A 125,070-nucleotide genomic window follows, 5' to 3' on the forward strand; every position below is an offset into this window, starting at 1 on the left:
CCATCTCTTGGTCTTATTAGGCCTTTAGGTAGAAGAACTGACAGCCTGGGCTGTAGAGCCTTCAATTTTACTGCAAGGCAACATAAGATCTTGGCATGATGCATTAGTCAAGAGTAGGGCAAAACTGGGAGGGCTGGCAGGCCCCTTAGAGCAGGGGTCCCCAACCTTGGCCACTTTTAAGACTTGTGGACTTCAGCTCCCAGGTTCCTAGAGTCCTGAGCCAGAGGCACCAAGTCGTTCAACCTGGCAACTTTAAACGGGGCTTCAACAGAGTTCCTAGGACCATGTATGATAGTGGAAGAAGGGTATCCATCAGGGCTCCAACCTTGGCAACTTTAACTTGGGCTCAACCCCAGGTTCCTCAGGCAATTGTCCACAAGCCGTTGGGGGGGGGGGGGGGGGGCCTGTAGGAGGATCTGCTTTGGCTCCCTTAGGGCTGCCTGAGGGAAACTTTTGCGGGGTTCTCCTCGACATTGAGGCCAAAGAGGGATTTCCAGCCGTCAATCAAAGTAGCCCGAAGCAACAGAACTCAACATCAGAAGCAAGAGGAGGAACCGGAGGCTGGACCGGCAACTTCTCCCCCCCTTCAGCAATTTAACTGGTTCTTCTGGCTCAGTCATCCCTCTGGGCATTACTGGGGCTGGTTGAGGAATTCTGGGAGTTGAAGTCCACAAGTCTTAAAGTGGCCAAATTTGGGGCCCTCTGCCTTAGAGATTCAAGAGTAGGTGAGCATTCACCCAATATCTCCATGGGGAACCTTCCCTAAAGCACAGGCACAGGGGGAGATGATCGGTCTCAAAACAACCCTTTCTTCAGAGCAGTGTTCCCAATTCTGCCCACTTGAAGAAGCCTGGACTTCAACTCCAGAATTCCCTACTCACCAGGCTTTAAGAGGTATGGACTCCCAACTCCCATGCTGGCTAAGGAATTCTGGAAGCTGAAGCAACCAGGATGATGAGGGGACTGGAGGCTCAAACATACAATGAACGGTTGCAGGAACTGGGCCTGGCTAGTCTAGGGAAGAGAGGACCAGGGGAGACAGGAGAGCAGCCTTCCAATATTTGAGGGGCTGCCACAGAGAGGAGGAAGGGGGTCAAGCTATTTTCTAAAGCTCCTGTAGGCCAGACAAGGAATAATGGATGGAAACTGAACAAGGAGAGAGATTCAACCTGGAAATAAGGAGAAACTTTCTGACAGTGAGAACAATCAACCCATGGAAGAGAAGTTGCCCTCGGAAATTGTGGGAGCGCCATCAGTTCAGACTTTCAAGAAGAGATTGGACTGCCATCTGTCAGAAATGGTGTAGGGTCTCCCGTTTGGGCGGGGGGTTGGACTAAATGACCTACATGGTCCCTCCCAACTCTGATTATCTGTCTGTTATTTGTACGTCCACAACTCATTAAAATTGCCAGGTTTGAAGAACGCTGCCCCAGAACAATACAGGTCATCCCCGACTTACAATCACTTCTTTAGTGACTGTTCGAAGTTACAACGGCCCTGGAAAAAAAACACAAATGAGCCGTGACCATTTTTCACACTTTACAAGCGTTGCAGTTTGTGGTCAAAAGTTGGTTGCTTGACAGTTGCAGCGTCCCAAAGTCATTGTGTTCCCAGGATGTGACCATCTGACAAGCAGTCAGTGGGGAAACTAGCTGAACAAAAACTGCAGTGATTCATGTAACACCTATGGCAAGAAAGATTGTAAATTGGGCACGTGACTCATTGCAGGCCAGTCTAAATCTAATTGGAGTTTTACACCCGTTTCATGTTGAGTTGTGTTTGTGGTTTACGCCATTTATAGCACTTGCCACCTCTTTGCCCCAAATCAGTCATCCACTGGCTGTGGAGGAAACTGGGGAAGGGCAAGGTCCGGCTGGGCAGAGCAGGGAAGAGGCAGAACAAGGGAGAGGGAGTTGAGAGGAAGACCCAGGCCCACCCGCTCTTCATCCTAGGGCACGCAGGGAAGAAAGGGAGCAACGTGGGTTGCATGGCTTACGGGGGAGGAAAGGGCCCCGATTCCCTTCATTAGGCACACCTGGGAAGGAGGGTTTAAAAGAGATGCATGTTGAGTGTGTCAATCTTCTGGGAACAAACGTGAGTTTGTCTTGTGTTGACTTTGGTTATCTGCGTTCCTGGCGTCCTCCCAACCGTGTTGAATTACTGCCGTTCCTTCATGTCTATGTCTGGAATTCCTTCTCTTGCCCTGCTAGACTAATTACCTCATTTTGCCTTGATTGGACTTCTAGTTACAGTTTTTGTTGACCACATTTTGGACTTGATTCTCTGCATCCAAAGGCTGTTCCCGGGAGGGTTTTTCTCCAGCCCAGAAGATAACCAGGACAACATTGGGGGCAAAGTTGGAGCTAATAAAGGGACTCCTACGGATTATCTGACTGTGTTGCCTTTGTGCCACGCCCCTTTGGGTCATCACATTCACCCAACTCCTGGGTGCCAGCCAGGGAGGGTGCACATGGTGGGGTTGGGAAAGGTGGATTCACACAAAATGCTCTTCTGAAATCAGCCCCCTTTTTCCAAAGTTGCATGCACAAATGATTACTTTAGATATGTTTTATTTAATAATAACATTACAGTATATAAATAGGGTAAAATGCCTTTGTACAGTAATTCACATTCTGACAGTCAGAACAAAACAATAACAACAAAAAAATTCTTTAAAACCCATATAACTCAAAGACTAGCTTATGGACAAGGCTGTCTTGTTGGGTACGGTTAAGAGTCAGGATGGGGGGGCCATAAAGGGTGCAACGGAAGCTCCGCCTGCTTTGCGGCACACGTTAAAAAACGCGGAGGTTTTGACTGCGCCGGTGTGGCCCCTATCCTGAGCCTTTTGACCCCATCCTGCAGACCCGCCTGCCTTATGGGCATCTGCAAAGAAACAATACAGCCATCAACTCCCACCCTCCCCAAAAGGACATTGCACAGAGAAAGAAGCACGGAAAGAGGGGGAAAAAAGAATTGGGTCGCAGAGTAGGAGACACAACTTCTGAACGGAGCTCGAGGCTAGGAAGATTCACTCAGATGCTCAGGTAGCTACGCTGGCCGGACTAATTTTGCCAGATTTAGGTGCTGTCTACAGGAGGCCGGTGGGGCACTAGAAACTACCAACGTTTGGGGTTGTTTAGCAGAAGGAAATATGGTGAGGGGGGAAGAAGAGGGGAACATGGCTAGAGGTCGCCGGCTTTTTCCGGTTGCAGCAGGGGTTAGGGCGGGCGACTTGACGACTTGTGGACTTCAACTCCCAGAATTCCCCAGCCAGCCCCGTGCTGTTGGAAGTCCACAAGTCTTCAAGTTTGGAGAGCCCTAAAAAGCTTCCGGATTGTTGACCTTTCTCCAGGACTCCATGGCATCTTGCTTGCTTCTCAAAAGAGACGTTCGCAGGTCTGGAGGTCTCCTAGCAAGCATCACGGAGGAGCTCAGGGGAACACTATCTAATCCTGTACAACAGCGTTTCTCCCCCTCAGCGATGTTCAAGAATGGGGGGGCCTTCAACGTGCTGAGGTTGAGAGCCCCGTTTTCAAAGGCCTCCCACAGCTTAAGGCTGCTGGACAGGCTGGAATGAAAGAACTGCACCCACAACTGGTGCCCAACTGCTTCACACACGTGGCCCTCCCGTACCATCCCATCAGGGGTGGAATTCTACCGGTTTGGCCCGGTTCAGTCAAACTGGTTCGCTCCGAAGATCAAGGTATTTCCTTGTTCGTTTGTTTTTCCCCCAACCATCAGCTGTTTTCCAAAGATCAGCTGTGCTGGGTGATTTTCTAGCTAAATGGTGCGGCACAGCTGATCCCCCTTCTAGCTGTTGCACTGCTTCGCCCAGGACACTGCCCAGAGTCCCAGGAGGCATAAATAATATTTTTGTGTGTGCCTGCTGAGCCTCAGGGAAGCCTCCCGAGAGCAAAAACGGGGTGCAAGAGGCCGCACATACAATCCACTGTCCACATCTTATCTGCGGTATCATCACCAATCCTTACGCCTGGCTCCAGAGACCCCTGCGCGAATGCCTTCACGGGACAGTTGCTCAAGAAATGGGAGAGGTGGGCTTCGATCCAGGTCCCGCCAGGCTTTCTAAAAAGGTAGACCATCCTGGTGTCTCTTGTTCCAAGAGGCGCCTCTTCTTGACGTTCTCCTCATGCTGTCGAATCCCTTGCCAAACAAGAGCTCCAGCCCCGTAGCAAACCTAGGGGTGGGCGGGTGGGGGGTTGGATGGTTAAGGCTGCAGGCCAAGAAGCCTGCGCAGACAGAGAAGGCAACCTATAACTTCCTTATCCAGAGCGACATTCGGGTCAAAGGGTTCATCTATGATGTGGATGAATTTACACGTTCGGTCTTAAGCCTCACTTCTTCTCAGATCGACTTTTTGGAAAGGGTAAACCCCAGAGGTCTCCAACCTCGGCCACTTTTTAAGACTTGTGGACATCCAGAATTCTCCAGCCAACTAGGCTGGAAGTCCACAAGTTTTAAAGCGGCCACGTTTGGAGACCTCTGGGGTAAACGGAGACACTACTTTCTTCGCTTCCTGTTCTTATTTCCCTGTTGCATTTTGGTATCAGGCCACGCTGTGGGTGGAGGTGGGGAGAGCACCTCTCTACGCACTGGGAAACGCCCCCCCCCCCAAAAAAATCAAACAAGTTTCTCTGGAGCCGAGTCGTTTGATGCCAACAAGCGTCCTAGTTCTGCCTTCCAGCCAGTTCCATTCTTTTCACCTTGATCAACACCCCGCCAAATTCTCTCTGTAGCCGTGCCGGCTCACTTCCTTCCTGCCGTGGGTTCCCTTCTCAAGAGACCGTACGTAACACACCTCCTCTGCTGTTCCTGTGGCCTTCAACGAGCTGCCTTTGAGAAGCAAACTCATTTCTGTGCCGATTTTCTGGGTTGCTTGGCGTCACGCAGAGGGATTTTTCCTGCTGCCCTTCTCTCGCAAGCGGTGACGTAGGTAGCCATTCACACGTCCTGAAGCCCATGGGGGCTTTTGGTCTTCTGGTTCATGAACAGGTGCTGGGAAGGAAGCCGGCAATCTTCTCATCCTCTACATCAGAGGTCTCCAAACTTGGCCACTTTGGACTTCAACTCCCAGAATTCTCCAACCGGCCATGCTGGGAGTTGAAGTCCACAAATCTTACAAGTGGTCAAGTTTGGGGACCCCCGTTTTAGAACGATCTAGTTTGGGAGGTTCTGCAATCTCTCTCTCTCTCTCTCTCTCTCACACACACACACACACACACACTTCCCATCCATCAAGACTGCAAATTGCCTCCTGGCCAAAGGAATGGCTGAGCAGCTCCCAGAGAGAGGCCAACGTGGGAGGCATTGGGGCTATTCTTGGTCTCTGGACCGTTTGGTCAACTGCCAACCACCATTATTGGCTATCCAACACAATTCAGGAACGTCAGTGCACAACCAGAGGGACCCCTCTCGTTTTCTGAGCTACGAAGGACTTTCCTCCCAAATGCCGTCTGCTTCCTTCCTCCCATCTCCCTGTCCACCTCATCCCGGGGGAGAAATAAAAAACAAGACCCCCCCAGCCCACCCAGCCCCAGGAAGAGGAGAAAACCCCCAGGGGAAGGGGCTGTGCTCTAAAACACACTCAGCCACGTCTGTTCCCTGCGCCCCAAATTTCTTCTCAACAAATTTCTTCTCCTGTCCGCATGGAAGCAGACAAACTCCCCCCCCAAACCCGCCAAAAGCCCCCGACACCCCCACTTTTGATATGAGAGGAAGGAGAAAGTGAGAGGGGCTCGGTTATCGTGCTAGACCAGGCAAGCTGGATGGGTGGGCAGGGGCCCTAGGGTGGGGGAGGGGGGAGGAGGAGGGGGGGGGCTGTTCAGTCACAGTCCGACCGCCCAGCTGCTACGCGTCCTCGGAAGTGGGGAGCACCCCCCTGTCGGCTAGGTGAGCCTTGAGCGTGTTGAAGATGTTCAGCTGCTGATCGGGCCGCAGGGTCAGGAGCTGCTGGATGAGCTTGCTCGGATTGGGGCCCCTGGAAAGCGGGAAACAAGAACAGAGGAGGTCAGATAGACGGTCCCTACCAGAACGGCGGGGGGGTCCTTCCCCTTGACAAGGGGGGTTCTCAGTCCTCCGGGTCCTGGGTGTCCCAAAGGGCCTTTTTCTTTCTTTTTTCCTTCCCAAGAGGCCACCAAACTTCCTGGTTTTGCTTTGAAGAGGTTTCGCTTCTCCTCCAAGAAGCTTCTTCAACTCTGACTGGATGGATAAATGCTTCCGTTCCTCACCCAAGAAGCGAAACGTCTTCAAAGAAAAACAAGGAGAAGGGAAGGGAAATATCGATGGAGATTCTCAGCCCTCCAGGTCCTGGGTGTCCCAAAGGGGCTTTTTTTTCAAGAGGCAACTGGACTTTCTGGTTTTGCTCTGAAGACATTTCGCTTCTCCTCTAAGAATCTTCTTCAGCTCTGACCGGATGGCGGGGAAGGGAAGGATTGATGCTCCTTGCAGGCAGCTGGTCATTTGCATCCTTTCAGAGGGTCCTTGAGGCCGCTTGGAGGTTTACCTGTGTCCTCAGGCTCACCTGAGTGGTGCAAATGAGTGTGGAGCCTCCCTGGAACGGCTGGAAAGGACTGTATGGTAGACTGGAGATAGATGAGGATGAGGATGATGATGAAGTATCCTTCCCCCTTAGTTGTTCAATTTTGACAAAAGGATGCAAAGGACCAGCTGTCTGAAAGGCGTATCAACCCTTCCTTCCCGCATCATCCTGTCAGAACTGAAGAAGCTTCTTGGAGGAGAAGCGAAACGTCTTCCAAGAACAAAACCAGAAAGGCCTCCTCTTGGATCAAAAGCACCTTTGGGCTCAACTCTCCTTTCAAGCAAATCCTTGTGCAGCTCCCTGGAGGTCCCAGTTCCGCTCCCCGACTTTCGGGACCCGGAGGTTACGACGACCCAGAGCTGCAACCAACTGGGATACGGTCCGGATCCTGCGGAATGGGAGCTCATGGCGGCTCTGTTTGCTGGTGTTCTCTCAGCGCCGCCTTCTTTTGACGGAAAAGCAGGGTAGAAACGGGGGGTTGTGGTGGGGGTTAGGGGAGAAACACACACACACACAGACACACACACACACACACACCCATCACCTGATAAAGCTGGCGATATACACGTTGACAAAAGTGGCCATCAAGTACTGGCAGTCGAATCGATCCATGATGCCCCCGTGCCCAGGAATGGTGTTGGCAAAATCCTGCCAATGGAATTGAAAATGGTTTATTGAACCTTCGTGAATTCCGATATTTTCATGGCGGATTGCTCTCCCCGTCAGGAAATGCCTCCTTATTTCCTGGTTGAATCTCTCCTGGATCAGTTTCCATCCATTGTTCCTTGTCTGGCCTGCGGGTTTGTTTTAGGACAGGGGTCTCCAACCTTGGCCACTTTTTAAAGGCTTGTGGACTTCAATTCCCAGCCAGCAAAGCTTACTCTCTTGTAATCCCTTCCTCTGCACTCTCTCCTCTTTGGAGAGGATAAGACAAAAAGGAACAGAAATGGCTGCCTGGCTGGGGAATTCTGGGAGTTGAAGTCCACCAGTCTTAAAGCGGCCAAGGTTGGAGACCCCTGGTTTAGGAAATAGATTGACCCCCCCTCCTCTTTGTGGCGGCCCTTCAAATATTGGAAGACTGCTCTCCTGTCTCCCCTGGTCCTTCTCTTCTGTAGACTAGGTTTAGAGCAGGGTCTCCACCTTGGCCCCTTTAAGACTGGTGGACTTCAACTCCCAGAGTTCCTCAGCCAGCTTTGCTGGCTGAGGAACTCTGGGAGTTGAAGTCCACCAGTCTTAAAGGGGCCAAGGTTGGAGACCCCTGGTTTAGAGGAAAGAGGAACCAAGCTATTGACATCATAAAATTGGCTGAGAATACAGATTAACAGAGTTGGAAGAGACCTTGTAGGTCAACTAGTCCAACCCCCCCCCCAAGCAGGAGACCCTACACCATTTAGTTTAACCCCTTCCTCTCTGTGGCAGACCCTCAAATATTGGAAGACTGCTATCCTATCTCCTCCGGTCCTTTTGTTCATTAAAGTCAGATTAACAGAGGTGGAAGGGACCCCCCCGTAGGTCATCTAGTCCAACCTCCCCCACCGCCCAAGCAGGAGACCCTACACCATTTTCTGACAGAGGGCAGTCCAGCCTCTTCTTGAAAGCCCTCCAGGGATGAAGGTCCCACAACTTCTGAAGGCAACTTCTATCCTGTTCTCACTGTCAGAAAATTCCTCTTTATTTCCAGGTTGAATCACTCCTTGATATGTTTCCATCCATTATTCCTTGTTTGGCCTTCAAGGGTGCCTTGGAAGATAGCTTGACCCCCTTCCTCCTCCTCTCTGGGGCAGCCCCTCAACTATTGGAAGACTGCTCTCCTGTCTCCCCTGGTCCTTCTCTTCCCTAGACTAGCCAGGCCCAGATTGGACGAGACCTTTTTCTAAAAAAAATGCTTCCCAGCCTCTGGGACGCTGACGTTGATGCTCAGGTGTGGTCTACCTTGATCTTGAAGGCTCTTTTGAAACCACTGGCGAAGAAACCTCCAAAAGGTCCAATCAGGGATGCAAAAGTGGAGAGGGCAATGCTGTGGATCTGGAAGGGATACATCCTCACCATCTTCTGCAAGGAAGGAGAGGGAAGTGAGGGAAACGGGCCAGGTGAGTGGCGCGCCTCCCACCTGCAATGAGGGGAGAAGAGGGATGCCAACCCCCCCTCCCCCTCCCTCTCCCCCGGGGTCGTTCAGCATTCGGGTCAGTCCATTAAGTCCCCCAAGATGAGTTCCTGCTTTGTCAGCTGGGGCTCAGGAACTGCCAACAGGTGTGTCCAATGTGGGAAAACCAGAAGTCCAGGCAGTTCAAATGAATATATATATATATAATTTTATTGAAAGCTGACAGACGGTCTCTACAAGAATCCGAACTACTAACGGTCAAAGCAAACTGGCGGTGGATAAGAATGAATGGAATTCAAAGTAGGCTGGACTCAGATCTCTTGTGGGCATGAAGGGACTCGAGGCTGATGACGCCTTTGACTTCTCCTTCAGGAGCAGGCTGGCCATTTCCTACAAGGAGGCGTGTCTGTTATTAGTCATACCTTCGGAGTTGGACCATTTTGATCTGAAGTCAATTTAAAGGCCAGAGGGCTCATTTATGAGAGAAATTAAAACCGATACGGTCTGGGACTCAACCCTAGGTCCTGGGGGACGTCTTAAGAGCCTCCGTTTGCATTCATCAGTTCAGTTTTGGCTGGTTTTCTGAAGTTGGGTTCCAAACCATGATGAGATTCGGCGCCCTGCACCGTCCTGACCCAACCTTGGAGGTCAACAGTGAGGCGTTGATGGAGCAAATCTTATTTCTGGCACCACCACAAGCTAACTTTCCTTTTGGTAACTCAACCATGGTGGGCAACCCTTGGAACTATAGCCACAATTCCTTCTTCTGCCTGTTTGGGGGTGAAGGGCATGAGACCAGTTAAGGGGGGGTGGGGGAGAAGGGAAGCAAATTTTTCATCCAAAAATTGTGGATTTGTAAAGTGAAAGGGAGATGGGGCAGTTAAAAACTACAGTATATTAAGAATATATTAACATATTAAATATAGATTAAATATATTTAACTCAGTACATTCATAGTTCATATTTTTGTTTATAAACGTTTTTAATATATACAACTTATATTAAGAAATGTACGTGCACACACCCCTGTTTTAAGCCTTGCAAAAAGTTTAAGATCTTATCTGGCCATTTAGCTCCCTCCTAAAATGAGAAATATTGATCCAAAATTCTTTTTAGGGGCTGGAGAGTTTTAAGGACCAAAATGGAGATAATATCAATGTCACCCCTTACTCCCCCTCCTCTCCCCCACCAGAAATAAAATATGATGGCCATAATTCCCCCCTCCCTTTTTCAGCACGTGAAAAGGAACGCGTGTTTTAGGGATTTTTGCAACACTGCCGGGGCAAATGGGAGCAGCTGAATTGAAAGGCCTACCCAGCCGATCACGGACTGGAGCACCAGTGGGATGTTATATTCTTGCAGCTGGAAAAGCTCCGAAGGCTCACAATCCACAGTGAAGCTGTTGGTGTCGTTGTTGAATTCGACTGGGCACGTGAAACATCTGTATCCGGACATCAGGTACGATAGCTTGGTGGGGATTGATGGGAGAAGAGAAGGAGAGTCACAGAGTTAACTTCCGCCATGGTGCCTTAAAAATAAGGTCAAACTAGTAGACATGAAAACCAGAAGGGATAATGTCAGAGGATATTCATGAGCTGGAATAAGAGCATGAGAACCAGGTCATGAATACGCAGAGCAACTAAGTCAGCCAAGGAGGACTGTTTGGAAACTGAAACTAGAAGCAGCCTAGGCCTGGATCTATATATTAAGCTCTGCAGCTCTGTTGAGCTCCGAGTCTGTCTGTTGAAGATGAAAGTGCTTCTTTCCTCTGCTGTGTGTCTTGCTTGCCTGCTGAACTAAAGTGAAACTGAGGTCTGTTTTCTGAGCTCCCGAGTTGCTGTTCTGCTTTGAACCTGTAACCTGTCTGCTTCTGTTTGAGTTTGGAGAAACGCTGGAGAAATCTACAACTGGTATTGTAAAATTTACTTTATGTGTTGATTAAGAAGTTAAAATGAAGCCTCAGCCATCTGTGTGTACTTTTCTGGCGCTGGATTTATGCTGGAAAACTCTGAACAGATGAAAACGAACAATTTTTCTAAGGTAGTCCTCCGTTCACTACGGTCAATGGGACAGGATTTCTGTTGCTCAACTTCACATGGTCGTAAAAGCATGCTGTCACGTGGCCGCCTAACTCAGCTAACAGCAACTGAATAGTCACCGGACGTTGTTCACTGAGGACTAGTTGCATAACCCTCTCAAGCTGGCAGGGGCCATGAATCCTTTTGCTCAATCAAGGTGGGATTTCTTTCAAGCTCCTTTCAGCTGGACACTTCCCTGGAACTTTCTTAGCGGCAACCTGGAAGATTTTGGCCACTACTTTCTTTCAGGATGTTGGGTTAACTTTCCAATCTATTTTACCACCCAGGAATTCTGGCAGGGAATCAAACTTAAGCATCCCAGATAGAGAATCTTCTAGCGCTTTACCATACAGGGAATGTATTTTGGTTATCCAGTCTATTGCTAAACTCTTAATGCTGAGAGGATTTTTCAAACATTGAAACTGGAATTGGACTGCCTGAGACTTAAATCTGTTATCCTGGAACAATAGTGAGCAAGAAACCTATTTTTTGTGCCTCCTCATTGTTCTCATGAACAACACAGAATCCCTGTAGTCTGTCTTAGTGTCCAAACTGTCCAAATTCAAAAAATGTGTTGTTTGCTCGTATCTTTCCCAGTTTGCATAAGCCTTTCCTTGCGAATTTCCTGGTGGATTCTGCACCCTATGGGTCAGGCCTGTGTTTTATAGACGTGTTCAAATTCTTCCTGTTTTCCCCTCTTGATTTGTGTGGTTTCTTATTAAAGTAAAACAAACACTTACTAAAAGGCCAAACACAACAGTGGCAAAGAATCCTCCAATGAATCCTTCCCAGGTTTTCTTTGGGGACAACTGCAGATTCAAGAGGAAAAAAAAAAGAGAAGAATGAATCGATAAATAGAAAAAAGAGGAGAACAGAAATCAGGAAGCTCAAGACCAAAAAATGCAGGATTTCCAAAACTAGAACAGAAGGATTAGGGGTGTCATAATAGCAGCCTTCCAATAATTGTAGGGCTGTCAGAGAGAAGGGGGGATCAATCTATTCTCCAAAGCATCGGAAGACAGGAGAAGAAGTGATGGATGGAAACGGATCAAGGAGAGATCCAACCTAGAACTAAGGAAAAATTCCTTGGCGGCGAGGACCACCAACCAGTGCAAAGGTCTTCAAACTTGGCAAGTTTAAGACTTGTGGATTTTCAACTCTGGCCTCAACTGAAGCCCAAGGCTGTCCCCCTGCGGATGTCCCAATCACCCCAACATAGGAACCGACCTTAATCAGCGGGGTGCGTCCAAAGAAGAATCCAAACATGTACGCCATGATGTCATTGCAGATGACACAGGAAATGGGGACGATAAACCTAGGCGGCATCCGAGGTGGGTAAAAGAGAAGGGAGAACCGGATTCAATCGTAGTTGACACAACAGAACTGCCAACCAAGAGGGCTCTTCGCTTGGATGACCGTTGGGAAATTCAACAGCTCAACACAACTGGAGCAGGGGCCTCCAACTTTGGCAACTTTTACGGCTCGTGGACTTCAACTCCCAGAGTCCTTAGGGCTCCTTAAAAAACTCCCCCCACCTCCTTGGAAGACGATCCCTATTAACTCCTCAAAGCTATTTGTCCCAAAGGTCTTTTTTTTTTTTTTTCCCCCAAGAGGCAACTGGACTTTCTGGTTTTTCTTTGAAGATGTTTCGCTTCTCATCCAAGAAGCTTTTTCAGCTCTGACTGGATGGGGGGGAATGGAAGGACTGATATTCCTTGCAGACAGCTGGTCATTTGCACCCCCTTTTAAGAGGGTCGTTGAGGCCACTTGGAGACTTTTAGCTATACAATTTGGGGTGAACCCCCTTGGAATGGTGTGGGAGGAGGAATGGATTCCCAGAGGGAAAAAATTGCAGACTACAGGAAACATTTGCACCACTCAGGTGACCCTGAGGACACAGATAAACCTCAACGACCTTTTAAAATGATGCAAATGACCAACTGAATATAAAACCTTCCTTGCCTCTTGAAAAAAACACATTTGGGAAAACTATGACCTGGATGACGGAGAATCTCCACAGACAAACCTATTTGTCTTTTAAATGCAATAATATTTTATTTTATATAAATAAATATTTTTGTAACCTTAAAGCTAGCAGATCTGAAATTTGGCAGTTCTCAGCTGGGACATGCTTCATTTTTTTTTTTTTTAGTAAGTAAGGCTCAATATCATTAATATTTTGACTAAAATCCCCCACCAAAACCCTAAAAAAACCCAGGCAGAAATATCTAGCCCCTTCCCTCTCACCACTGCACCACACACCCCCACAGGGTGCTAAAACACCAACAAAAGAAAACTTGCCTGCTCTAGTTTACGCCTACATTTCTTCATACTTTAAATGGCAATAAAGGAGCCTTTAATATGTAAAAAAAGTCCCATTTTTAATATTGGTTCCATCGTTCCAGTTTGAAATAATTCTCTTGCTGTTGCAAAGCTTAGTTTAGAAATGACATCATCATCACGCTCTCTCCTTAATAAAGGCCACGTCTATTTTGGTAAATGGATTTCTGTCATTTTATTTAATAAAACAAAAAACAAAAAAACACCAGAGGTATGAATCAACTTCTGTTAACTGTTTTCAGGTCACTAAAAATGAACTCAGGACGAAGCCGGCCTGCTTTGGTGAAACCTACACAATTTGTTCCGTGGTGTCAAGCTAGTCTTCCCTTGGGTCCTTCCAGCCTGGTGCTCAAATGGAAATGAGGTCTACCCGTTTTCAAGCTGCCAAGTTTGGAGGCTCAAGGCAAGGGCGGCTTGGCTTTTAGCAGGCCTGGTTTTCAAGAATCAAGGAATGGCATCCCTGGGGGGAATCTGGCCACGAGGTCTCGGTCAACGGATGGATGAATCCATAGGTTGCCTTTGCACACGTAGGTGTGAGAGCGCGATGGGCTCAAACTAGCCCGGAAATGAGAATTGGCAAAGTGGAAGTGGACGTTCGTCCAAACCTAGCCAAACATTTGCCCCTGCTGTGCTGAGCCCCCTGCAGATGAAGGAAGCCCCTGGGTGGCAAAAGGGCCTTGCAGGTCCCTAAGGCCTATGAACCGAAGACAAATTCCTCGTGGGTCCAATCACACTTGGCCAATAAAAGAATTCTATTCTATTCCTTTTCTCTATTCTATTCTGTATTCTCAATTCTATTCCTATTCCTACATTCTATTCTATTCTCTATTCTATTCTCTATTCTATTCTATTCTCTCCTCTTCTCTATTCTATTCTATTCTCTTCCGACATTGTATTTTATTCTCTCTTCTCTCCTCTTCTCTATTCTCTTCTCCATTCTATTCTCTTCCTATTCCTATTCCGACATTCTATTCTATTCTATTCTAGTCTCTTCTCTATTCTATTCTAGTCTCTATTCTATTCTATTCTATTCTATTCTATTCTATTCTATTCTATTCTATTCTATTCTCTATTCTATTCTATTCTCTATCCTATTCTATTCTCTCCTCTTCTCTATTCTATTCTATTCTCTTCCGACATTGTATTTTATTCTCTCTTCTCTCCTCTTCTCTATTCTCTTCTCCATTCTATTCTCTTCCTATTCCTATTCCGACATTCTATTCTATTCTATTCTATTCTATTCTGTTCTGTTCTGTTCTGTTCTGTTCTGTTCTGTTCTGTTCTGTTCTATTCTATTCTATTCTGTTCTGTTCTATTCTCCTCTAAGCGCCTAGAGGTGGCCTGATAAAAGACACACACACACCCACACACAATAACAGCTGCAAAGAGGCCCAAGTGGCCCTCCCTCCTTCACCCAGAACTGAACCAAGAGACACCCATCAAGCTTTGACCCCGCCCCCCGCCCCCACCCGATGATCAGAGCTGGACTGCCAAACAGCAATGTTCAAAAGCACGCAGCATACGAAGGTCTGATGTGCGCCTTTCCCACCATGCTCAAGCGAGAGAAAGGCTTCTGAACGGAAGGCGCTTCCAGGCAAGCGTGCGCGTGGCTTCATGTGTGAACGCAGCTCCCGCTCGAGACCTTCAAAGGGGCAACCCGCTCCTCTTTAGTCAGGGGTCTCCAACCAGGGCCACGTTAAGCCTGGCGGACTTCAACTCCCAGAATTCCCCAGCCAGCAAAGCTTGCTCTCTTGTAATCCCTTCCTCTGCAATCTCTCTGGTAAGAGGGAAAGAAACAGACACGGCTGGCTGGGGAATTCTGGGAGTTGAAGTCCTCCAGGCTTAAAGCGGCCAAGGTTGGAGACCCCTGGCCTACAGACGTTTTTGAGACTGAGGCAGGGGCCTTCTGCTCCGCGGAGACTGGAAGCGCCCCAGAGACCCTGGCCCATAAACGCGCCCTCCTCCCCCCCATTGAGCCACAGAGCCACGAAAGCCTTCCTCTCCATAGGACCCATCATGCGGCAGCTACATGCACAAGGTCTCTCCTATGGGAGGCCGCCAAGCCCATCCTCCCCGGCAAAACGGGAGTGGGGGGGGGTCTCGCCATACCCCGCCCGCTGCGCTCACTCACCAGATCATTCCTTCAAACAGGTTGTGAATGATGAGGTGCGACTGGGTAACAATTATTAGCAAAGTCACATGGGTCCAGCCAAACTAGAAAGAGAGAACACGGCAGTCCAGTTTGGAGAGGAAAACATTTATCGGAGACGAGCCAAAATGCTAAGAAAACACATGCCCACATATAAATAAATATATATATGAACATATATATGACAAAGGGGGAAGGAGGAGAGGGAGAGAGAGAGAGAGAGAGAGGGTGGGGTCAGCCAAACTCCCATTAATGTTCCTTTTTTCAAGACCAAAAGTATTTTTGTAGTATTTTGTGATCAAAACCAGAAAGATACAGCAATCTTCTACTTACAACCATCCATTTAGTGACTGTTTGAAGTCACAAGAGCACTAAAGAGAGTGACTTACAACTGGTCCTCGAACTTACAACTGTAACGGCATCGCCATGGTCACATGATCCATATTGGGTGTGCCTTACAGACCGGATTCAAAAGCTCGTGAACATTTCAGAACCCTGGTCAACAATTCTTTGTTGTGTCAAGGTGCCAATTTTGGGGTTCATTTCCATCTCTCTCTTCCTCTCAGCCTCCCCCCCCTGCCCCCCCCCAGGTGGGCTATTAAACTCTGAAAGCACGGAATCCATTTACTTAAATCTTACCATGTAGAACTGAAGGCGATAATGCTTTTTCACCAGGCTCAACACGAACATGCAAAAACCTGTAGTAGAAGAAAGAAGACGAGATTGAAGAGGAAGTAGCCTGCTCTCTACTCACCCACAAGGAGCAGAGAGCAGGGGTGTCAAACCCACGGGGTGCTTAGATCTGGCCCGTGGGGTTCACCCTGGGAACAACAAAGTACCAGCTTACGGTGCCTCTGTCAGCAAAAACGGAGCTCGGGGGGGCCGTGCACAGCCCTCCCAAGCTCCGTTTCGGCTGTGACAGCCTCCCGCAGCGCTCTGTCAGCAAAAGCGGAGCTCGGGGGTGCACAGCCCTCCCAAGCTCCGTTTTCGGCTGTGACAGCCTCCTGCAGCTCTGTCAGCAAAACGGAGCTCGGGCGTGCACGGCCTCAGCTCCGTTGCTCGACAGCCTCCTGCAGTGCTCTGTCAGCAAAACGGAGCTCGGGAGGGCGTGCACGCCCTCCCGAGCCGCTTTTGCTGACAGAGCGCTGCAGGAGGCTGTCGCAGTCAACGGAGCGTGGGAAGGGCGCCCCGAACACGAGTAATGTCGAGCTGGCCATGCCCACCCCAGCCGCACCCACCCGGCCCCGAGGCCGAACACAACCCTGATGCGTCCCTCAATGAGAATCGAGTTGGACACCCCTGCTATAGGGAGCCCAAACTGGCCATGCGCTTGACCCTTCCTGGGACTCCACCTGGTCATCTCGTACGTAAACCCAAGCAAGGGGGTCCCCAAGGTTTACCTGTTAAATAGAGGGTGAAGGAAATGAAGCGGTGATATTTGCTCAGAATGCGCAAGGGCTCCTCCCTCTGGACCAGAGTGAAAAAATAATCCGTCACCGTCTCGCCATAGAAGAAATAGTTGACACAGAGCAGGAAGTACCTGAAAAAGACACATCCGGGCTTTTCTATGGAGCCTTACCGGAGCTTTTTCCTGAGGGATGGTTAGAATTCCTCGGGGGGAGTAGCTAAATCTATGGTAGTTTTGGAGGTGTGAAGGCCATCCCACTTAGCTTCCCTTTAGAGGCACTTTCTTTTTCTTTTTAAACGTTTTTTTTTGTTAGTTTATAATATAGTACACAAAGTTCATACAAAAGTAAATGAATCAGGAAATAGAATAGCAGAGTTGGAAGGGACTTTGGAGGTCTTCTAGTCCAACCCCCTGCCTAGGCAGGAAACCCTACACCACTTCAGACAAATGGTTATCCAATCTCTTCTTAAAAACTTCCAGTGTTGGAGCATTCACAACTTCTGGAGGCAAAGTTGTTCCACTGATTAATTGTTCTAACTTTTAGGAAATTTCTCCTTAGTTCTAAGTTGCTTCTCTCCTTGGTTAGTTTCCACCCGTTGCTTCTTGTCCTGCCCTCAGGGGCTTTGGAGAATAGCTTGGCTCCCTCTTCTTTGAGACAGTGGAAGACTGCTATCATGTCTAGACACACCCAGTTCCATGAAGGGAGAATGGGGGGAAAAAGTGGGGGAGAGCCAAAAAAAAAAAAGGGGGGGGGGCACTGACTTCTGACTCCTTTTGGTGTAGCAGAATAAGGCGTTATCAAACATCAACTTTTTATTTTTTCCATAATAGTATAAACGAGCCATTTCTATAACAACAAATCTATCTAACCGGTAAAACCCCAAATCAAAGTTTCATGTTTCTTCTCAACCTGAGCACAAAGTCCAAGTAAAAATAAATGTATTTGTATTTTTTGTTTCCTTGATCAAAACAGTCAATTTAGCCATTTTCTGCTCCCTCCACGGGTTTGTGCAGCCATTCATTTCTGTGCACAGTCTTGCTCCCATAAACATATATGACATCCTGAATTTTTTTTCCCCTCTAAATCTTTTTTCCATTAAACCCAAAAGAAAAGTCTCTGGTTTTGTTTTGTTTTCTATATGATAAGATTCCAGCAATCGCTCTAATTAAATCATGATTCTCGAGCCAAACTTCCAAGGATCCATTCGAGGCGACATACCGACACCGCCCTGAATGAAGTCAACTCGAGCATCCGTCATTTACAGTCCCCCGTGACCCCGTTTCCTCCCCTCCCCCCGGGTGTGTCATAAATAAAGATTCTGCAATTGAGCCCGTTCACAGGTTGGGTGTCATCATTCATATTCTCCAGTTAAATATATTTTCAGGCAAAAGCTCTGGTAGTTTAGTGACAGTCTTTTAAAGGTAAGAGTTGGAATGTACTTTCGCTTTCCCCTCTTTTTATGGCAACTACTAAAACAGGCCTAGGAATCTTATGAGTTGACACTATATTCACTTTATGAATTTTCTGTGTTAAGAGGCACTTTCTAAATAGGTGGTCGCCCAAAAAGGACTCTCACCAAAGAGGACAAATCTTCTTGGGTCATCCTCGGTGAGAGTTTCTCCAGACCAGACAGACAAATGAAACAAAACACACCCCTCTGCCCGCAACTTACCAACTCAGTGTCCTGAACCAGGGCAGCTCATAGGAATGGTACACATTGTAACCGATGGTGATGATCTCGTGGAAGCATTTGATCTGGACACACATGACCTGCAAGACACGGCCGTCCGTTTTACCCCGTCGATTTTGGCGGCAATAATCATTTCTTCGGATAGGTAAGCGGGGATCTTTTAGCCCCTGAACCTTTTAGCCTGATGATAGTATAATTGTAACAAGAGATGTGTGGCTCGGATCAGTTTCTCTTATCTACAGTTGCTCTTAACTGGGGAGGATGGGAGCTCAAACTCTAACAACAGCTAGTTTGGTCTAATGGTTAAGGCACCAGGCTAGAAAGGAAGATGGACTTTGGCATCAATCACCAGGAGGCTGGGAGTTCTAGTTCCATTTTAGGCATGAAAGCTGGCTGGGTAACTTTGGAATGATAATGTCTCTCTGGATAAGGAGAGGACTTGAGATTGCCCTGGAGCGCTCCAGAAACTCAAGAGAGCAGGAGGTTTATCGCTCTGGGAGAGAAGGAAAGAGCCGTCTGGCTCAAACTGCGGTTGACACCTTTGAAAGCTGATGCATTTCCTTTTTCTTATTACTTTTGGAAATTGCTTGTTAATTGCTTTTCGCCTTTTAGAAACCTTTGAATTGGCAAGTTTGAAAGCATTAGGTAAGATGTTGTTCTTTCAAAAGAAATTTTCAAATACAAGCTTAAACATTTGTTTGGAATAAACCACAAAACCGCTGATTAGAACTTGGGATTCTCGAAAGTTGCAAATGGTTTCTTTCTTGGACATGAGTGCAGCTTTTCTTCCCTCCAATTCCCACATACCCACCCAATTTGGATTACCTTCTAACCTGAGATCCAAGCCATCCATCCGTCCATCCAGAGGATGGAACTTCTCCAAGCCCTTCTGCTCTCAGAGATAGATAGATAGATAGATAGATAGATAGATAGATAGATAGATAGATAGATAGATAGATAGATGGATAGATGGATGATAGAGGATAAATAAATGCTAGAGATGAGGTAGATAGATAGATAGATAGATAGATAGATAGATAGATAGATAGATAGATAGATATAGATAGACAGACAGACAGACAGACAGACAGAGAGGGAGATGATAGAGGATAAACATATAGATGGTAGAGAGAGATCAGATAAATAGATAGATAGATAGATAGATAGATAGATAGATAGATAGATAGATAGATGGATAGATGGATGGATGGATGATAGAGGATAAATAAATGCTAGAGATGAGGTAGATAGATAGATAGATAGATAGATAGATAGATAGACAGACAGACAGACAGACAGACATAGAGGGAGATGATAGAGGATAAACATATAGATGGTAGAGAGAGATCAGATAGATAGATAGATAGATAGATAGTTCAGACACAACAAGAACTTACAATCATCATCAACACCATGGGCCCCAAGTAGATGATGATGAAGAAGAAGACAATCATGGCCAATGTCAGGATGCCCCTCACCCACCAGTTCTTCCATCTGCAAGAGAGGACGAGTCAAGTTTGAACTCCGGAGAGCTCTGGTTTCTACAGCACAACCAACGACTACAATCCGTCCCTCCTTGTCTGTTTTTTTTTTCTTTTAACGTCTACAAACAATAAAACCGAAAGTCAGGAGATTTTTGTTATCAAATAACTAGCTCGATTTGGAAAGGAAAATAAGGGGGGGTGGGAGGGTGGAAATTCTACCTTTGCCTGCCAGCATCCACCAGTACTCATCTGGCTAGCGTCCTGTCAGTCTGTGAGAGAGTTGAGGGCTGTTTGGAAACTGAAAGAGTATTTGCTGTGTGAGCAAGGAGCCTGGGCATGGCTTAACTCAACTGTTCTGGACTAAAGCTGCTTGGTGCTGTGAAACTGAAACTCCTCTGCTTGTGTTTTGCATTTGGAACAGGTTTCTTTCCAGGTGGGGACGGGGAGTGGAACTCCTTAGGATCAGAGCGTGTTAATAATAATAATATAGGAAATGCTCTAAATGCTCTGATGGTCATTTCTTAGTGAGCCCCTAGAAGCCCAGAGGAACCTGTGCCACATTTCGAGTTTGCAAGCTTTATGGTTCTGGAGATTTTGTGATGATGCGTGAGTGGAATTTCACTTCTAGCACAAGCATCTCCTGCCAGAACACGAGGGTCCCCTGAGGGTCTCCCTGCAAAAGCTCAGGGACTAAATGCTGCTCAGGACAGGAAGGATGGAAGAATCTGAGCGGCTGAGCCCAGCAGATAAATGTGAACCCACCCGGCAAGCAGCCTTTAAATGCAAATTGAACTGTGTTTAAATTTATCTTTAGGTCTTCGTGAATATTTATGAAGACACAGACCTCCTCGTAAATGAAGGACATGCAGTCCAAGTTTCCAACCCAGAGAAGGCAGGAGGAGATCGGCAGGTGATCAGCTGAACCTTGGGAAGAGATTCCGACCGGCTTTTCCAAAGTTAGGTAGGGCATGGCTAGATTACACCCAAACAGCATTTGCTTGGCCTGTGGGTCCTCGACCTGCCATTCCTGGGAATCCCAACATCCGGAGTGGAACCCTGCTGCGAATCCCGGCTTAGGAGGCTCAGCCAATCTCACAGTACACATGTTGTGCACCAACAATAAAGGCTTGGATTGATCTGAGAATGTGGGGCACGTATTAAGGAACAAACTTTTTAAGCGATGGGTGTAATAACCAGACAATCCTAAATATACTGAACGACCAATTTGGGGTTCAAATTACCTGAAGTTGCTTGTTTTCCCCCCAGGGGAAAACCCCCTCCCCCAACCTGCCTTCACAAAGCCTGGTTTGCTTAATGATGGCTACCAAAGAAACTACAGCTGGTTGTATTTGCAGCACAGAGTAAGCTATAAAGCAAACCGAGCACATTAGTTATTCAAAGCTGGGTTTGATAGCGAGGAGACAAGTTTTCTGCCAATGTCTGAATGAAGCCACTCAGGAGAGCCACCCATCCTGACCTTAAGCCTGTCGTGAAGGGGAAGGAAATGGGTCAGAACTCACCTGGGAGAATTCCTGGAACCCAATGTCACACGGCAAGAGGGGGATGATATTGGCGGTTGTGCTACCGCCACTTTGGCACCAGCTTTTCCTCCGCAGGATGGTCCACCAGGTAAAGTCAATTCATAGTAAACCCCCCTCCTCCCAACGCACAAAGATATTTTGGTATCACGGTTGTCAACCCCGAAGAATGACCTGACCGAGGCCATTTTGAGGCTTTGGTGCTTCCACACTGGAGCTGAGGAATAGGTAGGGAGGAATAGAGATAGCTGGGATTTGTAGCCAAAACAAAAAAGTTTCTCTTGAGAACCAAGGACATCCCACAGGTGGCAGGAGAGGAGGAGGAGGAGCAATGTTACCAAGCAACCAGACAGGACCCTGATTGGACTGTGTGACTGATTTTTGGGGGAAAGGGGAGAAAATTTCATTTTTAATTAGGTGAAAACCGTGGGGATATTCAGAATCGGTTTTCACCAGTCTGTGCCAATACGATATGTCCAATAAACTTGTTCTTTGAGCAACTTACTTGCCTTGGAATTCTGTTTGCTATGGGCGTGTTACTAGGAACCCTGACAACGGTACCTTGAGGACAGGTGGGACAGTGCTCTGTTGAGGACCTCAGGGGTATCGTCGGCTGAAGAGGGAGGGGCGGCCTCCGATTTATTCTCGCTATCCGATGCAGTTTCTCCTCCATCAAGCTTGTTTTCCAGCTCCGACTCCTGCAGGGTAAGACACAGGAAGGGTTTCCCAGCAACTTGGGATGGGCAGCAGAAGCCATTCAACGTTGCCTGCCAAGTAAAAGTCTATTTGTCCCTAGGGACAAATTTAGCTTGCTGGAAATTTTACTAAAGAGCAGGGTAAATAAAAACAAAAATAGGAAAAAATAATGGCTCAGGGACAAATTGTTCAAAGGCCAAACAGAACATTTTCATCTCTGAGAGGTGGGCTGGGTGCAAAGCATTAAGAATTATCCTTTTTTTAAAAAAACCATGATTGCAAATAAATCCCAGCGTGTATACGGTTTGGATTGCTTTTGTGTCATCTTAATTGTAGCTTCATTTTTATTTGTCAATTCTGACTGCACTTGGCCCCAGTTAAGGTCACGTTATAAATAATGTTCGTTTTGTTCTTGCTTCTTTACCATACGAACACACAATCATAAACGTCACATTTTGATTTATACACATTTTTCCTTCGTTTGCCACCAGAGAATCAACCTTAAATATTTCTTAAAACAACAGATGCAGAGAAAGGCGAGAAAAACAATAAGTAGAGAGATGGCAGGAATAGTTTGGGCAGGAACTTCCTTGCAGTCAGAAACACCAAGCACAACTTTGTGCGGCTTATTTGCTTTGCTCAGGCTGATGTAGGCCTGAGTAGGGCCAGGGGTGCAATTGCAGAGCCTCTCCTGGCCGGATGTATTCTGACAGCACTGATAATTATACAGCAACGTGCTTTAAGTGTGAACAGGGGAGAAGGAAATCAACAATATAAGCAACCCAGAAATCAAAATGCCAGCTATCCGGCCCTCCTTCCATCTCCTCCTCCGCCAATCCCTGGTCTGTGCAGCTGCCTGGAAAGGCCAGTGAGATGCTCCGTAATGGTCCAACCTGGATGGTTTCCATAGCAACTGCCTCCTGCTCTCGCGCTCTCTCTCATGTACAATGACAGGCCAGATTTCCTTGCGCTCCTTGCAAAAAACTGGGCTGACAGGCAAACACGAAGCAGGGGAGCTTCCTGCACAGCTGGCTCTCCACTTACGACCACAGCTGGTATGGCTAAGGGAGACATTCATGCAGTGAGTTTTGCCCTGCTTAGTGACACTGCGACCATAAAGGAGACGGTTCTCAAGCATTTGAATTTTGAATCAGGTGGCCGGGGAGATGCTACAATGGTCGCAAGTGTGAAAAAGGGCCGTAAGTCACTCCTTTCGGTGCCTTCGATTGTAACTTTGGTCACTAAGCGAACTGTTGCAAGCAGAAGACTACCTGTACTCCCACTACACCTACACCCACCATCCTCCAACCCTAGTAGGCCAAATCAAGCTTGTCCGTATTAGCCGTCATGGCAAGGTAGGATTTTACAAAATGGATTAAAATTGCCTTAAGCACCGAGCTTTGATCAGCAGTTGGCTGGAAGTGAAAGTGATCCAGATGAACCTTTGGCCTCCAACATGAACATATTTATTTACAGATTAACAGAGGTGGAAGGGACCTTGTAGGTCATCTAGTCCAACCCCGCTGCCCAAACGGGAGACCCTACACCATTTCTGGCAGATGGCGGTCCAATCCTTTCTTGGAAGCCTCCAGGGATGAAGCTCCCACAACTTCCGAAGGCAACTTCTGTTCCATGGGTTGATTGTTCTCCCTGTCAGAAAATTTCTCCTTATTTCCAAGTTGAATCTCTCTCCTTGTTCAGTTTCCATCCATTATTCCTTGTCTGGCCTTCAGGTGCCTTGGAAAACAGCTTGACCCCCTCCTCTCTTTGGTAGCCCCTCAAATACTGGAAGGCTGCTCTCCTGTCTCCCCTGGTCCTTCTCTTCACAAGACTAGCCAGGCCCAGTTCCTGCAACTGTTCATCATATGTTTTAGCCTCCAGTCCCCTGACAAACATGTCCAAGTTTGAAGCCATTGATACAGATGTGATATAGGCATGTCCATAATTATAGGTTTATGGGTGAAAGTTCCTGAGAATACCATGGATAACCAAGACCTCGAGATCCTGCAATCGATACATGTTTATGCATTTGAATTTCGATCACATGAGCCTGGAAATCCTGCAGTGGTCGTAAAATAACAGTCAAAAGTCACTTTTTTCAATGTCTTCAGTTATAACTTTGAACAGTGACTAACTGGACTGTTGTAAGTTGTGGACTATCTGTATTTGTCTAAAGGCTAAGCATACCCCAAGACCGAAAGCAGGGCATTCTCAGTCAAATGGGGAGAACCAGAGAAGTGGAATGTCTTTATCTTATCAGAGAGGGGTTTGCGTCAACCTGGGGAGAGGTCGGTCTGATGGCGACCTTTGACAAGAATGACCTAAATATGGACACGCTGGACTCATTCTGGAAAGGGGCACCAAACACAGCCACTGTCAGTTTTGGGAGCCATATTGTACTTAGAAGCTTCCAAATCTTAGTGCCTGGGAATTTGGGAGGGGGTGATTTCATAGAGAGGTGAAAGATTAGAGGCAACAACATTTTCTCATCAAGTCAAGGACAAGTTACCCTGCACCTGGAAAAGGAGTGGGTGGGCGACTTTACGATTTGTGGGCTTCCACTCCCAGAATCCTTCCTCCAGTCAGGTTAGCTCAGGAATTCTGGGAGTTGGAAGTCCACAAGTCTTAAACTTGCCAAGTTGGAAGACCCTTGGTCTGGAGGGATGTCTCCAGTTGGGACGAAGATTTCATTGGGCCGTGGGATGGGCTGGTGGGTGCAGGGGATGAGTCTTTGAATTCTCAATTGGGAAGGGGAAACCCCGGAAATGTGCTGGTATGACTTCCTTAATAAATTCTTACTTGGATGAACTTGGTTTCTGAGCGCTGAATGAAACGGGGAGTTTCACTGGAACGCTGACAACCACATCACAAGGGTCACTCTGCCTGCAATCTTACGGTGTTATCCAATGGTCATCGATGGCCTGGCTCCAAGGCTGGTACCTTTTCCCTCCCATTAATTTCAGGCTTAAAATACTGGAGTGACCTCCCTTCGATTGGCGTTCCTGGGCTGTTAGTCATCGGTCATGCAGCTGCAGAGAACCCAAACCAAGGGCAGGAACGCTTGGTTGAGCCAAGACTTGAAATCCAGGATTCCCCAACCTGCTGTTTTAGGGATACTTGGCATAATTCACCATTTTTTTTTCCAGTATTCAGGCTGCTTCTTCTAGCTGGGAAATCCTTGTGAAGTCCAGCAGCCGGAGTGTGTCGATTATTTAGCCGGAGTGCACCATGAGGCGGTTAAGTCTACGCTGCATCCCATTTAATTCTATTCATAATTTATTGCTCGTCCTGTGTGTTTTTATAATAATTTGCTGGCGTTTTATATTTTTGATGCATGTTTTACATGTTCTTTTGGTGAAGTTTACTCTTTACGGCTGTAACGCCGTACGAAATAATAACTCAACTGCAAATGCCCGCTGTCCTCCTCCAAAAGGCAACGAGAACTTATCGTTTTTAAAGCAATAATGTTATCTGGGAGTTGGCGATACAACCACACAGTACACACGTAACAAGGCAAAACCCAGCAATTCTGGATGCTGTCCCTTAACATCAAGCCACCACAGCACCAACTGGACCTCTCCAGATGGCCCATTTCCACCTATTGATGGATAGCCATTGAGATGTCCTAGTTTGGGAGGAAAATAATAGAGTTGGAAGGGACCTTAGAGGTCTTCTAGTCCAACCCCTTGCTTAAGCAGGAGAGCTTATACCATTTCAGAGAAGTGGCTGTCTAGTCTTTTCTTAAAAACCTCAACTTCTAGAGGGCAGCTATTCTGTCCTTTGATTCAAGTGTTGAATATAAAGACAGACAACTCTACAAATTCTTCCATACAAACTTTCTCTTATTGGATTATATTAGGTATCCTTAAGGTAACTCACAGTTATGTCGAGATGCATCTAATGTCCAATTCTCTGCATAGTTGAAATCATAGTGTAAAAGGATAGTAATCTCTCACCTCACATTTCATCCCATAGTAGTGGAGCCAAAGGAGAAGCGCTAGCACGAAGCTAGGGTCCATTCAGTGACCAATCAGGATTACAGATGTGACCACATGACATGGACTACATTTCCCAGGATACCTTAACTACATTTACCACGATGCATTCCCTTAAGGGGACAGCTCCCAATTCCTAACTAACTCTCCCAATTCCCATTTACTGGCTGGAGAGCACAGAGGCCATTCCGCTGGTTAATTGTTCTCGCTGTCAGAAAGTTTTCTCCTTACTTCTAGGTTCCTTCTCTCCTTGATTGGATTCCACCCCTTGCTTCTTGTCCTGCCTTCAGGGGGCTTTGGAGAATAGCTTGACCCCTTCCTCTTCTTTGGGGCAGCCCCTGAGATATTGAAACATGGCTATCTTGTCACCCTTACTCCATTATTTAGACATACCCAGTTCCTGCAACCGTTCTTCATACGTTTTAGCCTCCAGACCTTCACTGTTCCAGATAAACTTCTGCTATCAAGGTTCTGGGTTGCTAAACCGAGAGGCCAGCAGTGTAAACGGGCCCACAAGCCTCACAAGATCACAAGGTAGCATTGCTTAACAAGTAGTATCAGGTTGAGACACCTCCTCCACATGAGCCCTGAGCTTCCTCTTGTGAATCTATATAAACAGAGGCACAGATTCAAAACCATGTGAAGTGTTAGGACTGCGTTGTAAAGCCTTAGTAAGGCCACACCTGGAATGTTGCGACCAGTTTTGGTCACCATGTTACAACGAAGATGCTGAGACTTTGGGAAAAGTGTGAAGAAGAGCAATTAAGATGATTAAAGACCTGGAGGCTAAACTATATGAAGAATGGCTGCAGGATTTGGGTTTGGCTAACCTAGAGAAGAAGAAAAGAAGAATTTGGGGGACACGACAGGAGTAATCCAGTGTTTGAGGGGCTGCCCCAAAGAAGAGGAAGGGGTCAAGCTATTCTCCAAAGTCCCCTGAAGGCAGGACAAGAAGCAACGGGTGGAAACTAATCAAGGAGAGAAGCAACCTGGAATTAAGGAGACACTTCCTAACAATGAGGACAATTAACCGGTGGGACAGCTCACCACCAGAAGTTGTGGTGCTTCATCGCTGGAGGTTTTTAAGAAGAGACTGGACAACCGTTTGGCTGGGATGTCCTGCTTGAGTAGTGGGCTGGACTAGAAGACCTCCAAAGTCCCTTCTAGCTCTATTCTGATTAACGGATTCAACCCTTCCATAATCCAAATAGCTACCCATATTCTGGAGGGGAATTCGCAACGGAGGCAATGATATTTCTGAAATGCCAGCCTATTGACCCACTAAAATGAAGCCATTAGCCTGACAGCTCAGGAATGAGCTATTCTTGGTTTCCAAACATCCTCTTTCTCTTGCTAATCACCTTCTAAGCAAAGGAAGGAAAAAGGTGTTTTGGTACGTCTTCCAGTTTTTTGCTGCATCCTGTCTGATTATCAGGCATTTGCCAAGTGTAAAAACTCAAGTGTGCGCGGCTCACGGAAAGGAAAAAGGCTTAAGTTCCTGTGAGTTTATTTTAACAACACATACAGAAACATATGGGCATGCTCGTGAGCACACACACACACACACACACACAAAGGGCAAGTAGTAGAAGGATGCTTTTCCATAAAAGGAAAAGCACTCCCTAGAATGCACTCAGTGGGCAAGATCCTACTTGCAGAAGTCAACAGGAAAAAACCTAAAATGGGGTCATATTTTGCATTGTAAAATGAAGGGGGGGAGGGCGGAAATCAAAGGAAAACTGTCTTCTCTATCTTTAATGAGGAAAAACGTTTTTAAAAACAATCCTGCAAATAAAATAAGAGGCAAAAATCTACCCTGTTATACAATTACACCAGAATAAAGCCTCAAGCGGTCGCTCATCTTTTCTTCCTTGCTAAAGGTGACTTTCTCTTCTTGGTCTATTTCAGGATTGCAAACCTCTGGAGGCAGGGATTTCTCTCAGGCTCCACTGAACAGGAAGAAGCGTCCTGGCTTAATGTGTGCCGAGATTTGCCTGGAGATTAGCAAGATGCCCCTTCTTGCAGAACTCCAAAAAAAAAAAAAATAGAAATACCGGAATAAAGCATTTCCTACCCGCTTTTTGTTTTAGCATCAAATTTGGGGAATTGCTTCAGGGAGATAGAGGGGTTTTTTGTTCCAAGCCAGAACTGAATTACAGCCCATTTCCAAATGTTGGAATTTGCCTGCTCTTACTTGACAGGTTCACACCATTGGCTGCAAGATACATGGGTGTTACTGCCGTAGGTCTTCCCAGAGAGGAATAACAGGCAAGGATTATCTTGGTTCAAGGCAGGGCCGTTCAAACTTGGCAAGTTCGAGACGTGTGGACTTCAACTCCCAGAATCCCCGAGCTAACATGACTGGAGGAGGGATTCTGGGAGTTGGAAGTCCACGAGTCTCAAAGCTGTCCAGTTTGAAGAGCCCCTGCTGTAGCTCAGCTTTATCCCACCCTCAGCCTTCTTTTCTGAATTGCACACATTTCCTCTTCTTGGCTTCTTGGTTTTTAAGCCAAGCATTTTCCAACTTGAATTAAAAATCAGAACAACAACAATGAATGCCCTTTCTGGCACTTGCAGGAAGCAGAATCCAAGGAAACGGATTCTTTCTGGCACACTGCACACGGTGAATGGAGGCTACTCAGGAGCAAATCACAGAAACCAAGAACGTGGCTGGTATCTAACGTTGCATATAATGCGATAGGTAGGGATGTAGAGGGTAGGCAGGCAGACAGACACAGGATAAACAGACAGGCAGATAGACAGACAAAGACCGCTGGTTGCAAGTAATCTAGATGCCCTGAGTTGCTGGTCTTCTTCAATAAATCACTTGATCGCATCCAGCCACTCCACCTAATCTAGATGTCCTGAACTGTTTCTTATTAAATCGATAAATAAGACAATGCAGGACAGAAAGATTATTCTCCATCCTTCCTTGAACCTTAGTTTGAAGCAGGGGAACGAAATGAAACAACAATAACAACAACAACAAAATCAGCAAGACCACTCCAACCAACGGGGCAAGCCACTGGGATGTAAATTGAGAGCAAACCCCACACCGTAGCAGCACTGATGATGGCCCCTTGTTAGGTGGTGAAATGCCTTGTCTGAAAACAACCCAGCTCAGAGAACAGCTCGTTTCAACTCTGAGCTGCAAATATTCTCCTTTATCTGAGTAATAATAACACTTCAGCAAAACCCCAGAGGGAGAAGACATGCCCACTTAAACACTTTCCTCTTCTGCAAGCATCCCAAGGTGCTTCGCAAGCACCCCAAATTAATGCCACTTGATATTAAACCCACCGGGACCAGTCTTCTGCGAATTGAGCTTTTTAAGCCCGGAGCTTGGAAATGTGTGGAAATGACTCTAAGCAAGTCCCAGACGCCCTTGTGCTTGGAAGAGATTTTAGGAGAATTGCCAAAATGTGTGCCCGTTGCTTCTTCCCGAGCCTCTGAATGCACCAGACTTCAATTCCCATACCCCCCAGCCAGCTTAGGGTCTTTTAAAGACCTGGAGTTGCAGAAGGTTGCTCTACAGAGTAGAAACGCTGGAATAATTACAGTTGAATCATCGTTTAATTGAGCTCGTCATAACACCAAAGCGGTTTTTAAATCATTCTCAGAAGCTGCTATTAATGGCCACATGAGGTCATGTTGGACCCAGCAAGGCTTGTTTCCAACGCACCCAAGAGGACCAATTTTGCATTAAAAAAAAAAGAAAATCTCTAATGCTTCTCAGAAGAGAGAGGTTGGGATGGCTGTGTGGTTAAAGTCACTGACTGGAAAGCTGGCAGCCCAAGTCTGAGCCCCACAGGATGGGGTGAGCTCCCGTTCCTCGCTCGAGCTCCTCCCCACCTAGCAGTTCAGAAGCATGCAAAGGTGAGTAGATAAATAGGTACCACTTTGGTGGGAAGCTCAGCTCATCCATGTGCCTCGGGGTTGAGTCACGCTGGCCACATGACCCTGGGAATGTTACAACGCTGGCTCCCTCGGCTAGGAAACAGCGATGAGCATTGGACCCTGGGTTTGGACACCACTAATAGCAATAGCTCTTAGACTTATATACCGCTTTAAGGTGCTTTTACAGCCTTCTTTAAGCAGTTTACAAAGTCAGTCTATTGCCCCCAACTGTCTGGGGCCTCATTTAACCAACTTGGGAAGGACGGAAGGCTGAACCAACCTTGAACCACTAAAAAAGGAGAAATCTTTACCTTTAATGCTTCTACGAACCAAATGTTTTAGAAATTATCTAATATAGCAGAATAAAGGGGTTAGAAGGGACCTTGGAGGTCTTCTAGTCCAACCCACTACTCAGGCAGGAAACCCTAAACCATTTGAAGCAAACGGTTGGCCAATCTCTTCTTAAAAACTTCCAGTGTTGGAGCAGCCACAACTTCGGGAGGTGAATTGTTCCACCGGTTGATTGTTCTAACTATCAGGAAATTCCTCCTTAGTTCCAGGTTGCCTCTCTCCTTGGTGAGTCTCCACCCGTTGCTTCTTGTCCTGCCTTCAGGGGCTTTGGCGAATAGCTTGACTCCCTCTTCTTTGGGGCAGCCCCTTTGATACTGGAACGCTGCTATCATGTCACCCCTTGCACCAAAGCTTCAATCAGCAGTGACGGGGGATGAAGTACTGGGCCACTGTTCTCCGGCACCACAAAGGCTGAGCTTCACCCAACCTTTCTCAATGCATTTTCCAGATGGGTGGACATCAATACTCGGAATTCTCATCAACAGCTGCGGTGGGTGGAGACGTTTGGCTGGAGGGCATATGGGTTAGGGAGGCCTTGCCATCTAGGAGTAGACCTAAAGGTGCTTTTTTTCCCCCCCCCAAGAGGCCACTGGACTTTCGGGTTTTGCTTTGAAGACATTTCGCTTCTCATCCAAGAAGCTTCTTCCGCTCTGACTGGATGGATACATGCTTCCATTCCTCATCTAAGAAGCTAAAGTAGCTTCTTGGATGAGAAGCAAAATGTCTTCAAAGAAAAACAAGAAAGTCCAGAGAAGAGAAGAGAAGGGAAGGGAAGAAAAATATCTACGGAGATTCTCAGTCCTCCAGGTCCTGGTTGTCCCAAAGGTGCTTTTACAAGAGGCAACTGGACTTTCGGGTTTTGTATTGAACACATTTCGCTTCTCATCCAAGAAGCTTCTTCCGCTCTGACTGGACGAGAAGCGAAACGTCTTCAAAGAAAAACCAAGAAAGTCCAGTTGCCTCTTGCGGGGGAAAAAGCACCTTCGGGACAGCCATGACCAGGAGGACTGAGAATCTCTCTAGACATCAAATAGTAAACAGGGAGCTGCTATTAAAGCTAGTCAGATTGAGGAATATCTAGACAGTTGTAAGAATTCGGTGAGAGTTCTGATGACTGATGACTTTCCCGCCTGCACTAAATCCAGGCCAGAACTGGAGGCAGATGCTGCAAAGGCTGGGCAAAAATTTAAACCTGACAACTGTGGCCCAATGGAAAGAGGACCAGCACGGCGCTTTGTGTACTTTGTGGCGCCACTTGACCCAGTTGGAATAGAAGCTGGAAGGCACCTTGGGGAGGTCTTTGAGTCCAGGGGTCTCCAACCTTGACCAACTTTAAGACTTGTGGGACTTCCAACTCCCGGAGTTCCTCAGCCAGCAAAGCTGGGAGTTGAAGTCCCACAAGTCTTAAAGTTGGTCAAGGTTGGAGACCCCTGTTCTAGTCCAACTCCCGACTCATGCAGGAGGCAAGTGGCGGTCCAGTCTCTGCTCCAAAACCTCCAGTGAACCCACAACTTCTGGAGGCTCTGTCCCACTGGTTGCTCGGAAGTTTCGCCTCCCTTGGATGGGTTCCCATCCGCTCTTTCTTGCCTGGCCTTCTGGTGCTTTGCAGACTAATGGGACGCCCTCCTCTTTGGGGCAGCCCCTCAAAACAGTTGTTTTTTCCTCTCAGTTGCCAGGAACGCCACAGGGTCTTTGTCTGAAACGGTGCTTGAGCGGGGGGCTGGACTAGAAGACCTCCAAGGTCTCTTCCAGCTCTTATTCCCATTGACTGGCGGGCGGGCGCCTGAGCAGCGCGCCGACCTCCGCCGTCCCGCCCCTCCGCGATGCCTCGCTCCGGTTCCCCGCGGGCTGCCTTCCCCAAAGCCCGGCCCGCGCAGCGGCTCGGCGCCCCCTCACGACCCCCGGCGGCCCGGCCCCTTTGCAAAGGAAGAGAGCCCAAGCGCTGTGGCTTTAAGAGCCCGGAGCCGCGCACTTCTCGCCGCTCTTCCGGCCCGGGGCTACGCAGGGCTCGGGGGGGCTCTTTGCAAGCCGCCTTGCACGAGCCCCCGGAGTGGGGGTGTGCAAGCCCCTCTCCTTGCAACCCCAGAAAGGGAGGGAGGCGCGCCCCCCGCCGCTCCAGGAACCCCCTCCCTTTTTCCCCCATGCGCGAAACACGCGTCACCGCATACAGACACCGCTCGCTGGCTGGCCGGCCGCTTTTCATCCCCGCTCGCCCGCTTCGCCTACCTTCCCCTCGGCGTCGTGCTGCCCCGCCGGCTCCCGGGCCAGCCGCTGCCTAACCTCGCTCATCCTGGGCCGCCGCTCCGCCCGCGCTAAGCTTCGCTTCGCCTCTGCAAGAAAGCAGCAGCAGGAGCCCAGCCCAGACTGACAGCCGGGCCCGGGAATCGGGGCGGGACTTTAGGGGGAAGGAGCCAATCCTGGAGCGGATCGCCCTAAGGGGGCGGGGCCCACAACGGGCAGGCTTTTGCAGCGCAGGAATGGAGCAGCGCAGCCAGGCTGGGGGTGGAGTCGGGCGGGGAACGTTTCCAAGGCGGGTGGGGTCTGCTTTAGCTGAAGCGAAGGGGCCGGAGCGTTTCCAGCAGCCGCCTGAGCGTTTACATCGAACCAGGCCGGCAGGGAAGCCGATTCTCTGCCGTCTGGGTCCCGAGGACACAGGTAAACCTCCAAGCGGCCTCAACGACCCTCCAAAAGGATGCAAACGACCAGTTGTCCGCAAGGGGTATCAATCCTTCCATTGCCCACCGTCCAGTCAGAGCTGAAGGAGCTTCTTGGGTGAGCAGCAAAACGTCTTTCAAGAAAAAAGAACATGACTTGGATGGCTGAGAATCTCCGTAGTCTTTTAGCTATCCAATTTGGGATGAACCCCCTTGGAATGAGGTGGGAGCAGGAATGGATTTCCAAAGGGGAAAAATTATAGACTACAGGAACCATTTGCACCGCTCAGGGGACCCTGAGGACACAGAGAAACCTCCAAGTGACCTCAAAAACCCTCTAAAAGGATGCAAATGGCAAGTTGTCTGCAAGGACTATCAATCCTTCTATTCCCCACCATCCAGTCAGAGCCGAAGAAGCTTCTGGGATGAGAAGCGAAATGTCTTCAAAGGAAAAACAAAGCCCAGTTGCCTCTCGGGAAAAAAAGCACCTTTGGGACAGCAAAAAGGGTGTTTCTCCAATTTGCGAATTTCCATCTGGGCAAAATCTCTCTCCAATTGCTGGGAAGGTTCTCCCTCCAGAGGACTTGTCTCGCGTGCAGATCTCAACAGGTTCAGGAAGGGTTTCTTTGGGGAATAGAATGATGTGAACCGACAGATTTGATGTACTGGGGAGACCACACTTGTGATACTGCATCCATTTCTAGTCATTACAATATGAATAGATGCTGAGACTCTAGAATGAGCACAGAAAAGAGCAACAATAGCCCTTTGACTTATATACCGCTTTACAATGCTTTCCAGCCCTCTCTAAGCGATTTGCCCACGGGCTTATTTTCCACATACTGCTGTATTGCAACTTCTATTGAGATGTTCGGAATTCATTTAATACTTTTGTGAGAATATGCCAAAGGGACCTTTATTACATAAAGATTCTAATTTCTAAGCGGACAATCTGGGGCCCCATTGAGTCATCATTTCAGGTATTTCCTTAGCTGAACAGAGAAACAGAATGGACTTTGTGGGGGTCATAAAACAGTGAGAAGGGGAGCAACTTTTGACTTCCTGCTGGCTTCCCCATTGAGTTTCCTTGCAGGAGGGTTGCAGGGAGGAAATCAGTGGGGAAATTTGCCTTTTTTTAAAAAAAAAAAAAGTCAGTCTTGCCACATCTCTTCCAGCTGCATTTTGCAGTTTTTTTTCCCAAGTCGGATTCCAATTCCTATCATTGGATTCCAATTCCAATCATCCACAGCTGAAGGCCATCCAGCACAGGTGAAAATGGTCTGTTCTGGGGAAGAAATGTCCACTTCTGTCCAGATTGGACATCCCTCCTCGCGGCCTCTGATCATATTTGGGGAGGTTGATGGGGAGGGGTCCTTTCCCATCACATCCGGAGGGCGCCAGGTTGGAGAAGGAAGCGGCCTCCGCAGCCCAGGTCAACAAGTCCGGGCAAAACCCCTTCCAGAAACTGGCAGCAAAGCCGTTCTTTCCCTGCACTCTGATTGGTCAGCAGAGCCGCGAGGGGAGGAGACAACAATGACCTCCCATTTTGATTGGTTCTAAATTACGGACAGCCTCTTCGGGGGCCGGAGCAAAAGGCGACGTCTCGGCGCGCAGGCGCACTATATCTTCATGGGCCAGGGGCGGGGCGTCGGTCGCCCGGCTCTATAAAGAGACGCGGGCGAGGCGGTCCGCGCGAAATTTTTCCCGCTCTCGCCGACAAGATGTTTGAGGCGCGGTTGATTCAGGGCTCGCTGCTGAAGAAGGTCCTGGAGGCTCTCAAGGACCTCATAACGGAGGCCTGCTGGGACCTGGGCTCGGGTGGCATCAGTCTGCAGAGCATGGACTCCTCGCACGTCTCCCTGGTGCAGCTCACTATGCGCTCCGAGGGCTTCGACACCTACCGCTGCGACCGCAACATCGCCATGGGCGTCAATCTCGTCAGGTAGTGGCCGAGCGAGCGACCGGTGGCGGGGCGGAGGGGAGAAGTCCACTAAGGCGCGAATTCTCCACATACGCAAAGAAAGGCGGGAACCATTTACTGCGCCGGTCGCGTTGCTGTGACGTAATCCCTTCGCGCCATGGCGGGAAGCGTCGGAGTGTCAAAGCGGGCTTCGCGCGCTCTAGTTCTGGAAGGGGATTGGCTGCCCACGGTTCCTCTCTTTCGGCGCGCTTCCGCCCGATTGGTCGTCCTCTCCTTCTGGGCGTGGCTTGTCTTTTAGGCGCGGGATTGTGCGAGGCAGCATGGCGGTTTTTGCCACTTGGGGAAAGGAAAGAAGGCGGGAAGTGAGGCAGGCAGGGCCGGCGTCTCTCTTGGCCTCCGGGTCCAATGCTCCTCCTGCCCAGTCGAGCTTCCTCTGTGGAGGAAGCAGCCCTCTGGGGAATCCCAAGCGCAAGAAGGCGTGGGGTACCCCCTCTCCTTGCCAGGGTTTGCCTGGCCTCCTTTGCAGCTGGACCGGACCTTTCCCAATTTTAGCTCAGGACTGCCCTGGTGCTCCACAAAAGGGCAGCCTGTGGCAAGTTATTGCAGTCCCTGCACTGGCAGAGTTGCTGGAGGGTCCTCCTTTCCCAGTTGATCCCTAACAGTTGAATCCTGTCTGAGTCCACAACAAAAATTACACTAAAACTGCAAAAATAAATAAATGAATCTTCCCCCCCTCTATATCATTTTCTAGCGTGGGAAAGACCGGTTTATTCTCAAGAATGTAACCTAATAACAAATGACAATAGTGTGCTTTCTAAATGTCCCCCTAGAACAGAGGTCCCCCAACTTGGCCACTTTAAGAGTTGTGGACTTCCAACTCCCAGAATTCTCCAGCCTTCTGGGAGTTGAAGTCCACAAGTCTTAACGTGACCAAGTTTTGGGGACCTCTGCCCTAGAAAGTATGTTATGTGACCAGTTAATCATAGATAGGGAGGGACTGGATCAAAACCAATTTTTGGATCAGGAAATAAAATTGGGAAAAATCTAGGCTGTTGTGTTTGATTTTAAATAATGCCAGTTGGATTACAAACAGGATCCACACAAACTGCTGTTGTGGTGTCCCTTGGGAGAACAGCCTACTTGATCCTCTTGGCTTGCAGTGACTTGTTCAATGTGTCTCGTTTTGTGTATTGTCCAAATAACGCAGTATATCAAAACAATGACATGTGCGTTTCTTTCTCTTTCCTAGTATGTCCAAAGTGCTCAAGTGTGCTGGTAATGATGACATAATCACTCTGAGGGCTGAAGACAATGCTGACACACTGGTTTTGGTATTTGAAACACCAAGTAAGTTTAACTGAATCATTAAATCTGCTTTATCTCAGAAGTAGGTGTTCATTGTAAAACTAGAAGAGGGTAGGATAAATTCTGGTGTCAGAATAGCCCACAAGTTGCATTGATTGCAGTCTGTTAACACCTGTCAAAATACTTTTTTATTCCTATGTTTAATATAGTGATGGCAGCTTATAACTGAAATAGAGCACCCATTATGTAATATATGAATAACAAAACATGCACAATTGGACTAATGTGCATTTTGGTGTAACGATTTGGAATATACAACATTTTAAAAAGTAATGCCAACCAGAAAGTGATTATATGCAGATTTATTTGCAACACTTTCAATCTATGAGCAACCCTTCATTTAGGACTACAGTTGGACTGACATTTTGGTTGTTAAATGAGAGATGCCCACATGATTGCTTGGTTCAACAACCACAATCCTGGTTCTCCCAATCATTAAGCGACTGGAGCAAAGGTGGGTAAGGCAGCAGCTTCCTTCCCTACATGACAGGAACTCCCGTCAGGTTGCAGAAAGCTCGGATCTTTGGACCGCTGCAGGATTTCCCCTCCCCTCCCTCTGTGTGCGGAAGGGAACCTCTGCAATGAGCTGCCGAAACACCTTAAATCCCAAAAGGTTCAACCTTCCATTCTGCAGGCTGTTGGAGTTCCTCTCCTCTCCCCTCGGCGAGGAGCCCTTTCCCCTCTGCAATCTAGCAGGCGGGAGTGAGCAACCTTCCCTGCCAGCTTCCCCACTGACTTTCACAGGAGTGCCGAGCATTTGGCAACTGGTTGTAAGTGCAAACATTGCCAAGTGGCCCGATCTCGATCAAAGACTCTGCTTTTGCTGTCTTTTATAGGTATTCAAGTAGCTTTGCAGATTATGGCTAGTAAACAGTATTGAGTCAGAATGATTTTCTTGTAAATAATGTTAATTATATGATTTTGTTTTGAATAGATCAGGAGAAGGTTTCAGACTATGAAATGAAATTAATGGATTTGGATGTAGAACAGCTTGGAATTCCAGTAAGTGAGTTTTTATCTCAAAGGTACTATTAATGAATTCATTAAATGTAAACGTTATGATGGATGGTTAAAGACTGGCTTGTTTGCTGTCTTTTGACTGAATCTATAGCCGCTGCAAGAATAAAAAAATTACTAATTGCTTGCTGATTCTCTATGTTGCCAATTTGATATAGGTAGTCTTTGCTTATTAATGGCCCTAATTAAAATCAGAATTTCAGTCACTGGGTGAAACGTGTCCCATTTTGGGAATAACAGTTTTTGTAGTCCTGAGTAAAGACAAGCCAGGATCTCCTGCTTCTCCTGTCCTGTTGCCTTCTCTTCAACTCCATCTCCCTGCAGCCCCCCCCGCCCCCCAGTTGCCCAGTTGACCTCCTGTCTTCATCCCACTGCAGATGAGGCGTGCCCAACCGTGACCCTTTGCCAAGCGACAGGGTGGCTAAAAGGACGGGCTGGGAGGGAGGAGTTGAACTATATCCTGTGGTCATGTGAGCAGACTGCTAAGCACCCAGATTTTGATTATGTGCCTGGGGTTCCTGCAATGGCCATAACTTAGGGGACTGGACATACGTCAGCGCCTTCATGACTTCATATGGAAGCTTGAATAGGTTACTGTTAAGGAGGGGACTACCTATGCATGCAGTTTGAATGGCATCTGCTTTTAATGGGGAGGAGGTTACAAACTGAAATGTTAAAATGTTTTGTGTTGTGGGTTTGTATCCTAGTTCTGAAGCGAAGTGACTAATACTTAACCTTCATAAAATTCTTGCATTTTTTCGTTCTGTGCTTGAAGCCATTAGAAAATGCGAGGTTAAAAGTACATGTCGTCCTTCCCTCAACTCTTAATAAAAGTTGGGCTACTAACAAGTGAAATCCGGCTTGCCCAATGTCTTTGCTTTATCAGAAGGTTGCAAAATGTGATGACCAGTTGGGGGGGAGTACCTGTAAAACTCTTGCAAAAATAAATATTTGCTCCTCTTGTTAATTTTTTTCTTTTCTTAAAAAAGACGTCCATTTGATTTGTATCCGTTTTACTGGCCCCGCTGGTTTCTGTCCCGTGAGAAATGGAAACGCAATCCGGGTGTCGCCTTGAGCCTCAGCCAGCCCTACAATTCCTTCATATGGTCTTTCAGGAACAAGAGTACAGCTGCGTGGTGAAAATGCCCTCGGCTGAATTCGCACGTATCTGCCGTGACCTCAGCCACATTGGAGACGCCGTTGTGATCTCCTGCACGAAGGATGGGGTCAAATTTTCCGCCACGGGAGAACTTGGGAGTGGAAATGTCAAGCTGTCACAAACCAGCGATGTTGACAAAGAGGAGGAAGCTGTGAGTAGGCAGCAGGGAAGCTGAGACTCTCCCCTTGCCGTTGTTCCCCCTCTTCTCTCGGTTCTTTAACCTTCATCTGTTTTTTTGCAGGTATCCATCGAGATGAATGAGCCCGTCCAGCTGACCTTTGCTTTGAGATACTTGAATTTCTTCACCAAGGCCACACCTTTGTCTCCTACAGTTATACTCAGCATGTCTGCGGATGTTCCCCTAGGTAAGTGGGGGCATTGCGGGTCTCGCTGAGAAATGGGGCCAGAGTCTGTTTCCTGGATTGGATTGATGGCTTCGGACAGGCCATTAACTCTTTTTCCTTGGCTCTTTTGTCTCCTGCAGTTGTGGAATACAAGATAGCAGATATGGGACATTTGAAATATTATTTGGCCCCAAAGATTGAAGATCAAGAAGAATCGTAAGAAATTAAAGGGTGCGGGGAGAAGGGGTGTGATTTTTGCGAGGCTGGTAGCCCAGGGTCTCTTTCAGTTATACTCAGTCTTGGTGCACCAGATGCACTTAGACCCTTTTGTAGATATTTCCATGTAAATACTTCTCCTTTTTATTATGTGAGTACCTAAAATAGTTGTAGGGCCTTTTTTTATTGTTCAGCTTTTAATCCTTTTCGTATGAAAGTGAATGTGGTATTTAAAAACAGTAACTTCTGTGTGGAGAGCCTGCGTAACCCTATAGATGCCATCCATAATAACCCTGCATGAAAATCGGAATTTTGCAGCATTTATCCGCCTGTTAGTTGAAACGAGAATGCTAATGACTGCAAAAAAAGAAATGTTTGGAGGAAAAAAATATGTTCTAATGGCTTACCTTGAAATGGGAATCTTTGGAAGTGAATACTTTTTTTCAATAAAGGATATTTCTTCTTTTTTTATTTTGCCTCGGGACAGTTTATCATTACTGCCCAATCTCTTGGATCCATATCTTCCTGGCTTATACTGCTCATTTCTCCTGTGGATAGGATTCTCTTTCCCCACCACATTTCAATTGTAGGTGATTAATTTTTGCCTGAATGTTCAATAAAACTACCAAGTTTCAAAATATAAAGCCTTTTGAAGCAGCATTGGTCAAGATGACCTAGGAGTAATCAGATGTATTCAGCTACATATGTTTGGGAAACAAGTAAATGTTGACTTGTTGGTGAGTCCATGCAGTTTTCTTGACCAGATTTCTGGGGGTGTGATTTGTCTTTCCCTTTTTTTTCGGGGAGAGAAAGAAGTATTGTCCATTGTTCTCGGCACAACGAAGTGTGTTGTGGGATCGTTGGAGTGCCTAGAAGGATAAAGCACCGGTTAAATCCCTGGCAACGAACGAGTAAAACCGAAAGAAGAAAGTCACCTTTTCTGGTAAAAAGCTATGTTTTTGCTGACTGGGGCTGTGAGGAGTTGGCTTGCTGCTTTTTTTAGGGTGAAAGGGGGATTTAAAAGCACGTTGGCCAGTTGAGCTGGCCTTATGGGGCCGAGAGGCATTTTTACACTTTGGAACTTAGCAAATTTGGACCGTGAGATCTGGATTAAAGAATATACTGCGTGTCAATACGGAACCAGAAAAACGTTCTCTTTTTTCCCTGGGATGAAATTATTTAGCAAAGTAATTGATGGCAAGCGGGATATTTTCAAGGATTTTATACCCCAAATAAGCGCACTAGAATTTCCCATCGCTCAACATCCAAAATGTATCTCCCTTCCCCTTCAGTGGCAGAAAATTGGGTATGTATGCTGAGACACACGAGTCCTCCTGGCTCGGATAGGAAGGTTGCAATCATCCCAGTAGAAATACGAATGGGAGCCGTTTGAAGGGGAGGGTGCTGCAGAAGCCCAATTATTCGGGGGGGGAGGTGGGGCCACGAAAAGGCTGCCCCTGGGCTTCAAGCTGGCAGGAAGCGCCTCCCCTGAGCTGCCTATGTATACAAAGTCTTCCCGAGGGCTCCCTTTGTGGCGAGGCAGGCGAGGGGCCTCGGTTCTCCTTGGCTGGACTGGCCGAATATTGTCCCTTATTGTAGAAGTAGAATGCGAGAAGGGTTTTCTAGCCAAAATGTTAAGTTGAAGTGGGAGGGGGGAAAAAAACCCCCCCACCCTGACCACACACCCCTGAAGACTTGAGGGAGCCCTGGGAGGACAGTTAGAAAGATTTTAGTATACAACTAAAATGGGAAAGCCAAGATATAATCAAGGGCAGCTCCCCAAATGTGCTTCCTTTAAGACTTGTGGACTTCAACTCCCAGAGTTCCTCAGCCAGCCATGAATGATAGAGTTGGGAGAGACTCCAGAAGGGTCATTAACCCAGGGGTCTCCAACCTTGGCCCCTTTAAGGCTGGTGGACTTCAACTCCCAGAGTTCCTCCGTGGGAATTATTTCCCTGGAAGAAGAAGCTCCAGTGTAGAGTTGCCTCCTGCAAAGGACCCTCGTCTGCGCTTCTATGCATAAAACGAAGCCATCCCCCGGCCTTGCAGTGGGGAGACATTCTGGGGCCCCTTTAGGCTCTCCATCCCCATGGAGCCCCACATTCCTGTTAAGTGAGACAGCTAAGGGATTTCACCCCGTTTTGCGACCTACCTTGTCAGTCAAGGGAATCACTGCAGTGCACAGCACCACAGAACCTGGCTTCCCCAATTGGTGCTGCTTGGGGGGGCGGGAGGGTGTCTCAAAGGGGGGTTGCACGACTGCCCTGGGACACAGCGACCGTCATAAACATGAACCAGTTGTCAAGTACCTGGATTTTGGTCCTGGGGAGGCTGCAACGGTTACAGGAAAGCGGTTTGTAATAAAGTCACACGTTTCAGTGCCTTGTAACTTTGGTCACTAAACGAGTCGGGTTGAGAGCTACCTGTCCTTCATGGTTTGGTCAGTCTGCTCTCCAAACTGACCAGGGAACCCCCTGCAAGGCCGCAAACCCCCAGGACCTGGCCAGAGTAGTGAAGGGCGTGACTGCGTGAGGCTTTGCACGCCGAACCCCCACGAGAGCCGCGCACACGGCTTTGCTGCATGGGCAGGGTGGTGTGTGTGTGTGTGTGTTCCTTCCCAGGGGGATCCCAGCAGCGCAGCTTCTGCACTTAGAGGAGTTACTGGGGTGGCGGTCCCAGTTTGGGCCACCACGCTATAAAAAGGATGTTGAGACTCCAAAGACTGCGGAGAAGAGCAACCAGGAGGATGAGGGGACTGGAGGCTGAAAGATAGGATGAACCGCTGCAGGACCTGGGCTTGGCTGGTCTAGGGAAGAGAAGGACCAGGGGAGACAGGAGAGCATCTTCCAATATTTGAGGGGCTGCCACAGAGAGGAGGAGGAAGGGGGTCAAGCTATTCTCCACCTGAAGGCCAGACAAGGAATAATGGATGGAAAGTGAACAAGGAGAGATTCAACCTAGAAATAAGGAGGAATTTTCTGAGAGGGAGAGCAATCAACCCCTGGAACAGAAGTTGCCCTTGGAAGTTGTGGGAGCGCCATCCCTTGAGACCTTCAAGAAGAGACTGGACTGCCATCTGTCAGAAATGGTGTAGGGTCTCTCGTTTGGGCGGGGGGGTGGGTTGGACTAGATGACCTACAAGGTCCCTCCCAGCTCTGTTCATCTGACTTTAATGAAGAAAAGGACCAGGGGAGACAGGAGGGCAGCCTTCCAGTATTTGAGGGGCTGCCGCAGAGGGGGAGGTTCTCCTGCTTGGGCAGGGGGTTGGACTAGATGACCTCCAAGAGTCCCTCTCCCACTCTTTTCAACCTGGAGCCAGCTTGGATGCCTTGGCACCAGCCCAACCTGCTCGCGGGGCTTAAGCGGGGCAACCCGAGGCGGGGTGCCCGTCTCTGCGCGATCTTGCCCGGCCGGGAGCGGCGCGGCGGAGGGAGGGAGGGAGGGAGGAAGGAAGGAGGGAGGGAGGGAGGGAAGCGGCCGCTGCCTCCCCGACCCCCGCGGGACCCGCCTCTGGGCGGCGCAGCTGCTCGGCGACCTGGAAGCGGCTCCGGCGAAGACTTCCTGGCGCAGGAAAGGCTGCCATGGCGCGGCCCCGAAGGTAGGCGGGCAGGCGGGCGGGCGAGGCCGGGGAGGGACGGAGGGAGAGAAGCGGCGCCCAGGCGGGAGGAGGAGGAGGGGGGGCGGAGAGACCCCCCGAGCCCCCAACTGCCCGCCCGGGGTCTCCTCCCCTTGGAAAGGGCCGCGGACTCCACCTCCCAGAGCTCTCCGCGCGCGGAGCCCTGGGGGACGCTGGGAGTTGGAGTCCGCCCCTCTGGAAAGGGGCTGCTGAGGCTGAGGACATCGGCACCCCTCCACCCCCCGAGGGTCAAAGGAAGACCTGGGTGCTGGAGGGAGGGGGGCGCAACATGCTGGCTCCGTGAGCCTCTTAGGGGTCTCCAACCTGGGCCCCTTGAAGACGGGTGGACTTCAACTCCCAGAATTCCTCAGCCAGCAAAGCTGGCCTAGAGAAGGGCTGGAAAGCACTGTCAAACAGTGCATAATAATATGAATATTAACAATAACAATACACAGCAAAAGAAACCCAGCATAGTCCTCTCATTTGCTGTCGTTTTTTGTGAATAATAAAACAACAACAACAATAATAACAGATTAACAGAGTTGGAAGGTCCTTGGAGGTCATCTAGGGCTCAGCACTCTTGCTATCTTCCTCCCTCCCTCCCAGAAGGCAGTGCAGTATTGCTGGCTAACTCTGCCCGCTGCCAGGAGTTCGATCCTGAGTAGCTCAAGGTTGACTCAGCTTTCCGTCCTTCCAAGGTGGGTAAAACGAGGATGCAGATTGGAGGGGCGGCAAGAGGCCGACTCTGTGGACTGCTTAGAGAGGGCTGTAAAAGGCCCCGTGAAGCGATATAAAGGTCTGAGGGCGATTGCTATTTCCCTCCCTCCCTCCAACTACACCAATTTACAACCCTAGTGGTGCAGCCTCCGTAAAGTCATTGTAGGTTGGGGATTATTAGCTCTCCCCACCCAACCCAGGAACAAAAGTTTGTTTTCTGGGGTCTCAGTGGGTCTCCACTTTGTAGTTTCCGGGGCCTCGAATGCCTTTTCCTTCTTTGCATGGCTTAAAGTACACAGGGGTTCCTTTTATCGGCTCTGATCCAGGTTGTAGCTGGGAGGAGTTGTCGCTTTCGCTGAAGAAGATGCCGTCCCGAACGAATTTGGCTGCTTCCATCCCCAGCAGCAAAGTAAAGTATTCGAAGCTCGCTTGCACGGATGAAGGATACATTGACCTGCAGGTAAAAGGAAGGAGGGAAAGGGAAGGAGGAAGAAGAGAAGGAAAGGAAAGGAAAGGAAAGGAAAGGAAAGGAAAGGAAAGGACCGCGTTTTATTTTATCCTTATCTTTTTAATCCCACTGTTATGTTGGGTAACTCAATTTATTTATTTTTATTTATTTACCTTTTTTTAGAGTTATAGTTCATTGTCATTGCACCTCGTACAATGAAATTAAATGCCATTTTATTAAAAAAATAAATAAAAAGAAAACAAAAGGACACATCCTTCCCATTCTATACAATTGAATTGAAAACCACTGATATCTGTTTGCAGAGATGCCCGCCAGGGGGCAGCCTTGTCATGGCACTTCTTCCTTTTTAACCCAAAGTTGCTCCCCGCCCCCCCCCAGGAGGCAAAATTGGATTTTCTGTTTTGTTTTTTTTCCCTTTGAAGACGTTTTGCTTCTCATCCAAGAAGCTTCTTCAGCTCTGACTGGATGGCGGGGAAGGGAAGGATTGATTCTCCTTGCAGACAGCTGGTTCTTTGCATCCTTTTGGAGGGTCCTTGAGGCCACTTGGAGGTTTATCTTTGTCCTGTTAACTGTTGCATCTAAAACGGGGGTCTCCCAACTTGGCAACTTTAAGACTCCCAGAATTCCAGTCCACCAGTCTTAAAGTCACCGAGTTGGGAGACCTCTGATCTAAAAGGATGCAAATGACCAGCTGTCTGCAAGGAGCATCAATCAATGTGGCCCTGAACACATCCCAAGATATTCTTTTTATGCTTTTCTGCACGCATTTCACAACTTACTTCTCTGTTCTTTCTTAACTGACAGACAGTCTCCACATATACCTGTGTACATCTCAGACCTCTATCCATTGGCTACTTTCTGTTCCCTATTTCTCACGGTTTTCAGAACTAGGTACTTTGCAAAATCGCATTCCACAGCAACAGCTCAGCAGGATCACAAATAGTTCTGATACACTTTGAAATCATCCTATCTAAAACTTTGGTTCGTGTCTCTTTTATTCTGGGGTCTGCTATCATCCCCTTATTGAATCTGATAGATCAATAGCCTATTTTTTTTCTTCCTACAGCACGGATGTTCCTCTTGGCTTCCAAGGGCTCACTAAGAAAGGTTTTTTTTCCAAATGACCCTCAGAGCATTTAAAGTATTTTCCTATATTATTTATTAACACGCTCTGATGCTAAGGAGTTCGACTCCCCCTCCCCGCCTGAAAAGAAACCTGTTCCAAATGCTCCTTGCTGTCTCCTTGCCCGCACAGCAAATACTGTTTCAGTTTCCAAACAGCCCTCAATTCTCACACACTGACAGGATTCTAGCCAGATGAATACCGATGGATGCTGGTAGGCAGAGGCAGAATCCCCCCGCCCTTATTTTCCTCCCCAAAAACTAAGCGCACCGCATAGTTTCGTAGCGAAGCACACGAGTATCCAGCTAGTTACTTATATATTTTGCTGGGAAACGGCTCTTAAAAAGAATTTTGTGCTGCCCAGTGTGGGCCTCTCCCAGGTGTATGAACTACAGTTCCCAGAATTCCCCAGCCAGCGCAAAGCGTGGCTGAGAAGTTTAGGATGTGGGACTCTGGGCCCGGAAGGCCGTTCTGCGCTCAACCTGTTTTTCTCCCTAGTTCAAGAAGAGCCCCCCGAAAGTCCCCTACAAGGCGATTGCGCTGGCCGTGGTGCTGTTCCTGATTGGCACCCTCCTCATCATCATTGGCGCACTGCTCCTTGCCGGGTACATTAGCCAAGGGGTAAGTCGTGAGTGGCGATTCCGTCCTGGGAGACTCTGGTGGGCAGATCTGTGCAGGTGGGCTGTATTGTCCAAGAACAGGGCCAGAGAGACCACCTGGGAAAACGGCCCCCTCTGGGACCAGAGGCAGAGGTGGGTGTTCAGCCAGTTCTGACCGGTTCTGCAGAACCGGTAGCGGAAATTTTGAGTCATTTGAAGAACCGGCCAATCCCACCTCTGACTGGCCCCGCCAACCCCATAAATTCTCCGCCTCCCATTGAGTCCCAGCTGATCGGCTGGGTCTCCTTTGGTTGCCCTGCAAAAGGAGAACGGAGCTGGAAAGCAGGCTAGTGGGGTGGGGAGGGAAGGGGGATTTTGCAGTATATCCTTCCCCTGCCACGCCCACCAAGCCACGCCCACAGAACCGGTAGTAAAGAATTTTGAATCCCAGCCCTGATCAGAGGGGTCAGTATGCAAGAGGGCTGTGGTGGCTTGGAAATTTGGAGGTCCCTTGATGGCGTTTGGCCGATTGATTCCTGCCTTGGAGTCCGCTGCTTTCAAGGTATTTGGAGTCCCGTAATTTTCTTCTTTGGGTCCCATAATTCCCACCAGGTGTCAGATGAGGTCCATCATACCTGGAGGAGGAATAGAATTGGATGAGCTGGAAGGGCCCTTGTAGGTCATCTAGTCCAAACACCCATCCAAGCAGGAGAACCTACACCATTTCTGACAAGTGGCAGTCCGGTCTCTTCTTGAAAGCTTCCAGAGATGAAGCTCCCACAACTTCTGAAGGCAACTTCTGTTCCAAGGGTTGATTGTTCTCCCTGTCAGAAAATATCTCCTTATTTCCAGGTTGAATATCTCCTTGATTAGTTTCCATCCATTATTCCTTGTCTGGCCTTCAGATGTTTGGGGGAATAGCTTGACCCCCTCCTCCTCTCTGTGGCAGCCTCTCAAATATTGGAAGACTGCTCTCCTGTCTCCCCTGGTCCTTCTCTTCCCTAGACTAGCCAGGCCCAGTTCCTGCATTCATTTATTGTATGTTTTAGCTTCCAGTCCCCTCATCATCCTGGTTGCTCTTCTCTGCACTCTTTCCAGAGTCTCAACCTCTTTTTTTATAGTGCGGTGACCAAAATTGGATGCAGTACTCTAGGTGTGGCCTTACTAAGGCCTTAAGGCTTTGGAAATTGCTTGACTCACTCTACTTTGGGGCAGCCCCTCAGATATTGGAAGTCGGCTATCCTGTCTCCCCTGGTCCTTCTCTTCCCTAGACTAGCCAGGCCCAGTTCCTGCAACCGTTCATCATATGTTTTTTTCATACGTTCTTTTCATCTCTTCCCTCCTCCAGGGAACCGATCGTGCAGTTCCTGTCTTGATCATCGGAATCCTGGTTTTCCTTCCGGGCTTCTATCACTTGAGAATCGCCTACTTCGCTTCCAAAGGCTACCGGGGCTACTCCTATGACGACATCCCGGATTTCGACGATTAGAAGGCTCTGAAAGGCCACGGCGTCCGAGAGATGAAGCCAAAAACAACCCCAAGCTTAATTTGGAGTGAGGCTCTCTCTTTGGACCACCAATCCTAGCAGCCGTTAATACTCCTTAAGGATTTCTTTGGCAGGGCTCTCAGTTCTTGTTTTCTTCCTGGGCCCCTCCGAGAGGAAATTAACTGCATCGTGTAGAGGAAGAGGAGGCCTTGTGAGAACAAGTTTCTGGTTTGAGGGGGGAAAGTTCTTGACAGGTGTGTTTCCACCGAGCAGAAGGAGGAAAAGAAACTCAGGGGTTTACTAGGCGCTTCTACTTTATGATTATTATTTCACTTCTTCCTCTAGAGCAGAGCCTCGGCCAAGCTGACACCTGGAACCGGGATGGAAGGGGAGCGCTCATTAAATTGGTCTAGGCCAGAGGTCCCCAAACTTGGCCACTTCAAGACTTGGGGACTTCAACTCCCAGAATTCCTCCTCCAGTCACGTTAGCTCGGGAGTTCTGGGAGTGGAAGTCCACTAGTCTTAAACTTGCCACGTTGGAAGGCCTTTGCTGGGGCTGATGGAATCGCCGCCTCAGAGAGTAAGCCGAGAGTCTGGTGGTATCCTCAGATGGAATTGGGCTGTGAAATCAGAACCCGGGGCCAGACAAGACTCTGTGAGAAAATAATGTGGAGCGCATTCCAGAGACCTCAAAACGAAACGAAATGTAAAAAAAAAATAGGTCGAATGCAGAGAGAGAAAAATCAAATACTTGGTTAAAAAGCAACCCCTTTTCCCACAAACAACTACTGAGTTCCATGCTTTTTGAAACAGGCACGTTTTAGTAACAGCAAAAGTCTGTGTGAATTAGGGGTGGGCAACTATGGCCCTTTTAGGACCTGTGAACCTCAACTCCCAGGAATTCTTGGAGTTGAAGTCCACAAGGTCCTAAAAGGTGTATAATTACCTAGAGGGAGGAAGATATAACTCTCCCTGGCTAGGTGTCCCCAGGAGCGGATATCGGAAAGCTTGAAAAGTGCACATGGGGATATGCAGCCTGGAGCCCTGGAAGTGAAGACAAACCCTGTTGGAAGTTGGCCCAAGTGTCCATGTCAGCCACACCAAAGCAAAACCACCCTAATTTTTCCATTCGTTGATGTTGAAGTCGCCATGATTTCCTGAAGGGGTTTGGGGGGTTGTTGGTTTTTTGGGGGACAGGCTGCCTGGACCCATTGCCTTGTCCTAGGCAGAGATCGTGGGCTTCCTTTTGCCGCCAGTGAGTTATCGGTTATTTTTTTCTCTGGATTCTCTCACAGGATTTACAGCCTGTGGAATGCAAGGGAAAGCTTAAATCTGCGTTGGGAAAGCTTAAATCTGCAGGTTCCGGTTGCCGACTTAATAAAGAACTTGTGATGTTCAGTCTTAAGGTACTTTTCCAGCCTGACGTTGCCTCTGTTCTAGGGTAAAGGCGGGAGAAGGAGCCCCTTGTCCTGGGAAGCCCCCGGACGGATATTTTTAATTTGAATTTTTGCAGCAAGGCTTTGGACTTTCGAGTTTAAAAAAACAACAACTAAAAACCTGGGTTAACAAAACATAGTTGTTGGCTCCCCGCTAATACGCTGCGACTGAACAGACAAGCAACAATAGCGGTCCAACTTAACTTGAAAAACCACTAGTACTACTTAGTGGCAGAGTTCACACAACGTGCTAGAATCCTATTTTGCTGATCAGCTGGGACTCAATGGGAGGCGGAGAAGAGATGGGGGTTGGCGGGGCCGGTCAGAGGTGGGATTGGCCGGTTCTCCGGACTACTCAAAATTTCCGCTACCGGTTCTGCAGAACTGGTCCGAACCGGCTGAATCCTACTTCTGCTTCCTTCCTTCCTTCCTTCCTTCCTTCTTTCCTTCCTTCTTTCCTTCCTTCCTCTTCCTCCTGCGATGTTCTATCCCAGCTGGGCATTCTGTGTGAAGTCAGCAAATTGCGTTTATCCAGTGAGCCCCAACTAGTCACACAGGGACACAGAAACCCGAGGCGACTGTTTGTTTTGGCTCACCGTTGTCTGCTGATTCAATCACCCATGATTTATTGCATTGTGCAGGGTCAGCTTGCTTTGGGGATAGACGTACCTAGCCGCGATCAACACGGGGAAGGGTTATGTAGTCCGTTTTCTTTCCACCTAATTGGGCTAATGAATGAATCCCCGGTCAGGGAACATGACGCAAGAGGGGGCTCCGTTGCCTCCCACCGATGACCTGTTTTCCCCCACTTCCAAGCCCCCCCTTGCCCCCCTCCCCAGCTGGTTTCCACGCCTGCCTGAGGTGCTCCTGCATTAATGGCCTCGTTCTTGCCGGCAAAACCCGCTTCCCAGAGGCCCAGCTGGCTGAGATACGGGGATGATTCAGCTTCGTTTCAGCAGGGTGTTTTTTTGGGGGTGGGGGTACTAAGGTCAAGATATACAGCATTTTCCTTCCAGCAGGCTGGGAGTGGCCGGGTGGGTGGGTGGGCGATGCTTCTGGAAGGTGTAAGGTTGGAGCCTTGGGATGGGAAGAGAACAGGAAAACCGAATGCAGTGCTGAGCATTTCTTTTGCAGGCTAGAATAAAGGTGGTAGGAATTGCACAGCTCCAGTCCAGTGAGAAGAAGAACTAGGGGTGACAGGATAGCGGTGTTCCAATATTTGAGGGGCTGCCCCAAAGAAGAAGGGCTCACACTTATTCTCCAAAGCACCAAGAAGGCAGGACCAGAAACGAGGGTTGGAAACCGATCCAGGAGAGAAAGAAGCAACCTGGAATTCAGGAGACACGTCCTCAGAGCGAGGACAGTGAACCTTTGAAGTTGTGGGTGCTGGAGGTTTTTAAGGAGAGACTGGACAGTCCCTTGTCTGAAATGGAATATAGGATCTCCTGCTTGACCAGGGGGCTGGTCTAGAAGACCTCCAAGGACCCTTCCAGCTCTATTCTGATGATTCCTGGCGCTGGACTCTTCGGGACAGAGGGCGGATGTTGCGCCTGGGATCTCTGTTGGAGCCGCCTTAAAACCTCGGAAGTTCAGCTTTGCTAAGGCAGCCGAGGAAGGGAGAAAAGTCAAAGCGTGGCGCAGGATACCCATCTGGTGTCTTTGTGGGGACGTTGTCACGATGATACGGAGAGCAGGTGGGGTTCTCTGATTGCACTTCTGCTGGGCTTCCAACGAGCGAGTGAGTGGCCGTCTCAGGCGGTGTCCTTCTTACACAGACCCGACAGAGCCCTGGGCAGCCCTCCCTTCTCTTCGGGCCTCTCTTGCAGCTCAACAACACGTACACCTCTTCCCCCTCACCCCCCAACCCCCCCCAACCCCCCCACTCTTTTCTTGTGGCCTCTTAAAGACCAGCTGGGCAGAAAACACCCAACCTCCTTTGCAACGGATCTTGAATGGGCCTCAAATCTCCTGCAGGAGGGGAGGAAAAAAAAATGGGGGCCCCCCTGATGCTGTAATCCAGCTAATGCGTGTGAACCTTGGACTGTTTGCTCAACCCACTTGGCTGGCTCTGGGCGGGGGGGGGGTCACGGCCCTGTTGATGTAAGGACAACCCACTCCCCCAAAAGAGCCAGCTGGTGTTCTAAACCAGGGATCTCCAACCTTGGCCACTTTTGTGGACTTCGACTCCCAGAATTCACAAAACACTTTCCAAGCATTTAGGATAATAATAGCATATTATTATTATTATTATTATTATTATTATTATTATTATTATTATTATTATTATTATTATTATTATTATTATTATCCTAAATGCTTGGAAATGCCATATTCTTTTAAGCATCATTGCAATTGAGAGAGAACATTCTACTTCCCAAGGTACAAGATAATCCTGTGGCTTGAATTTAAGATGCTCTGGTTAGTGGTAATAATAAACCAGGTTTTATAGATTAGCATGCACCCAATTTCATACAATACAGTTTATTGACCAGATCATTATTAAACAAGCCTATAGGTAAACATGAGGAGTTAACTGGCCAGACTTTGAACACAAAGCCCAGCAAAGTTCAAGGTTGCTCTAACAGACCTTAGAGAGTCAGTGGGCTTTTTACTGGTCCATCTATGCCAACTGGATGCAGCTCATTTCTCTTCCTGATGCTCATTTGCAAATCCCAATAACAAAATCAAGCAGTCAAAGCTTTGTAAAGCAACAGTCCTTCCCGTGACTTAAAAAAAAAACCAAAGCACTGCAAAATTGGCTCACTTATAAATGTCGACGCTCCAAAATGCATTTGGAAACCACTACAAACTGCAGTTCCAACTTCTGTATTCTACTAGCACACACAATACTATTTTTGCAGGAATAAAAAATTTATGCATTTATGCGTGGCCCACAATGCAGCTGCATATGCCATTGTACAAGGTTGGCTAATTGGTTGGATGTGCAGTGCAGAATTGTTATGGTTTTTAATCCATCTTTTTATCCCCATGCTTAACTTGCTGATAAATTTGAGACCATTCCTAAGATTTGTTCTGACCAGGAATTGTTCTTTGGTCTGGATAGTAAAATTGCTTAACTCACCAACCAATCACCCAACCAACCAACCTGGCATATAAATTTTTGCCGCTGGCATTTTCTTCCACGTCACAAACCCTGGCCTTGCCCAGTCGTGGCTTTACGATTTACGATAAGAAGATATAAATCGGGAACAGGAAACGTGAAGGACAAAAAGAGATAAAAAGTCATGTATGAGTTCCAAGGCTACACCATGATGTGACAGGCATGGGCAATTTTTGCTGACTGGAAGGCCATGTTTGGCTTTGAAAGAAGGAATAGCTAGTGGAACAGCTTGCCACCAGAAATTGTGGGTGCTTCACAGAGGTGGGATTCAGCCGGTTCTGCAGAACCGGTAGTGAAAATTTTGAATAGTTCAGAGAACCGGCCAATCCCGCCTCTGATTGGCCCCGCCCCCATCTCTTCTCCGCCTCCCACTGAGTCCCAGCTGGTCGGGTGGGTCTCCTTGGGTTGCCCTGCCCAGGAGAACGGAGCTGGAAAGCAGGTTAGAGGGGTGGGGAGGGAAGGGGGATTTTGCAGTATATCCTTCCTCTGCCACGCCCACCAAGCCACGCCCACCAAGCCACGCCCACCAAGCCACACCCACAGAACAGGTAGTAAATTTTTTTGAATCCCACCACTGGCGCTTCATCACTGGAGGTTTTCAAGAAGAGACTGGACAGCCACTTGTCTGAAATGGTATAGCTTCTCCTGCTTGAGCAAGGGGCTGGACTAGATGACCTCCAAGGTCCCTTCCAGCTCTATTCTCATTGATTTGATTGATTGATTGATATCAGCAATTACAGAAATGATAATGAGTACATTTTTACTCTCATCCTTGTCACCAAGTGATCGTCTTGGCTTTCATCCTGATGACAACGGCTCCTGTTTTGTCTGCACAGGGGCCCAATTCAGCGGCCCGATTGCTAGTTCACACCAGGATGATGCTACCCACACACACAACCTACTAATAATCGCAGAGCAAGCTGAAGGCAGTGATTTGCATATCGCGTGGTGCACAGCTCCAAAATAACTCTTCCAATAAAAGAATAGGGAAGTGGAACTGAGAGTCGTCGTGCTGTGGAAGAAAACGATTTTCCCCTTGAATTTAATGATAAATAAATAGCCTTCAGATATACTGCAAAAAAAAAAAAGTGGGTCTGTATTCGGCCAGTGTGTTTTAACACTGACAAACTCATCAAGGTATCCCTTATAGCAGGGGGTCTCCAACCTTGGACACTTTAAGCCTGGCGGGCTTCAACTCCCAGAATCCCCCAGCCAGCACCTCCCAGTTGGCCAGGGAATTCTGGGAGCTGAAATCCACAGGATTAACATGGCCAGGGTTGGAGACCCCCTGCCTTTTAGGACTTACAGGGCTTAGTGGTTAGCTTCCTTAGATATTGCATTATAACATCCTATTGCAACTCTGTGGCGCCATATATAGAACAGAATATAGAAAATAATATAGAATATAGTAGAATATAGAACAGAATATAGAAAAAGAATATAGAATAAAATATAGAACAGAATACAGAATAAAATATAGAACAGAATGTAGAATATATAGAACAGAACATAGAATATATAGAACAGAATATAGAAAATAATATAGAATATAGAATTCTTTATATTATGGTGATTTTATCATAGCTCTATCCTAATTTAATATTTTCTTTTGTACTGCCCCACCTTATTTTATCCCTCACGCTCTTACCCTCACTCTCTATGCTTCATTAAACTCATATATGTAGGCATGTTTTCTTAGTGTTGCCTATCACTGATTGCACAACTCTGTAGATGCGGTTCACTTAACAATCCACGGGGCTTTGCAACAGACATTTTAAGCTCAATTGTGGTGGTAAGCGGAGAACTGCTTCTTGAAACCAGAGCTCCACGGAGCCTGGGACCCAGGCCAGGGGAGAAGAGCCGATCTCCTGGCTGTGTGGACCAGTGGTTGGATTACGCCTGGCAGCTCTTAAGTCTTACAGGGCAAGGGTCTCCAACCTTGGCCCCTTTAAGACTTGTGGGCTTCCACTCCCAGAATTCCTGAGGTAACATGACTGGAGGGGGAATTCTGGGAGTGGAAGCCCACCAGTCTTAAAAGGGGCCAAGGTAGGGGGAATTGTTATGCATTTCATTGCAATCCACCTGGAGTCGCCTGGAAGCGAGATATTGAATGCATAAACGAAGATCTATGGAGGAGAGCAGCAGCTGCACACGCGCACACACACACACAGATCCAGCACTGCGCATCCTGCAGTTGCTGACGTCACGGCGTGACGTCATCGCAACTCCCAGGCTCCCCCCCCTCCCCAGCTCGCTCTCTTCCCCTTGGCGAGGCGCGCTCGCCTTGGCAAAAAGCAGAGAAGGCGGGGGGGGACCGCTCCCCCATCGTCCGCAGCCGGCTAAGGGCGACCCATCAGCCACAGCGGGAAGAACCCAGCCCGGCAAGGTCCCGGCCGGCCGGGGGGTCACGTGACGCCAAGGCGACGGGGGGGCGGGGCCGAGCAGTGTCGCGCGCGCTCCACACTCCGAGGGCGGGTCCCTTCCGCCGAGCCACGCCCCCTCCTCTCCTCCCTCCTCCTCCGCCGCGCGGCCGAGCCACGCCCCCTTTCCCCCTCAGGCCGCTGCGGGTCGAGGCTCGCGCGCGCTCCAGATCCGCCGGCGCCGCCGCCGCCAGTCCGGCTCCTCCGCCTCAGCGCCGCCGTGGTCGCCATTTCCAGCCGCTGCTCGCCGTGATGGCAGGTGAAGGGATGAGGGAAGAGCGAGGCGGGGGGGCGGGGAGAGGCTGACGACCCTCACCCCCGGCCGGCCGCCCGCCCGCCCTCCTTCCCTGAGGCGCGGACTCCCCGCTCCCATCCTCCCCGCCCCGGCGGCTCCGCGTTTACCTCACGAGGTGTCCCTCTGTCTCTCTCTCTCTCTCTCTCCCGCACCCCCTCACCCGGCTGGGCATCCTGTCTTTCGGCCCCTCACCCCCCTCGGGGTCGCTGCTCCGGCTGCTGGAGGCTCGGGGGTCGCCCGCCTTCCTCCTCAGGTGCCACGCCCCTTTGGCTGAGGCGGGGGCCGGGGGGCTCCAACGGGGTCTGCCCCTCCCCGCGATGCGGTGCCATCTTGCTGCCCGCCCCCCCCCACCCCCGCCGCCGCCGCCTCGGCCTCCGGGATCGATGCCCCCCGCCCGAGCCTCCTCGTGCCCTCCGTATGTGTCCCCCCCATGGAGCCGCCGCTGAGACCCCCCGGCCGAAGGGCCGGTGCCTTCCCAGGGCGGCCTTGGGGGCCGAGAGAAGAGGGGGGCTTGGGGGTGGGTGGTCCAGGCCGGGGGAGGATATGCCTCTATTGGAGGGGGGCGGGTGTCCTCCCCCTCGCGTCCGCCTCCATCTGCCTCTGTCCCCAAAGGGGTGGCCGGGAGGAGGAGGAGGAGGAGGAGGAGGGCGGGGGGAGGCGGCATTGGCGGCCACTTCACCTGCGGCGAGGCCGGGCGATCTCGAGCGGCTCCCCGGCACGTGGCTGGAGCCTCCTGGGGAGGGGAGGGGAGGGGAGGGGGGAGAGAGGCGGTGGCCTGTGGGGTGGGCGGGGGGGCGGGGGGGGGGAAGAGGCTGCTCGCTCTCAGGAGGAGGAATCCGTCCCCATCCGAGGGAGGCAGCCCAGGAGGGGAAACCTCCATCCCGCTTTGCGGAGGCCGCGTCTTCTTCGGTCTGCCTTGTACCCACTGTGCATCTTTTATATTGTATGTGTAGCTTTACGTCTAAGGTATCTCTCTCTCTCTACGTGTATCCTATCTATCTACCTTATTTATATCTGTCTATCTACCATCTTCTATCGTCTATCTCTCTCTGTGTATATTTAAGACAGAATGTTCGCCATTCCAGATAAATAATTACTTAGATAAATGGATGGATGGAATATGTGTGTGTGAGAGAGAGAGAGAGATAGCAGACAGATCTTTATTATCACATGTATCTTTATACTTCTTAGATGTAGTGTGTGTGTCTAAATGCATGTTATAGTTATATATATATATATATATATATATATATATATATATATATATATATATATATATATATATATATATATATATATATATATATATATATATATATATATATATATATATGATCTTTGTTATTCGGTTTTCTCCCACGTACGATTGGTAGTATCTAGGGAGAAAACCCGAATAACCAAAGATCCATATACAAATACCCACGAGAACCTCAGAAAACATACACACACACACACACACACACACACACATACATGTGTATATATATACACACTGTGTGTGTATATATATAGTATATATATACTGTATGTGTGGATCTTTGGTTATTCCGATTTTCTCCCGCGTAAAATTGGAAGTGTCTTGGCGACGTTTCGACAAAATGTCATTCGTCATCTTCAGGCTTGTGTCTTCGGCTTTGTGCTTCTCAGAGTGAAGAAAACTCAGAAAACAAATAGTGTATATGTGTATATATGTATACATACACACACACAGTATGTGTATCTGTGTGTGTGTGTGTGTGTGTGTGTATATATATATATATATATACACACACACAGTGTATATATATAATATATATGTGTGTGTATATATACATACTGTATGTGTGTGTGTATACACACACACACACACACATATACACTCCATATATGTATATATGTATAATATGCATATATCCAAAAAGTATAAAGATACATGTGATAATAAAGATCTGACTGCTATCTCTGTCTCTCTCTCATACTCCATCCATCCATTTATCTAAATATCTACCTGGAATGGCGAAGGTTCTGTCTTAAAAGCGGCCCGGGGGTGGGGTGGGGGTATGAGTTCTAGACCTTCCTTAGGTTTACAAGCCAGCTTGGTGACCTTTGGGCCAGTCACTCTTTCTTAGCCCAACCCACTTCATAGGGTTCTCCAGGCAGGGAAAAAATATAATATTGCACATTTTTTGAAAGCTGAATAACGCACCTGAGTTCCGTCCGTGTGGCTTTAGTCCTACATTTATTAAGATCTGATATTTTACCATACTAAGGGGTGTGATTTTTATATTCCCCCACTCTTCTATATTTCTGATAAGTTCTTGATGGTTTTGTTTCTATGGACAGTAATTTATCAGGTAAGTTGCTAGCAGTGTATTGGATTTTAATTAATCTATACGGAAGGTTCTTGGTAAGGGACCTTTTTAAAGCAAAGTTGCCTTTGAGTCGAGCCCAACCTCTGCCAGCCTGCCTTCAGACTCAGTTTTTCTCCTGACAGAAATGGTTTCCCCTGGTTGTTTTCAGGGGTGTTTTGTGGAATTCTCAGTTTGATTCTGCTGCTGAACTTCCTATACCATCCCAGTTAAATACCACCCAGGACAAATCCACCTTAGCCAAGCTGAGTTGGTAATATTTAGTCTGATGTAAAATGGAAGCATTATACTAATAGCTAGAAATTATTTTCATCGTTGACCAATAAAAATGTAGCCAGATATTTAAGTAACATAGAAATACAGAAGAGCTGTATTAGCACACTTTAATATATTATATAAAGCCATCTGGAACTAGTAAGAAAATCCCAGGGAAAGATTGTCACTGCAGAGCAGACCTTTTTGAAACCATAAGCTATTTTAGTTACACAGTATGGTATTTTTCACTGAGACTTTGTTGCCCAATTCTGTAAATATTAATTCTACAAGAACCACTGTTGAGTATGAATGGATTGATTTCTCTAAATGCTTTTGAATATCATGTTGCCTGTAGAATTCTAATTACTTTGTGATTGTTGATGTCAATTTAGTAAATATATTGTCTGTCTTGCATATTTGTGATCTTTAATTGTGTGACTTGCATATTTGCGATCTTTACCTTAAGAATAACAACACAGTGACTCCATCTCTGACTTTCTCGCTGTTCATTTCTCAGTCACTCTGGTTTTATGGTTTGATCTTAGTTATTCTTACTACTTAATCAAATATTCCATCTTATAAACAGCGTGGTCACTTTTGTATTCTGTCTTGATGCAGGAGGGAATGTATTTTGAAACTTCGTAATTATTAAATTTGTGTTATGATTTTTTAGGTGAATGATTTGTTCTAACCATTTGCTTATATCCATTCAATCTTGAAAATGAGAGAATGAACCCATAGTTTAAGCAATAGTCTAATAACTTTTTCTTCTCATCAGAATCAATAAGAAATAGAACAATGCCCAGAATGACGGGGGATATTACATTAAAAAGATAATGCAACCTGGTGTGTACATCTCAGTATATGAGACATGACTACAGTATTCAGTTTTGAGAATGGTGACACAGAGCTGAATCAGCAGAATGATAGCCTGGGAAACCTACAAAATAAAAGCAGAGTCATCTTACATAGTTTGTAGTGGTTCTAAAAGGATTATGTTTGCAGTTTGTAATAGTGTTGACAGCCTGGAAGAAAGAGTGACATGTTTTAACAATAGACAATAGAAATATTAGCTATCTTGGAGTAAGTTTATTGGTTGGTTAATCATTTACAAATCAGGATATTTCCCGAGAATCTGGAAAAAACCGAAAAACCTAGACAACCCATGTCCTGTTGGGTCATTGTTTTGAAAATAATTCCTCGGTGCCTTCAAAAATTGCAGAGCTTCTGATGTTCCGGAAAAGTTCTTAAACTTCTCAGAGATGTTTCTGACCTGAAAGTATTTCATGTTGAACTATATACTACGGTCAGATGGTTTTTCAAATCCTCAAAATAATGAGGTGAATTCACTGAAAATTCATTTTGCATAATTATTAAAGAATATTATGCAGGCAGGGTTGTAATAATAACATAATGCAAAAATATTCCAGGAACTGCACAAATCATTAAAAGATGTGCTGATTGAGTTTACCTAAAAAAGAAAACACGTTACCTGAAAAGTGCTTGGATTGGTGAGAAATGATAAAAGAATCAATGATAAATCTGTAAAGCCATTCAGAGTCACTTTGTAGGGGAGATGGGCGGCATAAAAATTAATAAGTAATAAATACAAAGGTGCTCAAAGGGCTAAATTGGGAACAAAATAAAACATGGAAACAGAAATTTATATGCTTAATTTGGCATAAGTGCAACGTGTTCTGTTTTTAAAATGTTGATAGCAATAGCACTCTAACCGCTGCGTGACCAGGGCTCTCAAAGAATTATAGAAGCAGTGGTGGGATTCAATTTTTTTTTAAACTACTGGTTCTGTGGGCGTGGCAGGGGAAGGATACTGCAAAATCTCCAGTCAGAGGTGATATTTGCTGGTTCTCCGAACTACTCAAAATTTCTGCTACCGGTTCTCCAGAACTGGTCAGAACCTGCTGAATACCACATCTGTATAGAAGTCTAGTGAGAATTTTTACAGTACAGTTTGTTTCTGTACAAAATGACAGTAGTATCTGATTATAATGTAAACAATGACTTCTCATTATACTACAGATTGATTTTCTTTATAGGGAAAATATGCAGAAGAAAAATGACTACATTGCACAAGTTCTTAAAATGATATTTTAACTTATTAATTAAGATTAATAGATAATAAGTGTCAAAATCGTTTAAGCTTATGTTTTAGTTATTTATTTAAAGTTATTTTAGTTGCCCAACATCTATTAATTTTAATATTTTGCATTCTGTATGTGGCTTTTTTCTGTTAGCCATTTTGAGTAGATTGGGAATTAAAAAGTACAGTAGTAAAAGTCACAGTCTGTCTCTAGTAGAACTGAGCTCCCGGTGACAGCCATGGGCACGTTCCCCCATCTACAACAGGCAGGTCATTTGCTGTAGTCTTTCCTGAGTGTTTTTTTTCCAGCTTCCAGGGTTAGGGTATGACCCTGGGATTGTCTGGATATTTCCCATGGAAGGACTAAGCAGGCCTGATCCTAGAGATGTTTGAGATCAGTCAAGGCTACCTCAGTGCTGCCACCTGCTGCCTGGGATGAAATATAGGACATTCTATACTGTACAGCAGACGGAAATAATGCTGTAATAATACAGTGCAGTATTTATTCGGTAGAAGCTCATGAAATTCTAGTGCAGTTTAGTTTCATTACTTCACATTACTTAACGTGTGGGTGTGTGTGCATGCGCGCAGATGCACACCCACACCCCATACTGTATATACTGAAAGGTATGTGCTTGTATTAGAAGAAAGTCATTTAAGTCCTGGATTCAAATCGCAGTTGGGTCATTTAGACGAGTTTGCATAGTCACGATGCTTTTTGGCAAATTTGAGACAAGGTATTTGGTAAGCAGTGGCTGCTTTGCTACTGTATCACCAATCCCATTTTCTGATAAAAGTTATGTGCCGACTTAGAGTCCAGATTCCTGGTTTTTATTTATTTTTGATATTTGTATGCCACCTGATAGAACAATTCTTGACAAGTTACATCTCATGAAACCATTAAATGTGCAACACAGAGAGACAAGATGAGGTCCTAAAATCAGTCCCCATTCAAAGAGCTGCCATAGTTATGTTGCCTCTTGCATTCTGAAAGGTAAGGAAAATGCTGTCTCAATAGCCTTTCAGAATGCTAAACAGGAATGAGCTGTTATAATCTCCGAGGATAGATAATTGAAGATAATCTTACTCTATAGACTAGTTTAGAAATTAAGTTGCCCACCACTATCTCAGCCTTTTTAGAAACTCTTGAAAATAGAACTATTCTGGAGGGCCTATGGTGAGTGGTATGACATCTGGTTTGATTATTTTTATGATGCTTACTTAATTTTATACTTACATATTCTACTTGCAACTCTTGATATTTTATTTAAACGACTCTTGTTGTTTGTAATTGAAGTAAACCAACATGACGGTTATACATGCAATAAATAAGCAGAAGTTCTGCATTGAGGCTTTGGCTTCCTTAACATCTCAGGGTGGGGAGGAATCCAGAGTTTATTAGGACATATCAAATGAGCTAATTGCAACTGGCAGAGAGTCCTATCCAGATGAGTCCTCTAAATAAACAGTCTTGCCTCTCTTGTTGAGACTCATTCTAAACTCTTCTACCTCATCCAGTCCTTCAAAAGCCGCCAGGCACCAGCTCAAGACTTGGACTTCCTGCTCTGATTAGGATGGGGGGGCATACATAGCTGGGGATCACTAGCATGCTTCACCCCCCCATTGATGAAGTCCTCCTCCAGCAGTTTCATTTAGATGATTTCTTGGATACTTGTTCGCTGTTGTTGGGAAGCAGTTTTGCCAAGAATGACCATTTATTCCTGATGATTTGTATTTTTCTCGAATCACCTTTATGACACTGGATTGCTGAAAGCTTAGAGAAAGTTTCACAACCATATCCAGACTCACAACTATCAATGACTTTTATATAGGGATCTTCAGAACCTTCTTTTGAGTGGGACAAGGTGTGCTCTTAGAGTAGTTTTTCCCAACTGTGGCGACTTAAAGACGTGCTGGCTGGGGAATCCTGGGAGTTAAAATTCACATGTCTTCAAGTGGCCGAGGATGAGAAACTATGCTTTAAAATCCTGGTGATTGGAAGTTTAGTAGGATGAGGGGAGCCAAAGTTTTAAAAATGTATATAGCAATAGCAATAAGGCATATATATTGCTTCATAGTGCTTTACAGCCCTTTCTAAGTGGTTTACAGCCTCTTTCCCCCAACAGTCTGGGGCCTCACTTTACCGACCTCCGAAGGATGGAAGGCTTAGTCAGCCTTGAGTCTGTCAGGTTCGAACTCCTGGCAGTGGGCAGAGTCAGCCTGCAATAATGCATTCTAACCACTGGGACAACAGGCTCTTTGTCTTTGGTTGTACGTCTTTTATGTCTCTGGGACATAAGATGTTTTGTAATACATTTTATGTCTTGAAATGTTTTATAAAATTTGTAAAATTTCTGTTCCATGGGAGTCACAGGTTCCAGACTTTGGGGGCACGTTTTCTAAGCTACCCCATTTGAGGTGCCTTGGTTCAAAAATTGTTGCCCTAAGATGCATCCTGTCCCCCCGTTAAAGATTACATACCGACAAACTGGAAAATTTTAATAGAATATAGTGATGTGGGTGTGGGTGTGATGTGTATATATTGTGTATGTGTATATATTTGTGTATAGCCACAGGAGATGGCAGCACTTAGCCAGCATAGGCTGAGGTCAAAAAAGCTAGACAAGAGTTCATCCTGGTTAAGACTTTGATGGCTTCCGTTGCCCTTTTGCAACTAGGTACTTAGCTAACTGCCTTTACAGGTGTATAATTGGAATGGCTTCACTTCCATTTACCTTCATGCAGAAATAGACAGTGGGAATTCCATTGGCTTTTCTGGTATTCAGAACATTTCAAAGAAAACAAATTCCTTTTCCATCATGGATGAAAAAAGTAGTAGGCAGTAGAACTTGGAGGATGGGAGCAGGGATGTTTTGAATATGGCAAAATAATAATGTGTAGTTGTATATAGAGATTTAATTCATATATATCAACCCATAATGTCATTGTTGAGTTTTAGTTTCATATATTAGGTAAATCCACAATTGAAAATGGTGGTATCTGAGTTTAGTTACTGTGATTTATTTATTCAAGAAACTGTTGAAACCAAAGTGGGCATAAATTTAATCTGTGTCTGAATATACACATTGTCCGGATTCCCATATGCTAAGCCAAAATAAATTGTTTTATGATTTAACACAGTATATAAGTTTTTTCCCCTTTTGATAAGGTCCTTTAGTTATTGAATATTAGGTTAAGCATTTCTTTCACTACAACAAAGATGCTTTTACCTTGATTGAAGCTTAATTTTAGAATCAAAAACTTACATTTTTCAGTTCTTTTCAACGTAGTCACTAATGAAATTTACGGAAAATAAAATTATTAGAACTGGGGTCTACTTTGTACTGTTGCTTTTTTCCATCGTTGCTAGTTTAGCATGTTCAAAAGTACAAACACAAATTTTGAGATATTACTCCCGATATTTATTGCTATTTTAAAAGCAATATTTTTATCTTCCAGATGTTTCATTTCATTGTTATGCTTGAATTGGGCTATACAATACAGCCACACCTAGGGCTTTAATAACTTAAAGGAAAGCCTTTAAGTAAAATAATTGTTGTTATATGATGGCCGTTCTTGTATAAATAGGCAAGTTGGCAGTTCTGATATAAGGGAACCCCAGCCATAATTAGGCAGCAAAAGTTTTGGGAAATTTGATGTCTTTGGCTTATCCAAAATATTCTGTCATCTGATTTGAAAAATTCAGTGGATGTTTTGTTAGAGAATTAAGAATAGAGTTAGTTTGAAATTTGTATTTGCAAGCGATGTTGAAATGAACAAATTGTTTAAATGTTTGGATCTTTTTCCCTTCTGGTTTATTGTGTTCCAAGTCTGCTGTATTCAGTGTCACTTGCTTAGTGCAGCCACCTCATTTTGTTTCGTGCTGTGGATTGAAAACACTGAATTTGCTCAAATAAGAATTATCTATGCTTTCTCACTGTTCAATTTTTTTCACTAAGAAATCCCCAATTTTGTCATCCCACTTGCAAAATAAGTAAAGGCGACATAATTGCATCCTTTACTTTTTATCAGGAAAGCTTTATTCAAGGATGATGAGCTTTCTTAATGGTTCTTTAATGGGTCATGACATTTGAAGAAGTTCTCTTCAGCCCTGCAAGGATTCTTCTTCCCCATAATGCACGCTGATTTTCCCACCAAAGAACAACCTTGCTAGTGACCCAGGACAAAAATAAACATAAATACAACGTGGCCTTGGAAAGATAATTGTGTAAATTATTGCTTAAATTATTGTTAATATTATAATCAGTTACAGTTTAAAACTCTTTTTGCTATGGGTTTATGCCAGAAATAGCGACAGCAGCCACTTTTTAAAAAAAAATATCTTGGAATTTTTCTTGCATTTTGCCAATGGTATATTTATTATAAACCAAGGTTTTTGGAATTTGGCTCCGTTCTCAAATACTTCGCAGAGCACTGTTCCCGATAGCAGAATTCTTTAAGTGTATCCGTAATATCGGTAATGGCACATGCACAGAAGTGGATATTTTACCTTGAGATTAGGCAAGCTATCTTTGCATTACTGTTACTCAATCTTTTCACTTAGCAAGGTAGCCTAGATTCTTAGCTTAGATTGCATTCTTTGTGGATGAGACAATATTTTAATCTGTCAAAAATGTTTACTCTGCTGGTTATGTTTGGTTGTACCTGTTTTCTGTAGGTTCTCATCATGAGATGAACCAAGATAGCACCTAGAGAGCCAGCTCATAGGAAGTCTTAAGCAGCATCTATTTGGGAAACAGTCCTCTTTATACCTTGCGTCTCAGACCTTAAAATAATGAGACTTCCTGTCCCCAAATAGTAGAGAGATCACGCTGTCATTTTTCAATCATCTTGACTTCCAGCTTGCTGATTTGTGCTGAGGCTTAATTCACCTGTCGGCTAAATCAAATCCAATATCAACCAGGCTTTTGCTCCTTTTTTTTTTTTTGTGCAGAATTCTGAACCTTCTCAAAGTTTACTCTGAAGTGGTAGGTACTGTGCAAAACGAGATATGTAAACAGAGCAGAAGCAAAGTTCCTCTATAAAGGATCCGTTTGAGTGACTCTAAATGTTGTCCACTCTTGCTTAAATGTACAGGCAAAAAACAAAGTGTGAAAGAAACAGACTTACAGTCCAGTTTTGCCAGAGTATAATCCACATAGCAGTTGGGAGGAGCTGTGAGAGATGAGTTGCTGTTAAGTCACTCACAAATACAATTACAACATAATCGTGGAGCAAGTCTTAACGGAGGAATTCTTACCTCCAAGTTAGTATCTTTCGTTGCATATCAAATCTTATCCTTCTATGTAAAACCTGCAGAATTTGCTTCCCTTTCTCTCCTTCCATTAAAATTAGCTTCCTTTTTAGCTTCTCCGCACACAGAGATGGCAAGTCAACAGATTGCTGTGCCATTTCTCCACATGAGGAAGCCTTGCTAAATTGGGCCAAAATCTGTTCCCCCAAATGGTCGATCGGCAGCAAATACTGCTGTGCTGTAGTGTTCTAACTGAAGCTTTGGGGCAATCTCGGTCCTTTGCCTGAGCCATCAAATCTGTGTGAGATCAGTAGCCGGGTGGGGACCCTTGACCGTCAAACAGAGCAGCTGCCAGTTGCAGTGCCTGTTTCTTGTTGGGAAGGTTGCCGACTGAGGACCACTTGTCCTTTTGGACAGAGCGAAAACTTCACTGATTGCATAAAACCATCAAACAGTTTACATATTTGGTTTGGCTTAGTGACAGTGTGTAAAGCATCCTCTGGCAGCAAGAGATTATATCCCATTTGGCAAGCTGGAAAAGTTTGCCTTCCTGTCTGAATGGGAGTTCTCAGCAGTGCTTTATTCCTAAAAAGGAACAATGAAGGTGGCTGTGGTTAAGGTGCTTGCTTGGCTTAAGTTCAGAAGGTCCGGGCTCACATACATCCTTACCATGGAAAGTCCCTGGGTGGCTTGAGGTCAGTCCCTCTCATTACAGCCTGTAATGCTGATTATTGATGGTTAAAATGGGAAGAAATAGCGTTCTGTTTAGGGCCTGAAGCCTTTGACACATATGTTGTATGATTTAGGATTCAGTATTTTGTTAACTAAGGCGGCTTTTCTGAGAGCCCATCTTGCTGTTGGATGCCAGACTGATTACAGGCAGTCCTCAACCACAATTGAGCCCAACGTTTATGTCGCTAAGTGAGTTTTGCCCCATTTTACGACCTTTCTTGCCATAGTTGTTAAGTGAATTGTTGCAGTTGTTAAGTTAGAAACATGGTTGTTGAGTGAATCAGGCTCTCCCGTTGACTTTTACTTGCTGAAAGGTTGCAAAAGGGCCCCGGGTCACTGCAACCGTCATAAATATGGGTTAGTCACCCAAAAGCCAAATTTTGAAAAAGGTGTGAAAAAAAATGTGAAAAACGATCCTAAGTCACTTTTTTCAGTGCTGTTGTAACTTTGAGTGGTCAATAAATGAACTATTGTAAGCCGAGGAAAGCATCTGGGATTCAGGATTTGCTCCCAGGTGAACATGTTGGCCTGACATGTCTCATGGACAGCTGGTTAGATAGAGGAGGAATGACCGAGAACAGCCACCAACTTCCTCAACGTAGCAGAAGGCGGCTTCAAGAAGTCCACATAATGTTCTGGACTACTTGTTGTTCTGCAGGATTTGAAGTTTATCCTCAACTCCTTAGCTCACTTGATGATGTGGGGCAGTTTACGTTCGGGTAGTTTTGTAACAGGAGTCCTTTGTAAGCACCTGTGTAAATAGCATTTAATGCTCAAGGATATGTAAACAGGAAATAACGTTTGCTTTACTTTTGACGGAGAATGGAATGCCTCCCATCTTCCTTTTCTGTCCAAGTTCTCTTCATTCTGTAATTCCAAATATGGTTATCTGTAATTATGGTATAGTTTTGCAATAATAATTCCCCATGTAACAAAGCAACTACAGTGGGACCTTCCTCACCCGTTATTTTGAAATCACCTCCATCCACAAACACCTGCGAGTTTTTGAGTATAACTGTTATAAAATGAATACATATAAAATGTCCTATTCTGCTTAGTAATGCAAAGAGGTTTCTGAGATTTGTTTTATAAAATGTAAAAATAAGGTCTGTTACATTACAGTGCCATGTTTATAGATATTTATAACCCAACTGGTGCAGGAATCTTGGGCTCACGGTATGCTGTTATGTAGTTATTCAAAAAAATTTCAGTGAGACTTAATAGGTTATTTTCTCCAGTTCCAACCCTAGTAATGTTACATTTTGCTATTTGATCAGAGTTTGCAGAGAGTGGTGATTTTGAAGTTGTAAAACATTATAGTTAAGATTTCCTTTCAGTTATTTCTATAATGTCAGAATGTATGTACTGCTCAAAAAAATAAAGGGAACACAAAAATAAGACATCCTAGATCTGAATTAATGAAATATTCTTATTAAATACTTTGTTCATTACATAGTTGAATGTGCTGACAACAAAATCACACAAAAATTATCAATGGAAATCAAATTTAGCAACCCATGGAGGTCTGGATTTGGAGTGACACTCAAAATTAAAGTGGAAAAAAACACTACAGGCTGATCCGACTTTGATGTAATGTCCTTAAAACAAGTCAAAATGAGTCTCAGTAGTGTGTGTGGCCTCCACGTGCCTGTATGACCTCCCTACAACGCCTGGGCATGCTCCTGATTAGGTGGCAGATGGTCTCCTGAAGGATCTCCTCCCACACCTGGACTAAAGCATCCCCCAACTCCTGGACAGTCTGTGGTGCAACATGGCGATGGTGGATGGAGCGAGACATGATGTCCCAGTTGTGCTCAGTTGGATTCAGGTCTGGGGAACGGGCGGGCCAGTCCATAGCATCAATGCCTTCGTCTTGCAGGAACTGCTGACACACTCCAGCCACATGAGGTCTAGCATTGTCTTGCATTAGGAGGAACCCAGGGCCAACCGCACCAGCACATGGTCTCACAAGGATCTCATCTCAGTACCTAATTGCAGTCAGGCTACCTCTGGCGAGCACATGGAGGGCTGTGCGCCCCCTAAAGAAATGCCACCCCACACCATTACTGACCCACTGCCAAACCGGTCATACTGGAGGATGTTGCAGGCAGCAGAATGTTCTCCACAGCGTCTCCAGAACCTGTCATGTCTTTCACATGTGCTCAGTGTGAACCTGCTTTCATCTGTGAAGAGCACAGGGCGCCAGTGACAGATTTGCCAATCTTGGTGTTCTCTGGCAAATGCCAAACGTCCTGCACTGTGTTGGGCTATAAGCACAACCCCCACCTGTGGACGTCGGGCCCTCATACTGCCCTCATGGAGTCTGTTTCTGACTGTTTGAGTAGCCACATGCCCATTTGTGGCCCGCTGGAGGTCATTTTGCAGGGCTCTGGCAGTGCTCCTCCTATCCCTCCTTGCACAAAGGCTGTTGTTGCCCTCCTACGGCCTCCTCCACGTCTCCTGATGTACTGGCCTGTCTCCTGGTAGCGCCTCCATGCTCTGGACACTACGCTGACAGACACAGCAAACCTTCTTGCCACAGCTCGCATTGATGTGCCATCCTGGATGAGCTGCACTACCTGAGCCACTTGTGTGGGTTGTACTCCGTCTCATGCTACCACTAGAGTGAAAGCACCGCCAGCATTCAAAAGTGACCAAACCATCGGCCAGAAAGCATAGAAACTGAGAAGTGCTCTGTGGTCACCACCTGCAGAACCACTCCTTTCTTGGGGATGTCTTGCTACCTGCCTCTGCTTTCCACCTGTTGTCTATTCCATTTGCACAACAGCATGTGAAATTGATTGTCAATCAGTGTGGCTACCTAAGTGGACAGTTTGATTTCACAGAAGTGTGATTGACTCGGGGTTACATTGTTTAAGGGTTCCCTTTATTTTTTGAGCAGTGTACTTTATTAATAAGTGATATCCCTATGGTGGAGGAAGTTAGGGCGCTTTGTAATATTCCTGCCACCCACTATATCCAGCTGAACATCTTTTATTGTAGTACATCTCATGACTATTAAACCTCCAGTTTTGCTGATAAGAGGAATCTTCCACAGTTACTTATTACCTTTTTTACATGGATCCAGGGTGCTCTGCTCAGTGCTATAGAGATGTTGGTCAGGTGTAAAGGAAGGGAGGAAGTCTTTGTGTATCCAGCTATGCAAACTGTCGCCTACTTGGCAAGTAGAATAGCTTTCATTTATGGAATGGCAACTCCTGTTCCTTCTGTGTCCCCCTGAGCTCCAACAAGCGTCCTCCAAGTGCCCGTCTGAGGGTCAGGTGCTTCGGAAGCATTGCTCTCTGGTGTGCTGCAAGGACGGGGATTGGCAGCGCTACTGCAAGAGTAACCCCGCTCCCGTTTCCATGCTCTCAGGTTAGCTAAGAGTTTTGTATTTCTCCTGCTAAACCAACAGAGGAGAAGGAAGCTCTCCTGTGTGTCTTAAGAGAAGCAGGGAAGCGTAAAAGAGAAAACAAATTTGAATGAATAAACGAGCCTTTTATATGAAAAGGATTATGCACAGGAAAACCAAGTTTTAAACGCTGGTGAGGTTCCATGAATGAGATTTTGCAGGAAAAAGAATGTAAGTGCGAGGTCTTATTACCTATGATTTACCTAAGGTGCAAAGTGGTAAACAAGCATACAATCCCATATTCAGCAGTCCAGGTGTTCAAATAAGTGTTCCCTTTGTGGGAATAATAGCCTGTGGTCTCAAAGAAGGAGAAGTGAGACCTCATTTGGCTATTTGGCCATTGAGCAAATGCCAAAAAGGAGGAATGTAGCTTGACAATAGGGCTGGATTGAAGAGTGTAGAATTCTTCCGGATTCTGATCTGGCAGGTAACTGTTGCCTGCCACTATGATTGCTTTCGTTGGATCCAGCCATTATCAGATGCAGATAAAAAAAACATTTAATGGTGCTATTTATGGTTTGCTTAGTATATCGTCTGAACTAGGACACTTAATTTTTTTCCTCTCTCAGAAGTCAGCTACACCAAGCCATTAGTGTCTCCATTGTGCTAATAATAAAAGGGCTGTTAAGAATGCTGAATGTCTTATTAAAGTAATCATTTTATTATAATATTACATTAGCCTTTCAAATCTGCGTAGATTGATGGTAAGGATGGTACATAAAACACTGACTGACATGTCCAGACACATCTTTGTGAGCCCAAATGCTGTTTGGATTCATGTTTGTGTGAATTGGATTGAAATTCTAACATAAACTAGGATTCAGCTCTTAATGTGAGCTTCATTTTGTGGTTTGTTCAAGCCATAGCATAATAAATGAACTCTATATGAATATATGAGCCAGAAGATCTTCATTCCTTCCTGGTTACATAAAATAAGATAGCATCTCAAATGGCAAATTGTAATTGTAATTACTTCCAAGAGGATTGCACAACAGTGCTTTCAGTTTTTGGTTTCCTCTTACATCTAAACTAACACACTATAATTTGTGTTCAGGAGGAAGTAAATTTGCATTGTTTGGGGAAAGTTTATATATTTTTCCTCCAATAGAATAACGGAAAGGACATCTTGCTTTTTGGGTGTGTGTGTGTCTGTAGGTACTTGGAGTAGGTGGGATTTTAGAGGTCTGAGTATTTATCTGGTGTCTGTGTCAGTCTTGTGCTTCCAACTTAAACCAACCCTTCATTATACAAACAAATCTAAAGTCTGTAGGGAGATCAGAATACTTTAATATTTGCTATTTAATAACATTTTGAATTAAAAAGTTGCAATGGCCAACGTTTAGATTTGACCGGATGTATTCATTCCAGATAACAAAGTTGATGTTAAATTTTAGGAAGCTTCACATGTCTGTCTCCTCCCCCCCTCTCCCCCCAACAAAAAAGCCCTCTCGAGCCAGTTCATAACCTTTAAACCATAACCCAGATTGGTCGGCTGAGGGTTAAAAGAGGTGACGTCTAGAGTTGTGCACGGGGCTGCGATTGGCTTGGGGCAGAGCCAGAGGAAGCAACTGGTCGCTCTGCCTGCCTCAGGCTGCACGTGCAGAACCAGCCCAAAACAGTTAGTTGGTCCTGAGTCAGAAGAAAGACAAGATAGGGATCAGCAAGGAAGGCAGCAGAGTTCATGTCAGGGCGGTTTTCTGCTGACTCAAGGACGGGTGGAGTTGAGGAAGGCCCAGTAATGTCCCCGGGGTGATAATCTTGAGAGAGGATTTTTCAGAACAGCTGGGGGAAAAAATGGGGTGGGTGGGTGGGGCTAAACTACCTCACCAAGGTAATGCTAAACCATTCTTTCAACACCTGACACGAGCATTACCGTCAGCGTTTCTAAGGAAGAAAGTTGGAACGATACAACGCTTTTAACGGTTGGGAGTAACCCTGAACAGACTATATTCAAATATCACTTGTTATGAAGATAAACTTGATAGCGAAGAGGAACTAAGACCCTGAGACTTTTAGAGTTATAGGCAGACAGTGATACAATCAAATGAAGAAGTACAGCAATAAAGGAAGCAAAATCTTGTTTATTTTCAATAGAACTGCCTTGCGCTGCATTGCCCACGCTTGGTCCGTGTGGTTTCCCAGGCCAGCGTTCAAACCTTGCAGTGAAACTTTGCTGAGGCTTGACACAGATGAAGCCTCCCAATTAAGGTGGGTGGGCAGAAACTCTTTTTGTCTTGTGGGACTAAAACCAAGCTCTGTAGCAGCAGTGCTTTGCCATGTGTGTGGCAGGACAAAAATCCTTAATCATGATGCCATTGCTTTGAAATCTGCAATTAAATCTGCATAGTTTGTAATTTGCATTAATTATGGTATAGACCCTGTATTATTGCACTCTCCAGAGGCAATATGAAATCCTTAGTGAATTAAAGATGTCTTGAGATATGCAGAGACTGGAAAAAAAATATATTTTGGATATTTGACTGCATACATTGACAGTATATGGTGAATGCACTGAGCGTTAGAACAAAAATAAAGAAAGGGGAGGTTACCCATTTAAAAAAAACAATTATATCTTAAAATCATAGTAACAGCCTAACCAGGAATCACCAAAGACCACTCCCACCATTGGCAGGGCAAGCCCCTTCCATATAAACTGAAAGCACACCCCACTCCTTTTCTAGCACTGATGATGTTACCTAGTTTGTTAATGAAATGTCTGCAAGAAAACAACCAAGCTCAGAGAATACCAAAGACCATCATAAATCCAAGGCTACCTATATTTTTATGGCTAAAGATCCAAGTTTGATTATTTATTGGAGGGGATTCAAATGTACTTAATGTTGGTTTGAAAAATGCTAAATGATAGGGTTTTTTATTGCTATATACCCTAAACTCATTTTAAAAATAAAGACTATTTGGCACACATAAGAAAATGACACTTCCAGAAAGTGGTGGTTGCATATACTATGTGCCAGCAATCCTTATTTTAAAAAACAGTAATAAAAGTTGTCTGGTTAGCACAATTTCTTTACATAATTTTCCTCTTTCTTCCCTCTATAACAAAAAATAATTTTTGGGAGAGATTGAAGTATAGAAAATGTAGGTTACCAAACCTAACTATAGTTTGATGTCCTCATGCATCTATTTTTGCCCAAACACTTTTTCCACCCACACTTTTGTTCAAAAGTGCTTGCTATAGAAGGGAGGGAAATTTTGAGAATGTAGAGAAATATAAAATAACTTTTTCCCGGGGTATTCTTTTAAACTTTCATGCATCTTGGTCTTTGTGTGTGTGTGTGTGTGTGTGTGTGTGTGTGTGTGTACATGTACATGTGCATGTTATTTTTTTCCCAACTGGATTTTTTTTACACACTTCTCGTGTGTGTTCTTCCATCATATTTTCACTGTGATGTAACTTAACTTCTAAAGTGCTATTTCTGTGCTACTTCTAAATCGACATACTTGGCTTCTTGATCCCAGCAAACTTAGTCTGGCTTCCCATAACCAAGTCAGTTAATTTTGACTCCCTGGTTGTGGCAACACATCCATTTGTGGTTCATTCAAGAAAGTATCCTATCCAAACTGTCAGGACTAAGACGGACACCTGGCTTTTAAATCCAGGGTTCCCTTTTTACAGCCTGTGCGATTGTCCACATAGCTTCTTTGGAAACATCCACTATAACTTGCCTGGTCCATGCAGAGCCTTCCCTGGCACTGAAATCTGTGGAAAAGCACTAGTTGTAAGCTTGCTGCTCCTTAACGCCATGCCAGGAAAAAATAATTTAACCCAGCTACAAATTATATAAAAGATCAGTTCAGCAGTTACCTCTGTTTTAACTGATGAAGATTGACACTAATAGCAAAAGAAACTGCTTGTATTCACATGCACACAGCTGCTTCTGACAGCATCTTAAGACATGGTTAGGACTCCAATGGCATAGATGCCGTCTTCTTATGGGCCTTTAGTCGTGATCTTACTGATCTTGTGACATTTCTTTCCGCTGTTCATTTGATTCTCTGAAATAAGCAACAGAGCATTTGCTGTAATGATTCTCATTCTGCAGAAATGCCTTTACGGCGTTGGCATAATTCTTCCCGAATTTTCCCTAATATGTAACTTTGTTTTTCAGGGCGCATGACAAAACTTGTTCGTAATTTGTTCATACAATTTTTTTAATAGCTACTTTAATACTTAGAAAGTGTTATAGTTATGTCAGAGGTTTATACAATACCATGTGACCATGTGGTGTGTCTTGGTATTTTCAAGCAATTGCGTTATATAAAACACTTACTTCTGATTGGATACAGTTATACAATATTTAAAACTTAAATTCCTTCATCATTGTTCTATTGCCATAAAAGACTTCAACAACTGGCAGGAAGCAGATGATCATTTTTTTGGTGCATAAATCATATCCATGCTAGTATCTTAAGGTAAGATAATTTATTGAATGAAATATATAAGTAATACAGATGAAACACTCAACTAGTGAGATGCCAACAGCAGTTTATATGCAATGCTACATTTTGATATTAAGAATATTTTGTACAATGGATTTTCATAACTGGAAAAAGACTTTTTGATGAATATTTTCAGTGTATTTTAGCATTTTGAGATAAATCAGTATCATATATTATTCATATTCATATATTATATATTATATATTATTGTAAGATTCTTTTTAATGACATGGCTTTGTAGAAACAAAACATGCAACAGATCAATCTCTGATTTTAAAAATGCGCCTTGGCAAATTTCTCATCTCAGCCTCACTTTTGCTATTCATGTTATGGGATTTATTTATTAGATTTAAATGCTGCTTTTCTTTCCAGAGCTGATAGTGACAAATGTAAGTTCTCCCTCCTTTGGTTCCCACCAACAATACTTCAGGAAGTAGCTTGGTCTGAGAAGGAGCATTTATTTATTTATTTTGATTTGTCAATCGCTTACAAGATAATAGGTATAAGTATATTCATTGTTATGAATACGTGAAATGGGTACATATGAGAAAAATAAAAGAAGCAATAGGACAGGGAGGGTAGGCACATTGGTGCACTTATGCACACCCCTTACAGACCTCTTAGGAAAGGGGTGAGGTCAGTAGTAGACAGTCTAAGGTTAACGTTTTTGGGGTTTGGGGAAGAAACCACAGAGTTGGGTAGAGGATTCCAGACATTGAGCTCTCTGTTGCTGAAGTTGTATTTCCTGCAATCGAGTTTGGTGCGGTTAACCTTGAGTTTGTATCTATTGTGTGCTCTTGTGCTGTTATGGTTGAAGCATCTGGGCCAAAGTTCCCAGGAAACTTCTGTGACTGGCAGGGGGCTAGTCCAACGCCTTCACCATTGTTCCATATTGATTCTCCTATTAAACATTAAAGTTTACCGTTAATGGGCAGGACATGTTTTAGATGTTCTGAATCAGCTTTTTCTGCCATGCCAGGTTACAGCTTCCCTCGTCTTAAGAAAGCATGACAACTTTGAACAGGGCTGAAGAAACTCAAGGTCAGATCTCCTGCCAGGCATAGAAATCCTTGGGGTGGTTTCAGGACACTCATTCTCCCTCCACCGAACCCAGCTCACGGGAGGATCCCCAGGTAAATTGCCTTGAGCTGCAGGAAGGGGGGCGGGGGATCTACATGTAAAAAATGAGCCAGGTGGCGTAGCTGTGGTGGAGGATGGGAGCTGTGGTCCACCTCATTGAGAAACAGGGCATCAGGTAGAGGGAAACCTTAAGTAGAGTACTTAGGTGAACTGAAGCAGACAGAAAATTAAGACTGTCTGACTGATGTGGGAAATTGATGTGGGGAATTTGGAGTACAATGCCAAGAACAATTGAGGAAAAAAGGATAGGAAGATTTGAACACAGGAAATATAAGATTTAAAATATAACAAATAGGCAAAATTTTAACAAAAAACCTAGATTATTTTGATTGTTGATTGCTGCATTCTGATTTCTGGACTAAGGGACTTGGCTTAAGGGACTATTTTCAGTATCTTCCATTGGAGTGAGATGGTTTCATACGGCTTATGTAAGTGATATTTTTCCACCAGAGTGTCTTTCTTTGATCTACTGCTCTTCTGTTTGTCACATTTGGGAGTAAGTTTCTGTCCTGTGATCGGGACTGGCTATCATCCCCAAGTGTTCTACTCCTCAGTCAGAGGAAGAGTGGAAGAGGCCCAATCGCTCTTGGTAAATTCCTGGTTTGGGGCCTTCACATAATATTCTTTTGGATGCCCTACTCAGTCTGTATTTCTGTTTAATAAGAAGACCCTTGAACTGCAAGCTGGTTAACACTTCCCTTTTGTTTAGTAAAGTCACGACAAATCATGTAGATTACTTGGCAGTTTTATTGCATTTGAATAGTTTGTTTTGCTAATGTTGTTTATAACTGCCTTAAGGGCAGAATGTAAAAAAATATTTATCATAAACCAGCACATAATACAGTCAACTGACAAGCTACATAAGAATGTCCCTTTAAAGATGGCATAAAGAATACCATATAAAAACCTGAAGGAATTTTAAAAAAAACAACAACCAAGGCAATAAATATCCACAATGAATATTTAATTATTCTTAGAAGTAGCTTAAAGATAATCTGAGGATTGGACTGTCATAGCTGAATTAGGGACCACTGGTAAAAAAGAAACCCCTTTTTCTGATTTTACAAATCAGAGATGATAGACTGTTGAAATTGAAAATCACATCAGAATAGTTTTAATGGGGGGCCCTGCCCTTCTCTTGTCCCTTGTATGACTTCTTTGGAACAAAAGAGATAGTGGTGCATTCTGGAGAAGGACACAGGACACAGGACGCACACCTGTTCTGTATAGTTTCCTCCTGTTCCAGGATCCGCAAGTGTAAAGGCTGAGCATTTAATTGTATTTTGCCTATAATACAGGAATCTCCCAAGACTTTGCAGAATATATAGATAAGCTTCTGGGGAACTTGGGGGTTTTCAAATAGACTCCATCTTAGTTAGTTTGTTATAAACCAGGCTGAGAAATTCTTCTGACTGAGGTCAATATTCTAGGTAGCCCAGATTGGTGCTAAAGTTATCTTCCTCCTTGCTTCTTTGGGCTTGACAGCCAGTGCTGTCCCTTTTTGGGGGGTGGGGGGGTCAAAGTCAACACGATTCAGTTTTATGAAAAATCTGAGGCACTGAAATCCCCTCTTTTGACAGTTAACCTTGAGAAGAAATTTTTGTTGTAACCTCTCTGCCTGGTCTTCTCAAAAATGAAGAAACTGGGACCGAAAGAACCATTTAGTTTGACCAGTGTTCCAAGTTCTGTCTTTTCAAGTAATTGTTTTGAGAGAAAATGAAAAGATTTTTTGGTTGTGCAGAATTAAGTTCTGGCAAGTTCTGGCTGTCGTTTTATCCTGCCCAATTTTCCGCTTGGCTTGTTCAGCATACTTCAGAGTGCTTTTGTTTTGCTAATCGGGACATTCTGTGAAGACCTTTCAAACCTAATCTGGCTTGTTGGCCAACCTAAACCTCTTTTGATACTGAGGCCAGTTTTTCTTACCTCTTTGCTTGCTCTGCTGGCAACCACCTCGATTTTATTACATTAATCCCAATTGTTTTCTTTCCCTCTTCCCCTCCCATCTCTTCTCATGCAGAAATTGGGAGGATAACGTTCCGGATTATTTTTTGCTAACTTGTTCAGTTAAAAAAAACAAAAACAACCTAAGCATCTCTGGATGGCTGGATGTTTGTATGGTTGCATAAACTTTCTGCTATTTTAGAAACAAGAAGTAAAAGTTAACCTTGTCCACAGGAATTTATATGAGAACCGTCAGGGGTGACAGTTCAGTTTGATGGCGTGATTCTGTTGTGAGAACTCAATGGTGTCCCTAACTGTAGGGCTTCACAAATTGCAGTCTGTAAACAGACCAACAACCTGTCATTTCCCCATGAAATTTCAGGCTTGAGAAAGGTGCTCCTTGTTGTGTGAACTCAACATGTGGCTTTGGAAAAAAGGTCTCTGCGTATGTGTGGGTGGGGGCCCACCAAGATTCCAAAAATTGGGACAGGCCCAAGATCTTGTGAGGGGGGGGATTTCACTCATTCTCTGAGCCACCATGTGATTTCTTTCCTTTTGGCCTGGTGTGTAATCTGAGCCAATTGTGATTTACTCAGTTGTTTCGCTAATGAAGGTCTTTTTAAAATAGGGAGTGATAAGCTTTGTCATTGTGACTAAGCAGATACTCGAATCACATTTTTTCCTCTTTGCTGTCCCATAAAGGGCTCCTTTGACTTTGCAGAATAAAAATTCTGCTGTATTATAGAAGGAGCCACCTTCTGCCTGTTTCTTGCTTTTAAGTATGCCTTTCGTTCACTCTTTCTACAGTAGGTAGTTTTTTTGGAAGAAGGGAAAGCACATTCTTTGTTTGCTTAGGAATTTGTATGAGCTTGTCCAGGAATTTATTTCTAATTGCAGGGCTATTCGCTGCTTTTTCTGTTTGGAGTTTTCCAGTTTCTAGTTGGAAATAGATTAGTTTTCCAGTTTTTCTCCAATAAACAGATTTATTCTCTTGATTACCTTTTATAATAAATCACGCTTATTGTGTTTTTTGAATGGAAGATTTTTTTCTTGCTGGTTTTGGCTTTGTGATTTGTTCTGACCTCTGTCCCTGCTTTTGTTAGCTGCTTTCACTTCACTTGTCTTTCTGATGGAATTTCAGAACCGATTTTTATTAGTCATTGTCCCCGTCAGAGGGAAACGAAGCATGGGGCTGATTTGCTGTGACTTGCTGCTTCAGTTGGGAGGAAGGGCAAAGTCTCTATGACCAGAGGATGAGGAATCAATTCTTGATTGAACTGCTGTTTTATGACAGGAGATATTTATGTACCCTTAAGAGGAGTAAAATTGCATACAGTACCTATGGCTCCGATCCGATCTGATCTAAACCTCAGAACTCTCGTTCCCAACATTCCCTGCTTTCTCCATACTGAACTCGTATTAATCTGGAAACTAAGAATTCATTAACTTGAACCCAAGGCCCAAGCCTCAGTCAAGCTGAGGGGTGGGGACATGGCATTTTGGGCAGTGGTGGCCTTGGCTTGTGGACTTGCCAGCCCCTGTTGCAGAGATGGAAGAGTGAGCTCTGTCCCTTTATAGAAAACGTTGGCTGACCTCTCTGGTCTAAAAACCCAGGAGGAATCTCTTAACACACTGAAGCCCCTGAAAGCCTTTTTGTCTGAAAAGATACTACCAGATATCTTCTAATTCTTAAGATTTGTATTGATATCTATCCTAGGATAGATACCCTAGAGATAATGTATCTATTGAGAACCACTTGATGGCACATAATCAATCAACTGGTATCACCAAAATAATTTGGGAGGAAATTGTCAGTAATTACCCAATGGAAGGAAATCTTAATAACGGAATGATATTCATGATGTAAGTAATCAGTTGCAGGAACTTGACTCGTGGTGAGGATTGTGAAAGGCTTGCAAATGTCTTGTCATCTTTTTCATTTCTAGGGACCATAAAGGGGCAGAAGGTGTGCAGCACCTAAAGTATCCCAATACGGCTCTTCTCCGGTGCTTTCCTTCTTACCGAAAACTCAGCGTCTGTCTACAGAACTTAGTCACCAATTCAATTTCCTGAATATTTTGGAAAACCATGGGGATTGGCAAAAACACTACTTCAAAATCCGTAGAAACTGGAAACCCAGCGGAGGCCAAGTACGAGGATGAAGCCAAGCACACTGCTTTCTTTACGTTGCCAGTAAGTTAATGTTTACCAATGTTAATTTGCTTTTTAGTAGTATCGTGAGGCCGGTGCATTTCATCTGTAGCAGTGTCCCTTAGAAGTCATATTGGGTTAAGCACTAACTCTCTCAAGAAATGAGTCATGGGAATACATTTTTTTTACAAGGCAGGTTTTTGAATTCAGCATAGATAAGCAGTGTCTTGTGATGTGCTTCTCACTGATGTCACAATCCCTTTCTGACAGGTGCTTCCCCTGAAAGCTTTTGATTGCTGTGTTCTGAAGTGTTATAAAAGCTGTCTGGGTAAATTAGTTCTGTTGAAGGCTAGAGGAGTTAAAAGGAACAGCCATTCCAACCTTATAAAATGAATTTGATAACTGCTTATGAAAGACGTATTTTGTTCAGAAAACTGATGCAATAGGGTTGGCTAATTGGATTGCTCAAGTCACCACAGTCTTATCTCGCTGAATGAGATTAAAAAGATTGCTTTCAGCTATCCCTAAGGATGTAACAAAGCTTCTTTGAAGGACTGCAATTCATTGAAGGTCATTTGAGTCCTGGTTGCTGCACCACAGATTATCCTAGAGATGAAAATGATACAGAAATGCACTACTCAGATTCTTGAGGGAATGGAGCAGCCAGAAATGGCAAGGATATAAATGTGTAAATTTATGCATCATGTTTAAGAATTAAAAATAAAGCATTTGCATAATATAAAAACTAAGGTAATGTAATAAAAAATACCATACTTTGGGTGAAAGGTTCATGATAAACAAAAAGAATCTAAACTAAAAAGTTTAGTATAGATACATATCTGCACACTTAGTATTTTATAAATAATTTAAAAACTATACATTATATTGGAATTGTTTATTTGTCAAACTTAGAATCTATACTATAATTGTAGTTATATACTTCTATATAGCAACTGTTTCTCTAAAAGTATTTTTTACAATAACAAACATCTTGCTTTTAAGAATCCCTGTTCAGTGAACTTTGGATGCAACAGATAAAAATCTGATATAATTCTTCACTCCAAATAACAGAAAAGTTCAGATAGTTTGCTTGTAATTTTGGAAAATTTGCATTATCAGATTTTTATTTTTGACTGACACTTCTCATCCCCCAATTAGTTAGCTAAACCAAACATTTTTCTGTAAACTTCACGTTCTGTGTTTTGGTTTAAAAATATAATATTCTGTTTTACAAGATTATATGATATACTCTGAAATTATTTTAGCGTTTTACTTAATTATGTATATATGTATATGTATATATATTAGGTTGTAATAAGCGGAGGAGCAACCTCAAGTGGCGATCAAGATACAGAAGACACAGAACTTATGGCAATCTATACTACAGAAAATGGAATTGCAGAAAAGGTATTAACGATTAAACCTACCATCTTGATATAAACGTACTGTCATAATTGATTTACACAGGGTTTGCTCAAATTTGGTTGCTAACCATGTCCTATGGAGTTCTTCAGCAGTTCAAACTAATTTCTGTTGAGCAGAATCATTAAGGGGGGGGGAGGGGCAAAATTTCTATCTGGCCATAATAAGGAGGAGCTTGAAGACTTGAGAAGCTGATTGTTGAATGCAGTTAAGTTTGGAGATAAAAATAGATGAAGGCACTCCCAATCTTTTCTCAACCAGGACAAGTTTTTTTTTTTAAAAAAAAACATTTCTATAAGACTGCAGGCTCTGATAAACTACAGAAGAATATGAATCAGAACCAGGCTGATAATAACGAAAAACAAAGCTCACTCGTTCACTCTTGTTGTGGTATCCTTGGTTCCAGTAATAGCGCCTTCATATCATATGAAGACTACCCACTCACTTTTTATCAAGGAGATGAAGCGAATGCAATCAAAGACTGCTTCTGCCCTTGGGTCCCAGTAAGGCATTAATCACAAGACTGTTGTGGTTGCAGATTGGGTGCCAGCAGTGCCCTTAGTTGGATTCTTCACATTCTGTAATCTCTACCCTGACAGGGTTATAAAAGCTTCAAAGGTTTTCGTCTCTCCTCCCTCTTCAGTTCTGGTATCTGTGGGGAAAATTCTTGTCTTTTACAAAAGGCTTCAAGGCCGGGACTTTGTGTAGAACTTGTCAACAAAATTTAACCCCTAAATGTACTTTACTGAATGATTTAAGCCAGCGTTTTTCAACTTTGGCCGTTTGAAGATGTGTAGACTTCAAATCCCAGTATTCCCCAGCTAGTAAAGCTGGCTGGGGAATTCTGGGAGTTGAAGTCTACACATCTTCAAACGGCCAAAGTTGAAAAAGACTGATGTAAGCGGCTTGTGCGGTCTAGCCTAAATCTTCTGAAAGGGTAAATCCAATATTGCCATGTTTAGAATGTTGCAAAGTTTGGAATATTTCAAGAAAGTATAGGAAGCAAACAGAAGTTATAATATCTTGTAGAGGAACTCTCACTTTCCACACATGACCAGCTAGCTGTCTGTCTTCAGCCACAGCCCCAGTAATCTTAGCTTTGAGAGGAGGGAGGATGCTAAACAAGGCTAGATGTACCCCCATTTATTTTTTGTAAAGAAATTTTTAATTGAAAAGTTTACACTTTAACTAACGAAAGTGCAAAAGAAGCAAAGAAGGAAGGAAGGAAGGAAGGAAGGAAGGAAGGAAGGAAGGAAGGAAAGAAAGAAAGCAAAAATGCAAAAAAATAAAAACAACTGGAGAGGTCATCTAATCCAACTCTCCATTCGGTGCAGGAACATCTAAAGGAGGGGTGTCCAACCTTGGCAACTTTAAGACTTGTGGACTTCAACTCCCAGAATTCCTCAGCCAGCAAAGCTTAAGTCTTAAAGTTGCCAAGGTTGGACACCCCTGCTGTAGATCAAGGGTCTCCAACCTTGGCAAGTTTAAGACTTTGTGGACTTCAACTCCCACAATTCCTGAGCTAACATGACTGGAGGAGGAATTCTGGGAGTGGAAGTCCACAAGTCTTAAAGTTGCCAAGGTTGGACACCCCTGATCTAAAGCATTTCAGCAGATGGCTTTTCAGGGAAAAGGAACATACCATTTCATGAGGCATCCTGTTCCACTCTTTGACATTCTTGACCATCAGGAAATATCTCCAAAGAACTAACCTGAATCTGTTTCACCTGTAGTTTGAATGCAATTGTCTATGTTCATTCAACTCATCAAGCCCTAAATCATGATTTTCAAAGGGCAGCATTTGTGTCTAGGTATTATATTGAATGAGACCCAAACAGACAGCTCTTTCCTGGGGTTAAATTCCTCCCCAGGTAAAGTTGCACCTTGCAGCCTAGGTTTTCTCTAAGCTCTGTTTGTGCACATTTTCCTTCCAACTCTTTGAAAAGTTTGGTCTTCAGAGGACGTGGGAGACCTGAGAGTTTGCGTTTAGCTCTTTCTTGTAGGAATCCACTGACATCTGTGGTAGGGGGATCCCTGGGTACCCTGCCCTGTGGGAGGGTTCTGTGGCTACAGCTACAGTGGCAGCCTCAGAACGTGCTCTTTTGTGAAATAAAAATTACTCCTTTGTTTGATTTCCTGTTAATCCCTTTGATAATGAACACGGCATATACACAGGAGGAAATAGGAGGAGGAAGCTGCATGTGCTACTTAAATCACAGCGGACATGTGGCTTCAGGGCTTAAGAAGTCAAGTCATGTCTGAGAACAAGATACTCTGCAATCGAGTAAGGATTAAGTCGGCACTTTGGTTATATAAACCTAAATTTCAGCAAAATCTGAAACTGCTAAATTAAATAAAACTACCCCCCCCCCAAGGGCTACTGCCATTAAAAGGTATCAAGTGGTGTTCCTGTTTTCATGGCCCTTAAATACCCCCCAAATTAAAACCATTTGTATGAAAAATAGTGCCATAGTCTATACAAAGTTACGGCCTTTTGAGATTTGCAATGAATATTTATTTTGGTCTTTAACCCTCAACATGCAACAGCAAGCTTACACTTTTTCACTGTGAGCTTCACACTCTTTGCTCTTCTTTATCGACCCATCTTCTTTTCCTCTTCAGAAGCGTACTGCGTTCAATAAGTAATTAATTGCTTGCATTATAGATTAATAGCTTCATTATTAAAGAATAAGCTACTCTCTACTTTTGGAAAGAGAGTTGTGTGTCTTCCTTGCTGATCTTTCATGTCACTACTTATTTACTTTCAACATATTTGATTTGACCTCTTGTAGCCTTTGGAAATTCTTCACTTTCAGTCTAAAGCCTTAGTAAACCTTGAAAAATCCCAGTAACTAATTGCAGAAAAACAGTGCCTTTGGGTCTTTCGTAGAAGTGAAGGAAAGGTACAATCAAATCAGATCATTTAGGTCAGTATTGGCCATGCTATCTTTAACTTTCCAGTGCTGGTTCACTTAACAACTGCAGCTGGAACTAGTGTCTTAAAGTCGATGTGATCAGGTGAGGTTGCTCTTAACTAACTCAGCGCATAGCGGACGAAGTTGCAGCTTCCAATTGTGATTAGTGACTGAGAATTACCTGAACGTATAAAGCAATGTTCTCACACAAATCTAATCTTTGGGTTTGGTTATATTTGATTGCGGTGTAGTTTTTGCCATAATTCTTTTGAATGTTTATGATGCCTTTTCCAACTAAGAATCCTAAAAAAGGATTCTAAAACTTAGATTTGCCATATAAGCGTTTATCAAACTTTACACCTCATTGTCTTCCCTAAACTCTGTATCTGTTCCAACCATGATGGGATTGACATGAGGCACGTAGCATTTTTCTTACATCAACAGGATTATAGGTTGTAAATTAGGGGAAGTATTTGTGTCCAATTTGGAGCCGCTTAAGAAGGAGTCAGACACATTGGAGCAGACTCAGAGAAGGTTCAGGGGATTGGAAACTATAGTCCTTTGAAGAGAGCTTAAGGAAAGTGATTATGTCTGGTCCTAAGAAGGGAATAATTGAGGTGGGGGTTGGGCTGTATGATAGCCTACTTTCGATAACAATAAGATAGAGAGTCGAGGGATCCAAAGTGCAGGACCACAGAACAATTGATTTAAATTATAGGAAGGTAGATTTTGACTAAACTTTTGAAAATGCATTTTTTTAAATTAAGAGGAATTCATCTGAAAAGCCAATCAGCAGTGGTATTCCACGTTATGTGTCTATAGGTTAACAGTGGGGTCTCTGTTACAGAAAGTGTCAAGCAGAGAGTGGATGAACATCTATGCTTTTGGTTAGATTCCTGCATGGAGATGAGGGCTGAATAGGACTATGTGGTCCCTTCCACGCCTAGGGTTATATTTCTAGCAAAGCTATATACATTGCAATAAATGAAAGCTCATTAGAAAACAGTAAAGCGCTCTCATAAATCAGAGAGTCTAGCTCTCTTATACAACTGTAATCTTTCTCTTTTTTTTCCAGAAAATATCCCTTAACCTCTAATCTACCATCTACATTTCTTTGTGTAAACAGTTGGGCCCCAGTTCTCTTTTGGCACAGGATATGTGGTGATTATATCATAGGAACAGAATAATGGTTTGCTTATATGTAAAGGCAGAGGTTGGTTACATGAAAGAGAGGGGCGTCCGTGTAGTTTCGCTGATTACTAGAAAAGTAAAAGGTTGTTGTTTTTTTGGCTATGTGAACTGATAGTGCTTTGCAGAAGGCCACAGATCTCCTCAGACGTATTCCAGTAACCTATTAATAGACTGTGGTATTAAATGGTGGCTAATTTAATGGTTGACAGAGTTCTCTGGCAGAAACCCTTGACAGCAGCGGAAGCTCAGACGCACAAAGGACGGACATGATCTACACAATTGAGGATGTTCCGCCATGGTATCTCTGCATATTCTTGGGGTTGCAGGTACAATTTGTTCCAATATGCTTTTTTTTTTTATTGAAATATAAGCGAGCAATTAAGTAAGCCAGAATTTAATTTTAAAGTATTATTTTTAGAATGACTTAGCAGGGACCTAACGGGAATGACGCTTTCCTAGCACTCAGGTTTGGCAGGGTAATTCAGGCAGCAAGAAACCGCAGATAATTTATTCCTGGTTTCCTCCTCTGTTGCTCTGAACAGAAATGTGTGGGGTCTATCAGAGCAACGGGGGGTGGGTGGGTGTGTGTTTCTGGCCATCGTATTTTCTTCTTGAACAAATAATTTCTGCATCACTATATGAAGGCTCATCAGGTTATTTAAAAAAAAACACACTCACACAAAACATTTCCAAGGGGGCCCAAATTACAGAATTGTTTAGGAATGTACAATGTGCCTCCTGCATTTTTTTTGACTTGGGAACTTCACTCGGGTCCCCAGGTTGCGCGCCCTTTACCGTCTTGCAGCCAGGACGCTTCTCGCCTAACAGGGAGGAGATTCGTCCGGATGCCCTGAAGAGCAACAGGGTGGAAGGGAGGCTCCTCTCAGCCTGGATGCATTCCAGGAGAGTATTCTCCTGCCCAGTTCTTGAACAGAGTGGAGGAGCGATATATAGGAACATGTTAGAAATCAACCCTCCTCGAGCAAATCTTTCTATTTTCAGTGTACAGCTCAGCTTCCTATGGATCTTAGACTCTGGAAGTTAGTGGGAGGTTATGCAGCGATATGCCGGAGTTGATTTAGGCCAGCCTACATTGGCCAATGTTACATTTTCCGTAATTTTGAAAGCCTCTTGAGGTGCAGAGCTGAGCCAAGACGCCTAGTGCGTTGACCAGCTGTCCAGCGGTGAGTGGCCTGGCTTGGCCATGGAAATGGAGCCCACAGAGGTGGTTGTTCTTCTTGTGGGGAGAATTCAAGAGAATAAAATGGGGGCTTTTCATGTTTCGTGCAATATCCATATGCAGACTGGAAACTGCTTCATATGAAGGCAACACTTTTGACCCCATCCAATCTAAATAGGTTACTTTTGACAAACTCTGCTGTCCTGGGACCATTTTGATAGGTATGAGATTTTGATTCTTCAGCACAAAGAGTCTGAATCCGTAACTGAGTTGCGGTCTCCTCCTTAACATCTGCTGGATCCTCCCCAATAGAATTTAGTAAATATTAGGGAACTTGATGGCATACTGCTAGTTTTCGATTTGGACTGCCGTTTCCTAATCTTTAACCAAGATCATCAGAGTGAGTTTCCTTATTAAGATAATGATCATTTCCTAATGGATAAAACTATTCCTACAGAATTATTATTGTCTTGGTTTAATCATAATGGTATTGCAAACATAGGGAAAGCAATTTACAAAGGTACATGCATACACATACGTGATTAAAAAAACAACTCTTTGTTCTTTGCAGCATTACCTGACCTGTTTCAGTGGCACCATAGCGGTGCCCTTCTTGCTAGCAGATGCAATGTGTGTTGGATTTGATCAGTGGGCCACCAGCCAGTTGATCGGGACCATATTTTTCTGTGTTGGAATCACAACTTTGTTGCAAACAACATTTGGGTGCAGGTGAGTTACTTTTTGGTGATGTGTTAACTGCTTATAACTTTCCCCATGAACTCCAGGCAGTAATGATGGGCAGTGTTAAATCTTGATTTAAAGTCATCATACTTTGCTGGAGAGAACCAACTTCAAGGCATTTTTCAACTGTGAGGCTCAAAGAATGCCTTTCGATTAGGCTCCTCTCCTAGGGTGGTTGTGGGAGTTGAAGTAAAGGGGAGGTCTGCGTAAACCTCCTTTAATTGCTACAGAAAGGATAGGTATACGGTATATATAAAAGATAATAACATGCTGGCAAAGATAACAGATAACAGATAATCAGAGTTGGAGGGGACCTTGTAGGTCATCTAGTCCAACCCCCCCCACCCAAGCGGGAGACTCTACACCATTTCTGACAGATGGCAGTCCAATCCTTTCTTGAAAGTCTCAAGTGATGAAGCTCCCACAACTGCCGAGGGCAACTTGTGTTCCATTGGTTGATTGTTCTCACTGTCAGAAAATTTCTCCTTATTTCCAGGTTGAATCTCTCCTTGTTCAGTTTCCATCTTTTATTCCTTGTCTGGCCTACAGATGATAGGAGTTAAAGTCTATCTTGTCTGGCAGATTGGGACTAACTATGAGGAATGAATGTTCAGAAAGCTCCTTCAGAACGACGATGGAATTATTTAGCTTATGTAAACAAATTTAAAAAGAAAAGTTATCTCATTTATATTTCAAAAGTTCCACTTGCCAAGTAGCATTCATTCAAAGCATAATAAATTAGTAACCATTAAATCATTCAGGAAACAGGCAGATAATATGCAAAATTAAAGACATTAGTCATATTTGAGTGTGATAATAAAATGAAAAACAGTACTGAAATTATACCAAGGGAATGGAAGAAGTGCCTAAATTGTCCCCTCTACTTAGCAGCTGCTCCCCAGGTTCTCAGCCAGATCCGTTTCTTATTCCTGGAGTCTGAAGTCCTTCCAGCAGAGATTAGAAGGGCTGAAGGCACTTTGATGCTCCAGGCACCGTTCATTTCCATGCAGCGATCAGAGGGATGGCCAAGTATCCTTTTAGCACAGATAATAGGATACATTACTCTTACAGGCACTTACTTCCCTCAAAAACCACCTCATAACCCATAGTGGGTGTGCTTAACAACAGCCGCAAAAAAAAAGATTGAAAAATTGGATGCAGTCACATGATGAGCCACTTAAAGACCATCATCGCTTCCAGCAAAGTTGCTGGCTCAATTATGGTTGTAAGTCAAGGACTACCTATATATTATCTGAGGCTGGCAATGTGCTATGGGGTGAAAAGTAATACCATTTCATTGACATCCAACTTTGTGCATCGATTCTCTAGAAGCCGTGTCCTGCTGGGGTTAGAAGGAGCAATCATGTACTGATTAAACACACTTGGTCTAATTTACATCTCCTTTTGGATAATGGTGGAGCTGACCTTGTCAGGACTGAACATTTCATCTTCTGAAAGCCAGCACAGTCCTAGGTTGCATTAACGGAGGGACAGTATCAAGGTCATGTGAAGTATTAGTACCGCTTTATAAAATCTTAATAAGATCATCCTTGGAATACTGCATCCAGTTTTGGTCATCACAAGATAGATAGATAGATAGATAGATAGATAGATAGATAGATAGATAGATAGATAGATAGATAGATAGATAGATAGATAGATAGATAGATATTTGCATGATTTTGGTATGTCAGGTCTGGGGAAAAGAAGGACCGGGGGCTGACATGAGAGCAGTCTTCCGAGATCTCAGGGGCTGCCCCAGAGAAGAGGGAGCCAAGCTATCGTCCAAAACACCAGGAGGCAAAGAAAGAAACAAGGGTGGAAACGAATCCAGGAGAGAAGCAATCGGGAACTAAGGAGAAATTCCCTGTCAGAATAATTGATCAGGGGAACAGAAGTTGTGGCTGCTCCATCCATCCCGGGAGGCTTTCAAGGAGAGATTGGATATGCACTTGTCTGGAACGGTCGAGGGTCCCCTGCTTGAGCAGGGGGTTGGACTAGAGGATCTCCAAGGTCCCTTCCGACTCTTGTTGTTCTGTATGAAAAATGTGCCGGGCCAACCAAGATCTGCCAACACTTTTGCAGCCCGTAGGCAGCCCCCCCAAAGAACAGTGACAATTGATACCCTATTTCCTACCCAACCATTTCTCTGCATGGTTGCTGGAGTTGATTTGGGCTCAAAATTGGGAACAGGCAGAACTACACACAGTGTGTAAAGGGTCTTTTAGTGGGAGACTTACATATTTTAAAACAAATATTTAACTTTTCTCGTTTTTCTATTATCTATGGCATTAACGATCAAAGCAAAATAAGGTTTTTGATTTCTTTTAGTATTAAGAGCATAGAATTATCCAGTTATAGTCTTTTGTTACTGTAGAAAAAAACTCTGTACACTTTTCACCTTCTCGCAAGGGCCAAAGCATGCTAATTACCTACATCTATATTATATTTATTCTAGGCAGGATATTAAAAATCAACATGGAAACATAACAAAAGAATTAACACAGTCATCTTTTTGCTTTAGGTCAAGCCCCTCCAAGTATGATTTCATTTCGAAGTCTTTGTTTCAAAAAATATTGAGTATATTTACCTACAAAAGAAAACACCTGGTGGGGAATTGGTAACTCAGTAGGATAAGAAAGGCAGGTCAGTTTAAATAAACTAGTGAAGATTGTTGAAGGATACGAGCCCAAAGAAAACCTCCAGGATTCGTTCAATATCTTTCTAAGTCTCCTGAATTAAAACAGGCCGTCTGAAAAAGAGGATCTTATGAAAGAAACAAATTTGAGTATTTTTGCTTGCTCATAAGGTTTATGGCTTGGTCCTTTTTATCAACCCACAATGTGATGGTACAAAAACCAGAAAGCCAATGAAGATTGTTACGAATGGACCCAGTGAGGACCCCAATTGTTGGCAGCCAAAGGCTGATCCTTGTAAACTGCACAGAGAGGGCTGTAAAGCAGTGAGAAGCGGTGTAAAAGCGCTACATGGAACGTCTTCATGAAAATGGATGCCAGAAAAGAAGGCATCCTTTTGGCTTTTCAGCCCCTAAATCATTACCAGTTACTGATAACTAGGAGTCTCCTCAAAAGGACGGGTGTGCCAAGCGTCAGCGAAGCCCTCTCTAGTTCATCAAGCTGTCCCTAAAAAGAACTAAGCAGGTTCTGCTAAGCGAACAACTACCTCTCTATTCCTTAGTACCAGAAATGTACACATGAGGACACCTGTCATAAGTAGGAACAGAAATCGGACGGCTTCTCTTGGAATTATTTTGTTAAGCAGATTCTGTCTGATTTGCCACCAAATTCATTATTCTGGAATAATTTGGGGAATTATCCTTCAAGGAAGAACAGCCTGGTTTTGCAAATCCTTTGCAATTATTTTCAAAATACTGACTGCAAACTGGCTGAATAAATCTTAGGGTTGAATGATCCACACATCCTAAAGTTGCCAAGTCTGAAATGGGCTGAAATCAATCATTTTAGGGAGGGATCCTGCAAGAAGGGGAAGTCTGCTTGTAAAAAGTGGAGCTTGCTTTCTTTGTAGATGTTCTTGTAATGATCCAGTGATTACACCATGGTTATTTAGTTATTTGATCATTCCGGATGCACTCCTTCTTTTAAAACTGTTTTTTTTTTTTACTATTATGAGCGTTTGCAAAGCATTTTAATGTGAAAGGCAAACAGGTAATGTCTCTCACCCTTCTTGTTTGTTAAGCGAAATGATTTTGCCCCTCCCAAAAACTGTTACAGTTATGAAGGAAGATCAACTGTATCCAAAATAATCAAACAAATAGTAAAGTGAACATCATACATTTAAGCTACAAAACTGAGGAATGTGTGTCAGTTGTAGCCTCATTTTCACTGCAGCGGGACCAAATTTGGCTATAGTATTGATGCTAGAGAAAATTAGGCTTCCCAACATGGTGGTGTATCCTTGGCATTCCAGTGCCAAGGATTTTCAGCTGTAACCTTGTGGGAGCTGCCAATTTCCCCCAAAGGGGATGAATCATGCCCTTCGATTTCTGCTGATTGCATGATTTATTGGCTAATAAACCTTGATTCTAATCTGCCATCCTAGAACAAATTGAGTCATGAAGAAAGCAAACCAGTGGAGTAAAGGATTCTACCTTGTGCACCGTTGGGGCGGTTTCTGTGGATTCTTGTGGAAGGAAGGATCCCTGTAAGAGTGGGTCTTGTCATTTTAAGACACTGGATATATAAGAAAAGCCAGACAGGTGAAGGGAAATGTATGGCCAGCATTGCTTTCTCTTTATGCTCTCTGCCTTACCAGAGTTAACCAGACAGCCTTACCATCTAGAAAAATGCAGAAAAAAAGGTAACCCCAAAACTGTCCAGGACTAAGGTATATAGAATGCCACAGATTAAAACTAAGAAATAGTTTTTGTCCTTGGAGTGATTTGTAGTAAAAATACTATGACTCTCTGTCCCATTCACCTTTATCGTTTAAATCAGGGCTCTCCAAACTGGGCAGCGTTAAGACTTGTGGATTACAACTCCCAGAATCGTTCGACTCTCAATGCTGGCTGGGAAATCCTGGGAGTTGAAGTCCACAAGTCTAAAGGCTGCTCAGTTTGGAGAACTCTGGTTTAGATAAAGAGGGAGGTTTCTAGAATATTTCTGTTTCATTGACGAAGATTGTTGTCCTAAAGGTCTTTATGACTTTTCAGAAACCATCAAGTGAGTCCACACATTGCTTGATGTCAACTCTGTTCCTTGTTCTCTTTGTTGGTTTTGTGATTCAACTATAGAGTAACGCTAATTTTTAACTGCTTATATGACTTGGTATCCTTATTCATGGGCACTGCAGTAAATTCTTAGATAGATTAGATTTGGGGAGATAACTAGTAACGATAAGACGGAACAGGTGACTCTTCGTGCGTGCTGTGGCAATGTTGTAAAATGTGGATTTTGGCCTCTTTCAGGTTACCCTTGTTTCAGGCCAGTGCTTTTGCGTTCTTGGCTCCCGCTAGAGCCATCCTCTCCCTGGACAAATGGAAGTGTAATAACACAGGTGAGCAACCATCCTTTCCTTCCGGGCCTTTGGTCGTTCAGGGCAAGAGCCGAAATGGAGGGAAACTTTTTTTTTTTTTTTTTAAAGGCTGACTCTGATTTGTAACAGTCACGAGGGAGTCTTTACAGAACCACCAGGATGGTTTAATTCTGTAGGAGATCCCTGAAGGAAAGACAGGGATAAAAAATGGTTTTTTGATGCAAATTTCAGGGGAGTTCCCCTTCGATTCTCTCAGCACAAGCGTCCCACATTCTTCCCACAAGAATTTCATCGAAATTGCTCTTGGGAGGAGATTCTGAAAGGTGGTGGGGTGGAACCTCAGGGGCCAATTTACATATTGAGGCTGCTAGATGATTTTGCAACACCTTCAAGTTCAGAGGCAATAAATAGGCAAGGAGGAACAGCAGGAACAAGATGTGTTCCCAGGGGGTTGGGGATTTTGGGGGGGTGGAGTCCTCAGAGCTTCCTGGATTTAGCTGAGCTGAGAGCCAAGGATTCAGCAATGGAGAATACAGGAAATCTAATCTGCATTCCATAAAATAGGATATATACACGCCACTCTTCATAAACTAGGAGAAGAAAAGAAAAGAAAACCTTAGTTTTCATTATTGCTTCACCTACTGGGTGAGCTTGAAATAAATTGCACCAAGCTTTATGAACAATGATTAGTGAAGCAAGTTTTCTAAACAATTATTTAAGATGGCTTTCTTTTGAGCATAATTAGCACTATGAAAGCAAATAATTTTGCAAATTTTGTTTTCTATTAATTATTGCTGGATAAGTCTTGCCCACGTTTTGGTAATCGGAATTTGGTGGGTGATTTTGATGATATAAAGGCAGTTTAGCTGGACTGCTTCCCCAACCTAAGTGCAGAATATATAAGTAAAAGCACTTGAGAGGATGACAAGCCCTTATAAAATAGCAATAAGGTATTCCCCAAGTAATTGGCATGCATGAAGAAAAAGTAATCTGTTAATTAGATGTCGGGTTGATCAATCCCAGTGACTCAAAGCATCATGCCGGAGGGTACTTTGCTTTGAAGTACGGCATTTTTGGAATCCAATTAATATTCTGGTTCCCAGAAATATCAAAGAAGATTCTGTGTTGTTATCGCATTATGAGCAAAAAAATCCCTTTAAATAAATGTGCTAGCCATTAAACTTATATTAAATTTTGGTTTTCATTTCCCAAAGATAAAACGCATTCAATAAAAGAAGCAGAACGGAAATTTGAATTTTTTTTTTCAAATTAGACATTTCCTCATTTTGCATCCAGAATATCATGAGTGGTGTGAAATATTAAATAAGAGGGAAACGTGTTACTAATTTTCAGAACTGAGCTATTTTGTTCAGCTGCCAATAGGCAATAATGTGTATAGCCATAATCATAGTTTACTTGAGATAGGCCCTAGTATTTTGGCAGTGCCCCAAACTCTTTTCCAAATGAGGAGCTGTGAACATGCACGAATTTCCAAATTTCTGGGAAAAGAGGCTTTCAGAGCGAAGGTCAAAAAATTAAGGGCACGTTCACATATTGTGTTTAGCTGTAATGAAGTCCATTTAGTTTTGGCATTTGGTGTATTTACAACCCCAACTATATCAGTACATGACAGTTAAATAGTAAATGTGACTGGTTGCAACTTCTTTAATAAATAGTGCTTAGTATGATGAACAGCCCTAGTGCCTAAAACGTGTATTTCTTATAACTGCATTGGTAAAGATTTCTGGATTCAAAAACAGCTTTTTTCCCCACCCTGTAGAAATTCAGGGTATGGTAGAAGGTCAAATAATGTGACCACAGTTTTTAGTAAATCAGGAAGATGACTTTGCCCTTTGCCTTCAGAAAAAGCTAGAAACTTTGTGGGAGCTAGTTGGGTAAGTACAGAACATTTTGTTTATAAAGAGACCTCTTGTTCTGCCTTAGAAGCCATCCTCTATAAACAGGAGGCGTCAGACAGGAGCTGCTATTACAGTCTAGCCAGCCAAATTAAGAAGCGACATTTTTGTGACATAACATGCCCAAATCACATCTATGCTGTGAAATTATCCTCCAGATCATCCAAGTGAATCTTTGCCTCTTGGTGCCCACTGGGAGTTGCCCACTGGGATAAAAACCAGCTGTAGTAGCGGCACAAGGTATGGATGCTGTAAATCCCGCCGCCTTGGACCGTTTTTGCTTACCATGAGTCAGACTGTAGCGGTGGATTGAGAAGAATGCAGCCAAACAGACAAACTCAATTGGTGGAAGGAAAAATTGGGCTGGGGGTGGGTGGGTGTCAGGCACTTAGAGTTGGCTAAACCTAATCTCACAACTTCACCCTTGATCTTTCTTCCTAACTCATGGAATGATGGAGTCTCCCCTGGCTAAACAGATAGATTTCTCACTCAAACTCAATTGTTGGAGGCTTTCTATGGAAGCTTGGGTAAGCAGAGGGTGGTCATCATTTTGGATTTGCTCCTCCCTTGTCCCATCCGCCACCCCTCCCCCTTGCAAAATATAGTTCCCTGTTGTTCATTAGAATTTGGTCAACTAACCTTTCAGTCAAAACTCAGGAGTGAAGGGGTTAAAAAGATCAAACAAGACCCGGGAAGAGATGTTGTACAGTTCACAAAAACATAAGGGCAATTCACAATCTTATATAAGGCAATTCATAAAACATTATACAGGGCACAGTGTGGTTTGCTAGCTGTTAGTTTGGGTATATTATTTGTGACTGTAATGTGGGAACAAAAAACTATCTGTATTTACAGTTACTACTTTTAAGAAAACAGAGAAGAGATGGGTTGTTGTTGTTGTTGTTGTTTTGCTCTACCTGAGAATAAGCAGGACAATAAATGTGTTCCTAACACTATTATAAAAAGTACATTTTATCAGTACGTGATACGGCTTTAATTGCCACCATCTTGCAAAGGCATCATTTCAATTCCGTAGGGTTTTTTTCAGTGGCTGTGGGGAGATAGTTAAACTGACCAGCAGAATGGATTTTTCTATTTATAAAATGTGCTATGCATATACGATCCGGGGCAGAAGGGATCCAGTAGAAGAAGAGGCTAGGTTTCAATGTATATTAAAGCCGTTTATTTTGCCATAACGAGAGGTGTTTCTTTTTACCTTCCAAGCTGTAATGGCTACAAATGGAACGTCGGAGCTGCTGCACACAGAACATATCTGGTACCCCAGAATACGAGAGGTAAACGTGCATAATCCATTCAGCGCTGGGCCGTCGGTTGGGCACTCTCTCTTTCTCTCTCTCTCTCTGATTCCCTTCAAGTGCGGAGTTGAACCTTGTCTGTCCTTTTCTTTGTGATCGCAAAGTTCCCAACTGCATGAGATTCAGTCCATGGTTGCTAAGGATGTGCTGTCATGCTAAGGAGTGATGGTTACTCTCTGTTTCATGGCACGCAAGGGCTTCTCATCCCTAATAATAGCAAAATGACAGTTAAGAGGCTGCTGGCTCCTTTATGTAGCTGTGCAGTCAAAGGCTTATCGTAGGGAGAGTAATCTACGCGGCCTTACTGTGTTTTTGCTCCAGAAAGCCACGCAGAGTTAGAAGCACTGCCTTGCCTTCTACAGATTATTCGTTGGCCTTGCTGCTCTACTTCTCTTTCCCTCCTGAACTCCCAATATTTTAGGCGTTCTTGGTCCTAAAGAATCTAGAACAATTAATAATAATAATAATAATAATATATAGATCCAGTGCACACCTGTGACGTGGAACTCACCCCCCCCCGCCCCCCAATCCCACTGTTTTGGGCTACCAATTGTTCCTCAATTTAAAACATCCCCTCTCTCTTCCCCATCTTCAAACCGTAGCTCCATCCCGTCAAGAGGCCTGCAGCCAAGGGGGGCTGGCAGTCTCCTGAGACCACTGCGCTGCTCTATGCCAGCTTCTAAAGAGCCCGGGGGACCAAATGCATCATGCACTCTGCCCCCCCCTAGGACCTAAGAGCATCACCTTCGTGGCATCGCCAGCCCTTGCCGGTTCGATGTGAGCACTTGAAAGGTTAGCTTGGAACCCAGGTCTTCCTGTATGACCGTGTGATGTGGCTACTGACACAACTGCCAGACTGGTCTAATGACCCCGTGGTGCGTAACCACCTCAGCTTTGTGCTTAAGCAGCAAGAAGCAGATGAGGTCCGCAATTCTTCGGTTGAATCGTCTTCTGATGACACCAGAGCACGCACCGCTGAACCTCAGGTGTTCGTATAGTCTGGGAAGCTTGCTGCTTAAGCACTCCATCGCATAACACATGCCATTGCCCACTTCTGCCTAGTCACTTGCCTTTTTTTTTGACTTGCAGTTCATAACCCATTCCAAAAATCTCTGCAGAAATAGAAAAAAAAAAAACCCAGGCAAATGGAAAGAAGGGGAGGACTCTAATGAAGGCTTCTCTCTTTTTCTCTGTGTTCAGATCCAAGGTGCTATTATCATGTCTTCTTTGATAGAAGTGGTGATTGGGTTCCTGGGCCTGCCCGGAGCACTCTTGCGATACATTGGACCTCTGACGATTACACCCACGGTAGCTCTCATTGGGCTCTCTGGGTTCCAGGCTGCAGGCGAGAGAGCAGGCAAACACTGGGGAATAGCCATGCTGTAAGTATTCCTCCCCCAGCCCGGCCGTCAATATTGTACAGTTCTCACTGTCAATCTTCCCTGAGTCTTTCCTCTGCCTGGGTAAGCGGCCAGGGCTCAGGATCCTGAATAACAGCTCCGGTTGGAGCATGAAGTTTAGAAGAGCCGGTTTAATGTCAGGGTTCCAAGTAACATACCCTTAGCAAACAAAAACTCCGAGGCAGGCAATTTCCTCGAAGAATAGGTTTATTGGATATGTCATATTGGCACAGGCCGGTGAAAACCGACTCTGAATATTCCCACGGTTTTCCCCTAATTAAAAGTGAACGTTTATCACTTTCTCAAAACAATCAGTCACGCGGTCCAATCGGGATACTGTCCAGTTGCTAAGTGACTCCCAGACTCCTCCTTCCGAGCACCTGCAGGAACGTCCTTGGTTCCCACAAGAAAGCATTTTGTTTTGACTACAACATCCCAACCCCTCTCTATTCCCCCCTCCCTAGCCCCCTTCTCCTGTGTGTCAGTGCTGAAGTCTCAAGATGGCCTCAGCCAGGCCAGCTTCAAGGTTGACTTGCTACCTTGAGCAGGAGAATGTCATTTTCAATCAACGTGTCATTATCAATTTTTACCCCGCTTAGCCCAGTCTCCAAAAATGGTGTATTCTATAAATAGGTCATCCGTGATTTGACGCCAATACTCTACTTTTAAATTGCTTTGGGGGGAAAAATTACACAACAGTATCACAGGAGAGAATGATGCAAACTGAAAGACAGCAAAAAAAAAACAAAAAAAAAAACCCAACGGCCTCCAGAGGTCCCACCAAAATGCAGCATTTCATGTCAAGAGCGGAGAGCCTGAATCTTGGCTGCTAAAGTTATCTTAGGATAACTGTTACGTAAGGGTCGCCTCTGATAATATTTGTGTTCACCTCTTTCTGGCACACAAATGGCATTCCAAATGTCAGTTGGTGCGCAGTAGGGCTGGTGCTGCTTCAACAATACACACTTTGTGTAGCTCCTCCTGATAATTGGATGGATGTTTGTTGCTCATGCGTGAGGATGTGTAATAACAAAACCTAACCTGGGGATTGTGGGGCTTCGATCCCTTTTGCATCAAACACTTAGATGTAGAACAAGAGAGTTGTAAGGGACCTTTCGGGCATTCTTTAGTCCAGGGGTCTCCAACCGTGGCAACTTTATGCTTTGCTGGCTGAGGAACTCTGGGAGTTGAAGTCCACAAGTCTTAACGTTCCCGCGGTTGGAGGCCCCTGCTTCAGTCCAGCCTCCTACTCAAGCTTGGAGACGCCCTGCCCTGCCAGGCAAGTGGTTGTCCTTTCTCTTCTGGAAATCTCCAGCGGTGGAGCCTCAACCACTGCTGGAGGCAAGCCTTCTTTGCCTGAGGCCAAGGAGTTTGAGACGGCGCAAATGTCACTCTTTTTACTTGAACGATTCCTCCGGCTAAAGGCACATTAAGAAGACCTTTCCAGAAAGAAATCACAAAAGCCAGATGGATTTGAGAAAGTTGACGGTGCAAAAGCACTTGGATGAATCAAAATTAGCAATCGATTAACCGTTATAATTAAAATGCATCACAGTAAATGACGGGGAAGCGTAGACGAAATACTTTTTGTCGGTATTGACTGCAGAGGTCATGTGGACCGCCAATATATTTAATTTACTTGATTTATTGAACCTTTTCAGGAGTCGAAGCAATTAACAAAAGCAGATTAAAACACATTACAAACACAGCCGATGAAATCAAGGCCCGAGCCCTCCTATCTTTTGCCCCAAACCTTTAATTAATCTGGAAAAAAAAATAGGTCCTTTGCAGTCCTATTGGGGTAGAGAGGAATTTATTTCACTGATTTTTTTAATCTATTAAATCTCTGGAAATGCTGATGGAGTAAATTGGTTCTTTTTCATCTTTTCAGGACTATTTTCTTAGTGCTGTTGTTTTCTCAGTATGCCCGAAATGTCAAATTCCCATTACCCATTTACAAGTCCAAGAAAGGATGGACAGCCTATCGCTTGCAGCTTTTTAAAATGTTTCCTGTAAGTAATCTTTATGTTGATTATTATCAGTACAGAAGCTGTTTTGTTTGTGTGTGTGTGTGTGTGTGTGTGTGTTGTTTTCAAATGTAGAAGAGGCTGTAATTTCCTGTTTAGTCCTCTCTAAAAGACTGACACGGTAAGCCTCATAGTAACTGTGAAAAAATAAATATTGGTAAACTAGCAAACCAGCAAATACCCTGCTTCCAATGCCGGAATATTTCTAAGCGGTTTACAATAAAAATAGCAATAATGTAGAATAAAAATACTTTTAAACAACAAATGTAAGTGCATAACAAATTACCAATTGAAATGTATTCATTAAAAAGGTGAGTGGGATAGGAAAGACACATGCACGCACATCACCATACAACCTTTGGACATTTAGCGCAGGAAGGCTGGGATGCAGAGGTGAGTTTTCAGCAAGGTGTAAAATAAGTTATAGCCGGCGTCTCCCAAATTTCAAATGAAAAGCACCCCCAGAGTGCGAGGCTACTTCAAAGAAGGCACTCAGGATTCTTGGTATCTTTAACAGAGCAGTGATCTCTCAGGTCTGAAATAGCGTCGTTACAGACCTGAACAATCCTGGAGGCCGCTGGAGAAATCCCGCCATATTCTGAGACATCTGCTTGCCTTCCAGCTAGCCCGTACTCTCAAGACCTAACAATCCCAATTAGTTTCTGTTCTCTTGAACTCTCTGCAGCTACAATATACCTCTGCTGATTAGATGCTGAAAACTAATGGGATATCCGTAATCTGGAAACACCACGAGTTTTTCCTTGGCAAGAGCGACTGGGTTAAATTCAGTGGCTCTTGGATGTGTGGTCCCACGATTACCTTTTCCTTTGAAATCTTTGATGAGGGTTCAGAGCATCTGTTGATTAAGCTCTAGCATTCTTTTTTTTTTTAAAAATCACTTCTCATTTGCAGTCAGTGATCAACTGACTTTTTTTTCCCTGATCTGGGCGCCCCGTGTGTAATATGAGTAGTAGTACTTACTTGGAAATGTTCCCAGTTTGGGAAATGGTATGGGGAGACCCCATTTAAAGTGGAATATTCAACAAAGCGACAAAAGTTTTTCTTTCCATCTGAAAATAATTGTGCTGTGTTAAACACAAAAATCTTTGTGCCCCCAAAGCACGTCCTCATTTTTATTTCATTTATTTATTTGCATCCCACCTTTATTACTTTTACAAATAACTTCAAGGCAGCGAACGTATTCAGCTCACCTTCCTCTTCCTATTTCCCCCCCCACAACAACAACCCTGGTGAGGTGTGCTGGGCTGAGAGGGAGGCTCTGGTCCCAGGTCACCCAGCTGGCTTTCATGCGCCAGGTGGGACTAGAACTCCCACCCCCTGCTTTCTAGCCCGATGTCTTTGCCAGTAGCCCAAACTGGCTGGTTCTCTCTGCTTGCTTTATTTAATGTGCCTTCCTGTCCCCCTTACAGATCATTCTAGCTATCCTGGTTTCTTGGCTGCTATGCTTCATCTTCACTGTGACAGATGTCTTTCCGCCTGACAACACTAAGTATGGATTCTATGCTCGCACTGACGCCAGGCAAGGGGTTCTCCTGGTAGCTCCCTGGTTCAAGATCCCCTATCCCTGTAAGTGAACCGGGCGACCGTTCAGGAGGGGGGGGGGATCTCCCTGAATATTCTGCATTCTCTACAGTCACTCTAGTCCCCCCCCTTTTTTTTTTGCCTTGTGTGAGTCTGAAGATGCCAATTTGGACGGACTGGCTCTGGTCCGGTAGTCAATTGAATTTTGCTTTTTCAAGGATTAATGTAATTCAGGGGTCCCCAAACTTGGCAACTTTCAGACTTGTGGGCTTCAACTCCCCCAGCTGGCTGGAGAATTCTGGGAGTCTTAAAGTGGCCAAGTTTGGAGACGGCTGGTGTAATTGTACGCTCTTGAGACTTTCCATACAAACTTCTCTGACATACCCAGTTCCATTCATGAGGGAAGGAGAACATACTTAAATATTTTTGAATATATATTTGTTTCATTTTCATCCACACTTTTCTCTGGCTGGATAGTCACTCAGAACTCCCTGTCTGAGTGAAGATTTGAATCAAGGTCTCAACACAAGTTCAGCATTTTAACCCTTATTTGTATTACTGTATTACCGATTTCTGCCCATATAAGATAAACATGCCCACATTTGTTCATAGAAAGGCTTTCTAACCTGAAGGCACCAATTTATTGTGGAGATTAACGACCTAGGATAAATCATTGCTGTAGCAAAATACACTTTGGATTCCCAGTATTCTGAATAATTGTCCCTACCTTGCCTCTAAATTACAGGAATCACCTATCCTGTCATGTAGAGAAGTATTTTACATCTTGAAAGTGCTTTGCTTTTTAAAAAAGGAGGAAGTCTGTATGTAATGATGATGAATTTCAAGACTAATCGGTTGTGTTTTAATTGTCTGCAATCCTGATGATTCACCAGCTTGCCGCCTTCAGAAGCAACACCCTCGGCTGTGCAGCTATCAGGCAGCTGAGCAGGAAGTGATAGCGCGCTTGTAGCAGAATTTCTCATTGGACCATGCCAGTGGAATGCTGAAAAGCCAACTTCGGATTGGCTTTCTGATTTCTCCAGGTTAATTCGTAATTGGTCTGACTTGAAGAAGTTTGAAAGGAGCTGCATTTGATTGTTCTGTCTCCTTACTGTGGTTTTTTTTCCCCCTTCCATGAAACTGGTGAATTAAGGTCTGTGATATAAAGATGGAAAACAAGCTTTGTAAACCTTCAGGCTCACTTCCTAACCCAACAAGAAAAATTCAAGAAATGATTTGATCACCTACAGTTTGCGGAAACCCCACTTTCACCATCAGTTTATCACATACTTTGTAGTTGTGGACTGGTATATATTGGGACTATAAAACAGAGTATTGATGCTCAGCTAGAACATGAAAGATGTTGACTGAGACGTCTTGAAATATCAGCAATAGCTGAACTCAAGTGGCTATTGTATCACAGGCACGATTTTAAATTTAAAGACCAACAAACGCTAGCAATCATGACAGACCCCCAGACACAAGTACATAGAGAAGCTATTGAGATTTATAGAAGTCCCAAGAAATTGACAGGAGAATCCGCGGGTTAACAAAGCTTGATTTTCAGCTTTTCATCACACCAAAATAAATTAACGAACCCCATGCAGAATCTAAAACAAAGTGGAAGACAGCGATTCTTTTGGAAATTCTTCAAATCAGACCAATTACAAATCCTCCAGGATAAAGAACCAATTGTAGGCCAGCTTTTCAGTATTTCATTGGCGTGATCTAATGAAAGATTATTTCTGCTCCAGACACAAGAGCGCTATTGCTCAGTTGCCTGGGAGCTACAGAGCAGATCGATTTCCCTCTGAAAATACCAGCCACGGATGCCGAAAAGGAGCATCCGGATGCCAGATAATTAGACCACAGTCGGTTAGCCTGGATGGAAGCTCATCATTGGGTCGACCCTACATCGATATAAAATGGAATGTCTTTGCATTTACAGTTCAGTGGGGATTACCAACCATTTCAGCTGCTGGTGTGATTGGGATGCTCAGTGCTGTGGTGGCTAGTATTATTGAATCCATTGGTGATTATTACGCCTGTGCAAGATTATCCTGTGCTCCTCCACCACCCATCCATGCAATAAACAGGTGAGCCCCCAGGGGGTGGGTGTCTGGAATCAACTTATCCTTTTATTTTTTATTTTTTATTTTTTATTCTGTTCTGGAGTCGAAGCAGAATAAAATGTTGATTTCCTTTGAAGGTTCCAATATTATTCCAGTGCCAAGATCGAACTCATTTTCTGATTAAAAATAAATTGACATGGAGTGAATGCATGGACCATTGAAATTGGCAGCCAGTGACATTTTCATGTCAATGCAGAAAATGAGCAGGCTGTGGGACTCTGCTGTTTGGCTGAACTGTTCTGGCTGTGGAGTTATGGGTCAGTCATAACAAAACCCAGCTCTTGACTACTGTGGACTTCAGCAGAGACAAAACTGGGTAGCATGTCTTGTCTCTTCCATTCTCCTCCGCCTGGCCTGTGTGCCATCTTGCCCACCAATGTTCTGGTACTTTCCTTGCCCTCAGCTGCAAGCATGCTTGAGTTGTAGCACAGTACCGCCTGCCAGCCGATCCACCTGTGTCCCTTCCCAGCCTTTCTTCATTTTCACGAATTTTTGCTGAAGAAATGTTTACAGACTAAAAACACTTAAAGGAAAGATAAAGTGAAAGAAAAGTGGCGAGTAAAAAGGAAAGGAGAGAAATGGGCAAAAAGAAAAGGAATAAAAAAGAATGTATATTTTAAAAAAACCTAGAACATAGAAGACCACAGAATCAGAGGGCTGGAAAGGGGCTTGGAGAATCCACCCACCAGATGGATTCACCGTTTGCTGACCAACCGCACCGAGCGTATAGTCCTCAGTGGAATTACCTCCACGTGGAGAGAAGACGCATGCATTGGGGCATCTCAAAGCTCCTTCTTGGGCCCCGTACTGGTCACCATCTTCATAAACGGTCTAGATGAGGGCCTGGTGGTTCCAGTTGTATTTTGGTCTAAAATTCTTTATCTTATCATATGTCCTTGAACCCCAAATTTTCTGGGTTCTTATTTTTTACCTGTCTACCAGGTATGACACAATGACCCTTGATGTTTTCCACCATTCCTGTATAAGCTACTGCTCTCTGCCATCACCACTGGTGGGCCTGGCCTTTTGCTCAACATCTCCAACTTAAACTATTGAATCCAGGCGTAGAATATCTCTAAGAGCTCTTTTTACAAGAAACACAAACACTTAAAATGCCAAAGTCAGCAAGGCGCTGGTTTCAATTAAAAAAAACCACGCTCAGTGCTGTTACTCGCATTAGGAATGCACAGGTGTTATTACTGTTTGAGCAGTCGGTCTCATTTTACTTTCATAACTGCATCCAATTCTTTACAGAAATATTGTAAATTCTTTTCACTTGGGTTTGATTTGTTCTGAAGTGAGATAAATGTCCTTTTGACCCTATTATTTTATGTTCTATGTTACTTCTTTATCTCAATATTTTTATTTCATTTTGTGGCGCAGGGGCATTTTCATAGAAGGCCTTTCCTGTGTATTAGATGGAGTTTTTGGCACCGGAAATGGATCCACTTCTTCTAGTCCTAACATTGGAGTTCTGGGGATTACAAAGGTATTTGACGTGAACTAAGCAAGCACATTGCACTGGCTTTTCAGTATTCCTGAGAATGTAAACTATCATGCTCAGGCCCAAGTTACTTAATTGTGGTTCCCTGAACAGATTACAGTTGGCTGAAGTCATGCAACCCCCTGTGCACAATGTGTGTTTCTCGCCTAAGGGTTCTTCAGTTTGAGAAGTGCTTTCCCAGGCGGTTGAATGAATACAATTTTTGTTTTCAGCATATCCTTGGAATGTGGCTTGCCTTTTTTAAGATCCTTCGTTGTTGATTAGATTCCTTTGGAATGTTAAGCTACAGAAAATTCGGTTAAAAAACAAACGAACAAAAGGCTCCATCAATTCTGGGCATCAGTTGTAAACGAGGAAGGTTGATAAACTGCTTGATCCCAAGGGTATATGAAACGGAATGGTTATTAAGAAGGAAAGTAGTCAATTAGCACCTTGCTAAATGGAATTTGACTATGTAAATGTTTCAGAACCCTTGTTCAGGCAAAGGAAATCAAAATAAAGAGCCAGTGATACCCCCATGGGGCCATGGAGCCAAACCAGATCTTGCGTGGCAGATTTGTGTCTTGAAACCTGGCTGGGCCTCCATTCCATGCAGGTTTTATGGACCTGTTATATAATTCAGAGCGCAACAGATCCCCCACGTGGAGACGTCAAATCTACCTGGCTACTTCGTTTTACCTCGCAGTCCTGCAACTTTTCATAAAAAGTAAGGCTGCACTTAAGCCATTGAGAAGTAGGTTGAGTCCCCAGGTAAGACAGGGGTTTGTGCTTTAAGGTGTAGTTCGTGCAGTCCTAAGTCCATTTTACTCACGATTTGGTCTACTAGGGTGTAGGTTGGCCTAGAACTGCTCCTCCCCCCTCCCCTAGGTGGGGTTTTACTTTTGGAAGTCCAGATTCAAGCGTTGTCATCCACTGGATGCACTTCTTTGAGTCTTAAAGGAGAAAAATGTTTGAGGGGGAAAAAAGCTTGGCTTGGACTGATTTCTGTTCCCATGGCCTAATTATATTTATATTAAGTGAGAGGATGGATATTCAAGGAAGTGTTTGTATTTGTTATTGTGTTACTACGTCAATGGGCAGGCATGTGGCATCATATAGCTAGGTCAAAAATATTAATTGTTGATAGCTCCAAATAAACAGAGCACATTGTGGTTTAACCGCTGTATTTGTGTAACAAAACTGCATTCCATTCTTCTTGTACTTCTTAAGGCTAAATCCAACCACTAAAAGAGAAAGCAAAGAGAAAATAATTGGGCTGCTTTTCAACTGGCGTCTAATCAATCAAACTCAGAAGGGAGTGGAGTTGATTAAGCCATTGTTGCATCAATTCTCTGACACATGCCAGTTTTTAGTTGCCTTCTGGCAAGCTGAAGACATGATAAAGCTTGTATATTTTGTGGTTCTTGTATGAAGCAGATTGTAGCCCTAAAGAAAAATTTGTTAGTAGCATCTGGTTTGCCACATTAATACATTTATAACAGTAAATAATGCTAAGATTTGATTAAGTGTACGGCAATATTACCTTTGCTGCACAAATCTGTTTTGCAACTGCATAAGGTGTTTAATTTGTAAACATATTTATATACTTTTTCTTGTATTATAAAGCAAAAAACAAAACATTTCACATGAACATAGATATATAGTGGAAAATATATTTTTGGTACTTCCTGTTCTGAAATAAGGACCCCAAAAGTTTAAAAGGAGCCTTACTTTTGTATAAACTAATTGGAGTGTTCAGTATCTTTAAGAAAATGTTTTCCCTGAGGGTTTAGGTTTTCCAGTAGTTTTCTAATATTGTACAATTGTTATTTGAGCATCTGTTAGTAACATTAAGTAGCATTTAAAATAAGTTTTGATAGTAACCAGTACATGGCTATGTTTTATATACAGTGTTACATGGCACATCATTCCAGAATGATGTCATGTTTCCATAAGGCCAGAAGCTCTTATCTGCTTCCAAGGCACTTCATCTCCAACTGTGGTCCCCATGGCCACCACAGTGTGCCTTATTTTGCTTTTATTTTTAATCATTTCCTATGAAAGATTTCCAAGCTCTGTAATGGAGTGCAAATCTGATGCCAGTTGCTGTTGGAATATTGTTTTTTTATTCCTCCCCCCATGAATGTTTCATAGGTTGGAAGCCGACGAGTTATTCAGTACGGAGCTGCTTTCATGCTGCTACTTGGAACAGTTGGCAAATTCAGTGCGCTGTTTGCATCGCTTCCTGATCCAGTGCTCGGAGCTTTGTTTTGTACTCTCTTTGGTAAGTGATTATCACTCGGTGGGTTTGTGTGAATTGTGCTTTTAATATCCCCTTTTTGAAGGAATTCTGGACCATCCTTTTTCTCATTAACTTCTCTTAGGAGGGGGTCTTGGCAATGGTTAGATGTGCAGACTTCAGCTCATAATTCCCTAGCCAGAAGGCAGTTGAAGTGTAAAGTTGCCACGGTTGAGAAATTCTGGTTTAGAACAGGCGTCTCCAACCTTGGCAACTTGAAGACTTGTGGACTTCCAACTCCCAGAGGAGGAACTCTGGGAGTTGAAGTCCACAAGTCTTCAAGTTGTCAAGTGTGGGGACCCCTGGTTTAGAATCAGCCTAGGCTAGCAGAGAGCTCAGTGACTGTAAGAGAACATGTGAATCATGGAGTGTTGAAGCTGCCTTTTCTTTAAACAAAGTTCTGAATCCTATGAGATAATCCCCAGAGCGGCTTTATATTCTAGTATATAACGATTAACGTATACTCCAAGTACTTTAGATTTTTCTTTAAATATAATGCTGTATCAAGATTTCGGGCTTTTGGTCCATGTATCATCTTGCGGTTGTATAAAGTAGGCCGTGTTATGATTCCCATTTTCCAGGTAGACAATTTTTCAAGTCTATGCTTTAAAATAACTTGCAGACTGTCGTACGAATATGAATAGTTTGAAAATCCTGTCCCTTTCTTATTTAGGGATGATCACTGCCGTTGGACTTTCAAACCTGCAATTCATTGATCTGAATTCTTCCCGGAACCTTTTTGTTCTTGGATTTTCTATCTTCTTTGGGCTGGTGCTCCCAAGTTATCTTCGACAAAACCCACTTTTTACAGGTAGACGAGTATCTATATATCTATATCTGTATACACTTTTAGCTACGCATGTACACTCAAATATCTTTCAATTAAAATAAGAATTCGACTTACAATCAGTTATTTTAACAATCCTTCAAAGTTAGAAGACACTGAAGGCAGGGAGTTAGGGACCAATCCTCCCACTTACGACCATCACAGTGTTCCCACGATCGTGTAATTGTTACGTGGGTATTTGGCAACCAGCATGCCTTTACAGGGCTTGCAGTGTCCCAGGTCACGTGTTCACCACTTCCAACCTTCCCAGCTGGATTCTGAGAAGCAAAAGTCAATGGGGGAAGTTGGATTTGCTTTAACAACTTTGTGATTTGCTTAATGACCATGGCACACACACAAAAAAAGATGGTCCAATTGGACAGCTGGTGTCCCTGTAGTAATATTCTGAAACGTGTACTCACCCTAGAGTGGTGTTTCTCACTCTAGATGGCTTGAAGATGCTGACTGTGGAATTCCGAGAATTGAAATCCAGGCACCTTCCAGGTTGAATAACACTCCTCTCTAGACTGCAGCCGCCCACCTGGGAACTGGGGTGATCAGTTGATTAACTTTTTAAATGCAGATTATGACTGGCTCGGTCTACTTAAAGCAGCTTCCCAAACTGAGTGTTCTCTGCAACTAAGGATTTTTGGAGCTCCAGGGATCTGGAAGGCTCCCCAGTTGGCTTAGCTTGAGTCCAGTTTATCAGCCCCAATTCCCTCCCTGTGCAGCGCATTTAATATAAAAAAAAATAGTTTTGAATCTGGGCTGTCTTCCAAATTGAAATATTTTCTGTTTTTCATCCTGTTTGACCTGCAGGGAAAACTGGTTTAGTCTAGCCTTTCTGAAGTCGTCATCCTCCAAATGCTTGAGGCATCTGATACGGCTCATTGGTTTTGGCTATAAGAAATTGCCTTCTTCTTTTTTTTTTCCCCCAAATTCCTCATGGAGGCATCTTTCTAATTAATTAGAAAATGAATTAGCCATCTGCTTAAAAGTCACAGCTAGTCCAATTAATAATTACCTGACCGATCTGGTTGTCCATGTTCTTTCAAGAAGCTGAACATAGGAGACCAGAGCCTATAGGCAGCTTTCCATCCCTCCCTCCCTCCCTCTCTCAAAACAACAACAAACAAACAGACACAGATTGGGAAAGGGGGAGAGGAACAGTCACACGCCGAGAAAGAGCGAAAACCAGGACATGAGGAGAAGCAATGAGAATAAGAGAAGGACAGGCCAAAGTCAGGGCAGCATTTTCAATAGGCCAGCCTTCAGTTGACCGGGGAAATAGCTCCATTGTCTTGGAAAAAGGGCAAAACATAATTTCATACGCCCTGCAGAAGAATGCCAGGGCGGGCTGGATGCCATAGGCTTCCTAGAACTGCATGGGCCCTCCCACATTTCTACGTGGCATTCGCAGGAGCCAGACTTTCCGAGAAATGGTGGGATGCCGGGGGCAGGAGGGCTTCTTCCAATCCTCCAGGATTCTCTTCAGCAAAAGGGGAATTCTGCCCCACCTCTCGGTCAGGTTGACCGATTCTTTTGGTTGTCTGGTTAATGGACTTCTGAGGGTCAAGAGATGGGCTGAAGTCCATCCTCCTCCCAGCGTCTCTGGGGCAACCAAGCTTCCACCTCTCTTGTACTGAGCCGTTGGAGAAAACTCCCCGCTTGTAACCTTCCCCAAAGATCTCAAAGGGAGGCTCCAATCTTTTATCCTCTGGGATCCCACCCTTCCCCAGTATAAACAAATGGGAGATTCCATGGTTTCTCCTGGCGGGTGAGAAATTAAGGGGGCAGGCGCTTCACAGTTGACGGCTGGTGGGGACAATGGCTGGTACTGGGCAAACTGGGGATTCAGTGGACATTTCAGTAGGAAGAAATTCATCAGGAACTCGACCGCCCTCGGCAGCTTTGGCTGGGCAGGAGGGGACTGGATGCCCCCCGTGTTGCTGTGAAACGGCTCGTTCCCCGTCCCAGGTTGCCTTTCCCTGTAGGTTTGCTCCTCCTGGGATTCTGACAGAAGCCATTTCCCATCTTCCACCCTTCCAGGGATCGACAGCATCGATCAAGTCCTAAATGTCTTGCTGACCACCGCTATGTTTGTTGGGGGCTGCGTCGCGTTTATTTTAGACAACACCATTCCAGGTAGGTCGTCCCGTTTGCCCTCTCCTCTCTGCCCCCGCTTCCTCCCCTTGCCCCCAGCGCTCCTTAGCAGGGGCCTCCGCCCTCCAGGATATTCTGGCATTTTCTCGGAAGAAACGAAGGCATGTCGTACGGCGGGGGCAGTTCCTGTTTTTTGAGGCGGCCCTTGTGTAAGCGAAGCGGTGGAGCCGCCTGTCTACGCTTGCCCGTTGCTTGGGTGGTCCAGTACCAGGCCTGGCCCGGAGGTTGGCCCCCCGTTATAGGGCATAATGTATGAAATTAAGATAAAGCCATAATAAAATATCCCTTACATGGAGCCGTAGAATTGCAACGGGATAGATGTTGCCCTTCGATATATTTAAGGAAGCGAACCGTCTTAGCTGCCTCCGGTGTGGCTGTGGTGGGATCATCCCAGGGGCCTTGACGCGTCCTGGGGGTCTCTGCTGCGTCCTCCCAGGAATGGGAGCGGGGCCTTTGCAGTCAGAGCCGCGAGGAAGTTGTTGCAATCGTTGGCTGGCCGGATTTTTTACCTGGGCCGCTGGGCATCCCCTTCCTTCTGCTTTCGGTTCCTAACTGCCGTGAGGTGGGCCGCCCTTGGAATTGCCCCTGGGATTAGAATTTAATTAATTAGAAATAATATTTAGAAATCAAACCCCACAGAGCTTTTCGGCTTCCATCCAAAGGGGGCGAAAGCGGCATCATTCAAGGCGTCGTTCATCCAGAGGTCAGGAGCAGCAAGGGTCTCTGCCACCCTGTTGCTGGGTGTGTGTGTGTGTGTGTGTGTGTGTGTGTGTGTCTTGTCTTCTGGGAAAGGGGCAACCAGAGAGAAGGGCGGCTTCTCGGTTCTGTTCCTGCTTTGGGCCTGGGCGGAGAGTCCTCTTGCAGACGTCCCCCGGCTGGCACAGGATTGTGGGGAGCAGGACCAGCAGCTCATTCCCGCCCCCGTCCCACTTTCAGCCACCCCCGGAGGAAGCAGCAGGGGTGGGTCTCCAAGAGGTCTACCACCGGTTCGGTGGGCGTGGCTTGGTTGGGCACCCTTTGCGCATGCGCGGAGGCTTTCCTCCTCGCCTCCGGCAACCCCTGTAGCTTCAGCGGCTGACTCGCGACAGTCGGCCATGCCGCGCGAAGCAGCCGCGCTTCAAAAGCAGGGAAGGAAGGTCCTCCCGGGAGCCCAGGCAGGCGGGTGGGCGGGCCCAAGAGCAGCAGAGCGGTGTAGAGAACCGGCTCGGTCTCGGCTGCTCATTGGCGCTACCGGTACGCCGGAACCGGTAGGATAGCACCCCTGGGGGGAAGGCCCTCCCACCCACCCCATGGGCCTGTGTCTGTCTTGTTCCCATCTTGTTGTTCTTTCTACATCTAGGAAGCCCCGAGGAAAGAGGCATCCAGAAGTGGAAGAAGGGATCCGGCAAGGGCGGGAAATCCCTGGAAGGCCTGGAAAGCTACGACTTGCCCTTCGGCATGGAGTTCGTCCGGAAGCACAGATGCTTCCGCTTCCTGCCCGTCAGCCCCACCTTCCTGGGCTACAGCTGGAAGGGCTTCCGGAAAGGCGGCGGCGGCGGCGGCACTCCCGAGGACGATTCGGAGGCCGCCGTATAGCCCCGGCTGGACCTCGGCCTCCCGGCGATCGTAACAGACCCTTGTGCAGTCCCCTCGCTATTTTACTGTGTCGTATTGTATTGTAATTTTTTGTTTTTTTTTTTTGTTTTATTTTGTATATTTGCATTTTTAAATTCTGGAACTTAGAGCCGAGGCGCAGGTGATTAAAAAGAGAGAGGAAAAAAACAAAAAAAAAGGCTTCCCCTATCGTAGGCGGTGATCGCAATCTATAATGTCTCTCTGCAGTGACACGGTAATTTTGTGTGGGCATTCAGGAAGAGGAGGAGGAGGAGAAGAAGGAAAACCAGAATCCTTTGGGGATGAGATGCTTTTCTATTTGGCAAAACTGCTTTTCCTTTAGAAACAACCCCGCATAAGATGGTTAAATTAGCCTGCATGTAGCAGCGCTCAGGCAGGCCGCATTTATCCTGTTTGCAGGTTCTACATTCCATTTATTTTTAAGCCTGCACCACCTTAACCCAAACCCTGCACAAGCCTTGGTCTTATTTATACAAACTGTTGCTGCAGCAGCAGAGCCTCTTAGGGTAAACCGGGGCCTGCAGGGGGCAGGATTTGCTCCCGTGACCAGCTGGAAGGTTGCAGGCGATGGTCCCGGAACATTGCAAGCCTGGGAAGGAAGGTGTGGGGGTGGCAGTGGGAAGAGGGGAACTTCACCCCCGTTTTTGGGGGACTTTCCCCCTTCCCAGCTGTATTAACAGCCCCAAAATTAGCGATTCAGAATGCGTGAAATCTGGCTGGCTGGTCTCGGACCGGGGCCGCCTCTTCAAAACGTTGGATTGTTCAATGCTCCCCAGTTCTGGCTGCAGTGGATCATGGACCCCTTGCCCTGAATGCAGGAAGAGAGGAAGGCAGGATCCCTCCCGCTCCCGGCCATCCCTGCGGTGGAGGAGGAGCAGGGGGGTGGGGGGTGGGGGGACCTTGGAAGGGGGCTGCCATCGGGATGCTCTCCTTTGCCCTGACAGCAGGAAGGCTGCGCAGCGCGTCCAGTTTGATTCTCTTTAAGAGGGTTTTGGGGTGCAGAGAGGCGGCTCCGCGGTGGGGGGGGGCACGGTCCCAACTCTCGGGTGCTCTGGGGCAGGGGTCTCCAACCTCAGCCGCCTGGGGAATTCTGGGAGTTGAAGTCCTCCGGCCTTGAAGGGGGCCAAGGTTGGAGACCCCTGCTCTGGGACCCCTGCTCTTTGGCCTTGCTCCTGAAATGCCTCACAGCTTTACTAAAGAGACTCATTGCCCTGTGGTGCAACTTTGGTTTCCTACAGTAATAATCGTCCTATTTATTAAGCGCATGAGTCGTAAAACGGCCCCTTTGTCCTCTTGGTTCTCATGTTGCCAACCCCCAAAGCAAGAGGAAGGTGGCCTTGCCCTCCCCCCCCTTCCCCCACCCCCCCAAATGGAACCCAGGGTCCCTTGGCAAGGGGAGGAGAGAAGCTAGGCCTGGCATGGCCGTCTGCCCAACAGTTTAACGGGTATCGGGGTGCCTCCGTGGGCCCCATCCAGCCTCTTCGTGTTGTGTTGGGTTTTTCCCCTCCCCTCCCCTGAACTGACTCCTTGGCTCTGATATCGCGCAGCTGTTGAAACCCTTGTAAGAGTTTATCCCTATTTAACATCCAGCTTAGTTTGTAGATACAGGTGAGTTAGCTTTCCTTGCTCTCTCCTCTCCTCCCCAAAGGTAGCCCCCAAATTGTTCCTTTTAAAAGAAAAAGCTGCGGGGAGATTTGTCAGGGAGGCACGACGGGATTTTTAAGGCCAGTACGCTCTGACCAGCTGCTCACAAATCTTGTTGTGGTTGTTGGTAGCGAATTCTGCAGGTGGTTGTTGGTTGGTTGGCTGCTCAAGGATGGCTAGTAGAGAGGAGGCCCAAGCGGCCGCCCGAAGGACCCCGGGAGCTTGAAGGGGGCAGATCAGATCAGAAACGGGTCCGTGGAGGGGAGCCACTTCCTGCTGTGAAATTCTGTAGCGGAATTTCTTTTCTCTGCGACTCCCTTCCACCGTCGTTGGAGTCAAGCCTGCAAGAAGGTCTCTCTTGATTAGTTTTAGTTTACTTTTTTAAAAAAATCAGAATTTGTGCTCAGTTCTTTAAAAATGAGTCCTCCTTTGGCTTGGAGGACTGTATGGCACTCAGACCTTCCGCATTCAGCTGGACCTCTTTCCGAGAAAAGCTTCCTTAGGATCGCACTACCAGGCTGCCACCGTGGGCGTATTTACGTCCGGAGTTAACCCCACTGAGTCTAGCCACGAGTTCTGGCTTAGTTTAGAAAGACCAGGCTACGTGGTTAGTGTCCCGCTTACATTTAGGTGAACCAAAGAAAGAAAGAACATCTGCCCTGGGTTTGGTGGTGGTCGTAATCCTGTGAAATGCCAAAGCCCGGGCAGTTTAGGTTCACTACAGAAACAAAAAAAGTTGTACGGCCAGAATATTGGAAGAATGTAATATATTCTGATTTGGGACCTAGTCTCCTTTTTTATTTTATTTTTTTGCTAAAGCAAACCCCAAATAACCCCAACTGTCAAACAGTGCTGTCTCTCCCCCTCGCATGCTTCTTTCTGCAAGCTTATCCAAAAGTAAAAGCGCATAGTAAATAAAGCGCGCAGCTACCACTGGTGAGACGTGTACTTTGAGCCCTGCAGAATGACAGCTGTGGCCCAAGGCAAAGCTCAGTTTATCTGATTCCAGTCAGATGTAATGATGATCTGAGTGCCGATTTTGTTCATCCCGGTGAAGCAAGGAAGGAAGGAGCGGATTCCCTCAGGTGTATTCCTCCTGTGGAAAACACACAGCGTTGCTTTTCTGAAACTTCCTCACGCGGGATGCGGTGCGGGTGCCTCCAAAGGGCACCTTGATCTTAGCTAATGCAGTTGTTGCAGTAGCTGCGTCAGCAGGGCTGCGAGTTGAGGGAAGTGCTTGGGACGTGCAGCATTTAGTCTGATTTGGTAGGTGGTGCAATCGTGGCTGTTGGCTGATGGCTGATTTTACTTTAAGAAGGCATTCTAGTTATCCTCCTACCAGAGTAGCCAGGAAATTCTCCTGTCCCTCCGCGGCCGTGGAGCTTCCCGCGTAAGATTTGGAAGGGCTCCGTGGCAGCAATTTTGAAGGCCCCGAGATCCAAATTCCCAGGAGGTTCAGCGTTTGTGCAGCTCTAAGAACAAACCGAATGTCAGACCTCAGAGATTCGGTTCGATTTTTGTTTTTAAACGCAAGCTCTTTTGGGGAGAGTTGGTAGCTGAATTGCAGTGTATGTGGCTGGAAGTGGTTCCTCTCCACGGAAGGAGGAGGAGGAGGAGGAGGAGGCGGCAGGAACAGGAATCTTAGCCAAGAGGAGAAGGACTTGGCTTCCTGTATCTTTTCGTTCTTTGGTTGCTAAAGGTGTTGCATGGATCTGAGCGGCTTTTCAAATGCTGTGTCCCAGCCAAAGCGTCAAGAACAGGAATGCCTGAATCCGTTTACTTCGGAGACAGCCTGAAATCAATGGATATTCCTTGGAATGAGGGTGTGGGGTGTGGGGGCAAAATGGTTCTATGTATTTTAGTTGGGAAAAAAAGGTAAAAGCAAGACACTTTGAATTGTGTCTGTGCGTAGCTACCTGGCTTTCAGACACCCAAGCGGGAGAATGTTGTGTACAGAGAAATATGTAAGGGAAGGGGAAATTTATTTCATTTAAATTAAAAGAAATATTAAGGAACACTGCTATGTCACGTGGAAGATGTAAAGACAAATATTCAGAACAAAATAATTTGAAAAACTTTGTTTTTTAAGTAAAATATCATGACTGGGTTTTTTTTTTTTTTTGTTAAATTAAGTATTTTGAAAAAAAAAGATGTTTGAATGTGTTTTATAAAACGATGCCTCTTAAATTTATATTTAATTGTTAATTTTATCCATGGATAACAAAAATGTATTAATCGGAATAATCTGTATCAGGGAACAAAAAAGGTTTTTAAATTTACAGTTGGTTTTACACCATTTAATACTGACTTTCAGTGTGACAACTTTGTACATGAGCATTGCAGTATTTTGTTTCCGTAAACTTTAAAAAGGAAAAAACAAAACAAATAAAACCAATATCCAACAAGTGACATTTCCACCTAGGATAATAGCTATCCGACTTCCTGGGTGGGAGTGATATATATATGATTGTCATGACAGTGTCATGTGATGAATTTATTTCATTGACAAATTGCTAGCAATTGTGTATACTTTATTTACCCCTGTTTATACAGTGTCCTTCAAAGAAGAGGCAGGGTTTCTGGGTCATTCCCTCCTGTGAAGACTTGCAACCAACACCTTGGAGCACAGAGCTGGTCCAGGCACAAAAGCAAGAGGTGTGACCATCTCAGGTAGCGATTTTTGAACCTGACTACCATTCAGGGTAGAGAATCCTGGCCAAGCAGGAACAGTCAGAGTCATCCTCATCAGCAAGGCCTCATTTGGAGAGGAGGACCGTTTGCCACGATCGGGCTCGGCTCCCACCGAGACAACGTGGCCTGTGTAGGAGCACAACCCCCCAATGGATTGGACCCCATCTTAGTTAACGTGGGCCAGCACACAGTGTCTTTGGGGGACTTTCCACCTCAAGTATCCAGGTGTCTTGTGCCAACTCTGTTGATTAATCATAATATTATTATTTTTTTTTAAAAAAAAGGCAGATGCAAAGATTAAGCCGTTAGAGCAAAACACATCAACCTCTTGCTGGTGGCACAGGGATCCCTTTGAGCTTCTCTCATCTCTGCGATGCTGGTATAAATGTCAGGCTGTTTCCATGTTACAGCTTAAATGTCGGGCAACCCCAGGTTCTCAAGGCCTTGGCTTTTTCTCCTGTGACTGAGCTCCCCTTTGCTTCCCGGCCCAATCCTCACCCCGTGGGGTTCCATTCCTAGCGGGGAAGCAACGGGGACCCGTTCCGAGCACAAACGGGTCATTTAGATGAGAGCGGCGTCTCACAACCCCAGCGATGCCGGGATTGGTGGACTTCGATGTCCTGCATGGGAAGCCTGGGCGTTGGAAGGCGTTCAGATTCCCCGAGAAACGCAGGCTTAGATCACTGGTAGAAACGGACCCTCTTCCCTGCTCAAAAGAACCCCCAAGATTCCGTGTGAATGGGCTCTCTTGCAGGCCTGGACGGGGGTGGCTGGACCGTTTGCATCTGCAGGCAGATTTGGTTCACCCTGAACCTATTTCCAAATGGCTGTTTCGGGATCTCACGAGCCGTCGGTTTCTCCCAGAGACAAACTCCTGCCTCTCCCAGGACTTCTGGGTCTCCAAGAACTCCCCCCGCTCCGACCCTCATGCCGACTCTCAGGAGGCTCCGCCAAGCCCAGAAAACCCCTGGAGTCACGATATTGGGTCGCGTTTGTCCCAAAGTCTCCAGAGCCCTTCCAAAAATCACAGGAATGAAATCAAAATCAGAAGAGTCCCCCTCCGTATTAGCTTTCCTTTCCCTTCAGTAAAATCGCTTCTTGGGCCTCAAATCCATTTTGGAAGGGAAAAGCCCTCCAGAGGCTTGGTAACCTCCAAGGCCCCTCCGAGGTCTGGTAAAGTGAACCCCAAAGTGCCTGTGGGGAGCCCCAACTTTTAGCTGTAAAGCGGATAACCATTGCTTGCCACTCGGCGTGCGCCTGCCTTCTGATGTGCGCGCGAGATAAGCCAGCGCCAAAGGAGCTTCTTGTTTTGCTTGTGTGTGTGTGCGTTTTTTTTCCCCCCAGTGGCCTTCTTGAACAATCATAACAATCAGTCCTTAAAGCCACCGGTCTTAGGAGTAATTCTCTGTAAAAACAACAACAACGGGGGCTTTGTTTTTCCTTTGGATGGTGCCTATTGCTCATCTAGAGCAGGGGGTCCCCCAACCGTGGCCACTTTAAGCAGAGTCTGGCTGGGGGATTCTGGGAGTTGAAGTCCTCCAGGCTTAAAGGGGCCAAGGTTGGAGACCCCCTGCATAGAGAACCTCCTTGGGAAGTTCAGACAGAGGTTAGCAACCCATTGCGGGCGGGGATTTGCCTTTTGCAGTCCGGTCCCTTCCTTCTTTGCTCCGCAAGGAGGCCACCACGTTCTAGCCAGTATTTTGCTTCTGCCGCTGCCATGCCGGCCTTGCTTTGAAGTATTGTCACCTCCAGTAATAGCCAAAGCACTCCTGTTGGGTTATTATGGTTTCCTTGTGGCTGTGATTAGTCATCCACACCTTATTTGGTAGCCGAAAATCCAATGACCTTGTGTATCGTCCAGCCTCTGTTCAAGTAGTAAACCCATCTGGCTGCTGATTTAAAGTCGAGTGCATTCCCACCCATTCCACCCCCCCCACCCCCTGTTCATAACAGCTTTTGCTGTAACAAACTCTTAACTGTTTTTTAGACAGTGGGAACCTCCTCTCTCTCTCTCTCTCTCTCTCTCTCTTTTTCATGAGTTTTCTGTGAATGACCTTAGCTACACAATCTCAAGTTAAATACCAAGTTGGGTGTTTTTTTTCTTTTGAGATGTGTGGTCCTTTTATTGAGATTTTTATGGGTTTTGTTCTGTTTTCTTTTTTTCCTAACAATTGCTTTATTAAACATTAAAATATTTAAAAGAAATATGTAATATTTGGACCAGATGTTGTGAATAATAGTAGATAAAAGCTATTTTATTCTGTATTTTTAAAAGCTGTTCGGTATAAATAAAAGTTGACATAGATGCAACTTTGTAACTGGATTGTGGTGATAATTTTGCAAGTACACAAAACTCGACGCTGGATCCGACCAGTTGCCTTATTGTCCCAAAACTGCTGAGAAAAAAAAAAATGCCAACAAGCCTTAACATTTTAGACCCACCCACTATGAACAACTCAGAGGGCTGCAAAAGAGACGTTGGGTACGCTTGAACTCCTGATCGATAAAAAAAATGCAAAAATTCCTCCTCCGAAAGAGTTTTGAAAAGCAAATTGTTTTTTCTTGAGCAAAAGAGAGGCAGCTGGTACTACATATAAATATAAATACTTTATACCAATATAGAAATATGTTTAGCAGTACCACAGTGCTAAAGAATAACTGTATTGTGTATGGAATAAAACCATAGTTGGGTGGATTGACAAAATGCATGAAGACAAAACCAGCCAATAACGCGATGAAGTGTGTGAATCCAATTTCTGTCTCTGCTGCATCCAGTGTGGCAAATGTGTGTGTGTGTGTGTGTTTTTAAGTAGGTCATCCTTGGGTTAATTACATGGTTAAAACAATGCCATTTACTTGGCGGTCATAGGCAGGGATGGTTTGCCACAATCTATGCTGGGGGTCTCCAAATTTGGCCACTTTAAGAAAAGTGCACAAGGCACTTTTTATCACATGTGGTGGTCCTGTCCTGAAGCCCAAACATACAAGACAAAAATTAGACACTGGTTACAAGAAATAGTAAAAGAACAAATAGAATTTGAACCTGAGCTACTCATGTTAGGATTATTTAAAAAGAAATATAGGAAAAAGATTAAATATATTGTATTACACCTATTAACTGTGGCTAGATTAACATATGCACAATGTTGGAAGCCCAATAATATTCCTGCTGAGGAATTGGTAATTCAAAAAATCTTGGACTGGGCCGACATGGATAGATTGACTCTAACATTAAAAGACAAAGAAGAATCGGAATATCATGAAATTTGGGATATGTGGTATAATGGGCTGGAAAATAGGAAACAAAGACGGTTAAGTTAAGACCATTATAGATAAATGTAAATAAATATATAGTACCATATATTAATGTAAATATTTACAAGAGATGGATATGTATAATAATGATGCTACAGTGCTGTTAATGTCATGATGGATTGTGTTTTTTAAAGTGTAAAAGAACAATAAAATTTATTCAAAAAAAAAAAAGACTTGTGGACTTCGACTCCCAGAATTCCTCAAGACACCCTGCTGGCTAAGAAATCCTGCGAGTTGAAGTCCACAAGTCTTAAAAGTGGCCCAGTCTGGAGACCCCTGGCCTAGACCTGGGTATTTTTCAACTATATTTCCTCCGAATGAAGGTCATCTCTTTCCAGGTACCTTCTGACTGCAGTACCTTGGACAGCTACTGTACATCTAGAGGCCACCGCATTTCCAGTTGCCTTCCCAACGTGGCACAGGCTCTCCATGGGTTGGGCCACCTTAAACCCTCAAAAGAGCCATTTGGACCCGTTTCCCACAGAAAAGAAAACACCACTTTAACAACCAGTGGGACTTGGTGGGCGTGGCCAACTGGAGGCCACTCACTCCCACCCAGTCACATGACACACACCCCAGCCACGCCTACCCAGCCAGTCATTAGGGTAGAAATCTCTCCCCGTCTCTCTCTCTGTCTCTATTTCTCTCTCCGTCTCTCTTTCCATCTCTCTCTCCCCCCGTCCCTCTCTCTGTCTCTGTTTCTCTCTGTGTCTTTGTTCCTCTCTCTCTGTCTCTCTGTCTGTCTGTCTCTCTCTGTTTCTCTCTCTCTCTCTATCTATCTGTTTCTCTGTCTCTCTCTTTCTCACATACACGGGGTTTTTAATTGCATGGTCCTGGCTGCCAATCTTGACTTTTTAATTTTGTTTCTTGACACTCTCTGCCCAGTTGAAGCACCCAAAAGGGCGTTCTTTAGCTGTGCACAGACAAGCAAACTCTTCAATCATCCATCATTTGGGACAGAATCCCTTACAGGTAGTCCTCGACTTGCAACAGCCCATTTAGTGACCATTTGAAGTCACGGCACTGAAAATAGTGACTCGTGACTCATACTTAACGACAGCTGCCGTGTCCCGGAGTGACATCATCGTAACCTTTTGCCACCTTCTGACAAGCAAAGTCATTGGGGAAGCAACTTTCCCTTCACAGCCGTGTTGCTAACTTAACTGCAGCGATTCACTTAACAACAGTAGCAAGGAAGGTCATAAAATGGAGGGAAATCACTTTTAACAAATGTCCTCACCAACATTTTGGGCTCAATTGTGGCCATAAGTCGAAGACTCCATTTCCTGATTTGAACAGGAGATGTGTGGTGACCCCGGGTGTGATACAAAACAAACACAGTCACAAAAACAGGTGAAGCCCCTTTTATTCCTTCCCTTTGCTTCCAAGCTCCGAATATTCTTGTTGGAAGACAAAAAAAACTCCCCCACAAACAGTTACAAGAAGAAGGAAAAAAGCAACACAAACCAGGCAAGACAAGGGCTGGAGGACGTCCACAGATAACACACCCTGGGAAGGACACCAAACTCAGAGAGGAACCATAAACTAGAGATATTTCCATGCTTTGTTTCCAGCACTCGCCCATACGCATGTCCATCCTCTTATCCAGTTCTCACAGCTGCAGCCCATGAAGAGGATCAAGGCCCTCTCCTCCCCCATAGACCATGTCTCTCCCTTATCCTCTCCTCCCTTCGTGACCTAGGATGGAGAGGGGATGGGCCTGGGTCCTCTTCTGGCTGCCCAGATGGCCTCCGCCCTTCCCCAGCCTCCTCCACGACCTCCGGAGCCCCACTTCCACTCCCCCAGAGTCAGTCTCCACCAGGAACATGCCAAGATGTTGATAAGGATGACCAGGCCCCTTTCACAAGACAAGGGCCGCCTGGGCTTGACCCAAGTCAACTGGAGCGTGACCAAATGCATTTTCCTTCCTGTAATGGGCTATAAAAGTTGACAGGTTACCTTTAATCCCCTTTTAAAGGAATTTGGGGGTGATTGTGGTGCAGGATTGAGGGCCCCTCGCTTAGAGATCATCCCTACTTTTTTTTTTCTTTTGCAGAATGGATGCCGTAGGAATTTTCCTTTCGTGCTGACAATCACGGGAAGGTCCAAAGAAACCCACAAACTTCTCTTTATGGGCACAACTACTTGAAAGTCACGACTGGCTGCTTCCTCTGGCTTGTCACTTTTCACCAGGCTCACAACGGCTTTTAACCAAACCCCAACAGTCAGAACAGACCAGAAGTCTATTAAAACAACAAAGCTGTGAGAGACCCAGAGAGTTGGGTTTGCAGAACCATCTCCTACCCTTGGGTAAATCTCGGCGCACAGGAAGCCTTGGCATCGTTTATTTCTGAGAGTATTTTCCAGAAACTGGGAAACAGCAGCTCACCCACGCATCCTTTGCTTCATAGGTCACTGGAGATTTGCGTGTGTTTGCAACTTCAATGAGGCCTCCATCACCTTGAATTAAACATGTGCCAAATGTGAGTTTCCTCAGCTGGAAAATATATTACTTCAACTCAACCCAATTCATCCCCTTCCCTTTTTGGCTCCTTTTTTCATTCACTCTGTTAATGTGCTGCACATTTACACATAGTAATTGAGTGCATCAGTGGCCTCGTTCCATTTGATCATTATGAGTTTTGCATCTGGAGTATCTGCAGAGGTTTCTGCGTGAATTGTTGAATAGTGAAGTACGGGACCTAGTATGCTGGTTCGCAAGGAGATTAAGTGTTGGACCTGATGATTCTTGATGAATGGATCTTTTATTTTATGTACACTGAGAGCATTTGCACCAAAGACAAATTCCTTGTGTGTCCAATCACCCTCGGCCAATACAGAATTCTATATTTACCAAAGCTCCTAGCGTGCTTAGAATATGAAAGTAGTCTGTTCTTATGGAATTGGGGAATTCATGCACTGCATCAAATGGGAAGACTTCATGATGAATAAAAGAAACGTATATCTGAGATGATGAATTGAAATTATGACTTGAAACCACGAATTGAAATTACGAACGCGAAAGTGAATCCAGAGGAAAAATGTGTACAAAGATGTGAAAAAAAATAAGTAAATAGAATAGAATAGAATTCTGTATTGGCCGAGGGTGATTGGACACACAAGGAATTTGTCTTTGGTGCAAATGCTCTCAGGGTACATAAAATAAAAGATCCATTCATCAAGAATCATCAGGTCCAACACTTAATAATAGGCATAGGGTACAATAAGCAATCAAGTCATGCTAGGAAACAGTCCATATAAATTGTAAAATAGTAGGAATTGTAGGAAGTAAAATCCTGTGTGAAAAAAATAAGAATTAGATGAAAGATTGTTCCCAAAGGTACAATTTGGGTTTTTTTTTCAAGAGGCAACTGGACTTTCTGCTTTTTCTGGGAAGGTGTTTTGCTTCTCATCCAGGAAGCTTCTTCTGCTCATTCTCGGATGAGGAACAAAACGTCTTCCTAGGAAAACCCCAAGAAAGTCCAGTTGCCTTTTGGAGAGAGCCTTTTTGGGGCAACTATGACCTGAACGACCGAGAATCTCCACAGACGTTTAGATGAAAGATTAATCTCTGAAGGGAACGAATGGAGCAGGATGTAAGGACGAATGCGTGGTGAGAGTGAGAAGAACGATGTTTACAGGGCTGCGATGCGATCAGATGCTGCAAAAAGAGGGCAAGAGATGAATGTGGCATGAATGGCATCGTGAGGAAAACCGTGGCGAGGAATGTGACCAAAGAGAGCAAGGAAGCGTTAAAATTCAAAGGCGGAGAAAATGCAGGAACGGTTTCGATGGGAAGTTTTGAAAATTCTTTTGAAAGTGGCCGAAGAGAGTTAAAACCAAAGTGGAATTGAAGACAAAAGCAACGAGAACGGAGAGGAGAAAGGGCCTTTTGAGAGATTTGCAAGGGCACAGCGCGTGCGTGGCCTGTTTGAGCGTGTAGCGGAGTGGAAAGGAATATTAATTTTTGCACCCAAGGGAGAAACAATGGAAAGGGAAAAAGGGAAGTTGTGGAGGGTGTTGAAAAAACGATCGGGCTGCAGGTGCGAATGAGATCATTGGAGAAGGTGTAAACAGGCATCACGGAACATTATATTTCTTTCGCAGGTGTGCTGCTATTGTTCCCCATTCAAAGACAACGGGGACAAGAGCGAGCGCAAAAACTTGCACGGAGGGATTGGCCGGTTAAGCCTACCTGGAAGGATTGGGCAGAATCAGGAGAGCAAACTTTGGGGGATGCAGTGCCACCTGGTGCCCAGCAGGGGGCAAACAGAGCAGGGGTTCCCTCCCCACCCCTCACCCCCCTTTAATTTTGAAAGTTTTGAGTAGGGGAGGTTGTCCTCCAGCTGGTTTAGAGAAAGCCTAGGAAAGCAAACGGGGTGGGTGAGACATAAATAGTGGGACTGAATTTAAGAGGCACATGATGCAGTCAAGGCAGGTGAGGAGTAAAGCGCATGATAACCAAGCAATGGTGAACGGTTCAGTTGTAAGCAGGACTTACGTGTGATTGTCTCTCTTTGCTTGCTGAATATATTGGCAGATGTAGAAGGAAATCCAGAGGGCGATGTTACTGATGCAAGGTAGGTGTCGGGGTTCCGATCGACGCCCTAATTAAATCATGAGCCTCAAGCCAAGCTTCAAAAGAAATCCCGTTATTTCTCCCGGAGCTTCGTACGGACCAAGCGGAGCCAACTCTGACCTCCGTTAATTCGCGCTTTGCCTCTGACCCGGTTTCCCCCTCCCCGCAAGGTGTGTCATCAGTCACATTCCCCAACGAAGCCATTTCACGGGTTGTAGAAGTCCCTCCCCCCCCCCGGCCACGGTGGATTTCCTTGGAAATGACCTTGACGTTGCTGGCTGGAATGTGCTTTGTTTTGACGGAGATTGCAAGCTCCTCGATAGCAGCTGCAAAGTTCACTTCCCCATCTCCCTTCCCCCCCGCCTATGGCAACTCGAAAGCAGGTCAGGGACGCTTTGCGAGTTGACAATAGGCGTCCATGCAGGTGTAATGAATGGTGTGTAGGAATGATAAGAGTCTGGAGGAGGAGGAGGAGGAGGAGGAGGAGGAGGAGGAGGAGGAGGAGGAGGAGGAGGAAGAAGAAGAAGAAGAAGAAGAAGAAGAAGAAGAAGAAGAAGAAGAAGAAGAAGAAGAAGAAGAAGAAGAAGAAGAGAAGAAGAGAGGAGGAGGAGGAGGAGGAGGAGAGGAGGAGGAGGAGGAGGAGAGGAGGAGGAGGAGGAGGAGGAGGAGGAGGAGGAGGAGGAGTTGCAAGATTCTGTTAAATGTAACCTTGCAAGAAATATACAGCTATTACACCTGGGTGCACTTCTTCCTTAGACTCCCTTGCAAGGCTGACTTGAATCTCACAAATTTCCCACTCTCTTCCAAAGAGAGTCAGAACACACACACACACACACACACAGTCTTGGAGTTTTAGCAACAGCCTCCGATCCCCAGAAGACTCTTCTATCCACCAAGCTCCAGGGTTGTTGTAACACCAGCTGCAAGTAGATGCACCGAGGCCAATTTTCAGAATGGCACGATACAAGCAGCACAACAACAGAGACGGATTTTGCCTGGCAACTCTTCCAAGGTCGCTCCCGACATGCCATCTGGGCTAGGCGATCGATTACCACCCTCCCTTCCTTTCAGTCTAGACTAGAAACCAGGAATCCAGGGAACAAGAATCTCGGTTTAACTCTGCAGCAGAAAAAAAAGAAAAAAAGAAGAAGGTTTAAGCAGACAACTCGCGAATTCCAACGAGCAGCTTGACTTTAAAGGAGACCAATTTATAAAAGGCCATTTATGCTGGCAAAACTGGTCCACTTCCTCACTTCCTTTCGAGGCGGGAAGATGAGTGGAAACTGGGCGATTTGGGGTGCGTGTCTGTTCACAGTTTGGGGAATAAAAGGCTATATTCCTTTTAGGAATTCAGAGAACCTGAGTAATAATTGGCATTGAATGCTAAGTCCATATCAGGCCAGGAAGAATACGGAGTGGAATATTAATGAATCAAAGACCACAGTGGTTTTGTCTCACAGGAAAAACAAACCCAAGTTACACATAAATAAAATGCCGAGCCCTAAAACAAATAGTTGGATTTGTTTATTGTGGTAGAGCGTTTACCAAAGACAGGAAAACGGAGGGAGAAATTTTAAGATGCACCAACCTGTTTGAAAAACAACGGGGAAATGTGCCTTCTGTGGTGAGGAACGATGGTCCAAAGATGCAAAAATCGATGTCTTTCTGCTACTTCGTTAAAGTATAGAAATGTTCTCCTAAAATAGCCCTGCGATTTAGTTCCCTTATACCACAGGCATTATATACGGGAGTCTTTATGGTTAAACTGGGAGAAAATTAAGAGACAATGTTATTTGAAAATTCCAATTTGGTTATCAACTATTGAAGCTTTTTCTTATCCTACAACATATAAGAAGGAACAAACAGTGAGATATGGGGAAATATTGGATGAAAAGGGTGAACTTAAAACGATGCAAAAATTAGAAGAACGGGGTATAAAGATGAATTGGTTTTCATATGCGCAAATACACTCCAGGTATGTCAAAGATTCTAAAGCATGATAAAGTATAAAGTATGATAAATTGACTGACTTAGATAAGATTTTGACAGGCACTGATGAAAAAGTGATTAAAGTTAAAGTATAGAAATGTTCATGACGTCAGTGACACCAATGAAAGGAAAGTTTAACAGGGCAAAATAAGCGTTCATTTTGAAGGAGCCAGAAGGTTGAGAAAGAAGGTTGATGCTTCTGAACTTTGGCCTTGGAAAGCTACTCCTGAGAAGACGGTGGGCAAAAGGATTGTTGAATAAATCAGAGGTCTCCAACCTCCGCAACTTTAAAGCCTTGTGGACGTCAACTTCCCAGAATTTGCTTCTGCTGGCTGAGGAATTATTGTGAGGAATTCTGGGAGTTGAAGTCCACAAAGCTTAAAAGTTTCCAAGGTTGGAGACCCCTGGAATGAATCAACCCAGACTTCATCCTGGAGGCCCAACCGGCCAGGCTCACATTGTCCTACTTTGGATACCTTGTGTGAAGACTCAGCTCTTTGGAGAAGGCTCCGAGGGTGGGAAGGATGGAAGGAAAGAGGAGAAGAGGAAGACAACAGCCAGCAGCCGGTACGTGGATTCGGTTATTGTGGTGATGGAGGCACCCTTGGAGGTACCGATCGTCACGGAGAAGGTCCATCTATAAATTATGCAAGGCGTGGGGACATTTCCTAAGAAACTGCTTAGGATGGCCTTTCAGAAGTCACAATGGTTTCGCTCGCCCCTTGCAAGCCGCGACAATAGAAGAAACTTAATATTTAATATTATTTAATGTAATATTAAGTGGAGTTATATGTGAATATTTAATATTATGCGGCCCAGAGGAAGCGTGATTCATTACAATCTGAAAGCAACCCTTCGCGGGGGAGAAAAAATAAATAAGCAAAGGATTTTAGTGGCAGGCAATTAGATACTTGATACCAATGGCAGCCTGCAAGCCTCAGAATGGTTTCTCCACGTTTTGCAAAAATGCCCCGGTCAGTTTCCAAGACGCGCAAAATCCACATCAGGACTTGACAGTTGAAAACAATCCACCCGTGGAACAGAAGTTGCCTTCGGAAGTTGTGGGAGCTTCATCCCTAAGAAGAGACTGGGCTGAAATGGAGCAGGGTCTCCTGCTTGGGTGGGGTGGGGGGAGGGGGTTGGACTAGATGACCTCCAAGTTCCCTTCCGACTCTTGTTCATCTGTATCTGTTCTCAAATCTTGCCAACAAAACTGCAGGGCCTGGTCCAGGCAGGGCTCCCAGGAGTCAAAGCTCATGGAAGGCCTCCCCCTCCCCCCCCAGGGGTGGGGTGGAGGAAGAAAGGGGCACCCAGAGGTCCGAGTGAGGCCCAGAGCCCTTTAGCCAGAAGAGGAGGAGTTCTGCCCTCCTGGAGATGCCAACCTTACCAGCCTCCCCGTCCTGCCCCCTCCCTCAGTTGCCATATCCTAGCTTAGACTGGGGTGGGGGTGGCGGGCAGGCCACTTTCGGGGGCGGGGGGGTAGGAAGCAAAGGGGCCAGTACGGTGGCCTAGAGGTCGGTCTCTCTCTCTCTCTCTCTCTCTCTCTCCTCACAATCAGGAGGCTGCGAGATCGATCCTAGGTAGAGGCCAACATTTGGAATAGGCTCTCCTGCTGGAGCAGGGGGTTGG

The 125,070-nt window shown here is 45.1% G+C and overlaps 4 protein-coding genes across 8 annotated transcripts; 3 read left to right on the top strand and 1 right to left on the bottom strand.

Moving 5' to 3' along the window:
• Positions 1-2,553: 2,553 nt before the first annotated feature.
• On the bottom strand, positions 2,554-32,671 carry CDS2 (CDP-diacylglycerol synthase 2). 2 transcript variants are annotated; one of them, XM_026715198.2, is made up of 13 exons: positions 32,517-32,671; positions 21,913-22,049; positions 19,727-19,823; positions 18,312-18,409; positions 16,631-16,770; positions 15,870-15,928; positions 15,213-15,295; positions 11,969-12,056; positions 11,482-11,550; positions 9,978-10,130; positions 8,492-8,611; positions 7,104-7,207; positions 2,554-5,998 (listed from the first exon to the last, which is right to left on the bottom strand). In XM_026715198.2, exons 1-13 carry the CDS (start codon positions 32,577-32,579, stop codon positions 5,869-5,871), a joined length of 1,341 nt encoding a protein of 446 aa, XP_026570983.1. In that variant the 5' UTR covers positions 32,580-32,671; the 3' UTR covers positions 2,554-5,868. The 2 variants fall into 2 exon arrangements, with proteins under 2 accessions (XP_026570983.1, XP_087794921.1); XM_087938795.1 differs by lacking the exons at positions 2,554-5,998; positions 7,104-7,207; positions 8,492-8,611 and adding an exon at positions 8,866-9,053 and having other exon boundaries at positions 32,517-32,664.
• Positions 32,672-34,554: 1,883 nt separating this feature from the next.
• PCNA (proliferating cell nuclear antigen) lies at positions 34,555-39,437 on the top strand. Its single transcript, XM_026715161.2, has 6 exons — positions 34,555-34,886; positions 36,115-36,212; positions 37,165-37,232; positions 38,363-38,557; positions 38,648-38,771; positions 38,891-39,437. The coding sequence occupies exons 1-6, from the start codon at positions 34,666-34,668 to the stop codon at positions 38,968-38,970; spliced, it is 786 nt and encodes a 261-aa protein (XP_026570946.1). The 5' UTR covers positions 34,555-34,665; the 3' UTR covers positions 38,971-39,437.
• Positions 39,438-42,509: 3,072 nt separating this feature from the next.
• Positions 42,510-48,385, top strand: TMEM230 (transmembrane protein 230). Of its 3 annotated transcripts, none has more exons than XM_087938796.1 (4): positions 42,510-42,564; positions 43,592-43,759; positions 45,390-45,512; positions 46,839-48,385. In XM_087938796.1, exons 2-4 carry the CDS (start codon positions 43,664-43,666, stop codon positions 46,977-46,979), a joined length of 360 nt encoding a protein of 119 aa, XP_087794922.1. In that variant the 5' UTR covers positions 42,510-42,564; positions 43,592-43,663; the 3' UTR covers positions 46,980-48,385. The 3 variants fall into 3 exon arrangements, with proteins under 3 accessions (XP_087794922.1, XP_026570947.1, XP_087794923.1); XM_026715162.2 differs by having other exon boundaries at positions 43,626-43,759; XM_087938797.1 differs by lacking the exon at positions 42,510-42,564 and adding an exon at positions 43,115-43,280 and having other exon boundaries at positions 43,626-43,759.
• Positions 48,386-54,081: 5,696 nt separating this feature from the next.
• Positions 54,082-110,905, top strand: SLC23A2 (solute carrier family 23 member 2). Of its 2 annotated transcripts, none has more exons than XM_026715130.2 (16): positions 54,082-54,212; positions 77,839-78,085; positions 79,352-79,450; positions 83,781-83,897; positions 85,323-85,480; positions 90,438-90,526; positions 93,646-93,716; positions 94,938-95,119; positions 97,029-97,149; positions 98,595-98,751; positions 100,655-100,802; positions 102,222-102,327; positions 104,476-104,605; positions 105,294-105,431; positions 107,496-107,591; positions 108,949-110,905. In XM_026715130.2, the coding sequence occupies exons 2-16, from the start codon at positions 77,981-77,983 to the stop codon at positions 109,182-109,184; spliced, it is 1,953 nt and encodes a 650-aa protein (XP_026570915.1). In that variant the 5' UTR covers positions 54,082-54,212; positions 77,839-77,980; the 3' UTR covers positions 109,185-110,905. The 2 variants fall into 2 exon arrangements, with proteins under 2 accessions (XP_026570915.1, XP_087794930.1); XM_087938804.1 differs by lacking the exon at positions 54,082-54,212 and adding an exon at positions 57,629-57,697.
• The last annotated feature ends 14,165 nt before the right edge of the window (positions 110,906-125,070 follow it).

The sequence above is a fragment of the Pseudonaja textilis genome, chromosome 9 (genome assembly GCF_049901715.1).
Source record: "Pseudonaja textilis isolate UNSWEBS1 chromosome 9, rPseTex1.2, whole genome shotgun sequence".
NCBI classification, from domain to species: domain Eukaryota; kingdom Metazoa; phylum Chordata; class Lepidosauria; order Squamata; family Elapidae; genus Pseudonaja; species Pseudonaja textilis.

What these genes read in the sequence shown, in the direction of transcription:
- CDS2 (XM_026715198.2), bottom strand. Translation starts at nt 32,579, where the DNA reads ATGAGCGAGGTTAGGCAGCGGCTGGCCCGGGAGCCGGCGGGGCAGCAC. An exon ending in CTTCACCCTCTATTTAACAG is followed by an intron (nt 15,929 to 16,630) that starts GTAAACCTTGGG and finishes CTTCTACTACAG; the next exon opens with GTTTTTGCATGTTCGTGTTG. An exon ending in CTGTTGTGTTTGGCCTTTTA is followed by an intron (nt 10,131 to 11,481) that starts GTAAGTGTTTGT and finishes ATCCCCACCAAG; the next exon opens with CTATCGTACCTGATGTCCGG.
- PCNA (XM_026715161.2), top strand. Translation starts at nt 34,666, where the DNA reads ATGTTTGAGGCGCGGTTGATTCAGGGCTCGCTGCTGAAGAAGGTCCTG. An exon ending in ATGGGCGTCAATCTCGTCAG is followed by an intron (nt 34,887 to 36,114) that starts GTAGTGGCCGAG and finishes TCTCTTTCCTAG; the next exon opens with TATGTCCAAAGTGCTCAAGT. An exon ending in TTTGGTATTTGAAACACCAA is followed by an intron (nt 36,213 to 37,164) that starts GTAAGTTTAACT and finishes TGTTTTGAATAG; the next exon opens with ATCAGGAGAAGGTTTCAGAC.
- TMEM230 (XM_087938796.1), top strand. Translation starts at nt 43,664, where the DNA reads ATGCCGTCCCGAACGAATTTGGCTGCTTCCATCCCCAGCAGCAAAGTA. An exon ending in AAGGATACATTGACCTGCAG is followed by an intron (nt 43,760 to 45,389) that starts GTAAAAGGAAGG and finishes TTTTCTCCCTAG; the next exon opens with TTCAAGAAGAGCCCCCCGAA. An exon ending in CCGGGTACATTAGCCAAGGG is followed by an intron (nt 45,513 to 46,838) that starts GTAAGTCGTGAG and finishes TCCCTCCTCCAG; the next exon opens with GGAACCGATCGTGCAGTTCC.
- SLC23A2 (XM_026715130.2), top strand. Translation starts at nt 77,981, where the DNA reads ATGGGGATTGGCAAAAACACTACTTCAAAATCCGTAGAAACTGGAAAC. An exon ending in CAAACAACATTTGGGTGCAG is followed by an intron (nt 85,481 to 90,437) that starts GTGAGTTACTTT and finishes GGCCTCTTTCAG; the next exon opens with GTTACCCTTGTTTCAGGCCA. An exon ending in TTTAGACAACACCATTCCAG is followed by an intron (nt 107,592 to 108,948) that starts GTAGGTCGTCCC and finishes TTCTACATCTAG; the next exon opens with GAAGCCCCGAGGAAAGAGGC.